This window comes from Halichoerus grypus, chromosome X (genome assembly GCF_964656455.1).
Source record: "Halichoerus grypus chromosome X, mHalGry1.hap1.1, whole genome shotgun sequence".
Lineage (NCBI taxonomy): Eukaryota > Metazoa > Chordata > Mammalia > Carnivora > Phocidae > Halichoerus > Halichoerus grypus.
In genome coordinates, this window is record NC_135727.1 from 30,645,294 (window position 1) to 30,757,855 (window position 112,562).

General features: G+C 47.8%; 2 protein-coding genes, 1 long non-coding RNA gene, 1 other non-coding gene and 1 pseudogene across 5 annotated transcripts; 2 read left to right on the plus strand and 3 right to left on the minus strand.

The window, feature by feature from the left end:
* Positions 1 to 28,853: 28,853 nt before the first annotated feature.
* Positions 28,854 to 31,740, minus strand: SLC25A5 (solute carrier family 25 member 5). Its single transcript, XM_078065127.1, has 4 exons — positions 31,543 to 31,740; positions 30,024 to 30,510; positions 29,647 to 29,787; positions 28,854 to 29,255 (listed from the first exon to the last, which is right to left on the minus strand). Exons 1-4 carry the CDS (start codon positions 31,651 to 31,653, stop codon positions 29,098 to 29,100), a joined length of 897 nt encoding a protein of 298 aa, XP_077921253.1. The 5' UTR covers positions 31,654 to 31,740; the 3' UTR covers positions 28,854 to 29,097.
* Positions 31,741 to 42,841: 11,101 nt separating this feature from the next.
* Positions 42,842 to 84,006, minus strand: SLC25A43 (solute carrier family 25 member 43). 2 transcript variants are annotated; one of them, XM_036116478.2, is made up of 5 exons: positions 83,631 to 84,006; positions 76,091 to 76,332; positions 72,761 to 72,933; positions 45,324 to 45,458; positions 42,842 to 44,708 (listed from the first exon to the last, which is right to left on the minus strand). In XM_036116478.2, exons 1-5 carry the CDS (start codon positions 83,903 to 83,905, stop codon positions 44,508 to 44,510), a joined length of 1,026 nt encoding a protein of 341 aa, XP_035972371.2. In that variant the 5' UTR covers positions 83,906 to 84,006; the 3' UTR covers positions 42,842 to 44,507. The 2 variants fall into 2 exon arrangements, 1 of the variants encoding a protein (XP_035972371.2); XR_013444710.1 differs by lacking the exons at positions 42,842 to 44,708; positions 45,324 to 45,458; positions 72,761 to 72,933 and adding an exon at positions 74,230 to 75,146 and having other exon boundaries at positions 83,783 to 83,910.
* LOC144380545 (uncharacterized) lies at positions 67,138 to 73,183 on the plus strand. The gene is made up of 2 exons (XR_013444711.1): positions 67,138 to 67,251; positions 72,682 to 73,183. It is a non-coding gene; the product is annotated as an uncharacterized LOC144380545 (long non-coding RNA).
* LOC118551003 (U2 spliceosomal RNA) lies at positions 71,605 to 71,695 on the minus strand (annotated as a pseudogene).
* Positions 84,007 to 90,612: 6,606 nt separating the features above from the next.
* On the plus strand, positions 90,613 to 90,685 carry TRNAN-AUU (transfer RNA asparagine (anticodon AUU)). The gene has a single exon. It is a non-coding gene; the product is annotated as a tRNA-Asn (tRNA).
* The last annotated feature ends 21,877 nt before the right edge of the window (positions 90,686 to 112,562 follow it).

Below are 112,562 nucleotides of genomic sequence, written 5' to 3' on the forward strand. Positions count from 1 at the left end.
TGTCGTGGCCGCGGAGTGCCGAATGCGAGGCGTCCCTCCTGTGGGAAGGCGGCGCCCCCGTCCCCGATCGCCGCCGACCTGGTTCCTGGCTGCGCGGCAGGAGCCTGGAAGGAAATCCTTCCACCACCAGAGCTTCTAGGGGGTGCCTCTCCCCGGCTGTACCAGGGGTTGGGACCGGCCAGTGGTCTGCTTATCCCGGGAAGGCTGTGGAAGCTCCCAGGGGCAGCGCCTTATTACCCGGCCAGGCCTCTGGATGCGACAAGCCACTTGTGGACGGCGCGGCCGGCATAGGCGCTCCCCCCCCCCAAGGGCTGTAGCCGCCTCCGCAGGAATAACTGGAACCCAGAATATCACAGGGCTGTGTCTGCTAGGCCAGAACCGCCCCCCGGGAGGGAGGGAGAGACCTGAAGAACCATAGATACAGAGCGTCTCCAGGATTCGGAGTCAGACAGACCTGGGTTTGAATCCCGACTCTTCCTCTTATTAACCATGACCTTGGGCAAGTTATTTAACTTCCCTGTGCCTCAGTCTCCTAATTGGTAGAACAGGGAATAAAAGCACCTGCCCTTCAGGGCTGTTCTGAGGACTTCTTCACTCATTCATTTGAGCCTAACCTAGACTAGCTACTGGGTTCAGGGGGTATGACCAGGCTTGGCTTCCATGCCTGGCACATAGCCAGTGTCCACTCATGGTAACTTCCCTTTGAAGGTCGGGCCATGAATTTGGGCTCAAAACAGCAAGCAGGTGGAGGCATTCTGAGCAGAAGAGAAGCAGGAGGAAAACACCATTGGGGAAGGCTCCACTCCTACCTGCAGTGTGGTGGCAGGATTGAAAAATGCCGGCCTTACCCTTTCCACGGCATCAGGACATAGGGCCAGAGCGAGGGGCCTAGGACTTACACTCCCCGGGGAGCTGAGCCCACACTGCAGTTGGGGACAGGAAGTGGCGAGAGCGGGGGCGGAGCCGAGAAGCAGCTTCCTGTCTGCTCGCCGGAAGCCCGGAGCCCGAAGCCCGGAAGCCGCTGGGCTTCATCTGGCAGATCACCTTGCCCGCTTTTGGGCGGTGGTTTCAGGATATGGGAGAAGGTGTGGGCATGCCTCTGTGGCTGCAGGGACTTGGGCCAGAGCATTTGAAGGACATGAGAACACAAGAGTATGAATATGCCACGCTGTGGGTGAGGCCCGATTCCTCGGACTTGGACAAGGACATCATGGGACGCAAAAACCCAAATGCCCTTGAGTCCTTTAGTAAACTGTCAGCTGTGAATTTATCCAAGCCTTTCGGATGTTGCAGTACTATTTTTTTCAGTCGGCCTCACCAACTGGAACGTTTTCCGCACACTTTTGCTTCCTCCTACAGAGAAATTCTTTTCTGAAAAACACACCCCTCCCCAGTGTCAGGCGATGTGGTCTTCTGGTGCATCGGAATCCCCCCCAGATGGCAGGCGTATGTACCAGCAGCAGCCCCCAGTGCCAGCAAAGCTGGTGAAGGAGATCTAGAGTAGCCCCTCGAGATCGTTCTCTACATTAGCCAACTGAGGATCAGAGAGGTAAAGTGACTTGACAAAGGTCTCACAGCCACTAAGTGGTAGGTAGAACTAGAAATTTCCATAGGTTCCTAGTCGGGAGCCTGGTCTATGTTTGTTTTTTTCCCCGGGCCAAATGGCTTCCCATCTGGGACATACTTTTCTGGACTTCCCTCATTGCTTCTACTCTCCTTCCCCGCCCTAATTTTCTTTCATTCTGTCCTTATTGGTACAGTCGGCAGCTAGACCAAAGTGGCTTGTCAGGTGGTGGAGGCCCCAAGCTAGCTTAGGCTAACTTCTGCAGAGCCAGGGGCCAGGAAGCAAAGCAGTGGACCTTCCTGTCAGGCGCCCACGTGACATGCGAGAGCCGGAGTCCTTTCAGGGCCCGACTGAGGGTGAAGCAAGGAACCTGTGGAGAGGGGAATTTCTAGGCTCAGGACTACAGGCCTAGGTTTCCAGTCAGGGCCATCTCTGGGTAATACTGTGAGGAAGTTAGATCTAAGTGAGTTGGTATAGAAGAACCATTCATTTTTTTTAAAGATTTTTTTTTAAGTAATCTCCACCCAACATGGGGCTTGAACTCACAACCCTGAGATCAAGAGTCACATGCTCTACTGACTGAGCCAGCCAGGCATTCATTTTTTTTCAGGAAGGCGTGACTGAGCACCTTCTCCAAGCCAGGCGCTGAGCGGGTGTCCAGGATATCACTGTGAATGAGAAGGGCAAAGTCCTTCCCTACCTTTGTAGACTTGGTATCCTCGTGAGATCCCAAAAAGGTTTTCATTTGTTGGCTTTAAAAACACACACACACATATGATTTTTAGTCATGTGTCCATCCTCTACCAAGTTTTGGTTAGGGTTGGAGTACCTCTCAGACCTTTGAAACTTGTGTTTCTGGTGCCAAAGTAGTTCTGAACCCTGGGCTTAACCAGTGGAGTGTTGGTAAATGTTTAACAATTAGCTCTCTGGGGGGAAGTGTATGCATGTACATATGTACATAAGTTAATTCTAAATTTTACTGATATAAAGTATGTGTGCCTCACAAATTACGTATAAAATGCACAAAATATCATTAATAAGGTAATTAATTTTGTAAATGTATTCAACTAGTTTATTATCAGCACATTATTAGTATTAATAACGTTGTTGGTATTAATTAATAATTTTAATGTTAATTGTTAATCAGTAGCTAACTGATTCTCACAGATGGCTTTTGTGGATTTTTGCCAGACTCTCGTATCTGTAACCAACTTGTGGTTGCCGTTGCTAAACAAATGTAGTTCTGACATGAAGGTGAGTTGATCTTTGCATTTATGTGTGAAACAACAAAGACATATGTCGGAACTTCATTCATTCCTCGATGATGTGAGTGACTTCTTCCTTGAATAGGATAATGGTTTTCAGACACTGGAAGATTATTTCTTCGTTATCTGGTATTATTTCACAATGTGACAGCTACCGACATGGCTCACAGTTGAGTTTAATCTGCATTATTAACATTTTCCCTCTCACTTTCTTAGGTCTAGAAAATCAACAACAGAAAAAGCAAAGCCTGATTAAGAGCATTTACTGATCTCTGAGTCGCAAGCACTCAGCCCGTGGCCCATGGCAAGTCACCAGCTTCGCTGCGAGGTTGTTGCCCACCATCCCACGGTATTTCAGCCACACGGACGTGGCAGATAATCACCTAAGTGCACAGATCACTGTGAAATAGAGTAAAATGATGAAGTGATGAGTTCGGGGGTATTTCTTACCTAATTAAAGAAAAAATTTTTTAAAGATTTTATTTATTTATTTGACAGAGAGAGACACAGCGAGAGGGAACACAAGCAGGGGGAGAGGGAGAGGGAGAAGCAGGCTTCCCGCGGAGCAGGGAGCCCGATGCGGGGCTCGATCCCAGGACCCTGGGATCATGACCTGAGCCCAAGGCAGACGCTTAACGACTGAGCCACCCAGGTGCCCCTCTTACCTAATTTTTAATAGAATTTATTTCAGTATAACTTTCACAGCCAGCTCACATTTGTGACAACATAGCATTAGAAAGAGCCGGCTCCAGCACAGCCCTGGGCCTGACTATATTTCCAGGCCCTGAATGACCCTCAGCCCCACTCCCACGCCCCTTTGTCATTGATTCGGGACCTCCCAGCCCACCGCCATGGATGGGGAGCTCCTAGATCCCAGAGCTAACCCTAGTGGCCACTTTGAATGAGGGCCCTGGGGACAGGGTGACACCAGTGGCTTCTCCATGACTGGGTGGCCTCTTTCTGCCTGAGGAGCAAAAGCAGAGGTGGAAGAGAGTCAGGGACACTCGCGGTGACTCTGGAAGGCAGGCACATCTGGCAAGCACTCACGGCTAAGAGAGAAAGGAAGGATGAAGGGGTGAGGGCAGGAGAGAGCTCGGGCTCAGCCCTCTGTCCACTTGGCTCTACTCCTGGGCTATAATTTCTTGTTGAAGGCTTTCCAGAAAGGCTGGTGACCTTGGAGACTATAGGTTAGTGGAGGGGGGAGCCGAGACAAACCCTTCCCTCCTGCCTCTGGGATGTTAGCCAGAGCCCTGGACGCTACTCCCGAGGGCCGTCCGATGTTTGCTCTTGGAGTCTACCTTTGGGGCCCGTTTCCTTTCCAGCAGGAGAGGGGTGGCAAGGACTTTGGGTCTTCGGTTGGGCCTCTTGCTGACTGGCTGCGTCTGTTTTGGAATCTGACTGGTGGGAAGTCTGCCCAGCATTCTGGGCCATCCTCTGCATGCAGGCCACAGACGAACCCTGTTTCCTTTCAGGCCACATGGCCTGGTCTCTGCTCTCCAGGTCACCGCCAGGCAACCTAGCAGGTCCAACTGCTTGGATACGGTTGGGCCATGCTGCGCTCTGGATGCCACCGCATGAATGAGCGTTCTCTGTTTGCACCTAGGCTGGTGGCTCTCCGAGGGCCCTGTCCCCAGCACCCCCCCCCCGCCCCCACTCAGTACAAAGAGCAGTCCTCAGTGACGGAATGCAGCAATGAGAAAGCCTGGCAGACAGTCAAGATTTCTTCCTGGTGAAACCGAATCACAGTGTGGAGCCCCGTGTGGAAGCGCTCATTTTGGAACCTTGTCCAAGGAGTGTCCTCTATTATTGCTAACACTTGGCGGGGGGGCAGGGCAAACTCCCCACTCCCCACCCCCACGCAGACACGGGTTTTTACCAGTTAGCTGTTCGGTAACCAGGAAGTCCGGATGCCAGTGGTTTTCCTTCCACCCTAAGAGAACAGTCACCTTTACCCCTCAGCCCTCCGTCTGCGCCGCTCCCCCCCCCCCACCCCCCGCGCGCCTCCGCTCCCGGGGCTGCTGGCCCAAGTGCTGACCGGGAGCGATTGCTCTTGGCATCAAGCCTGAGGACAGGCTGTGCGGCGTAGAGGCCGGGGCGGCCCTCCCTCTACGACACGGGGTGGGAAGTGACCAGGGTGAGGACGCAGACAATAAGGGCTCAGTACCCTCTGAAGCGGGAGGGATCCCTGGGGACAGATGTACCAGCGGTCGGCTCCCTGCCAAGCCCCAGCGCCCCACCCAACCCACACCCCAGCATCCACATGCATCCGCCGGCAACCGCCTTCGGACAACACCATTCACGGGGGTTCGAGCGAGAGGGCAGGCCTTACGAGGAGGTCAACAGAGAGGCCCGGCACTGCAGTGCCGGGAGTGAGATGTCTCTGAGCCCACTGTTACTGCCGGCCTTCTAATAAGGCCGGAGGCCAATCATGTCCTTCTAATAAGGCCGGATGCCTGTCTCCGGGGAGCACAGCGCCCCTTCTCCCAACATGTCCTGGGCTGAATGACCCTTGGAGTGTACCAGGTTGAAGTTCTGGTGTCTGTGTCCGTGTGTGTGTGTGTTAAAATATTAAAACTGTGTTTCCAGACCAGACTTTGCTCCCGTGTTCAAGAGCCCCAATCCAAGTGTCACTTGGATGTCCCACAGGCAACTGCAATTTCACATACCCTATGTTTCTCGTCCTCTCCTTCCCCCTCAAACCCACAGTTGGTCCTGTCCCACGATCCCTTTCCCAAGTAATCGCGCTGCCACTCACCTACGTGGCCAACCGGGAAACCTGGGCACTCCCTCACCCCACATCCCCCTATTTCCCTCGGCCACCAAGTCGAGCCTGTTCTCTCCTGCACGCTTGTGCCTCATCCAGCTGGCCCTGCACACCCTGCCAAGACTTTAGGTCAGGTCACCAACTTCTCAAAGCGCAGTGACAGCCTCTTGATGTGCTTTCTTGCCTCCAGTCCTCCCGTCATCCCTGCTCCAGCCCCCACACCATCCCCAGCCCTGTCCCTAAACCAGCCCCGAACGATGTGCCCCAGGCAGCGGGGAGAAGGCCCACCGGCCCAAACGCATCTTTCTCTCCAACTTGTAGGTGCCCGAAGTGCCTCTTATTTCGGTAAGTTCTGGGGACACATACTGACGTATTAGCTAGCTCACTCTGGAGCAGAACCCAGCCTCTCTGACTTTTCCTACTGGCATCGAATTTTCCTGGGCAGAAAGGAAGGAATGTGAGATGAAAAGTAAGTTTTGACACCAATGAGGAAGGCAGGGGAAGGCCCAGAGTAGGGTAATGCGCAGGTCCGCGGGGCCAGAGGGGATTCCCAGGATTCGAGAAAGGTGGCTTCCTGGAAAGGGCTGGGCTGGGTCCCGAAGAGACCATCTAGCAGAAAGTGTGCCAGGAGGAAGGCATTGCCCTGGGGAAGGAACCGGCCAGCTCCAGCAGTGACTGGGTGGAAACTTCCCTCCCCCGGTCTCTCAGGGGTGGAGCCATCTAAGACTTCCCAGAGGGAGAGGGCTCTGATCTCCCAGGAGGTGGGCTGGGCTTCCTTCCAGAAGGGAGGCCGAAACCCGGGGGCGGGGCTGTAGAAGTAGCCCCCACTCTCCCCTCTGAGACCTCTGACTCGAAGAGGTGACAGAGCCCCACGTTTCCCCCCCAAAACAGAACATGGGCTCAGAAGATTACCCAATGCCTCTCTCTGCTCAGCCTGCAATGGGCCCGTCTTTCCTCTGCGGTGGTTCTTCCTCTGAGACCAACCCCTTTCCCTGAACTCGTGGGGAATCCACCTTTTACCTGTCACAGCCCCGAAGCCCTGTAACGCACGGGAGGAGGTGACGAGGCTCCCAAATCTGTAATCTACCCAAAGCTACAAATTACAAAACAAAACATGAGTCAACATTATGATGCAAGGTCTTTTTTTTTTTTTTCTACAGATACGCGTTGTATAGACCTCATTGTCCTCAGGATTAGAGTCCAGATTCCAATCATAATTTGCAAGTCTCTTCAAGATCTGGCCGCTGCTAAATGAGATGTCGGTCAGAGGGTACAAACTTGCATTTATGACTAAGTTCCAGAGATCTAAGGTACAGCATGGTGATTATAGTTAATCAGACTGTATTATATACTTGAAAGTTGCTAGGAAGTTAGATCTTAAATGTTCTCAGCACAAAGAAGAAATGGTTTGTGACGTGATGGAAGTGTTCACTAACACTCTGATGGGCATCATTTTGCAATATATAAATGCAGCGAACCATCACGTTGTACACCTTAAACTCACGCAGTGTTCTCTGTGAAATATAGCTCAGTGAAGCTGCGAAAACAAAGCTCTGGCTTCAGTTTTTACCTCTCAGCGCTCCCCCCAACCCCCATTCCTTTGGACCTGACACCTGGTCATCATTTTTTAACTTGTTATTTGGAAAGAATTTCTAATTTAGAAAGCATTGGAAGAATAAAAATAGCACAAGGATCACTTGTATAGCCTTTACCCAGATAAGCCTATAGTTAACATTTTATCCCATTGCCTTTATCGTTTGGGTTCTCTCTCCACACTCACGCACACACACGTTATATATATACATTATATATACACACATACATATACCCACATTACATGTATACGTCCTGTATGCCATTTGATACACGCACGTGCACATTTTTTTCTGAGCCATGCGAGGGTATGTTGTATATATCATGATCCTTTACTCCTACACTTCAGTGAATTTCCTAAACAGAGAGACATCCTCTTCTGCTTCTTCCTCTCCCTCCCCCTCTGCCCCTCCCCTCTGAGCACTCTCTCTCCTTCTCTCTTTTTTTTTTTTTAAGATTTTATTTATTTTATTTGAGGGGGGGGCAGAGGGAGAAAGAGAAGCGCTCGATCTCATGACCCTAAGATCATGACCTGAGCCGAAACCAAGAGTCAGATGCTCAACTGACTGAGCCAGCCCGGCGCCCCTGGTGTCACAATATTTTAATCTACGGTCCATATCGCAGTTTTGTCAGGTGACACACTGATGCCCTTTAGAACATTTCTTCCCTTCCAGTACAGGAGCTGATCTAGCATCAGGTGTTGCATGGAGTTTTTCTTTCTATTTAGCCTGTGTTAATCTGGAACACCCCACAGCATCTTTGGGTCTCTTATGACCTTGTTGTTTTTGGACAGATCACTTCCCCCTCCTGCCAATATAAATATTCGCGTTTTTCTTTCCTGCTAACATTTCTCAGCAGGATGCTCCTCATGCTGTGCTTGCCTGGTGTTTCCTCATGATTCGATTGGGGATCTCCCTCTCTGCTGTGTAGGTCATATGGTGTCCGATCTGGGGGCGCTCAGCCTATATCTGTCTCTCATTGGTGATGCTAATTTTGATCACCAGTTCAAGGTGGCGCCCGAGGTATCTACCCCATAGCTACTTTTTTTTCTCCCTTGCATATAACAGTCTGTGGGGAGACACTTTAAAACCATCAAATATCCTGCTTTTCATTAAAATATCCACTGGGGGGCGCCTGGGGGGCTCAGTCCGATAAGTGTGGGACCCGTGATTTCGGCTCAGGTTCTGATCTCAGGGTGGTGAGATGGAGCCCGCCTGGGGCTCTGTGCTGGGCATAGAACCTGCTTAAGGTTTTCTCTCTCTGCCCCTCCCCCACAAATAAATGAATAAATAAATAAATAAAAATAAAATCTCCGCTCGGTTTAGCATCCATTGATAATTTTTGTCCGATCCAGTCCTTGCAATGATCGCTGCAAAATGACAAGTTTCCAGGGCACTTGGGTGGCTCGGTTAGTTGAATGTCCGACTCTTGATTTTGGCTCAGACCGTGATCTCAGTGTCCTGGGATTGAGTCCCGCGTCGGGCTCTGCGCTCAGCGTTGAGTCTGCTTGAGATTCTCTCTCGCCCTCTGCCCCTGCCCCTCCTCCTGCTCTCGTGTGCACGCGCGCTCTCTCAAAATAAATAAGTCTTTTAAAAAAATGACAAGTCTCCGACTCCCACGCTCCCTCCATCCACAGTCACCGGTTGGCCCTTGCGTTCTAGCCATTGTGAACCACTGTCCGTTTGCCACACCTGCCAAGAACTCTTGGCTAACTCTTATTCGTCCCCCAGCCTGGGCTGTCACAAGTGGTGCACAACTCCAGGGGGCGCCATTCACACTGTGGCCATGCCAAGTGGCAGCTGGGGGGGGTCTTGGTTTAGATGAAACTTCCTCCTGGAAGCTCTCCCAGATTCCCCAAGCTCTGTCTGCAGACCCTATCAACACCCTCGTCACACTACATTGTAATTGTCTTCTTCTTTGCCTCCCTCACTGGGCTATAAGCTCCTTAAGGGTACGACTTTTCCTCTCTTATTCTCTGCTGTGCCCCGCCTGGAATATGTATTCAGCAAATGTCAGACCAGTGAACGGGTTCGGTCTCATGTTATAGTTAGTTATATATGTATATATAATATACGTATATATAGCTGGCTTTTCCGGTAGAGGACAAAGTCCTTAAGGACAAGAACCACACCTGATTCATCTCTGCATCCTCTTCCCCTCCCCTCCGTACTTGGCACGGGGCCCAGTTCAGAGCAGGCGCTCAACAAAGGTCTGCTGAGTAAGTCCAGACGTGTACCGGTTGATCAGGGTACACTCCCCACCCCCACCTTTCCGCAGAACTGCACTAAACTCTGTTTGGGTGACACCTGGGAACCAGGGGGTGTGCCCTTCGAACCCGGGCTGTTCCGGCACAGTTGGGCCGAGCCCTGCCTGAGCACAGGAAATGTAAGTGTATGTGGTCAGCGTCACTAGGGCTCCCATTACCGAGGGATGCCAAAACCTGAGTGAGTCTCCAAAGGTGACTGAGGGCTGTCCGGGACCCATCTTTGGGGTTCTGAAGTCTTCCTAGATGACAGTCCCTGGCTTCGCCCATGGAACTTTCCAGGAGCCGCTGGCCCAGCGGACCCTGGAAGTCTTTCTGGGGCTAGGTCACTTGGAAGGCACACTGCTTGGGTCAGGATAAAACAGAAACAGGAGAGGCTTGGAGAGAAGGCCTAGGAGGAGCCGGGCTGATAACCCAGCCCTTTGAAGAGCACAGGGCACCTCTGCCGTCTGGAGCCCAGCCTGCCAATCTGGCAGAATGAACTCCGATGCCCGCCAAGACCTGGACCTGGATTCGGGCTGGTGTCTCGCTCCGCAGCCCCGCAGGGCAGAGGCCCATTGCCATGACAGCACAACCCCCTTGGGGGAGGCTGAGCTGAGCCCAGCTCAGCAGCCAGGGCAACCCCTCCCAGAAGCTCGGGAAGCTCCCGGGAGGGCTCTTCTCAGCCCCCTAGAGATGGAGTGGGGCCCCAAGGGCAGCCTCAGGCAAAGGTCGGTGTCATAGGACTTTAGCTAGGACAGTCCTGATTTGTACAGAGTTTTTGTCTAGATAGACGCTCTTCTCCAGCCTTCCCGCTGTGTCAGAGATGCGCCGTCCACCCCACGGCATTCAGCTTTTTCCCAATAGGAAAAGTACTCACCAACGGGCCCCAGATCCATCAGTGGCAGCCTTGAAACTCACAGCCGGGGACTAAGGGATATGGATCTAACACAGGAGCCACTAACATGAACATTTTCATTTTTATTTCTAAAGCACTTACATAGCATTGACCATGTGCCAGGCGTTGTTTTAAATGCTTTGCAATCTGTTAACTCATTAATTCTCACAACAACCCTTTAAAGTAGGTCCAGTCATCATCCCCATTTGATCGTTGAAGAAACTGAGGCACAGAGAGGTTAAATAACTTGCTTAAGGTCACACAGCTGATAAATGGCAGAGTGACTCCAGCCCAGGTAGTGTGACTCCAGACCCCGTTCTCTTTACTCCTCTGTCCTGCTGCCTCCCTGGGCTTATCATCCTTGTGAGAACAGAGCAGGACAAGGAGCAACCTTCCCACTTCCCCTTTTCCTTTTTTCCGTAGGTCCTTTTATATGGATCAAGTGCAGGAGTCCAGCCTGTCCCCTAGTCACATCAGAGACAAAGAGAGGGAGAAAGAGAATGAGGACGTTGTCTGGATGCTCGGATGTTTCTGGAAAAGTCAGCTCTGGCAGTGGCTGAGGCGTACCTCCAGGGTTCACAAACCCCTGCAGTTAATTTAGCCCAAATTCTGAGCTGAGTGTGCTTAGCGACTCCCCAAAGATGACCACGGCATCAGAATCTTTCTAACCCTAGCCTTGGGCAAACACCACCACCAAAGAGTGGCCAGAGCCAAGCTTTGGCTGGACATGGAACAGAACTGGGAAGAAAAGAGTACATCGGGGTAGATAACAAGTTGTTTACAGGGAGCAAGGCCCCAGTGGCCTCCTCATAAATCTCAGTCCTGAGAAAGTATGGTCAGAGCTGCAAGCCCCGACACGCACGCGCTGCTCTTCCCGTGGAAATATCAACCAGTCAGCGCACGCGCCCGGGGCTGGGACGAGGGCAACATACTTTGGAGCCAAAACCTTCAACCAACCACCAAACTTTCTTTAAAGGGAGATGTGTTTGGCTCTCTGCTGGGCACAGGGACTACAAATAGGAGTAAAAATGCTACCATCTGTGCTGATATAATCTACGCTCGCACATGCCATCGATCATCTGGGGAGGGCAACAGCAGTGGGAGAGAGACTAAGGGGTCACCGCAAACCCCTTCTGCCTTGTGAATTTGCTATCAGAAGCACACGTTACCTATGCAGACAATAAATGAGGGGCACCCGGCCGGCTTGGTGGAAGAGGTTGCGGGTTCAAGCCCCATGTTGGGTGTAGAGATTACTTAACTAAATAAAACTTAAAAAAAAATTTAGGGGTGCCTGGGTGGCTCAGTCATTAAGCGTCTGCCTTTGGCTCAGGTCATGATCCCGGGGTCCTGGGATCGAGCCCCACATCGGGCTCCCTGCTCAGCGGGAAGCCTGCTTCTCCCTCTCCCGCTCCCCCTGCTTGTGTTCCCTCTCTTGCTGTGTCTCTCTCTGTCAAATAAATAAATAAAATCTTAAAAAAAAAAGATTTAAAGTGCCAAGGTTGTTGACAACAACGAAGGATCCAGGATATACCGACGGAATTGACCCATCGGTCTTCCTGGCTTGGGACACACTTCGGGCTTTCGCCGTGGCAGTTACGCCCAAAAGGTCTTCTTACCACGTCCTGGCTACAAAAAGGCGGGTGTTTTCTAGTCATTTTTCCAAGCACATCACATGAGGAGACTGATAACCCGGCAAGAATGCGGAGGCAGGTGAGCCCTGCCCAAGGCAGAAGGGAGTTTGTCCTTCCACGGGCTTTGACCACGTCATCCGCCCTTCACGGACAAAGGTGACTCCGTGGGTGACAGCCTGTCACCTTGCAGATACGCCCCTGTCCCCAGCCTGGCCCTGGCCCTGGCCCAGAGAAGTGTTTCCCGATCAGCTCTGGCCAGCTGGGCAGGGGTCAATGCCTCCGGCTGGATCCAGCCGAAACCTGCTAAGGAGCTAGCCCCAGTCTGAGAACAAGGGTTGGCAAAGTAGGTTCTGGTGGTTTTGGCGAGGGCAAATGGACAAGTCAGTTTTCCGGTGTAGCGTGGTTTCTCTGGATCGTGGGCTCTGACTTTTCCCTCTGTGCCCTCCGCCCCCAGACTACCTTCAGGCTTCCTCTCTGCGAAGCGCGTCCCATCTGCTGGGAAATAGTAACCATGTGACAATAAGCATGATCACGACCCTCTCGGGAATGCTCCCGTGGGTCAGGCACGGAGCTCAGCGCTATACACGCATTCTCTCCCAAGCAGTCCTCATGGACATGCCACAAGGAAGGGCTTCTGGCTGTCTTCGTTTTAAAGCTGAAGAAACTCAGCCTCACAGAAAGAGCTAGTAAGTGGTGGGGACCCATTGGAAATCGGTCCATGTGGTTACGAGCCCATAACCGGGGCACTTAGAGGCTTTTAACCACTCTGCTCGACTGCCTCTCATAAAGTTAATTTTAATCTTTGCCTAATCCGACCTTATTTAGGGAAGGAAATGTGCTGCCAAAAAATCACTTAGGATATCCTAAAGCTAAATATAAAAAGCTCTTCTATTATCTCTTGTTTGGGGCTCTTTGGGCTGAGGCCTCGCCCCAAGGGCCTGTGGGACCAAGGGTTCTCTGGGTGCCTACCATTTGGGCCGACAGGAAATAAGCCCAGCTCTGCTGGCCCTGAGTCAAGGTCCTAAAAAGATCTGCTAACAGGGAAAGTTAAACTTATAAAATCAGTATGGAAATGAAAGCCTTAGACCAGGCCCTGGGATTCAAAATGTCAGGAACCTCCTTCCAACTTGCTGCCCTGGGGTGGGGGTTGGGGGAGGGCACTGCCTGGGAACGAGCATTTTGCAGCTGCTGGCTGAGGGGTTTGTGGGTAGAAGCTGACTTCTAGGTCCCATTGGGTCACCACGGTGGAATTCTAGATATGTGTCTGACTGCTTTATTCTGTATTCTCAGTTTATTCCCCCTGGGTCTGCACCTGCAGAGAGAACACTGGGATGCTTCTCTTCCTCGGCTTGCTGTACTGGTTAGTTCTACGTGTCAACCAGGTTAAGGGAGGCGCCGCTAGCTGGTAAAAGATGATTTTGGGGTGTGTCTGTGCGGGTGTCTCTGGAAGAGATCAGCGATTGAATCTGGAGACTGAGCAAAGATTGCCCTCACCAGTGCAGGTGGGCATTAGCCAATCTGTTGAGCGCCCAAATAGAACAAAAAGATGGAGGAAAGGCAAATTTGCTCTTTTTTTATTTTTTATTTTTTTTTGCTTGAGCAGGGACATCCATCTTATACTACCCTCAGACATTGATGCTTCTGGTTCTTGGGCTTTTGAACTTGGACCAGGACTCATGCCACTGGCCACATGGTTCTCAGGCCTTTGAACTGGCATGGGGTTGCACCAACAGTTTTCCGAGTCTCCAGCTTGCAGATGGCAGTTCTTGGGACTTCTTGGCCTTCATAATCACATGAGCCAATTCCTATAATATATATCTCTCTGGGTGGCTCAGTCGGTGAAGTGTCTGCCTTCGGCTCAGGTCATGATCTTGGGGTCCTGGAATCGAGTCCCGCATCGGGCTCTCTGCTCAGTGGGGAGCCTGCTTCTCCTTCTCCCTCTGCCCCTTCCCCTGCTCTCTCTCTCTCTCATGTACGCACACGTACACACGTACACACACGAACGTACACGTACACACACGTGCTTTCTCTCTCTAACAAATAAAATCTTAAAAAAAAAATCTATCTATCATCTATCTATATCTATCTATCTATCTATCTATCTATCTATCTATCTATCTATCATCTATCTATCTATCTATCTACCTTTCTATCATTGATCTATATCTACCTCCTATTGGTTCTGTTTCTCTAGAGAACTCTAATGCACTTGCTCTCTTGGATTTGCCTTCCTCTTCTAAAATGCTGAGGCTGGAAACCAAGAGACTTTTCTGCCAATCACCTGAGACACTCTTTTCTTCACATCACTTCCCCAGCTTCTTAATGCTGAGATGGGGAGCCAAGCAGCCTCCCTCGCCTGCAGCCACTCAGCCCCAGCGAGGCAGCCTCACCCTAGTCAATGCAGACCGAGCGGCCAGCCACGCGAAGCTCCCTGCCAACCTTGAAGACATTCCCCCTTTCCCTCTACTCGGACGCCCTCCCCATTCTGTGCTCACAACTCCTGCCTCTTCACCTTCAACAACTCAGGATAAAACCCACCTCCTACTACCTTGCCACTGTGTCTTCCAGGTTTTTTCGGTATTCAGCATGTACCAGATTGCTTTATTTTTACTATAAAGAGTAACAAGGATGCCAGCCACCATTTACTGAGTATTGTTTGCCCAGGCATTCTCTCATTGATACATTGTCTCATTGAAACCCCACAACCACCCTATGATGTGGGCGCTGTTATTACTCTCCCCATTTTCCAGATGAGAAAACTAAGGTTAAGTAACATGTCCTAGGACATACAGCTAAGAAGTGGTAGAGCTGGGATCTGACCCCAGGTCTCTCTGATCCCAGAGCCTCTCTCTGAATCAGTGTGGGTTTGCCTCCTTGCTTCCATTAGAATCTTCTGCTTTCTTCTGGATTTCCAGCTCCCGACACCCAATCCCGGGCCCTGTGTGGAGTGGGCACGAGCCAGATTGATCTGTTTGCAGGGGTTCTGCTCACCCCATCAGGCCCTTGGCTCCTCCCTGGTCCTGCAAGGGAGACGCAAACAGCAGGGCGGCCAAGAGCTAGACCAGAAGCAGGGAGCCATGCCAAGTCTGAGCAAGACCCGATGTCCCCTGGCATCAGTCAGGGCCCGGCGGCTTCCCAGCGCGCTCACCTCGTGGCCCCGTCATGACTCGCACACCTCTGCTAATGAGGCCGGGGAGGGGACTGCCCCCAAGGATCCTGGAGCATCTACGAGGGAAGGCAGCCTTTTAATATCACCGCGTTTCTACAGTCATTGGACTCTGCCACATAGCATCTGCCCCCTTGTGGATTGTGCTTTTCTGACATTTTGGGAGAAGAGAAGAAAATACACGCGTCTCTAAAGTCCTGCGAAAATACCATTGCCCGCAAACCTGGCAGGGTCTGGGAATCGGCCACGGTGGCTTTCCTTGACCGGGCACGGCAGGACCCCTTGTGAGTCGTCTGGGTTCTTCTGCTTGGCTCCTGGGGGCTCCAGCCAGCCCTGGCTCCATGCTCTTCGGCCCCTTTCTGAGCTCATCCCTATCTCTGCTTTGAGTTTGCATGCACGCGTGCACCGTGCGGTCTCCCTTCGGAAATAACAGGGCCCTGCGATCCTCCCTTCGCCCTCACCCCTTTCTCTCCGCCTGCCCAGCTGCCGGCGCCGGACACCCGCATCTGCTCCAGCTCAACGGGTGCGATCGTGAGGGCTCCCGACCGTCCCTGCAGGTGGCAGCAGGCGCGGTCACTGAGTCTTCAGGACAACCCTGTGAAGTGGGAATTGTGATCAGAAGGGAAAATGAACATCTCGGAGGTCCCCCACGCGATCACCAGCAGAGCCGGGCCCCGAACTGAGGGCTCTGTGACTCCAGTCTGTGCCTCCCCGCGAACCGCCGCATCCATCCACTCACTTCGGCGGATATTTACAGAGCTCTTTCCGTGCGCTGGTTCCCGTTCTCGGTGCTGAGGATACAGGGAGGAACAGGCCCGGCATGGCTCTGGGCCCGCTTCTTAGAGCTTCCGATCTGGCCGGGGAGAAAATGTTCTTGAAAGCCACTGTGTCCTTCTGGTTTCTGTCTGCTTGTCCTGACTCTCTCAACGTATGGGAGATTTTGGTTTCAACTCGGCCAAGTTCATTCACTCATTTATTGGTTCCTTCCCCAAACACTTTCTGAGGGCCTACTATGTGCCAAGGACCGTGCTAGTCACCGGGACATGACAGGGAGCCCAAGCAGAGGTCCCCGGCCTCTGGCACTTGCCGTGCCCAACCTTTCATACCTTCCTGCCTCTGCACCTTTACGCATGCCATTCCCTCTGTCTAGATGCCCTTCCCTATGCCTCTTTACTGAAATCCAGTCCAATCCTCAAGGCCCGTCTTGAGCCTGGCCTCCACCCACTCACAGTGACGGGTGATTACTCCCGGCTCTGAGGTCACTCAGCATTTGCCATCTGGACAACTCGGGTGTCCGCACAAGTCACTTGACACATGCCAGACGGTCTTGCATCCTTAACTTTCACATTGGTATATGGATTCTGTCACTTAACTTGCCCACTATTCACATCATCACCCAGAACACACTTTCTTTCTCATCAAGAAGCAGTTAGCAAGTGGCTACTGTGTATTTTAGCGATGGAAAAACTGAAGATTAGCGATGGAAAAACTGAAGAACCTTTGTGGAGCCTCTCTGAATGAACAAAGAGCTTTCATAAATATTTGATCACTTGATTGTTACAAAATGCTACCACTGCCATTTTACTTTTCAACTATTAAATGTCATTTAGGGGCGCCTGGCTGCTCAGTCCGTAGAGCGTGCGACTCTTGATCTTGGGGCTGTGAGTTGGAGCCCCACGTTGGGTGTAGAGATCACTTTAAAAAAATAAAATCTTACAAAAATAAATTAAAAACTAATAATAACATGTAATTTGAATTACTTAGTAGCTAAATATATTCTCCTCGTGAATATGCAAACATTATAGACCTGGCTCCAGTATTCTTTGAGCACCCCAGCCCACCCCACCCTAGACCCCCTCAGAGATGCGGGCGAGGAAACATGTGCTCAACGTCACACAGCTAGTGGGGGCGGATTTCCAACTCAAAATCTCTCATTTCAATTTTTCCATCTGCCTCCCACGAGGGCCAGCGGCTCGTTCATACCTGCGCCCTGGGTGCCCAGCTCGAGGCTCGGTACTGAAATGTTCCACGTTAGCGCGCTCCCTTGCGGACCGGTACCCTCCGCACCGAGTACTTGCCTCCCAGTCCCACCCAGTTAGTGAAGGCTCAAGGCGACAACTGAGGCCATGCAGGCATCCTGCCAGGCGCCTCTCCTGCCACAGCCCCCCCCCCCCCCCGGGCTCTCCTTCGGGAGCCACTACAGCGAGACCTCATAAAGGCAAGCCAAGGGTTTGCTGGGCACTCGCTCCCAGGGGGCCGGAGGCTGTGTCTGATGGGGGGAGAAACACCTGCTCTGCTATCCTTGCGCCGCCTCTTAGGGAACCAACCAGCACACGTCCAAGTTCCAAATTACGCAAGTGCGGACGACAGGTTGGGGGGTTCTCGGTCGGAAGTTCTCGGCTGCAGCGGACAGAGGGGGCTTCTTGGGAGAGGTGGGCTGGCACAATATGGGCGGGGAGCAGCCTGCGCGGAGGGCACCGCACCCGGAGCCGGCCTTCGGCAGCGCGGGGCGCAGGGCCACAGGGCCGCAGGGGTGCAGGCCCGCCGGGGAGCAGGCCCGCAGGGGAGCAGGGCCGCAGGGGAGCAGGGGCGCAGGGGAGCAGGGCCGCAGGGCCGCAGGGGCTCCGGGCCGCAGGGCGCAGGGGCACAGGGGCACAGGGCCGCAGGGGCGCCGGGCCGCAGGGCGCAGGGCCGCAGGGCCGAGGGGCGCAGGATGCAGGGCCGCAGGGCGCAGGGGCGCAGGGCCGCAGGGGAGCAGGGGCGCCGGGCCGCAGGGGCACAGGGGCGCCGGGGAGCAGGGCCGCAGGGGAGCAGGGGAGCAGGGCCGCAGGGCCTCGGGCCGCAGGGGCACAGGGGCGCCGGGGCGCAGGAGCGCGCCCTCTGCAGGCAGCCGCGAGGAGGCGCCCGGGGCGCGGCGGCCGTGAGCTCGCCGTTGGCGGCGGCGGCTGCGCGGGGACGTTCTCAGCCCGCGTCTGTCGTCCAGCCTGGCACAGCCAGCGGCTTTCAGTCGTCACGAGGCCCTCGGCAGCCGTGTCGTGCCCCCCAGGGCGTGCCCAGCCCTCCTCTCGGCCAGGGACGCGCCCTCGGTTCCCCCCGTGGCCGGCGGTGACCTTGCCCTGTGCCACTCCCCCGCTGACAGCGAAGAGTGCCGCACAGCCACCGCGCCGGGAGCGCCCCGACAAAGCTTCCCTGGAAGAAGCCAGCCTCCGAACGGAGGAGCCTGGCCTGTCGCCGCGAGAGCCGGCGGCCTTCCGCGCTAAGCACACATTCTGTGCCAAGCTGTCGCCCGCGCCCCTCGCAGATCCTGACTCACTTATTCCGTCCGCACTGCGGTGCTGTTCTTGACCCCATTTCACAGCCGAGTAAGCTGAGGCACCGAGAGCTTAGTTCCTTGCCCACGGTCTCGCGGCTGGAAAGAGGCCGAGTCATGCTCTTAATAAAGCGCTATATCAAGTGCCTCTCCTCACGGCTGACGTTGGGTCAGTCCCCAAACAGGCCGATGGTTCCCAGACTGAAGCGGTCCCCTTCCCCAGCTCTCCACGGTCATTTTCCAGGCACCGCACTATCCTGTGCTGCTCCCTGGCCCTCTCTGAGTGGCGGGGCCTCTGCTTTCAGCGGCAGGGGCTTTATGTGGCTTGTCAGCTGCCTCAGTTTTCTCATCTGAGAAATGGTCATCATAGCATTCACATCATAAAGCTGCTGAAAGCACTGAATGAGAAAATCCATACACAATTAGAAGAGTGCTGGCCCACAGTAAAACGCTCAAGAGATGACGATGGGTGAGCAGCAACAGACCAAGACCCTGGTACCCCTAAGGGCTTCCCATCCGCCTGAGAGAGAGAGGGAGGGAGGGAGAAGGAGACAGAGAGACAGAGACAGAGATGGAGGGAGAGAGGGACGGAAAGAAAAGACTCACTTGCTTTCAGAGCAGGTCAAAGAGGGTCACGTTCACTCTAGGGTTCTGCCCGCTTTCAGTGACCATGCTGTCTTGGGAGCTGGGAACATCAGGCCCAGGCGCAGAAGTATGTCGGGTCTAATCAGCCCTAATAGGTCACGTGGGTGTGCCGTTGGTACAGCTCTGATGGCAGTGTCCTCAGGTGCCCCGCTAACATGCCTGTCCCTCTCCCCTGGAGTGGCCTGAGTCATCTGGTGTGACAATCGGTGTTCAGCACCGTCACCATCACAATCATACCCACCTCGTATTTACCATACGGAGGGCTCTGTGTCAGGGGCTTATGATCAAACGGGCTCCGTGTGCTCCCGGGATGGTAGGGGACCTCCTGTGGACTCGGACCTGTTTTGACACAGATTTGGGGCGGGAGGTGTCCCAGCCCCTGGCTCTCCAGTTCTCTAGCATGGACAGCATAACAGTAGTACAGGATTTCCAAACCCCTGCTGTATCCAGGGGCAGGGCGAACAACAGATGCAAGACAGGCAAGGTCCCGTGCAATTTAGCCCTGCCGAGTTGTCCCCAGGTACGGAGAGGCTGGATCCAGCCCAAATCATTCATGCTGATGGATAACCAAAGGAACAGATTCCACATGTCATTCCTTCCTTCTTTTTTTTTTTTAAGATTTTATTTTATTTATTCATGAGAGACAGAGAGAGAGAGAGAGAGGCAGAGGGAGAAGCAGATTCCCAAGGAGCAGGGAGCCCGATGCGGGGCTCGATCCCAGAACCCCGGGATCATGACCTGAGCTGAAGGTAGATGCTCAACCATCTGAGCCACCCAGGCGCCCCTCATTCCTTCCTTCTTTCCTTCGTTCACTCATTTCTCTCTCCAGTGGACATTCACTATGCGTTAGGGCCTGTGCTTGGTGTTAGGAACGTAAAGAGGAGCAAGACAGAGCCCCTAATGGAACAGACAAGGAAGCCCGTGGCTACCATACCATGAAATAAACATTATAATGCAATCACTTGATGATTTCTTGAATACCTACTATGTGGCAGGCACTGCTCTAGGCACAGGGGCTACAACCATGAATAAAACAGACAAAATCACTGTGCTCCTGGAGCTGATATAGACTACTTGAGCAGTTCAAAGAAGACAAGGGCAGAGAACCTGGGCGGGGAGTCTGGGCAAGGCTCGAGGAGGAGGACTTGTGATCTCAGCTGGGTCTTGAAGGACTGTGTCCTGGCCAAGGGCGAGGGAGGGGGGAGTAATAATACAACACAGTCTGGAAACCTGAAAGTGGACGGGCGGTGTGACAAGGAATGGCAAGTGGCTTGGTTTGGGACCGCAGAGCATGCGCTGAAAAGAGTGGTAGAAATGTCTCTCCAGGTAAGGCACAGTCGGGTAAAATAGACCAAGGCCCAGCCGGGTCTCCGCATTTTTCTGAGACCCAACCCTGGTGAGAGGCGAAGGGGTGCCAAACACCATCTGGCCATGTGCTTGTGGTATTCGCTTTGGGCTAAGCCTACCCCCGGGGCCCCATATTCCCAGCCTCCAGGCATGCAGCCTTACGGGGGCTCAGCGTTCTTTGTTAAGAGCCTTCATTTAGAAGGAAGGTTAACGAAACTTGAATAAAATCAAATTTAACTCAAGAGCTTTAGGTTCCAGTGATGTTTTACAACAATAATTCTTAAATTGGCTAAAAAGAGAGAATAGGGGCGCCTGGGTGGCTCAGTCGGTTAAGCATCTGCCTTCGGCTCAGGTCATGATCTCGGGGGGAGGGGGGGATGTCCTGGGATCGAGCCCCGCATCAGGCTCCCTGCTCGGCGGGGAGTCTGCTTCTCCCTCTCCCTCTGCCCCTCCCCCCGCTCGTGCTCTCTCTGGCTCTCACTCTCTCTCTCAAATAAATAAATAAAACTTTAAAAAACAAAAAAAAATAATAAAAATAATAAAAAGAGAAAATAACCTATCCTCTAAAAATGGATTCTGTAAACCGTGCTTTGGTTATTACAATTTCTCTTCACTATTCGTCAAGTGGATTCTGTCTTTTGTTATTGAAACTAGCCGGCTTTCATATTTTAATATGTTTCATGACCCGCAATAAAAAGTTGGACAGGTTCACCTTGCCGTGCTCGTTGGAAACTCCCGTCAAGTCAGACAGCTCAGAGTGCATGCATTATCTTGCCTCGGCAAGCCTCAGTTTTGTCAGCTGTGAAATGGAATTAATTAGAATTCCTATCTCTCAGGCCTGTTGAGAGGATCAGGAGAGTTCATCTGCGTCCTGTGAGGCGCTTAGCATGACATCGGGCACAGAAGAGGTCAAAATAGCCATGATCCTACCCTGATTCTGTAGTTTTTGAGAAGTCCCTGGTATTTGGTTTTATCAATTGTTTTATCACAAGAAACAGGCTTCACTTCATCCAATCTGTCTGGCTCTAGAAATTCTGAAAAGGGCCACAGCCCCTAGTAGGAGAACTAAGAAACGGTATTGTAACTCCAACAAGAAAAAGTTGATTTCCAGTCTTCCTGGTGGACAGACCAAGGCACTAACCCATGATGACCCAAGACACGCAGAGAAGCATGGGGCTGAAGTGGAATGACGATGTCAGTTGGCCAAACTTTCAGCTTTCTATCCTAATTGGCAAACGGCATGCTTTTGCCTAGTGGCCCACGCACCTGCCTTTACCCCTTGACCTTCCCTTCTAAGATAAATCCACCTCAAGGCTCAATTTTTATAATAATGCACTCCTGAGCTGTGAGCTTCATTGCAAAAGTGAAAAGAGATCTCTTGCTTTCAAAGGTCTTGGTGTGTTGCCTCTTTCCAGCAGCTTCTTTCCCTGGGGCGTGAAGGCCTAGGGCTGGGGAATCAGGCTGCGACCCTGTGGATTCCCTGAAATACTCTAAGAGCAGAGGCAGCTCTGGTGATCACACAGTACCCAATGGGCCGGCAGTGAGTGGGGTCTGGGTGTGAGGCCGGAGGGATTTTTTTTTTTTTTTTGACCTTTGCTCTGTTTCATAATCATTGTTGTAAAATGAGTGCTCTGAGTTAGAGCTCAGAATTATCACTATAAGCAATGTCCCTATTCAGTCCAGTTCAAAAGTGTCCTTTTCTTTCTTTTCTTTCTCTTTCTTTCTTTCTTTCCTTTCTTTCTTCTTTCTTTCTTCTTTCTTTCTTTCTTTCTCTTTCTTTCTTCCTTCCTTCCTTCTCTTTCTTTCTTTCTTTCTTTCTTTCTTTCTTTCTTTCTTTCTTTCTTTCTTTCTTTCAAGATTTTATGTATTTATTTGACAGAGAGAGACACAGTGAGAGAGGGAACACAAGCAGGGGGAGTGGGAGAGGGAGAAGGAGGCTTTCCGCCGAGCAGGGAGCCCGATGTGGGGCTCGATCCCAGGACCCCGGGATCACGACCTGAGCCGAAGGCAGACGCTTAACGACTGAGCCACCCAGGCGCCCCGTGATTCACTGTCTATAGTACCTGTGGCATTTTCTTGAGACTATTTCAGAAAATCTGGAGGGCAGGGATAGAGCCCATGAATAAAATGAAAATAATGTAAAGCATTGTTCTAAGCACTTTACACATATTAACCCTTTTAATCTATTCCTATGAGGTAGGTGCTGGTGGTATCCACATGTGCTAGATGGGGAAACTGAGGTGCAAAGCAGTTGAGTTGGATAGCTGTCCCATGAGAAAGTTTGGTGTTTGAAAACGAGACCTCTAGCTCAAGAGTCCCACGAGTGAGTCCCGAGTGGGAAAGTGGGGAACAGCGGGGAGATCGGGTGATAAGGAAGTCCCAGACTTGGGTGAGGCCTCTGCCCCGACGTACGGGGCTGGCCCCCAATTCCTTCCTCCAGCAGGAGTCAGTACAGGTTTTGTGGAGGACATCAGCTTATATAATTTTGGAACCCTCTTTTAAAAAAACACAAGCATATCTTACTTTGGAACATTTTACAAGACCACATGACCAAATGGATACGTTGCTATGGTGCGTTCCAGGGCTGGGGGGGGCCGGGCAAGGGGCGGCTCTGAAACCCAAGCGTCCTTAGCTTCGCCGTGCACCTGCCTCTGGCCCGGAGACGTCTCTGCTCCTGGCTGAGCAGGGCACTGGAATCTCCTTTTGACGGAAGACTTTTCCTTTTCACTCCCCGACATGAGGCCCTGGGGAACCCATCCGTCAACCGCGAAGTACAGACTTCGCTCTCTGGTTATGCCTTTCCAGCCACAACCATCTCCAATTGGGGAGTGAAAACGTTAGAGTCGGTGAAATGGGTCATGTGATCACATTTGGCACGTTCTCTTAAATCTCAAGAGTGCTACATTTCCTGCCTGCCTTGCAAAAGTTGCCCAAGGAAATGAAAACTCAGGATGAATGTTCACCATCAAAAGCAGACCTCTCTTCCCGTGTCCCCTTCATTGACAGTCATGAAAAAGGCATGGATTCATAGACTCTTTTAATTTAACTCAGTTTTGTATCTGAAGAGGGTCCAGTAAAAACAACCATTCAATCTGTCACTTGAACATTGTTTATATTTGTTGCCAGGATACCAAAGGCTCTGTTAAGCCTTTGGCTAAGAAGAGCACCATGCATCTGAACTTGTTCACCTGCACATAAAGCAAATAATGGCTGAAATGATGGGAAAGCTCCTCCAAACATTTTAAGTGGAACACAAGGCATTTTTTTGTGTCCAGAAATTGCCACATCCAGTATTTGTTGTTCAAATAAATCTCCACCTGCATACCGAAGTGCACATTATACATAATAAGATCGGGCTTTGAAAAGACAGATGTTAATTATCTGGAGGTAAATCAGGTCACCTTTGACCCAAACTCCGAGCTGTAATTTTGTTGCTCAGCTTCTTGGTCCCGAAATTAATGTAAATCTTTACATTTGTAATTTCACTTGCCAACGCCAACCCACCCACACAGTCTGCAAATGACTGCTCTGAGTCAGAGACTATTCACTTACAACTGTGTTCGATATTTAAAAATGTTCTCTGGAAGGATTAAATCACCTAATCCTAGTCTTTTCACCGATTCGGCTTTATGTAAAAACGATGGAGCCTGAGGACATCTAAAACTGGAGGGGACTTCACAGGAGAAACCAAAGCTCTGATGTGAGATGTGGCTTGCCCCCCGGTCGCTCAGCAACCAAAGCTAAACCGCGAAAGGAAAGTACTGGTTTGGGCTTTTAATAAAGGGTCGCACTTGGAAATAAACCCTTGCTCCGAGTCCAGAAGCCACCCCTTCCACAACGCCCCTGTCTCCGACAGCATCTGTGAGTGCTGGTAGACCCCACAGGATGACACCGGTCTGAAAGAATCATTCCATTTTGAAGCCAAGCAGTCAGAATATGATTCCGATAAAAACAAATCAGCTGCTATTACCATATGCGTCAATTTTGGAGGGGAGAGATTTACCAGAAACTGTTCACAATGGTTACTTTTGAGGAGGGGCACAGGGGATGGGAGAGGGAAGACAAGAGATTTGCTTTTCGTCTTGTGTCTCTCCTTTACTATTTGATTTTGATTACCACGTACAGATATTAATGGTGTTAAAAATCTAAAACAACAACAACAACAACCCCAACAAATTAAAGATACTATATTTGCAAACTTCACAGGAGAAATGAAATTCATCCCAGTAACCCTGACACTTGAAAATCTGTTACCTGGTACCGCAGTACTTTTAAAACATTTCTACCAAAGTATCCATAGTGGCAGAGGAGGCTGAATAGGTTTTCCCCAGGGGTCTGGGGACAGTGCGAGCAATCAGTGGTCCTCGGTACGCAAGAACTCTCTTCGTTTGCAGCCTATGTTTTTTAAAATGCATTCAGATTGTGCAAGAGACTCTCTAACATATCTGCATCTCTTTTAATACCAAAATAATGGCTTAAATGACTTACCATCCACGAAAACTGCCCCTGTGGGGAGACCCCTGGTTTCTTTCTCCAGCGGTCCGGAGCACCCGCCGCACGCTGCCTCCAGTGACCGAGTGAAGAGGCCCCTGGAATGAGAAGCGCGGCTGTGCGCAAGCTGACCTGTATTCTGGCTCTCTCACCTGGAATCAGGCTTCACGGATTCTGTTATGCATTGAATAGTAACAAAACAACGGCATAAATTAGGGTGTTGCTAAGATTGTGTACCATCAATGTTCACATGAACATAATGGACATAATGAATTCTATAGCACTATCCTGCACAGCTTGGAGAGATTAAAACCACTTTGTCTTTAAATTAAATTTCAAAAATCATTGAACAACAAGAATAGAAAGAACAACAACAAAAACCCCTCATCCATGTCAGCCACCCAGTTGTAGGATACACCATTTCTTGCTTTCTGATCATTAATGCCTGGTCCCAGGTTTATTTTAATAGCTACCGGATCAGTGAGTCCACATCTATCGTAATAACCATAAAGAGGGTGGGGGTTCCCTTGTATTGCGGTTTGCGGCCCTAAGCGGAGAGCCCCTTACCCTCTTCCAGGATCAAATCTATAGCTGAAAAAGACCTAAGCTGAAATTTATTTTATATAAATTCTACACAATATAATGTGTCTAGTCTGTTGCAGAAAAAGAAAAGTAGGCTTGAATTCATTCTTTTTTTTTTTTTTAATTGAAGTGTAGTCGGCATACAATGTTATATTAGTTTCAGGGGAACAACAGTGATTCGACAATGCTGTACATTACACGATGCTCACCACGGTAAGTGTAGTCTCCGTCTGCCGCCATACAATGTTATTACGATATTATTGACGGTATTCCCTATGGATTTCATCACTGTGACTTATTTTAAAACTGGAAGTCAGTATCTCTTAATCCTTTTCGCCTAATTTTGCCCATCCCCCCGACCCTACTCCCCTCTGGCGACCACCGTTCTCTGTATTTGAGACTGTGTGTGTGTGTGTGTTCGTTGGCCTGTTGTTTTGTTTTTTACATTCTACATATAAATGAAATCATATGGTATTTAGCTTTCTCTGACTTCTCCAATTTAGCATAGTACCCTCCGGGTCCACCCATGTTGTCACAAATAGCGAGATCTCATTCTTTTTTATGGCTGAGTAATATTCCATCGTATGTATATACTACATCTTTATCCATTCATCTATCCATTGGCACTTAGGTTACTTCCATATCTTGACCATTGTAAATAATGCTGCAATGAACAGGCGTGCATATATGTTTTTGAATCGGTGTTTTCATGTTCTTTGGGTAAATAGCCAGCAGCGGAATTACTGGATCACATGGTATTTCTATTTTTAAGTTTTTGAGAAACTTCCGTAGTGGCTGCACCGATTTACGTTCCCACCAACCTACACGAGGCTTCTCTTTTCTCCACATCCTCGCCAACACTTGTTTTCTCTTGTCTTTTTGATAATAGCCATTCTAACAGGTGTGAGGTGATACCTCATTGTGGTTTTAATTTGCATTTCCCTGATGATGAGTGATGTTGAGTATCTTTGCATGTATCCGACAGCTGAATTCATTCTTAAGTAGTGCTCTGCTTAGGCAAATCTTCATTGAACAAAATGGAGCCTAATTATGAAAAATTCACATTGGAGTGCTTACTTATTAGATGCCAGATGCCGTGCTTGTTCTAATGCTTTATGTTACTTAATCCTCACTCACAACACCCCTAGGAAATATGGTTAGCTCTATTATATCCCCATTTTATGAATGAGGAAACTGAGACTTGGGAGATGAAGTGACTTGCCCAAGGTCATACAGCTAAGTACACAAGAGCCAGGATCCAAATTGAAGTACTTCTCTCTCTTTTTTTAATTTAATGTATGTATGTATGTGTGTATGTAAGCTCTGCACCCAAGGTGAGGCTTGAACTCACAGCTCTGAGATCAAGAGTCCCATGCTCTATGAACTGAGCCAGGCTGGTGCCCCCCAAATCCAAGTACTTCTGATTCTGGAGCCCCGAAAACTTCACTGCCTCCTAACAATGATCATAGTTAGCACTTAGAGTGGTTATTATGTATGTTCTATGGTAGATGCTTTGCATAAATTATTTAATCCCTGCAACAACCTTCTGAGGCATTATTATCCTCATTTTACAGATGAAGAAAACCAAGGCTTAGAGAAATCGAGTAACTTGCCTAACAGCACAACTGAACAGCACAATCCATGCTTCTCTGATACCACGAGTTTTCAGGTTTCTAAAAACTTTGAGATATCGGGGCGCCTGGGTGGCTCAGTTGGTTGGGCATCTGCCTTCGGCTCAGGTCATGATCCCGGTGTCCTGGGATCGAGCCCCGCATCGGGCTCCCTGCTCAGCGGGGAGTCTGCTTCTCCCTCTCCCTCTGCCTCTCCCCCTGTTCGTGTGCTCTAATAAACTCTTTAAAAAAACAAAACAAAAAACCCAAAAGAACTTCGAGATATCTTTAACATATAAAAGTGGTATATATTTCAGGTGTACGACTTGAGGTTTCGATATATGTATACGTTGGGAAGTGTTCCGAACTAAGCCATACTTCGATCTTGATGCTTGGCCAGGGGGCATGCACCAAGCGCCTCCCCTGCCCGCAGACCCCGGCCGGGAGCCGCACTTGACCGGGCCGGGTGCACACTCTTGCTCAGGAATGGGGTTCGCCTGTGCACGTGGCTCACCCATCACTTTCTACTTTCAATGTTGCCGTTTGACAGCCGTGGGGCTTTATTCTTCATACAAATCTTGGGTTACAGGCAAAATCCACTGATTTCCGAGGTCTAGCCAGGAGCTACAGAAACGAAACCTTTTTTTTTTAAAAAAAGATTTGAGAGAGAGAGAGCGTGCGTGTGAGAGAGCATGAGCATGAGCAGGGGTGCAGGGCGAGGGGCAGAGGGAGAAGCAGACCTCCCCTTGAGCAGGGAGCCCGATGCGGGGCTCGATCCCCAGACTGCAGGATCATGACCCTGCCGAAGGCAGACGCTTAACGACTGAGCCACCTGGGTGCCCCTAAACCATTTCTCATGTGGATCCCAAGTAAGGGCTTATCCAAAAGAAACATACATGTCCTCCATTGACTGGGCTTATTATTAGCATGTCTGACAGAATGCAGCAGATGCCACATTTACCGTTTTTGTGAAAGTTTTGAGGTGGGGGCAGTTGTCTCGTTCTCTGTAATCTTGACCAGCGCTGCGACCTCAGCCCTGTGTTAACTGAGCCAGCTTTAATCCTCCGCTTTGAATGGGATTAAAATAAAATGGCTTGGGCCAGGTCAAGGTGGATGAGGGAAGGCAACTGGATGAAAATTTGCCATTACCTTATATTTTAAGGTTTATCCTGTTTATTTTTTTTGAAGATTTTCTTTATTTATTCGACAGACAGAGAGAGAGCACAAGTAAGTGGAGCGGCAGACAGAGGGAGAAGCAGGCTCTCCGCTGAGCAGGGAGCCGGACGTGGGGCTCGATCCCAGGACCCTGGGATCATGACCTGAGCCAAAGGCAGCCGCTTAACCGACTGAGCCACCCAGCCGCCCCGAGGTTTTTCCTGTTTAGATGAAATTCACACAACGGCCATTTTAAAGTGGACAATTCAGTTTATATTTCTTGATTAATAACCACAGGACGAGGAAAGGTGGGTACGTGGTCCTTTTCTTCGGAGAAAGCTCATTCAGTTATGACCATCCACAGGCAATGGACCTGTAGTTTTGGATACACGGGGCCTGAATTCTGCTACTGTATTGGGAATATGGATGGGTCACACAACCAAGGTATTCTTTGAGAAGTGAAGGGCTAGAGACTGGTTTGAAAAGAAAGCTTTCCATCTCAGGAAATACTGTAGCATTTACTCAACATGGAGCATCTACTCAAATGCAGCACTCACTAAAGCATGCAAATTAAGTCACAGACAAAAACGTATTTCAGATATTTTTTATTTCTTCAAATTTATCAGGAGTGACTGAAATAAAAAATATAATTGAGTCCCGTCATCACGGAAATGGCTTTAAGAGAAAACTGGTCAGATGAATATTATTGCTTCCCGTTTTCAACCAGTGGAATAGTTGCCGTTGATAAATAGCCAACAGTCTGTCAAGAATGCTCAAGATATGTTATATAATACGACATGCCTGTTCACAGTGGGGGAAAGACTGGGAAATAACTTATGTGAACTTCTTGATTTCATCATACAAGACCAGCACAAAAGCACCACCCATGCCTCGGAGAACATTGGACCACGCCCCCTTGAAAAACGCCTTGCCTCCTTCATCCCGAGCGATCTTCCTCCAGCAGTCTATTGTACCCGTGTACATGATGTCAGCTGCAAAGAGTAAAGACACAGAGTTGGGGACCAAAGGCTGATGAACGCCCTCCCCAGACTTACTAGACAAACCGGAGCCTCGCCTCGCCTCTAAGAGCAGATGGCAGTTCTGGGAAACCCGACATTTACACATTCACGTGGGCAGCACTGAACTATTAACGCCCCGAGCAGAGAACAGGGCTACGGAGCCTACTCATTGGTCTGACCCTCTAATACCGTTTAAGCACCCTCATTCATAGGCATCCAGAGGGCCGCTCAAAGGCAGGCCACCATCAACCCCAGCCCGCCACCAGAACAGACTGCGGTTTTAAAGCCAGGCATCGCTTGCCTGGGGCCCCAGCTTGTCCCGGGCCCCACAGTCTTTTTATCCTTAGCTCAAGGGGAAACTTACTTCCTTTGCGCCCTGACTGCATCATCATTCGGCGGCGAACGGTGTCAAACGGGTAGGAAGTCAGCCCGGCAACCGCTGTGACGGACTGTGCGATCATCCAGCTGATGAAGATGTGAGTATTCTTGGGATCTGGAAGCATTCCTGAGAACAGCAGAGAGACACTTTTACTAGAAAGCAGAGTTTTAGCGGTCTGTTGTTTCCTCCACCCCCACCCCCGCCCCCGCCCCCGAAACATCTCATCCGTACATGAAGTTTGCACGGGATGACAGTAGCTTCCTATAGCAATTACAGAAAATCTCTGGCTCAGTAAGATTCGGACGGCATTAATGATCTTTCAGATGAAAGGTACACAGCTCCAAAGCACAGAGCGGACTTACCCTTTGCGGTGTCATAGATACCGAAGTAGGCAGCTCGGTAGATGATAATGCCCTGCACAGACACGTTAAAGCCTTGGTACAGGCCCTTAATCCCATCAGATTTGTAGATCTTAACCAGGCAGTCACCGAGGCCTCGGAATTCCCTTTCAGCTCCAGCTTTGCCCACATCGGCTGCTAGCCGGGTACGGGCAAAATCAAGAGGATACACAAAACACAAGGACGTGGCCCCAGCGGCACCACCTGACGCCAGATTCCCGGCAAAGTAGCGCCAAAACTGGGTTCTCTTGTCCACACCACCCAGGAAGATCTGCTTGTATTTATCTTTGAAGGCGAAGTTGAGAGCCTGGGTGGGGAAGTATCTGATGACATTGGCCAGGTTACCGCGCCAGAAGGACAGGACTCCCTGCTCCTTGGGGATGCGAACCACACAGTCTATAATGCCCTTGTATTGCTTATCTGCGGTGATTTGCTTGCTCGCATGCTGCACCTGACAGACAAGAAGGAGGCCAAGAGGGAGAGAGTTACAACCACGGAGAAGGGAGAAAGGAAGAGAATATGAGCCTCTGAATCTCTGGCGGGGCTTTGTTAGCTACTTCCCACATCTAGTCTTCTAGTTCATACAGGATGGACCCTCCCGACCCTCTGAGGCCGTCACCGTGGGAGAAGTGCTCTGCACCCTCAGAAGGCATTGAGCCTCCACCCCTTTGGGTGGGAAGGGGGCACCCTCGGTTGGACCCGTGACCTTTAGACCTGGGAGAAAGGTCATTACCTCAGACCCAGGTTCTGAGGCATCTGGGCCTGTCCCACGTAGGGCGCGGTCACCTTGGTGACCGTGGCCTACGCCTCGGGTCTGCGGAGCCGCCTCCCTCCCGCTCCGCCCCTGCTCGTCTCCTAGAGGTGACCCGCGGGGCCAGCAGCCCTCCGCCCGTCCGGGCGCGCCCCCTAGAGCCGGAGCGGGAGAGCGCGGCGGGGACGCGGCGGCGGGGACGCGCGGCGGCTGCGCGGGGGCGGACGCAGCAGGCACACGCGCTTCCCGGCGCCGGCTTCCGGCCCGGCGAGCGGGGGGAGCGTCCGCCCGCTGCGCGGCCCCTCGACCTGCCGCATGGCCTCCGCAAGCCCGTGAGGTTATCTCCTTGCCGCGACCTTGAGGCCTTCGGCACGGCCAGGTGTCCCTCCCTCCAGCGCCGGCTTCCAGGCTTCGCCCTTGACCTCCAGGCCCCGGGGAGACGGCCGCTGCCGGGCTGCCCCTCCGAGCTCGCTGCCTCCCCCCGCTCCCCCGGGGATGCCAAGGCCCTGGCCCGCCTCGCCTCCCTCCGCCCCGACCCCTTCCTAGCTCTAGAACTCCAGGTCACCAAAGCACCTCCCTCGAGCTGGCCTATTGGTCCGCCTCCGCGGCCACCCCTGCCCGCACGGGGCCGCTTCCCCCGACAGGGCTGGGGAGCCGTACCCCCTCCAGCCAGGCTTTCTGCGCGCCCCCTCCCCCACTTCCTGGTCCCGACTCCCCCATCCCCGCAGGTACCTGCAGCAGCAGCTTGACCCGCTCGATGGGCGCTACCGCCGTCTTGGAGATGGCCGCGGCCACTCCACCCGCCAGGAAGTCCTTGGCGAAGGACACAGCGGCATCTGTCATGTTGAAAGGAATGAGACGGGCGACTGCGGGACGAACGGGCCGGGACTCCGGGACTCTGGGGCGGAGCGAAACAAATGGCCGGTTTATATAGGGCGAGCCGGTGCCCGGGCGGCCGGCGTCGGGGGCGGGCCTGGGCGGGCCTGGGCGGGCGCCGAACCCCGGCGCGCGGGCCGGCGGGGCGGCTGAGTGGCTCGGCGCGCGGGGGGCGGAGCCGCGGAGTCGGGCCCGGGGCCGCCCTCCCCGCCGCGCCGCTCGCGCGCGGCACCTGACCCGGCGCCGAGGACCCGGCGGCCCCAGGGAATACCCGGGGCCCGGCCGCTGGACCCTGGGAGAGGCCTGCGGGTGGGGAGGGCGGGTGAGGTCACGGTGTGCCTGGATAGAAACCTCTGCAGTATTTAAGGGGACGCCCCCCCAAAATCTCGGAAGCTAAGATAAATAATATTAAAAAAAAATAATAATGTGGGCAAACGACGGCCGGTCGCTCGTTTCTGTAAATAAAGTTGAATTGGAGCCCCAGGGTTGGGATTAGGGTGAGGCAGATGAGGCAGGGTCCTGCGAGTGCGGGGTGCGATCTTGTCTTTATTTTAAAATGTTGATAATTTGTTCATCATGGATTTTGGCCTTACTTTTTTTTTTTTTTTTAAAGATTTTATTTATTTGGCAGAGAGAGAGACACAGCGAGAGAGGGAACACAAGCAGGGGGAGTGGGAGAGGGAGAAGCAGGCTTCCTGCTGAGCAGGGAGCCCGATGCGGGGCTCGATCCCAGGACCCTGGGATCATGACCTGAGCTGAAGGCAGACGCTTAAGGACTGAGCCACCCAGGGGCCCCTTGGCCTTATTTTTGACTTTTTAAAAATGGTGCACTAAAAATCATTTGATTTGATTTGATTGCTGAGTTGTTTGGTGCCCCTTAAATTTTGTGCTAGGGCAGGAGCCTCATTCTTTTCACCCTAGACCTGGCACTGCTCTGGAGCTTCCCCAGTGAAGCCAGAGGAAACTGGGGGAACAGCAGAGTTGGGACACTGTCAGCGTGCCCCAGACTCTGGTTTGCAAAAACGATTTAACAAAGATCTTGCCGGGAATTGGCAGAGGAGAGGCCAAAGGACTCGGCTGGGGGTGGAGGCATTATTTTAGCCAGAAGCCAAATAAAGAGGTCGTACCAGGAAGGTTAAGAGGCTGTGTGAACTAGGTTGGCATTTAGCTCCTTGGACGCCAAGTAAAGTGCTCTTGGATTGAGTAGATTCCTGAACTCCAGAAGCTTTTAGAGGAATCAATAGAATTTGATTGACAGCTATTGTGTCAATGGACAAGTGCTTACTGAGCCCCTTAATCCCTGCAGTGGGTAAGCATTTGCCAGACAAGTCCTTAAAAACCTACTTGCTAGCTTGAGTGCGCTCTTAGGTTCGGAACAGTAGCGGAGAGTGTAATCACATATCATATGTCTAAGTAATCACAACAATGTTTATAAAAATGATACTGTTGGAAACTGCAACCGCTGCCGATCCGGAGGTCGCCCAGCACACCGAAGACACACAGTGTGTATCCCTCACTTTCCTTTCCTGCCCTCTCCCACCTTCTCCAGATCTGCCCATTGAAGGGCCCAATTCTAGGGTTCCTCCAGCGTCGTGAGGTCCTTCATTTAATTATGCTTTGCAATTTGTAAGTCTTCCCGGGAACCCCGGCAATCTGAAGTGATGAGCACACACGGAGAGTGTTCAAAGAAGAGCAGTCTGGAACCCAGCTTTGTTGATCCTGGCTGAGACCCTTGACTTATGTTAATGAGAAGCTGCTCCCTTTCTCATGAGTCGATTATAACGGTGATGCAGCTGGATACAGAAATGACCTTGCTGTAGAGTTTCAGTGATGAAGTATGTTCTCTGGAAGTGATAGTCCCTCCTCTTACCTTTACTGGTGAGAGAATTAACAGCGAAACCAAAAATCTGCGGAGCATTTTATTGAGATGGAGGTGGTTTTTAGAATGCATTTCAAAGTAGAATTCAAAACCTTTCCAGTTTGAACTCTTGATGTTCTGGTTAATGCATTTTTATTGAAATGTTAATTACTCTATGATACCCCTTGCCTTCACTTAGGTACCCCTTTTCTGTCTTTCACTGGCCGCCTCTGCTACTCCCTTTGAGCATGATGTCCCTACTGCTTTCTATTCCAAAACTCTTTCGCTGTTTCAAGCACTTTCACATGTACTGTTCTGTCAGATTTCCGTCTCACCGCAAAAAGATGATCAAATAATGACGTAGAATTTGTCCCTTCTCAGTCTTTGGGTGCTTAAGTGTAGTTTTATTGAAGATGAAATACAAAAAGCAACTCCATGCCATGATTTGCTATTTTGCTAAATCCACTGTGGGCGGGAGCTTTCTTAGTTGCTTATGAACAGGTATGCTTCAAGGAGTCAGATAGATGTAAAGTGTCAAGGTCATAAAAGACAAAGAAAGACTGAAGAACTGTCACAAATTAAAGGAGAGTAAGGAGAATGACAGCTTAATGCAATGTGTGATCCTGGACTGGACCCTGGACCAGAAAAAGGAAATTGATGGTACTATTGGTGAAATTTGAGTATCTGTAGATTCGTTACTAGTAGTCCACCAATACTGTTCTTAGTTACAATGGTTATGTAAGATGGTAACATTTGGAGAAGTTGAGTGAAGGAAATATAGAAATTCTTTTTTAAAAAAAGATTTTGTTTATTTGACAGAGAGAGAGCGAGCAGCAGAGGCAGAGGGAGAGGGAGAAGCAGACTCCCCACTGAGCAGGGAGCCCAACGTGGGGCTTGATCCCAGAATCCTGGGATCATGACCTGAGCCAAAGGAATCCTCTTAACCGACTGAGCCACCCAGGTGCCCCTAGGAATTCTTTATACTTTGTGTGTGTGTGTGTGTGTGTGCAAAATTTTTGTGTCTGAAAGTTAAAAAAATTAAAAAAAAAAAGAGAGAAGAAGAAACAAGGAACAAGAGCCCAGGAAAAATAGAGACTAATATTAATGATGATAATGATGATGTTGGTGGTGATATATGGTGGTCAATTCATTAAAAACAAATTCCTTCAGTGAAGCATTAGTGGGGGCTCTGTGTTAGTAACTACTGTGTTTCTGGAAGCTTTTTAGAATACATGTATAATTAAGAAAGAGGAACTAAAGCTAAGGTAGTGCCTAGTAATTCTCAAGAAAAAACTAGGAGGAAGGTCAGAAATGATACTTGGGCCTCAGTTATCTATGTACCAACACACCCAGAATATAGGTAATAAAGTGAATGTAAAATGTTAATACAAGCAAGAAAATGCAATTTTATAGGTATGGTGCAAACTTGGTAGAGTAGGACTTCTGTCTGGAAAAGGAAGGGGAAACCTGTTTCAGAGAGATACCATGTAGAAGGATAGCAGTGTAGTAACAATATATCAAGAAGGTATAACCAGTAATTAATTGGCTGGAGGGGGGAAAGCATTCAGTGAAAATGAAAGGGAGAAATGAAAGTGATCGTGGTCGGGGAGGTATAGAAGGAACTGCCTGGTTAGATAACAGCTGTGAATAATACTTCATAAAACCATCACATAGGCGAGAGATGGTGATCAGAGGCATAAACCATCCGAATACCTGCTGTAGGTCTCATTATTCTGATAGCAACACATTGGACACATTCTTAACTCTCTTGTTGATAATTACAGTTCTCAGAAGACTAAAGACTCAGTGAGGTAAATTGCTAAACTGGGCTTAATCCTGACAATAAATAAGAAAGATCTGGTTAGCAAAGTGAAAGTGACAAGAATCTTGGGGACACTGACCATGCCATTTGGATCTGTTAAGCAGAAGAATTCTGGGCATGGTCAGAGAGGTTAAGAAATGTGTGTGTGTGGGGGGGGGGGTAGAATTCAAAAAGATCAGAGAAAAGATAAATAGATGCCCTGGCCAAATACCGAAAGAGAAAGATAGCTCAAGAGGGCAACAGGTTCCAAAGATAAAATTCAAACCTGTACAATTTAGAAAAATTCCAATGAGAAATTACAAAGGGAGAGATAAATGTAAGTGTCCTTACAGATTATTGTCTGAAGAGCTCAGATTTTAAAAGTACATATATAGATGACAGGAGGGCTGGACTTCCAAGGACAAAGACCAAAGAGTATCACAAACCTCTAGGAACTGAGTCAGAAGGGCTAAAGTCCAGAATAAACCCAGGCTTATAAAATGGGATGGACCACAATAAAGGGTTCCAATGTTATATTTATTGCAGGACAATTAAGGATGAGGTATTAGAGCTTAACGGTAGTGTGTGTGATAAAGAACTGAGGGGCTTCGTTGACTGGGAGTTGGCAATGCGAAAAACTGCTGATGAGTATTGCATTGGGCCAAGGGGATGGTGGTGAACAGGTCAGGGCCTCTGCTGGCCGGCCCGGAGAGATTCATGCTCACTTCTGGATGCCATGTTTTAGAGGACATCAACAAACTATAACGTATTCAAAGAAGGCATTAGGAAAGTGAAGTGCCTGTATATTGTGTCGTATGAGAAATGGCTGAATATTTGAATGAGAGATACCGGGAAAGAGCTTTGCGTCAAGGAGGGACATCATAACTGTGTTCGTGGGGTGCCTGGCTGGCTCAGTGGGAGGAGCATGCAACTCTTGATCTCGGGGTCATGAGTTCGAGCCCCGTGTTGGGTGTAGAGATTACTTAAATAAATAAATAAACTTAAAAAAATAACTGTGTTCATAATTGAAGGACTGTCAGGGAGAAGACGATTAGACATTCTGTATGGACAGTCAACACCAGCTGGTATCATGAAGGTAAACTTGAGCTGAACAAGAGATGACTTTCTAAAATATGAGCTGCTTAAAGATTTTTTTTTTTTTAAAGATTTTATTCATTTATTTGACAGAGACAGAGATAGCAAGAGCAGGAACAGAAGCAGCTGGAGTGGGAGAGGGAGAAGCAGGCTTCCCCCCGAGGAGGGAGCCCGATGTGGGACTCGATCCCAGGACCCCGGGATCATGACCTGAGCTGAAGGCAGACGCTTAACGACTGAGCCACCCAGGCGTCCCTAAAATATGAGCTGCTTAAAGGTGGAATGGTTTGCTTTATGATGTGGGGAACTTCTCACCGCTGGAGATGTTAAGAGTTGAGGCAGAATGACCCCTTGTTAGGGACACTGTAGAGGAGATTGTTGTGTCGATTGGGAAGAGTTCTGCACCCTTCTGATTCTAAGATTCTATGTATCTTATTCTTATTCATGTACCTGTCTATGTATCTTATGTATCCTTTGTCTCTCTATAAGTTTGAATGGCTTTGAGCATCTGAGTTTGGGAATCTGGGACAAAATAGGAAGAGAGAGGTAATTTAGCCCAGTGGTCAAGAGAGTGGGCTCTGGAGACACACTGCTAGAGTTCCAACACTGGTTCTACCACTTGCTGTCAGGCCTTGGGTAAGTTGCTTAAACCCTCCAAACTTATAATTTCTTCTGGTGTAAAATAGTAATGATAATAGTACCTATATCTCGAAGTGTTATAGGATTTCTTTTCCTTCGGTGCCCGCAATTCTTGGTCACACCGCTTCGAAGAATGAAGAGGTAGACCAGATGAAGAGCGGTGGGCAGCAAAGCAATGTTTATTGAGCGATAGTACAAAGCTCCCAAAGAGGGAGGGGACCCGAGAGGGTTACCACGGGAGTTTCTAAGTCTAGGGTTTTTTATGGCTTGCTGGCGGGTTGTTTTAATCTGATTAACCCTCATGCGCCTGTCACCCAATCAGGTTTTTGTCATCTTTATAGGGCCGGGCCCTTTGTCCCTGCCTGCCTTTCTTCCACCTCTCCTTCATTGGAAGGAAGTAGGGACAATTAAATGAGATAATGTATGCATAAACAGTCTGGTACATAGTGAGCATTCAGTACACGTTAGATTTTATTAAAACACTGGGGGCCTGGCTGGCTTAGTCGGTAGAGCCTGTGATTCTTGATCTCTGGTTTGGGAGTTCAAGCCCCACAATGGGCATAGAGCTCACATTAAAAAAAATAAATAAAAGGTTAAAAAAATACTAAGAAAAATACTAACTTAGGTTGACCAACTCTGAGTTTTAATGGACAAATCGCTCCAACTTTGCTTAAGTAGGGCTGTAAGCCAGTTCTCAGTCCCAGGCAAGGACCCTACCTATAATCTGGTAACCATATCAGAGACAATTTAAGCAGGATTTGAGTGTCTAAGAGGTACCCAGAAAAAGCACTCTCGGTTTTGTGACCTGGCTTGCATTTGCAATATGGAAGACTGCGATGAGACCCTGGTGTTTGCTGTGCAGTTACTGAGGAGAAAACAATGCTCATGGTTTGTCAACCAATCTTCCTGTCTCTAGCCTCTCATTACTACTTCAGCTTCTGGAACAGTCTTGCTCATATCCAGTTTTCTTTCTTTCTTTCTTTCTTTCTTTCTTTCTTTCTTTCTTTCTTTCTTTCTTTCTCTTTCTTTCTTTCCTTCTTTCTTTCTTTCTTTCCTTCTCTTTCTTTCTTTCTTTCTTTCTTTCTTTCTTTCTTTCTTTCTTTCTTTCTTCTTTTTTGTTTAAGATTATTTGAAAGAGAGAGCAGAGCAAGTGTTGGGGGGAGGGGGAGAGGGAGAAGCAGGCTCCCCGCTGAGCAGGGAGCCCGATGCAGATGTGGGGTTTGCTTCCAGGACCCTGGGATCATGACCTGAGCCGAAGGCAGACACTTAACCGACTGAGCCACCCAGGCGCCCCCATATCCAGTTTTCATCACAACCCTTGTGTTGCTCAAGAAACAAGTGATTCCTCCCTCTTTGCTTGGTGGGTCAAACCTAAACTCCTCAGCTTAGCATTTGAAGCCTTTTTCCCTCCCATCCCCCCCCAAGGATTTCATTTCTAGCCACTCTGGGCAGGCTTAGAAAGCGTTTGCTGGATTCTAGCCCTGGGGCAGCTGCTTAAGACAAAAAAGCAAAACAATCTTATTGAGGTGTAATTGTCATACAATAAAACTGTACTTATTTAGAGTATACAATTTGATCAGTTTTTTTTACATATGTGTACATCTATGAAACCATTACAATTAAGATAGTGAATGTTTCCATAACCACACTAAAAATTCTCCCTCTTTCCCCAAACAACCACTGATCTGCTTTCTGTCACTGTAGTTTCCATTTTCCTAGAATTGCATATAAAACGGAATCATACAGGGGCAGCCTGGCTGGTTCAGTTGGAAGAGCATGTGACTCTTGATCTCAGGATTGTGGGCTTGAGCCCCACATTGGTTGTAGAGATTACTAAACAAAATAAACTTTAAAAGAATAAATGGTTGGGGCGCCTTGGTGGCTCAGTCGGTTAAGTGTCCGACTCTTGATTTCGGCTCAGGTCATGATCTCAGGGTTGTGAGCTCAAGCCTAAGCCCCGTGTCAGGCTCTGCGCTGGGCGTGGAGCCTGCATGATTCTCTCTCTCTCCCCCTCTCCCTCTACGCCCCCCTACCCTGCTCGTGCACACACTCTCTCTAAAAAATGAAGAAATAGAATCATACAGTATGTACCCCTTTTTGGGGCGTTCTGCCTTCTCTCACTTGATGTATGTATATAAATCAACATATCAATATCTATGTATATATATACTTTTGGGATTCATCTGTGCTTTTTTGTGATTTAGTAGCTAGTGCCTTTCTATTGCGAAGTAGTATTTGACTGCATGGATACACCACATTTTGTTTATCCATTCATCAGTGGATAGACATTTGGGTCGTTTCCACCTTTTGCCTATCATGCATGATGCTGCTATAAACATTCGTGTACAAGTTTTTGCGTGGACCCGTTTTCATTTCTCTTGAGGTATATACCTAGAAGTGGAATTGTCAGACTGTTTTCCCAAATGATTGTAGCATTTCACATCCCCATCAGCAGAGTACAAGAGTTCTAGTTCCTTCACATCGTGAGGTCTTAGCCACCAGCTCTTCCTTGTCATTTCATGTTGCATCCCCTCCCCCAAGAGTTTCTTGCCATCCACTCCTTTGGTGGTGTCTTTCAGTCTCTTGGCTTTAAAAGCCATCTCTTTGCTGATAACACCCAGATTCCGATCTCCGGCCACCACTCTCCCCTGAACTCCATCCAGACTTGTCCAGGTTTGCCCAGGACGGTCCTGGGTTATACGTTACTATTCTGACATAATTATTAATAGTGTTCTGGTGTATTACTTTCCTATTGTAGCTGTAAAAAATCACCACAAACTCAGTGGCTTAAGCAACACAAATTTATTATCTTACAGTTCTGTAGGTCAGAAGTCTGACATGGTACTCACTGGGCTAAAACCAAGGGCTCTAGCAGGATTGTGGCCCTTTCTGGAGGCCCTGGGGGAATGCCCGTTTCCTGGCTCATTCAGGTTGTTGGCTGAATTCAACTCCTTGTGGTTGTAAGACTGGAATCCTCTTTCCTTGCTGGCAGTCAGCTGAGGGTTATTCTCAGCTTCTAGAGGCCACCCTACACCTTGGCTCATGGGCACCTTTGTCTTCAAGGTTAGCAGCAGTGAGTCAAGTCCTTCTCATGCCCCATTTCTTCTGCCTCTTGTTCCGTCCTTGAGTCTCTCCGACCCGCTCTTCACTACCTCCCTCTTCCATGGTTAAGGACTCATGTGATTAGATTGGGCACACCTAGATAAACCATGATCATCTCTCCATCTCAATGTCCTTAAACCTTAATCACATCTGCAAAGTCCCTTTTGCCATGTGAGGTAAATAGTCACAGGTTCCAGAGATAAGGATGTGGATACCCTTGAGGCAGGGATCATCATTCTCTCACCCCAGGTTTGGACAACTGTCTGCTTGACTTCTCTACTTGGATGTTTCATGGGCATTTCAAATCTAACATGTCCAAAAGAGAACTTTTAATTCCTTCCCCACCAAAAATCTACCCTACATTGTCACATGGCAACATTATCCACCTTGTCAATCAAATCAAAAGCCAAAAACCTAGGTGCCGTCTTTAATTGCTTCCTTTTATTTGCTACATTCAATTGCTCCTCAAATCCTGCTGAGTTCAACTCCAAAATATGTCTGAATACTCTCTCCTCTCCAGCTTTAGTGCTACCATTCAAATCTAAGGCATCATTTCATTTTTTAAAAGATTTTATTTATCTATTTGGGAGAGAGAACAAGTGGGGTGGGGAGGGGCAGAAAGAGAGGGAGAAACAGACTTCCCGCTGAGCAGGGAGCCCGATACGGGGCTCGATCCCAGGACCCTGGGATCATGTCCTGAGCCGAAGGCAGACGCTTAACCGGCTGAGGCACCCAGGCGCCCCTAAGGAATCATTTCTTACTTGGACTTTGTAAGTCTCTTCTTACCTCGTCTTCCCACTCACAGCCTTTCTTCCCTCTAATCTATTATCCACACAGCAACCAGAGGGATATTTTTAAAATGAAAATCAGATTATATTGCTTCTGTACATAAAAACCTTCAATGACTCCTGACTGCATTTAGAATAAAATCTAACTTCTTTTTTTTTTTTTTAAAGATTTTATTTATTTATTTGAGAGACAGAGTGCGAGAGAGCGTGAGCGGTGGGGAGAGGGGCAGAGGGAGAGGGAGAAGCAGGCTCCCCGCCGAGCAGGGAGCCCCATGCAGGGCTCGATCCCAGGACCCTGGGATCATGACCTGAGCCGAAGGCAGACACTTAACCCACTGAGTCACCCAGGTGCCCCAAAATCTAACTTCTTATTATGGCGCCAACAGTGACATATGATCTGGCCCTCTGTCCAGCCTCATCTCTCACACACGCTCACTTGAGCACCACACTACCAGTCTTTTCCCACTACCAGTAGCACTTTTGCACCTCTGTTCCCTCTGCCAGAATGCTCTTCTCCCTAGCTCTTTGCACAGTTGGCTCATTGTCATCTTTCAGGTCTCATCTCAAATATCACCTCTCAGAGCACTTAAAATATTTCCCTCAGGGGCGCCTGGGTGGCTCAGTCATTAAGCATCTGCCTTCGGCTCAGGTCATGATCCCAGGGTCCTGGGATCGAGCCCCGCATCGGGCTCTCTGCTCAGCGGGAAGCCTGCTTCTCCCTCTCCCACTCCCCCTGCTTGTGTTCCCTCTCTTGCTGTGTCTCTCTCTGTCAAATAAATAAAATCTTTAAAAAAAAAAAATTTCCCTCACTCCCACCTAATTCTCTGATAAAGTACCCTGTTTGTTCCCCTCATACCATTACAATTTATAATTACCTGACTTGCAGATTACTTTTTTATTGACTCTCAACCTTCTAGAATGTAAGCTCCATGAGGGCAAGGAACTTATCTGCTTTACTTTCCACTGTGTCCAGAGGTCCCAACAGTTGTCAAATTGATGTGTGAAAGCCAGTCTTCTTACTCTATCCCACTTTTTGCTTGCTTCCATCTTTGCGACACTGCATATGACCCACCTTCAACCTGCAACCTATCCTTAGACCTATTCGATCTCCAAACTATTCTTGACCAACTAATATCCTCTCCTTTCCTTCAAAACTTAGCTCAAGACTCGTTACTGGCTCCTCTCACCTATGAGGATCCCTTTCTTTTTTCTTTCTTTTTAAGTAGGCTCCACACCTGTTGTGGAGCCCAACGTGGGGCTTGAACTCACGACAGGTGTTTGAACTCACTGAGTTCAAGACCTGAGCTGAGATCAAGAGTTGGACACTCAACTGACTGAGCCACCCAGGCGCCCCTAAGATGATCCCTTTAATCATTGATTCAGTAGGTATACAGGGAGCCCCTTGGTAGTCTTATAGACAGTTGCTACCACATTATCATGTCTTTGCTTGTACTTGCTTTGTAATCAGGGCCATTTCTTGTATGTAGGGATGTTTTATTTTTAAGACTGTGCTTTTCCTGTGTTAATGTTGTATCACATTTCTTTATAATCCTCCTAAAATACTTAGTCCAGTTTGATGCACACCTCCAGCCGTAAAGCAGAAAAGCAGAACACTCCCTGAGAAAATGAAAATAAGCTGGAAGTTTATTTTAGGAACAAAGCTAGAGGTTTTTTAAAGTTAATTTTATTTATTTATTTATTTATTTATTTATTTATTTATTTATTTATTTTAGTAATCTCTACACCCAACGCGGGGCTCAAACTCACGACCCCAAGATCAAGAGTCGCACGCTCTTCCGACTGAGCCAGCCAGGCGCCCCCCAAAACCAGAGTTTTAAGAGTTGTCCTGAAATTAGAAAAACGAGGCATTCCTTTTCCCCACTTAACTTTATTGAAAAAGCCAAAACTACAGCTCAGGGGACATTCCTGTGTGTGACAGTAACAAGAGTGTGGCTATCCGTCTCATCGTATGGGTGGGAGAATACACAGAGGATATTAACACGGTGTAAGTAACCTGAGGCTCGGATTTTAGAGCTAGTGAAAAAAATAATTTTTTTGCAGATTTCAGAACTTTAAAAAAATCGGTCGCCTCAAGGAATATGAAGGGCTAATAAATAGGGACTATTCACTATGGGTAAAGAAGTTGCCACCCTCTGCACTGTAACAGATTGAGCTCCAGATGAGATCCTCCGCTATAACTCAGCTTAGGGATGAATGACCAAACAACATTTTTCTTTGGAAATTACATTTAACAGGGAAAAATACTTCCAACATACTGAAAGCCTGTGTGTGTGTGTGTGTGTGTGTGTGTGTGTGTATAAATTAACAATTTAATATTATTGTCTTTTAATGCATAGATAGGCACTATTTGAAAGTAAGGTTATATAATCTTGCCATGGAGTTCCCAAAGTGGAACAACGCAAAATTCGATTTTTAAAAAATCGAGTAGAGATGATTAGCCTGAAGTGTTTTCGTTCAGTTCTATTTTTCTTTTTGACACGTGTGTCAAATGTTCTATTTGATCCTTTTCTAGGCAACTGGGACATCTTGTGAGAATAACTTAAGTTGACTAAATAATTTATTTTCAGGGTAGGCTTGCAAAGCAAGTGGAAAAGGCAGGGAATTCAGGCCACTTCAACTGTACATGATTTCAATTGGAAGAAGGTCTTCTGGGGCATTAAGCAGTCACAGTAAAAACTGCCTTCCTGAAAAAAGATTCCTGAAATTCTTAAGCTTGAGATGCTTCAAATTTAAATAAAAAAGGATGGTTCTACTATGAGAGAGTGATGACTTTTAAATGTTAAAGGTTTTAATTTAGTTTCTTTTTTTAAAAGATTTATTTATTTATTTGAGAGAGAGAGAGAGTACCCACAGAGGGAGAGGGAGAAGCAGACTCCCCGCGGAGCAGGGAGCCCGACGCGGGGCTCGATCCCAGGACCCTGAGATCATGACCTGAGCCGGAGGCAGACGCTTCACCGACGGAGCCACCCAGGCGCCCCTTTCATTTAGCTTCTGATAGGGTGTAATTTATGCTATAGCATGCACACGCAGAAGTCAGCAAACATTAGGAGTTTCAGAAACAAGCGTGTTGGGAAGACTCGGGTCAAATGGACAACGCGAGGCCAGTGTGGGTTAGTGCAAGCTGCAGCCCTGTGGCTGAGCTCCTGATGTGCTACTTGCTCAGCTGCTTTGAGGACATGACACTCTGAGGTCACGGTGATGCCCTTTCTTTGGTGTTGTGTAAGTTGCACATTTACGGAGTGTAATCGCACGTTTCGTTAATGCTAGCTTTTGTTACAAAATCTGGTGGAAGGCCACCATGCAGCAGTCGTGTTGGGAAGCTCTTCCAGGGCACAGGTGATCACCAGGACATCAGTTTGGAGCTTGGAGCTGGTTCTGTGGCTGAATCTTCTCACTTCCAAGAGCAGCAGATGGGAGTATCCTCTTGCCACTCTGCGCACACACAGTTATGAGATGACATTTTTTTTTTATGATTATAACACGCCTTCGGGCAGTGCACTTCTTGTTTCATTCAGTTTTAAAGAGTTGGTTTTTTAGACTTCAGCTGTCCAGTTTTGAAGAACTTTTTAAGTTCCCGCAATTCCTGGGGCTTCAAACTCTGATCCACCCCTGGGGTCAATTTACAGCTCAGAGGAGACACAATGTAACCATTTTGGTAAAGACAGATTCTCTTGCAGAACTCAAAGGTGCCAAACATAACTCCAAAATATGGAACTATCTGTTTAAAAAGAAATGAAGATCATGTTAAAATCTTAAAAAGAAAATGTCAGTGCATCCGCAGTCAACCTGGACCAGGGTAAACTGAGGTAAAGGCTGTGGACAATACAACATCATTCTTTTTGGAGTCGGGGAAGATGGCAGAATGAAAGCTGACCCAGTGTGGGTTGGGGGAGCGTGGCCTGGATTAATGTGCCTGTGGACAACCTGACACTTGTTCGAGGTTAGTCCAGAGTTCTTAACCTTTTTTTGTGGGGAAGGCGGGGAGTCATGAAATTCTTTGGGAATATGATGAAAGCTATGGATCCTCTCCCCAGAGAGATGCACATACCTATACATTTTTGCATATGATGTTAGGCTGGGAGATTAGGTTCCCCTTAGGAGTCCATGAACCCCCATGTCAGGAGCCTCTACACTGAATACTCAGCTCCTCCAGGATGGGGTGTCAGATGCCCTGCCACTGCACAGGGTCCCCCTGTCTCCGGGCTGACCGCCAGCCCGTGCTCATGGGTCAGTGCTAGACGGGGGTGTCCCCAGGCAACCTGTAGGGGTGCGGCAAGGGAAAGGGCTAGAATCCGAAGAGGTGGGGAAGCAAGGGATGGACCGCCCTTCTCACCTTCAGCAAGTTGGCTGTCAGTCCATTCCAGAGCGCCAGGACCCCTTGGGCTTTGACTATCTGCCGGAAGCAGTCCACTGCTCCTGAGAAATGGACATCCACTCCTCCATGGTGGGGAAGGTGCGGGCTCTGAGCCTGGCAGGAAATACAGAAGATGGGACGCGGTGATTTGGTCACCAGGAAAGAAATGTTCTAGTCAGGGACGCCAGGGTCTCAAGTCTGGGCTCTGGTTGCTATGCTCTTGGCCAAGATGCCTGCCAAGAATGGGTGCCACAGGGCGCTTGTTCGACGGGCTCAGAATGAATATTAACGCGCAATGAAGTCAGGACACCCCGTTCACCTATTTGTGGCTTATTTTGCTTGGAAGGAAGCAACCATTCAGGACAGACTAAACTTCATACTTAACGTTGCTTTCCAACCTATGCCCCCTGGACATGATAGATGTTCTCCCGCGCCCTTAATCTTTTCTAAATACCCCTCCTCCCCTGGTCTCCTTGTCTTAACTGATGCCTCCTCTGTGAAGTTCTCAAGCGTGGGCTGCTCATTTCCCCACATCCCAGATGTTCCAGGGTGAAAAGCAGAGGGATAGCGGCATTCTTCTAGTTCCCTCTTACTGTCCCCAGACCCCGATTCCTTCCCTCTTGTGCCAGAAGTTCTTGCCTGGGGCTCATGTCCCTCAACCACACTCCTTGTTGCTGCTCGCATCTCTTGACCTCCTGAAGGTCTTCTCCATTCACTGAAGACCGTGCCACCTGGTGGCTTCCCCTCTTCCAGATTCACCATCATCTTAGGGAACTTCAGCATCTCTAAGACAACCAACCCATCCCACACCCAGTTTCTGGACCTCGACTTCAGTGATCCTTACTTTTACGCCTCTTTGGCCACCCACAACTTTGGCCACTTCATGGACTTCATCACGACTCCCAGAACAATCCTGACTGATCACCAACATGCTCCATCTCTGAAAGTAACATTTTTGTCCTTCAGTAGAAGACAGTTTTGGGGTCAGGTGAAAGGACTTTTTTTTAAGATTTTATTTATTTAGTTGACAGGGAGAGACATAGCGAGAGAGGGAACACAAACAGTGGGAGTGGGAGAGGGAGAAGCCCGCTTCCCACCGAGCAGGGAGCCCGATGTGGGGCTCGATCCCAGGACCCTGGGATCATGACCTGAGCCGAAGGCAGACGCTTAACGACTGAGCCACCCAGGCGCCCCAAAAGGACTTTTCAGTGGACCATCTCTATACAAAACTGACACCTCTTGCCCAGTGGGAAGGGGACAGCCCCTCAGAGCTGGCTTTCAATAACGGTGTCAAGTTCACATGAAGCTTCGCACATACTTTGGTTTGTTTCTGAAACGTCTAGTTGAGACTAGCACAGCATTCTAGTGAAGTGGAATCAAGATTTTCCACTTAGGAGGGGCGCATGGCTGGCTCAGTCAGAAGAGCACACGACTCTTGATCTTGGGGTCCTGAGTTCCGAGCCCCAGGTTGGATGTAGTGATTACTTAAAAATAAATAAAGAAACAGCAACCAAAAAAGATCTTGCATGTGGGAGAGGCAGGACAGTCTAACAGTCCGAAAAGCAGAACCTCTGGAGTCGGACAAGTCAGAGTCTAGCTCTGGCCGCTTCACGTACGGGCCACGTGACCCTGGGCACTTACCTAACCCTCCTGAGCCTTAGTTTCCTTATTCACAGTACCCACTTCATGGGGCTGCTGTGAGAATTAAATGAGATATGCATGTAAAGCGATCAGCCGTGTCAGGCGCATGGTAAGGATCAGTAGGTATGAGCTAGTGCTATTACTATTACATAGAAAGTATGCTAAATACGGGCACCTGGGTGGCTCAGTCGGTGAAGCGTCTGCCTTCGGCTCAGGTCATGATCTCGGGGTCCTGGGATCGGGCCCCGCGTCAGGCTCCCTGCTCAGCGGGGAGTCTGCTTCTCCCTTTCCCCCTGCCTCTCCCCCTGCTTGTGCTCTCTCTCTCTCTCTCTCTCAAATAAATAAAATAAAATCTTAGAAAAAATAAAGTGTGCTAAATAGCAATACAATCCCTTACCTAACGTTACTAGTCCTCCCCACCCACCTCTCAAATCTTAGACTTCAGAAGCCCCGGGACCACGGCGTCCTCATCCACCGGCCCCCTCCCTCGCTGGTTCCTATTATTCATCACAAGCCCCCAGGCACTTGCCCCCTCCCGTCTTCCGCAGGCCACCAGTTCCCTGCAGGCTTCAGTGGCTTCCCTTTCCAATCCTCGCCCAGCTTTCTCTGTTCCTACTCTCAAAATCCTTGCCCGTCGTCCTCCAGCCGCTCTCACCCACACACCCCTGCTCTGCCCCAAGCCACTGAAGACGAATCCACAAAGGGGCAGATCGGTACTACTAAAGCTTCGAGGTTGCCAACCTCTGCTGGGCTTTCGTACTGCGAACCGAGCCTTCAGAGCATCCTTGCCTGTTCCTCGAGGCGGCCCTGCCCAACCTTCCCACAGCCCTTGACGCCCGGCACCCCGCACCCGGTCCTCTACTCTAGGTGGGTGACCTGGTCTCCTGGTTCACAGAGAAAACAGACTGTACGGGGCCTCACCTTTTGCTTCTTCGCATAAACATCTTTTCTTCCCACCAGTGCCCTGGATCTCACACCTTTGAACTCCTCTTGGGCACCCTTCCCAAGAGACCTGACTTTCCTCCTTAGCAAATGAATAAACTCAAGTCCCTCTCATCTGCAAAACAATTCCTTCTGCCGATCTTGACTTTGCCCTTCAGATACAGTCCAACCTCTCATTCCCACATTAATAGACAGTAAAATTACCTGGTTTCAGGGTAGAGGGCTAGCAGTTTTAACATACGTACCCATTTGTGTGACCACCGTCACCATCAGGACACAGAACTGCTCCTTCCGCCCCCACCATTCTCATGTGCTGCCCCTTTGCTGTCAAGGCCTCCCCCATTCCCAGCCCTGGGCAGCCACCGGTCTTCTCTCTGTCCCTACAGTTTTGCCTTTTGAGAATGTCAGACAAATGGAAGCAAACAGCATGTAACCTTTTGAGACTAGCTTCCGAAAGTATTTTTTAAAAGTTTTATTTATGGGGCGCCTGGGTGGCTCAGTTGGTTAAGCAGCTGCCTTCGGCTCAGGTCATGATCCTGGAGTCCCAGGATCGAGTCCCACATCGGGCTCCCTGCTCAGCGAGGAGCCTGCTTCTCCCTCTGACCCTCCCCACTCTCATGTACTCTCTCTCATTCTCGCTCTCTCAAATAAATAAATAAATCTTTAAAAAAAAAAAGTTTTATTTATTTAAGTAATCTACACCCCATGGGGGGCTCGAACTCACAACCCTGAGATCAAGAGTTGCACGCTCTTCCGACTGAGCCAGCCGGGCGCCCCTTGAGACTGACTTCTTTCACTCGGCACGATGCTTCTGAGATTCATCCATGTTGCTGTGTTCATCAGTAGTTTCTTCCTGTTTATTGCTGAGTAGTATTCCATTGTGTGGCCGTACCACCGTGTGTCTGTCCGCTCATCTGTCAATGGACGTCCCTCTCCCTTCTCGTCTGCACTTACTGAAACAGCGGTAGGCTCTGGCGGACTCCACTTCCTCCCTCCCCACGCGCTGCTCTACTCACTGCAGTTGGATCCGTGTCCGTGACTCTGCTTGTTGATTGCCTTTTACGATTTGGTATAATTTACTTATTTCTTTTCTTATTTATCTACTCCTCCCAACCAGAGTTTTAGCTCCGTGGAAGAGGGGATTTTTGCCTGTTTGGTTCACTGCTGTATCTTCAGGATCCTCAACACGTAGCAAATGTTCAAGAAATATTTGAATAGATGAAATATATTCACTCAGGGCCTCCTACCTGCCAAATTCAGTAGATGGGTTTTTTTTTTTTTTTTAATTTTCTTACTGGATTTTTGGGCAGCGTTTGGCACTAATAACCAGCAACTTTTTGTCCTCCTCAATTTATACAACTTCTCTAGGGAATTCTACTGTAGCCATGGCTTTAAACACCATCTACAGGTAGACGACTTCCAGATCTTTCTCTTTGGCCCTGACCTCCCCACCCTGAGCTCCAAGATCAAGCATCCAGCTGCCTACCGGACATCTCCACCGGGATAGCACACAGGTTCTCAAACCTTGACACACTTAGAACCCAGTGTTGCCTTTCACCTTGACCACATCAAATTTATTTCTAGCTAGCTATCTAGCTAGCTCCACACCCAGCCTGGAGCCCGACGTCAGATACTTAACCGACAGAGCCACCCAGGTGCACCTCTTCTGTATTTATTTCAGTAAATGGCACGACTGCCCAGCCGGCTGCCCCAAGCCAGGAACCTGGGATTCCTGATCTGCTCACTCTTACTGCCCTAGCCCATCAGTCATCAAGTACGATCACTTTTATCTTCTAAATATGGTACTTCTCAGATCCATCTCCTTTTCGACATTCTCAACTGCCACTCTCTTAGTTCAGGCTACCACCATCTCATGCGTGAATCTTGACCCAGTCCTGTTCTTCCCAGTGCATTCGGAATGCATCTCTAACATTTCAGTGCGGACCACTGACTCCTTCACCGACTTTCTACCACCTATAGGATGAAATCCAAGCTCCTTAGAATGATATACAAGGCCCTTAAATGACAATTTTCCTAGCATTAAAAGCACCGTTCACCCCCTGCACTCCTTAGCAATATTTCTGTACTTCTATTAGCTCCCCTTATCCCCTCTGAAGACTTTTCATTTATTCGGATGTTTACTGAGTACCTACTATGTGCAAGACACTGAGGTTACAGCAGTGAACCAAACAGACAAAGAGTCCCTGTTCCCACAGAGCTGAAATTCTACTTGTGGGGAAGGAACAGGCAAAAAAAATAAATGATTATATCAAATACTAAAAGGCAGCGAAGGCTCTGAAGAAAATAAAGGCAGGGAAAAGATACAGGGAGTGCCTGGAGGGTGCTGAAGTTTTTATTAGGGTGGTCCCCGGAGACTCACCAAGAAGATGATGACCTTTGAGTGAAGGTCTGAAGGAAGTGAATTGTACAGTTATCTGCAAGGGCCCTGGGGCAGGAGCTTGCCTGGGGTGTTAGAGAGACAACAAGGAGGCCAACGTGGTGGGAACAGAATGAACAAGAGAGAGAGTAACAGGACAAGGCTCAGAAAAGTAACTGGCGACTAGACCACGACTGGAGCCCGTAAGGCTGGTAGGCCATAGTAAGTATTCTGACTTGAATTACTGGGTGAGAATGGGAGATGCTGCTGGGTTCTCAACAGAAGAGGGACAGAGCCTTGGGACCCCTGGGTGGCTCAGTCCATCAAGCTTCTGCCTTCGGCTCAGGTCGCGATCTCAGGGTCCTGGGATGGAGCCCCATGTCGGGCTCCCTCTCCCTCAGCCCTTCCCTCTCCCCACTCGTGCTCTCACTCTCTCTCTCTCTCAAATAAATAAATTAAAAAAAAAAAAGAAATTCCCATCCAGGGGCGCCTGGGTGGTTAAGTGTCTGCCTTCGGCTCAGGTCATGATCCCAGGGTCCTGGGATCAAGTCCCACATCGGGCTCCCTACTCAGCAGGGAGCCTGCTTCTCCCTCTCCCTCTGCTGCTCCCCCTGCTTGTGCTCTCTCTCTCTCTCTCTCTGGCAAATAAATAAATAAAATCTTTAAAAAAAATAAAAATAAATAAAAAAAGGTAGAGTGACGGAGCCTAGTTTATATTTTAACAGGATCACTTTGGCTGCTGTGTTGAGAATGTTCAGTACAGGAGTGGTCTGGAATTTTAAAAGCATTTTGACATAATGCTATGCACGAATTATAAAAATGGTGGGTCAACACCTATACAAAATGATATAGACTCTTTTTAGAAAACAAGGCTCACACTTCAGATGATTTCTTCTCTCTTCGCAACAACAGCGTATAGATAGTTCTATTTGACTAAGAAGTGACAGCGTCCAAGTACAAAATATCCGTAATGATGTTGCTACCGCAGCTACTAATACAGAGGTTTATGGACTGCTTACGTGCCTGTTCCAGGTGAGGAGACTGAGGCTTGGCGACAGGCTAAGTGCTTTGATTAAGGTCATACAGCTAGTAAATGACACATTTTATTCTATTTCATATGAGTTAGTTGTTTCACGTTCTTTCCTCCAGGAGACTGTGATGCCTGGTGGGGGGGGGACTACGTCTTACTCAGCTTCTCTTCTCTCCATCCTCCATAAAACTCTGTAGAACGTAGGAATAAATTACAACTAGAGAAGTAGCACTAAAACTCAATTTTAATCACTGAAACAAACTACCCAGAAGGTCAGGCCTTGTGGACTATAGATTTTTGTCGTCTCTGACCACGAAACCTGGCCCTTTCTTGCTCTCGGTTTGGTTCCTGGATCTCATGACTCCAGGCCCCCATAACCCTGAGTCCCCAAACCACAGACTCAGATCTGAAAGGGACCTTAAGATATTCCAGTCCAGGGGCGCCTGGGTGGCTCAGTCGGTTAAGGGTCTGCCTTCGGCTCAGGTCATGGTCCCAAGGTCCTGGGATCGAGCCCCGCATCGGGCTCCCCGCTCGGTGGGGAGCCTGCTTCTCCCTCTCCCACTCCCCCTGCTTGTGTTCCCTCTCTCGCTATGTCTCTCTCTGTCAAATAAATAAAAATAAAATCTTAAAAAAAAAAAGGTTCTAAAAAGATATTCCAGTCCAATGGGGACACCTGGCTGGCTCAGTCGGAGCATGTGATGCTTGATCTCTTGGTCGTGAGTTCGAGTCCCACATTGGGAGTAGAGATTACTTAAAAATAAGATCCTTAAAAAAAGATACTCTGATCCAATGACTTCATTTACAGATGGAAACCCAAGATCTTGAGAGGAAGAGTGACCAAGAGTGACAAAAGCCAGGTGCCCCGCCTCCTGGGCTGCTGCAGTCTGCCTTCCGGGACCCTGCTTCCCAGTGACTCCCTGACCTTGGTCTCTAGGTTCCAAGACGTAAAATGACATGTGCTGTACCTGACACCTACCCAGCTTGTGCCCCCGCAGGACACTCCACCCTGCCACCTGTTGCTGCATGGCCCTGGCAAGGACAGTCATCCTCTTTCTCGTCAGACTCTAGTCTCTCTCGTGAACCCCCACCATAAGGGCATTCGATAAACAATACAGAAAAATGTCAGTAATTCCAATGTGTATGTGTGTGTATGTGTGTGTGTGGGGGGGTAGTTTAAATTAGTGAAGCCTAAATTATGAAATTTGGGGATGATATTCCATTTTATTATATATGACTGAAACCGGATTAATGAAGGGCAGCGAAGTAGAGAGACTTTCTGGGCCTACGTGGACCACAAGGTCACGTGCATGGATTTTACCATCACACAGGCTTGGATTTGCACCCTCGTCTCTTCCACTCATTAGCTCTGTGATCGTAAGCAAGTTCCTTAACTTCTCTGAACTTCGATTTCCTCATTGCAAAAACGGGGAGAATAATACCTCATATGCTGTTTATATTATTCATTTCCTTACTGAACCCTGGGTTGCTATTATAATTTTAGTGCCGTGCAAATTAATAAGGTTCCACAGTTCTTCATTTTATATATGAAAGACTGTTGTATCTTTCCTCGTTAATCTAGCTCAAAGGGTCAACATTCTTTTTCTTAAAAGATTTTATTTGGGGCACCTGGGTGGCTCAGTCGTTGGGCGTCTGCCTTCGGCTCAGGTCATGGTCCTGGGGTCCTGGGATCGAGCCCCACATCGGGCTCCCTGCTCGGCGGGAAGCCTGCTTTTCCCTCCCCCACTCTCCCTGCTTGTGTTTCCTCTCTCACTGTGTCTCTCTCTGTCAAATAAATAAAATCTTTAAAAGATTTTATTTTTATTTTTTTTAAGATTTTATTTATTTGAGAGAGAGAGAGCGCACAAGCACAACGGGGGAGGGGCAGAGGGAGAAGCAGACTCCCCGCTGAGCAGGGAGCCCCACGTGGGGCTCGATCCCAGGACTCTGAGATCATGACCTGAGCTGAGGGCAGACACTTAAACTGACGGAGCCACCCAGGCACCCCTAAAGATTTTATTTTCAAGGAATCTCTACATACAATGTGGAGCTCGAACTCACAACCCCGAGATCAAGTTCGCACGCTCTACTGACTGAGCCAGCCAGTGACCCATGGAAGGATCAACGTTGTATGCTTTAACCATATAGAGTCCTATATCAAGGTGAAGGGTGAGCCTCTGGGTTAGCCCTTCCTTTTGGGGTACAGAAACAGTCAAGTACATACCAGAGTATGAGAAATAAAACATGAAATGGACAAGCTGAGTCTCCCAGCCTGGAGTTTCAGGAGCCAAAATGGTCAGGGGTCTTCAGTGAATGTCTTACTTTAAAATGTTTACCCGGACACTGTTGCGACCTGACCTCCTGTCCTTCTCACCCCACCGATAAAGCACCATTGCCAAACAGGTATTAAAAGCTTCCTTTCCGGGGCACCTGGGTGGCTCAGTCGTTAAGCATCTGCCTTTGGCTCAGGTCATGATCCCAGGGTCCTGGGATCAAGCCCCGCATCGGGCTCCCTGCTCAGCGGGAAGCCTGCTTCTCCCTCTCCCACTCCCCCTGCTCGTGTTCCCTCTTGCTGTCTCTCTCTCTGTCAAATAAATAAAAATCTTTTTTTTTTTAAAAAAGCTTCCTTTCCCCTTAGAAAGAATCTGCCTAGTCATAAGACTTGAAGTTCCTCCTGCTACTGTAAGACTGACATAATGAAAAGAGATTATGTTCATGCAGGAAATTAACCTTCTTATTCTGTTATGAAATCATATGATTGATTTATCTTCTGCTGGTTTCCAGTAAAACTACAAAAAAGCCCTGAGTCATGAGTCAAGGTCATCATTTTGTAACCTGGTGCGGTGCCCCCCACCACAACTAAAACAAAAAGACACTAAGCAAGTTACATGAGTTACAGAACAGGGCAATTATAATCAACTTGTCATGAATCAAGGGCCACCTATATTCAATCTTAGGACCTTAACCATCTTCCAAATGTCTACTTCACTCTACCTTCACCGCCAAGCCACCATCGTTGCTGACCATTATGGACCATTATGCAGCTCCCTTTTGGTCTCCTTGGGACAGCGAGTTTGAGACTCCTCGCCTGGCCCCTTTATAGTCCATTCTCTAAAAAGTTGCCAGAGAGATTTTTTAAAAAATCACATCTTTTTACTCATCTGCTTAAAATATTTTAATGGCTTTATAGAACACTTAGAATAAAATCTACATTTCTTAGTGTTACCTGTAAGCTGTGGTGGTAATGTAGTGGTAAATATTTAACAACTGATTCTCTGGGGAGAAAAAAAGCCTTGAGTTGTAGCATTTGCCAATTTCAACGGTGTCAATACTCCCACATGGCCGATTTCAAGCTACCAACTGTGAGGTCCACCAGCTCCGGGATTTCCTGCCATTTAACAATCAGCTTTCCCAGGGCAGCTGGGTGATTCAGTCGGTTAAGCGACCCACTCTTGATTTAGGCTCAGGTCATGATCTCAGGGTCGTGAGATCGAGCCCCGCATTGAGATTCTCTCTCCCCCTCCTTCTGCCCCTCCCCCCGTTCATGCTCACGCTCTGCCTCTCTCTCAAGTAAGTAAATAAATAAACTCTTAAAAAAAAATCAGCTCTCCTGAGCCAAGAGGAGCTGGCTCTAGCCACACTACTGGAAGGTTATAAGCCCTACACGATCTGCCCCTGCTCACCTTTTCAACGTGAGCAAGAGATTGACACGGTTTCGTAACCCATCCGCACACCTCCAGTCTCTGCCCTCTCCAGCCCATCCTCCACACCGCAGCCAGCTACCATTCCAAACTCACCAGATGCTGTCACTGCTTTGCTGAGAAACCTTTACCAACTCCCAGTTTTCTAAGAAAAGTTTTCCAAAGAGAAATGTAACAGAATTCAAAACCCTCTATAGTTTGGCGCCCACCTGTCTTCCCAGTATTATTTTCCATTACCAGCCTGTGATGGTTCATTTCATGTGTCAACTTGGCTAGGCCATGGTACCCGGATATTTGGTCAAGCACCAGTCTTGATGTTGCTGAAAAGGTATTTTTTTTAAATCTTATTTATTTGACAGAGAGAGAGAGACAGCGAGAGAGGGAACACAAGCAGGGGGAGTGGGAGAGGGAGAAGCAGGCTTCCCGCTGAGCAGGGAGCCCGATGCGGGGCTCGATCCCAGGACCCTGAGATCATGACCTGAGCCGGAAGACAGACACTTAACGACTGAGCCACCCAGGCGCCCCACTGTAAAGGTATTTTTAAGACGAAATTAACATTTTTAATATATTTTTTTACTTTAAGTTTTTATTTATGTATTTTATTTTTTTAAAGATTTTATTTATTTATTTATTTGACAGGGGGAGAGAGAGAGAGAGACAGCGTGAGAGGGAACACAAGCAGGGGGAGTGGGAGAGGAAGAAGCAGGCTTCCGGCTGAGCAGGGAGCCCGATCCCAGGACCCTGGGATCATGACCTGAGCTGAAGTCGCTTAACCAACTGAGCCACCCAGGCACCCCTTAAGTTTTTATTTAAATTCCAGTTAGTTAACACACGGTGTTATATTAGTTTCAGGTGTACGATAGAGTGATTCAACACTTCCATCCATCACCTGGTGCTCATCACAAGTGCCCTCCTTCATCCCCATCACCTATGCCCCCTCCCTCCACCCTCCTCCCCTCTGGTAACCATTAGATTGTTCTCTAGAGTTCAGTCTGTTTCTTGCTTTGACTCTCTTTTTCCCCTTTGCTTGTTTGTTTTCTTTCTTAAATTCCACATATGACTGAAATCATACGGCATTCGTCTTTCTCTGACTGATTTATTTTGCTTAGCATAATACTCTCTAGCTCCATCCATGTCTTTGCAAATGGCAAGATTTCATTCTTTTTTATGGCTGAATAGTATTCTATTGTATATGTATGGGTATTTATATATATATACCCATACACACATATATATATATGGGTATTTATATATATATAAAAATATGGGGGTATATATATATATATCTCACCTCTTCTTTATCCATTCATCAATTGATGGACACTTGGGGTGCTTCCGTATCTTGGCTACTGTAAATACTGCAATAAACGTAGGGGTGCATGTATTCCTTTGAATTAGTGTTTTGTATTTTTGGGGTAAATACCCAGTAGTGCAATTGCTGGATTGTAGACTAATTCTATTTTTAACTTTTTGAGGAACCTCCATACTTTTTCCAGAGTGGCTGTGCCAGTTTGCATTCCCAATGCCTGGCATGTGACTCTTGATTTCAGGGACAGGAGTTTAAGCCGCACGTTGGGCCTAGAGTTTACTTAAAAAACAAAACAAAACAAAACACTTTTTATTGTAGAAAATTTCAATCATATACAAAAGGGGTAAAATGAACACAAAGTTCCATCACCCAGCTTCAACAATTAGCAACTCATGGCCAATCTTTTTTCATCTCTACCCCTATGAGACATCATTTCAATTCATCTGTGAATATTTAATTATGTTTCTCTAAAATATAATGGCTTCTTCTCTAAAATATAAGTATATATAATACCATTATCACACCTAAAATTATAATGCCTTAATATCACGTATCCAGTGTTCACATTTCCTTCATTGCCTTGTAATTATTTTATAGCTTCTATGTTTGAGTCGAGGTTCTTTCTCTGTCTTGTGCTCTCTTAGCTATTTGTTTGGACCTCTGCTTTGGGACAATCTACCTAGTATGAGTTATCTGCGTGCAAATCTGGGCTGGCAGCCTATGGGCCTATGGGATCAGGCACTAGGCCTTCCTTCTGTCCTACTTCTTCAGGGTCTAACGCCCTTCATTTCACATATCAGGCACTCATCAAATGTCAAATCAAATTCCCCTCAGTATCTGTGTCACCAGTAGCTTTTCCCAAATACAACTGTTTTCTTGTGATCAGGCTCAAATAAGCCACATGGATGGTCATGAAGCAAAAAAATGAGTGATGTTTCCCGAGTGCTAGGTGGCAGGCATTATGCTGAGCCCGTGACACCTACATCTCATTTAATCCTCACAAAAGCCTCGTGAAATAAGTAGTATGACCTTATCAGCCCTATTTTGCAGATGACAAAATAGAGTCTGTGAAAGGATGAATCTCCAAAATCACAGAACATGAGACAAAGCATCAACTTGAATTTGGGTCTCTTTGACTCAGAATCAAGCTCTCTCCCAGTCAGCTCCACTGTCTTCTGATACCCAGGACTGAGAATACTCTCTTAGCCCTTGGCACACTTACTATACAATCATCACTGAATGTGGCTACCACAGCGTGTACCCGGAATGAATTCTCTAGGCTAAAACTGGAACTCATGGTAGTTTTTTAAAAGATTAAAAAAAAATTTTTTTAAGTAGTCTCTACACCCAACGTGGGGCTCGAACCCACGACCCTGAGATCAAGAGTAGCACTCTTCACCAACTGAGCCAGCCATGCGCCCCGGGACTCATGGTGTTATTGAATAAATGCCACTATCCGTGTCGGACTAAAGGACTATAAAGGCAAGCACAGATTCCTGGCTGTCCCCTGCTATGGACAATATTTCTGTGCCCCCAACATTCATTATGTTGAAGCCCCCGTGTGATGGTATGTGGCAGTGGGGCCTTTGGGAGGTGATTAGGTCATGAGGGTGGAGCCTTCATGATGGGATTGGTGCCTTCACGAGGGGAGACACCAGAGAGATCATCTCTCTCACTCCACCGTGTGCAAACCAGGATGAGGGTTTTTTTTTTTTTTTTTTTAAGATTTTATTTATTTATTTGAGAGAGAGATGAGAGAGCACACACAGAGGGAGAAGCAGGCTCCGCAATGAGCAGAGAGCCCGACATGGGGCTCGATCCCAGGACTCTGGGATCAGGACCTGAGCCGAAGGCAGACGCCCAACCGACTGAGCCACACAGGTGTCCCCTGGAAGACGGTTCTCACCAGACACCCAGTCTGCCGGCACCTTGATCTCCGACTGTTCAAGCCACCCGGTCTATGGTATTCTGTGATTGCAGCCCAGACAAAGATACCCCCAAAGGAAGAAGGAATGCAAATGACACATACCAGTGTTTCTCAACTCTCAGCTGCATATGAGACTAACCGGGGAAGTTTTTCAAAACCAGCCGGGATTGGGATCCACCCCCAGAGACTGTGATTTAACTGACCCGGGGTGAGGGCTGGACGTGAACAGTTTCGGGGCAAGCTCCCCAGATGATTCTGGCGTGCGGACAGGGTTGAGGGTCGCTGCTGCAGCACGCCACTGCACGAGGCAGCTCAGGGTGCTGACTCTGACAGCACGTGGGCCACTCACTAGCCTCAGTTTCCTCATCTGTAAAATGGGGTAATCAGAATATCCACCTTATGGGATTGCTGTCAAGATTAAATGAAATCCGGGCGCCTGGGTGGCTCAGTGGGTTAAGTGTCTGCCTTCCGCTCAGGTCATGATCCCAGGGTCCTGGGATCCAGCCCCGCATCGGGCTCCCTGCTCAGCGGGAGGCCTGCTTCTCTCTCTGCCCCTTCCCCCGCTTGTGTTGTCTCTCTGTCAAATAAATAAATAAAATATTAAAAAAAAAGATTAAATGAAATACATGTAAAGTGCCTCAAACAGCATTCAACGTATAGCAAGCGCTACAAAAGTAACTGTCATGATGAATGCCATTATTATTTATTATCTAAACTTGAAGAAGAGACAAGGACACTGAAGACCAAACTGACCCACTGGACTGGCACGTGAGACTGCCATTTGCCCAAACTGTATCTTACTAGTAAAGAGAAACAAAACGTGTCAGGCTGCTAGTCACGAGGACCTGAACTTACAACTTCCCTCCACATAAACCCGAGCAACTATCCCGTACTCTCTAGTTCAGGCCCACCGCTCCCAGGATGGGCGTGCCGCAGAACGCGCCATGGCACCATCTAGAAAGACCCAGAGAAGCCAGCTCTTCGGTCTGGCTCTGCCCCTATCTGGACGACCTTGCTCAGCTCCTGAAGTTCTTTGAACCTTGGTTTCCTCCCATGTCAAGTGGGCAGACTGGAACTAGATGCCCTGAGGGCCTTTCTGGCTCCTCTGATCCATACTGCTGGTCCTACTCCATGCTCCTTCCTGCCTCTCTGCTCAGCTAAGTCTCTCTGAGTGATCAGAATACACATTGCTGGGTGCCTGGGTGGCTCAGTTGGTTAAGTGACTGCCTTCAGCTCAGGTCATGATCTCAGGGTCCTGGGATCGAGCCCCACATCGGGCTCCCTGCTCAGCGAGCAGTCTGCTTCTCCCTCTCCCTCTGCCCCTCCTCGCCCCCGCTCGTGCTCTCTCTCTCTCAAATAAATAAATATTAAAAAAAAAAAGAATACATACCGCTTCCTCAGGGACATCTTCTCAGACCCCGCAGACTAAGTCAGGAGCCTAATAAACATTTTTGGTCCCTCTGTACGTCCCCTTCAGGGTACGTGACACAGTTTGTAATGATTTAGTGCATAATTATTTCTGCCACGTGTATTCTCCCCACCCCGCCTCCAGGACCAGAAATCCCACGAGGGCAGTGACCGTGTCTGTCGTGTTTGTGGTTTTATCCCCGAAACCTACCAACACGCCTGGCACACAGTTATGTGCTTAAGACATATTGAAGGAAAGAAGGAACAGACCTGCAGTACATGAAAATGAAAGATAAATATTTCAAAGCAAAGCACATGATTATTTCTCTGAAAAAGTCCACAGAGGCCTTCCAAAAGAGGTAACATTTTAGGTTGTTCATCCTTTCCATGAGCACTGAAATAAGTCAACAATATTTCTAAAGATGTAAAACTCATACACCCTTTGACCAAAGCAATCCTATTTCTAGGAATTCATTCTCCAGATATATTTGTCCATGTGGGAAATGATGTGTGTGTTACAAGGATTTTTGTTGCGGCATTGTTAGTAACAGCAGAAAATTGGAAATAATCTAAGTGTCCACCAATAGGGGGCTAGTTAAAGAAAGAGTTCATCGTACCGTGGAATACTATGTCACCATTGAAAAATATGTGGCGGCTCCATTTAACTGATATGGTGCCATCTTCAAGATACATTTTGAGGTGGAAAAAAAACGGTGCAGAAGAGTCTATGTAGCTGATGATCTAAAAACGGAAAGAACATGAATGTGCACGTTTATGTGTATCTCTGCATAGGCCATCTTTGGAAAGATTCAGACGAGATACTGGGAAGCTCTGTCTGCAGAGAACAAAGGTCGGGGAAGACTTACTTTCCAACGTATACTCTTTGCACCTTATGGATTTTCCACCATATGCCTATGTTACCTATGCAGACGGTAGAATAATTTAATTTTAAAAGAAAATGAGAAGACAAGCCACAGACTGGGAGAAAATATCTGCAAAAGACACATCTGATTAAGGACCATTATCCAAAATATACAAAGAACTCTTAAAACTCAACGATAAGAGGGGCATCTGGGTGGCTCAGTCTTTAAGCGTCTGCCTTCGGCTCAGGTCATGATCCCAGCGTCCTGGGATCGAGCCCCACATCAGGCTCCCTGCTCGGCAGGAAGCCTGCTTCTCCCTCTGCTACTCCCCCTGCTTGTGTTCCTTCTCTCGTTGTGTCTCTCTCTGTCAAATAAATAAATAAATAATCTTAAAAAAAAAAACCTTAAAAAAAAAACTCAATGATAAGAAAACCCAATTAAAAAATGGGCCAAAGGCCTTAACAGCTCACCAGAGAAGATATACGGGTGGCAAATAAGCATATGAAAAGATGCTCCTTATCCCATGTCATCAGGGAGATGCAAATTAAAACAACGATGAGATACCGCTACACGTGTATTAGAATGGCCAATATTAGAACGGCCAAAATCCAGAACACTGACACCACCAAGTGATGCTGAGGCTACGGAGCCATCTGAGGATGCGGAGTGGATTTCATTCACTGCTGGTGGGAATGCAAAATGGTACGGCCACTTTGGAAGACAGTTTGGGGGTCTCTCATAAAACTAAACCTACTCTTACCACAGGGTCTAGCGATTGCACTGATCGGATCAGACCTTGGGATTTACCTAAAGGAGTCGAGAACTTATGTCCACACAAAAGCCTGCACATGGATGTTTAAAGCAGCTTTGTTTACAATTGCCAGTGCTTGGAAGCAACAAGATGGCCTCTTTCAGTATGGGAATGGAGAAATAAAGTAGATCCAGACAATGAAATATTATTTAGCATGAAAAAGAAAGAAGGCATCGAGCTATGAAAAGACATGGAGAAACCTTAAATGTATCTTCCTACGTGAAAGAAGCATGTCTGAAAAGTCTATATAATGAGGGGCGCCTGGCTGGCTCAGTTGGTAGCGCATGTGACTTTTGAGCTCAGGATCGTGAGTTCGAGCCCCACATTGGGGGTAGAGTTTACTCTAAAAATGAGAAAAAAAGTATATACTGTGTGCCAGGCATGTTGGTAGGTTTCGGGGATAAAACCATATAGATTCCAACTATATGGACACTCTGGAAAAGGCAAAACTATGGAGACAGTAAAAAGATCAGTGTTTGCAGGGGTTTGGGGGGACGATGAGTAGGCAGAGCACAGAGGATTTAGTGAAAATCCTCTGTACACTAGAATGATGGGTATATATCATTATACATACCATGTCCAACACCGCGAGTGAACCCTCAGGTAAACTATGGACTTTGGGTGACAATGATGTGTCACTGTAGACTCGTCAGTTGTGATGAACTTTACCCCTCTGGTGGGGGAGACTGTGCGTGTGGGGGGGCTGGGGGTGCATGGGAAATCTCTGTACCGTTCTCTCAATTTTGCTCTGAACCTACAACTGCTCGAAAAAATCAAGTCTTAATTTAAAAAAGAGTATTTAAGAGGAGAGACAAAAGAAAGAAAAGGGAAACAAGAGGAGTCTTCTAGCTGGAGCAAACAGGAGCTCAGAACCTCTCGATTGTTATCGGAAACAACTTTTATCTTCTGTAGACGCATAAGACACAACCTGAAGACCAAGCTGCCCACTTCCCAAACCATCTGAGGCAGTTGCCGTAGGAAGCTTGTCTTTTGGCCCATCCCCAATAGTCAAACAGGCCAATCGTGTTGGAGTAAAAGGACCTTTCTTTTTTTTTTTTTTAAGATTTTATTTATTTGAGAGAGAGAGAGCAGGAGCAGGGGGCGTGGGAGAGGGAGAAGCAGACTCCCCACCGAGCAGGGACCCCGACTCGGGGCTCGATCCCAGGACCCCGGGATCATGATCTGAGCCGAAGGCAGACGCTTAACGACTGAGCCACCCAGGCGTCCGGTAAAAGGACCTTTCTGTCCTGGGAACCACGTGGCCCAAGTTTCTCTTGGCAGAGCCAGACCCCCAGGAGCTGTCCTTGCATAGCTGGGAAGCGCCCGGGCTCCGAGGTGTGGGTGTCTGCACACGTGGGTGTGGGCGACTGTCCCCAGCATGGGCCGCCTGCCAGCCACCCTCCAGCCCTGCGGCTGCACACGCCTCACCTCTCAGCAGACCAGGGGACCAACTCGCGGCCCAGGAAGCCCGCGGCAGCGGTAACGGTGGGGAAGCGAGCCAAGGGCCCGCAGGTTAGCGTTGTGCTTGGGGCGAGAGAGGAGACAGCTGGCTGGCGTGTGTGCACGCCGGGTGGGGAAACCAGACTGCAGGAAGCCGTTGAGAGGCGAGTGGAGCTGCCCAGGCCGAGGCCAGGGGAGCCGCAAACAGAGCAGCAGTAACCCCGAAGCCCCCACTTCTAGTGTCCCCCCGAGGGGGGCTCAGGGAAGAGACCGCACGGGCGTTTTCAGGAGGCTGGCAAGATACAGATTTGGGCAGTGCTTGCACGGGGTGGCCTCTAGCTAAGTGCCTGTTCAGCTTACGGAACGGATGAATAATGAGCTCCCCTCCCTTCCCGGCTCAGCATTATCTATAGAAATCGAGGGTCCTTTGAGGTTTTGTGAGGCTAGCTAGAGTTCCTTTGTGTTTCCAGCAATCATGGAAAACACAGAAACACACCTGGGCTGGCTTTTGTGGTTCTAATCAGGCCCCCGGTGCCATGCCTAGATTCTGAAGAGATGCTTCAGGAACAATAGAACTAGCACCTCGGCCGCCCCGAGTGTCGGTCACGTGCCCAGCTCTGTATCTGCGGGAAGCCGCGTCGGGGCTCCGTCCCGTGTGCCAGGGAGGCACGGCGCTCACGCCCCTGGTTTTCAGATGAGGAGGATGAGGCTCAGGGAGGCCGGGCAGCTCACCCGGGTTCACGCGGGGGGGGGAGGGGCAGGGCCGGCATGCGAAGCCCGCGCCCTTGACCGCGCCGTCCTTGACCGCCGAGCACCTGTGCCCGCTGGAGCTTTCTGATGAGCCCAGCTGTCAAAACCAAACAAGCACGGGCAAAGGAGGGGACAACCGGGGCTGCGTGCGTTTCCGAGCTGGCTTGAGGCCAGCTGGGGGGAGTGGGGGTCCCTCAGCAGGACCTACTGTCTCTCCTGACAGCAGGCCTCTTCTGGGACCTTCCTTTCCCTTTCCCCTACCCCCTTCTTCACCCCCATTGGGGAGGAGGTGGGTGGGTGAGGGGGGGGGTCAGCTCCCATCCCAGCTGCTATTATTGCTGGGCTGCAGCCCAGAGAAGCCTGCTTAGCACGGGGCGGCCATTTGGCTTCCCAGCCTTGATCGCTTGGAAGGAGTAAGCCAGCTCAGGTCAGGAGAAAAGGCCGGAGTGATTTTACAAGAGTGGAATCAGGCAGGCTCCTCCCTCCTCCCTCCTCGCCTGTCCTCTAGGGACAGTCTTGTTTCCATGATCAACAACTGCCATCCCTCAAGTATTTAGGGCACTCTACCTTTTGGGAACACAAGGGGGAGAGTTCTCCTTTCCCTACACCCAAACAACGAAGCTCCGACAGAGCCACCTGGCCTAAGGGAAGTCCAGACATCTACCTGGATCCGAAAAGTGCCTTTTTTTGCAGACTGCCAAGGCAATGCTATGGACAGAGGCAGAGGTTAGTCCCCAGAGGGGCCAGACCCCAAAGTAAGCCCGCAGACCGCAAGGAGTTGAAATTGCAACAAAGTAAAGGTAATGCTCCCATCCTCTCCCACCCTCCCCAGAGCTTAGAACTCAGCAGTGTTTGCACTTCGGGACAGGTGAGGCGGCTCTGCTGGGAAAATGGGGCTCTGTCCCTACTGAAAATAGATGCTATGTCAACCAAGAAATGTTGAGCTAGGCAGAAAACCTGAAACCTGTTAGCACTTCTTAGGAGGTGTGGTGATAATTTACTTGTCCCTCCTGGGATTTTGTGCCTTCTCCCCAGGGGCTCGGAGAGCCAGTGGGGTTTTCTTCCCAGTGCCCTCCAACAACCATGGTCAGTTTGTGGCCAGCCAGAGGGCCGTGGCTGTGGAATGATCTATGCTCCTCATTCCGATCTGCTGGCTTCCAGCCTTCCATTGTCAGGCAGCCAGGGACTAAAAGTGGGCCCTGGTTTTCTGAAGACTGCCCCCCCCTTTTAATTTGAGTTAACCATTTCCTGACCAAAGCCAGGCTCTTGCCTGTCCATTTCTGAGCTTGCCCATTATCGTTGGGTTTTTTTTTTTTCCCAACCCCTCTTGCACTGAGCCTGAGAGCTCCCAATTGCCAAGGTCTGGTCTCCTCCTTTCTCTTCCTCTACTCCTGTACCCAGGGCAAGGGAACGGAAAGAAATGAACTGATTACCTAGCATCTAGAAGCAAGGCACTGTACTTCCTTCCAGGGGCCGGAGGAAGGAGAGACGGGTGTTCAATCCCAGCTCCACCACTTACTGGCTTTATGGCTGTTGGGCAAGTAACTGACCCTCTCTGTGCCTCATTTCCTCATCTAGAAGATAGGAATAATACCGGCACTTATTCCATAGGGTCGATAGAGAGGATGAAATGGGATAATAAACTGCCTTGCCCATATTAAATGACAAATAAATGGTAGTTACTATCAGGTTTTTGTAATTTCTCAATCCCAGGGAAGGCTTTCCTTTCATTCCCTCCTCCTGACATATTTTGCCCCCACCCTTACCCATGACGAAAGCCTCCCCATCGCAAGAGAGCACAGATTTAGACCCCATTCATTTACCTTGGGTCACCTTTGCTGAAATCAACAAACAAAACAAATAGAAATTCTATGATGCTGTGATGTGTCAAGCACTTGCAGGCACCATACAAAGCAGTGGGACGTTGCCGTGAAGAGGGGCTGTACATCAAAACGGTGTCAAAATGGTTTTCCTTTGTCCTTTGCGCCTATTTGCCTATGTTGAAATATGCACAGCTGTTTGGGCTGCAGGACGCAGAACCTGACCGCTAAGGTAGGTGAAGGAAGATAGTGCGGAATCAGAGCGAAGATGAGAGGCACTTTGAGAGAGGGGACTAGCAGAGGTTTACCTAGGGCAGCAGGCCGGGGGAGGGGAAGGCTGTTCTTACCTTCACCATGGGTAGGGATAAGCACAGGACTTGGAGCTCGCCCCACAGCAGCTAAGGTTCAATTCTGGGCTCACAGACAGTGAGATCTCCTAAGCCGGCCCTGAACTTCATTCATTTTTTAACAAGTATCAAGTGCCTGCTACATGAGGCTACGTGCTGTGGGGATATACAAATGGGTAAGCCATGCCTCCCAAAGGCAGAGAGCTTGCAGAATCAAGGGAATCATGGCACCGAAGATTGTAACACCAGGAAGCATGTGACGTGAGCCAGACGTGAGCCAGAAGAGAGCCGTAGTGCGCGAGTGAGCTATGGGCATTCGGAAGGGGGTGGTGCTGAGACGGGGTGGAGACAATTGGTGTGGACACTGGAGAAGGTGGGGCACGTAGAGAAAGGCTAAGGAAATTAAACTGGCTGGCTCAGAGGGCCCTTCTAGACTAAAGGCATCATTTAAAAGGGATTACTCACCCACAAAGCTCTTGCAACAAAATAACTATACCCTGGGGTGTGTGTGTGTGTGTGTGTGTGTGTGGAAGGGAAAACAGAGCCTCTGCAATTATTGATAGAGCACATTGTGAGTTAACTCGGCTTCTCTTGCCCCACAGTCCCCTCCTCCTCTGTGGTCTGGAATGCCCCCATTGTGGTTCTGCAAGGGCGAAACACCTGCCTTTATCCATCAGGATAGGATAGTTGTTTTGGGGGTGGGGAAAAAGCCAACTCATTTATCAGACAAAACCAACAGATGTATGCTACCTTCAGTCAGAAGAGGCGGCCACCGAGGCAAATCTCAGTGGAGCCTTTAAGACGAAGACAAATACTCCAGGTGGAGGTGACAGGAATGTGAAATACACTCATTTATTCTTTAGGGGACTGGGGGGGAGGGGACGAAGATCGTTTTGGCGGAATTGGAGGCTTGAATAGAGCAAAGTTTATAAAAAGGCGTCTTTTAGTTAGCCCACGCAAGATTCGACAATTTGCATTTGCCAACACTGAAAAATTGGGAGATTTTACATAAAAATCGGGATTTTCATCTCCCTTGAATAACTGGGCCCACATTGCAAAATGGCATCCAACCCTTGGAGAAGAGGAGCTGGTCTTGCTTTGCCTCCACTGGCCTGCTTTATTCCTTCCTGCTATCGGTATTTAGATGCTAATCACACTTTGCAAGCACAGAGCAAGTTAGCTCTCCAGAATGCTTTGCAAGCCAAAAGCCTGTGATGGCTCAGAAACGCCGGTTTCCTGGCGTTTTTTTTCTTCCTGTTACTGCCAAGTTCTTGTTGGCGTTTGATTTTGCAACAACTAATATATTTGATTTTGCAACAACTAATATAAGACCTCTGTGCAACGAGGGTGGCAAAGTGGGTAAGGGCCACATGCCAGGCCAAGGGGCAGGGCCTCAGCCTTTACTCTCTTGGGGCAATACAGAAGGACAGAACACAGGCCGATCTTAAGAAAATTAGTCTGGCAGGAGCCATGGGCCGGGGCTGGAGGGACTGAAGTGAGTGCTGACCTTGGAGACAAGCTACCCGGTCTTAAATCTCAGCTCAGGTACTGGGCGGGTGGACTTGGGCAGGCTACAGACCCTTTCAGTGCCTCCGTTTTCTCATCTGTAAACTGGGCTTGATATGAATGGTACCCACCTCATAGGGTTGTTTTAAGGATTCAATGAGATAATGAGCATAAAGCACTTAGCACAGTGCCTGGTACATTAGTGCTCCATGCTTATGGTCATTTTTATTTATTTTTATTTTATCTTACCTTTATTTTATTTGTCAGAGAGAGCACGCACAAGTAGGGGAATCGGCAGGCAGAGGAAGAAGCAGACTCCCTGCTGAGCAGGGAGCCCGATGCAGGACTCGATCCCAGCCCCCGGGATCATGACCTGAGCCGAAGGCAGACACTCAACCGACTAAGCCACCCAGGCATTCCTTATGTTCATTTTTAGAATTAATCCTGGAGACCAATGAGAGGATGGCTGCCATAGCCTGGTTAGGAGTTAACAGGTCCTAGATTGGGGCAGGGACAGCGACTCAAAGAAAGACCAGTGTGGGAGGAGTAGGCACCAAGAACCAACTGGGCTCAAGGTTGCCTGGGGGAGGGGCAAGAGGAAGAGTCAAAGACAAATTCTGGCCTTCCAGCCTGGGTGACTGGGTGGTGGGGCGATGGTACTGAAACGAAAACTCTGGGCAGCAAATTTCAGGGGAAGGAGAGGTCAGTTTGATACCCATTAAGTCAGAGGTGACAGCGTAGAGGTGCTCGCCAAGATGGCGCCGCGCAGCAGGCAGTGAGAAGTGTTGGGTCGGGGCTGAGGATGTGGAGTTGAGCATGAGAAACCAGGAGGATGCCCAGTCTGGCGAGGGCAGCCTGAGGTGTTAAGCATCTCTGTTTGAACAGGGCTGGGGCCTCTCTTCGCTCAGGGACTGTGTGTATTCTGCTCGGTCAGCTGTGCCCCTTGGATACTACCTTTGTCCTTCAGTTTATGTACTTTCAGTTCAAATGCTGACCTGGCCCAATCCTGCTTGCCTTGTGAGTCTTGATGGGGTCAAAGTCCCCTGGGGTAGCGAGCAACAGGCGGACACTTGGTTTTATATTTGATGAGATGGAGACACCTAACATGGGCCACAGGGGAGGGTGCCAGAGTTGCGGGGTGTGGGTGGGGGCAGGGACACCAAGCTTCTGCCTGGTGCTTCCCACCTGATCCTCTCCGAGGGCCCACTGGGGGCTCCACGGCTCCCACATTCTCGGCTGCTCCCTGGAGTTTCAAAGCAGCTTTTCTCCCTCTCTCTTCCACATGCACCTGTCCAGAGAACCTTTTGCTCAGGACTCCCTGGTCCTTAGTTGGGGCCCGCAGATTAATCAGACAAATTAACCTCCATCAATATTTCACCCTTCCCGCTGGTGCTCTCAATACACTAAGCGCTGCCGCCATCTCAGGCCCATACTCTGGGCCAGGCGTGGGATATAATGAAGATGAACAGGCCAGGCCATACCTGAAAGAGCTTGAGCCACAAGGCACTGAAGCGCGGTGAAAGCGGGGTCCGAGAAAGCACACCAGGTGTGTGTGGGGGGGCACCTCATTCCATTTGTGCACAGGGCTGACCCACCCGCACCCCTTTCCCACCAGAAACCGTTGCATCAAAACACGCACATACATAATTTATTTCCCTCTCCATTCTCTAGCATGCCAGCCAGGAACGAAGGCAAGAAAAAGAGAAAGGAATAAAATGAGTGGAAGCATGGTGAAGGAAGGGCTCAGCTGGTTAAACAAGACTTCTGATTATTGTCATTAATGTTTAAGAGAGTCCCAACCTGATGTGGCATTAAATGGGCAGACTGTGTGTGTGTGTGTCTGGACAAAAGCGTATTAGGAGAATGAGACATTCAGACAAAGTGGCCAGTCGGTGCGAGAGCTGGGAAGATTCCCCGTCTAGCTGGTTATCTAACAGACACCTGACATTGATTTGCTTCCTGACGGGCAGCGCAAGGAGGAAAGCCAGGGGAATGCAAATATTACCATTAAGTGTGCTCAGTTCTGAGCAGCCTGGCAGCCCTGCAAAGTTCCCTCGTTATAAATTCTGCTGGCAAACCTTGCCGGCTCCCGTTGAGGGGAGACGGCTACTAAAGCTCTCTCGGAGAAGCTGGATTGTGTGCTTTGCAGGAAAAAAAACCCACAGCAGAATTTAGGGTTAGCCTGCTGTTTCCGGGCTCCTTGTCCTCTAAACTGAAGGTGTATTTCAAGCAGGGATTAAGGAGGATGTCGACTGGACAGAGATCACTGGCCGCCAGGCTAAGCCCCTCAGAGGGCTCAGAAACGCTCCATTTACTGCAGCGACATCTAATGGCCAGAGGAAGTACTGCACGTTCTCATTGAAAAGCAGCCCGCGGTTCTAGCGAGTTTTTTTTTTTAAATAGGGTGGACGAGGTATTATGATGTTTATTTTTTTTTTTTTTTTTTAAGATTTTTTATTTATTTGCGAGAGAGAGAATGAGAGACAGAGAGCATGAGAGGGAGGAGGGTCGGAGGGAGAAGCAGACTCCCTGCTGAGCAGGGAGCCTGATGTGGGACTCGATCCCGGGACTCCAGGATCATGACCTGAGCCGAAGGCAGTCGCTTAACCAACTGAGCCACCCAGGCGCCCTATTATGATGTTTATTAACGCCTGTAAAATAACACTTTGGCCGCAACCCTAAGAATTCACTTCCTACATCTTTGGATGGTATTTGTGATGTTATTCATAATTGGATGCTGATCATATTTTATGAAAACCATGCAATTACCTCTTTGAGATTTTTTTTTTTTATAACCACCATGACTTTGCATTTATTTTAAAGCATCTTGTTGAAGCTCTGTGTATCTATTACGAGAAGGTTTCCATACCAGGGAAAAGATGATCAAGTTTACTTCCAAATACCCACTTCTAGTATATCTTACCCCAGTTTATAGTAGAGTGTTGTGGTTAAAAAAAAAAATTGAAAAGTGATAGTAATCACTGCTGATGATTGTTAAGGAGATGAACCACTCACTCACAGCTGGTGCAAGTGTAAACTTACAACCTTTCTGGAGTGCAAAGTTCATTAAGAGCCTCAGAATTATTTTTATCTTTTTTAAATTTTATTTTAAAATTTATTTTAAGTAGGTTCCACACTGGGCGAACTCATGACCCTGAGATCAGGACCTGAGCTAAGATCAAGAGTCAGATGCTTGGGGTGCCTGGGTGGCTCAGTCGGTTAAGCATCTGCCTTTGGCTCAGGTCATGATCCTGGAGTCCCAGGATCAAGCCCCACATCAGGCTTCCCGCTCAGCAGAGAGTCGGCTTCTCCCTCTGACCCTCCCCCCTCTTGTGCTCTCTCTCTCTCAAATAAATAAATAAATAAAATCTTAAAAAGAAAAAGTCAGATGCTTAACTGACTGAGTCACCCAGGTGTCCCAGAATTATTTTTATCTTGTGACCCGTAAGTCGATTTGTAGGAATATAGCTGAAGGGGGCCATCACAGATGTGAAAAAAATACAAGGGTTTTCACTGCAATATTCTCATACTGAAGAATTAGAAATAGCCTAAGTATTTAAAAACTGAGAAACTGTTATTGAATGCACAGTGGAGGCAGAGATTGAAGTTCTGCAGCCACAAACCAAGGGATGCTTAGGGCAACTAGAAGCTAGAAGAGACAAGGAAGGATCCTCCCCTACAAACGTCAAATGGGTCCCGGCCCTGCCAACACCTTGATATTAAAATTCAAGCCAGCAGAACTTTGCGAGAATAAATCTTTGTTTTAAAAAAATATCTATGGGACATCCAATATGGTGGAATATATTTTTTTAAGATTTTATTTATTTGTCAGAGAGAGAGAGAGAGGGAGACAGCACAAGCAGGGAGAGTGGCAGGCAGAGGGAGAAGCAGGCTCCCCGCTGAGCAGGGAGCCTGATGCGGGGCTTGATCCCAGGACCCCGAGATCATGACCTGAGCCGAAGGCAGACGCTTAACCGACTGAGCCAACCAGGCGTCCCTATATGGTGGAATAGTACGTGAAAATTTAAAGAGGTATTCTCGGGGTGCCTGGGTGGCTCAGTTGTTAGTTGTCTGCCTTTGGCTCAGGTCATGGTCCCAGGGTCCTGGGATGGAGCCCCGCATCGGGCTCCCTACTCCGCGGGAAGCCTGCTTCTCCCTCTCCCACTCTCCCTGCTTGTGTTCCCTCTCTCTCACTGTCTCTCTCTGTCAAATAAATAAAAATAAAATCTTTAAAAAAAACCCTTCCATATACATGTATCATATATATTTATGCACACACACATATATATTCATGCACACACATTCAAACATGCAGAAAAACCATTAATCATAGTGTATAGGTGTTGGGTTTATAAGTAATTATTTTCTTTTTTATACTTTTCTGTGTGTCCCAAATATTCTATAATCTATGTACATTACTTTTTTTTATTGTGGAAAAACATTCATACTACACTTGATCTTAGCCAAAAGGCCGAGAAGTGATTGTGGTAAAAACATTCATAACATAAAATTGACCATTTTAAGGGTATGACATGTACATTACTTTTAAAATTAGGAATAATGGGGGCACCTGGGTGGCTCAGTTGGTTAAGCGGCTGCCTACGTATGGCTCAGGTCATGAACCCGAAGTCCTGGGATGGAGCCCCGCATGGGGCTCTCTGCTCAGCGGGAAGCCTGCTTCTCCCTCTCCCTCTGCTCCTCCCCCCAACTCGTGCACTCTCTTGCTATCTCTCTCTTTCAAATAAATAAAACCTTTAAAAAAAATTAGGAATAATAGTTTTTGTGAATAGACGCGCACTAAGCAGGTGCTAAACTTACACCTACATTATAATTACAATAATGTGACCATCATTTATTTGTTTGGACAAAAGACAGGAAACGAATACAACCCAGAGAGATGAAGTCTGATGGATGGGGGCAGCAGAACTGGGGGGTCATTGTGATGTGTATTATTCTGAAGGCAGTTTTTCTTTATAGGTTGAGATGGGTCCTTTCAGACTTTTTAGTGCTGAGGAAGGTGAGGCCCAAGCCTAGCCAAGAAAGCCACAAGGAGAAGCCAGGGGTAACCGAGGCAGCAGAGGGACGAGTTAGAGACAGCTAACAGACTCAGCTGGGACTGATCATTTAAAATGGGATTCAGCTGAATTATGATCGGTAGTTCCTGGCCGACTTTGGTTCTTTCCAGTCTCTCTCACTGAGACAGCTTTAAGGAAGAGAGGAAAGAAAAGTGGGCTTCATCTGGAGACTTCATCAAAGACCTAAAAGAGCAGAGTATGGGAACAGGGAGGCTGCTTGGGCTCAAGCCAGCAGCCCCGAGTTTAGCAGCAGAAATGCCAATGGAGTGTGTGTCCGTGTGTCTGTGTGTCTGTGTGTCTGTGTGTGTGTGTGGGGGGGGTGGCATCGTTTTTGTGTGAGCCTTCGTGAGCTCCCTGGAAACCTGGCATCACTCAGAGTCACTGTTCTTTGCAGTCGCTACCGCCCGCAAGCACAGCAAGGCACCCCTCCTACCTGATGCCCCCCCACCCCGTTCCCCCAAAGAGCTCCTCACCTGCATCTTTCTCTTCACCGTGTCGAAAGGAAAGGAGAGCGTCTGGGTTACGGCAGCGGCCAGGCAGACATTGGCGAAGTTCTGGAGGGGAGAGAACCGATCTCGGGGTCCATTCCAGAGTTTCTCCAGGTTCATGTAAACTAGAAGGGAGCCAGCAGAGAAGGGGAGAGCACCTGCAACAAGAAGGCCAGACAGAGGCTGCTGATGTCTCGGGCGCTACTGGCTCGAGAAGCTAAATGCCTGTGGGGAATCCGAGTGAAGGCACGCCAGCCAGAGCCGCCCGAAGCAACTTTTCTTCGGTGACGATAATGTGCTCCATTTTGATAGGGGGTGTGTTATTTGTCAAAATGCATCAAACGGTTCACTCAAGGTTGGCGCACTTTGCTGTATGCAAATTTTACTTTACAAAGAACTGCAAACAAATATTGAACTCTAGTTCATGAGACACATGTTGAATGGCCGAGGGGTGAAGAGCATTGATGTTTGCAAATTACATGGAAGTCATCCAGAAATGTGTAAGATGGACTGTTGAATGGCCGGAGGGATGGACACATACATGATAAAGCCACGTGTTAATTGGAGCATCCGGATGGTGTGCATACGAGTGTTTCCGATTCTTGTAACTTTTCTGCGTGTTAGAAATTTTTAAAAAAATAAAATCTTGGGGGGCGCGCCTGGGTGGCTCAGTCATTAAGTGTCTGCCTTCGGCTCAGGTCATGATCCCGGGGTCCTGGGATCAAGCCCCACATCGGGCTCCCTGCTCGGCAGAAAGCCTGCTTCTCCCTCTCCCAATCCCCCCACTTGTGTTCTCTCTCTCGCTGTGTCTCTCTCTGTCAAATAAAAAAAAAAAGATTTAAAAAAAAATCTTGGGGAAAAAAAAATCACTCCCACAGAGGAAAGTCAGCGAGTGGCACTTTGTCAGGTTTCGGAGGCTGGGAGGGACTGGTCTCTGGCTGAGAAGGAGACATTCTGTGCAAACTAGAAAGCAAGACTGTACTGGTGAAGGAGGGCACTTGACCTTGCTTTGGGGAATGATGTGGCAGTATCAGGGCCCAGGAAAAGATGGCAAGCAGGTGTGCGGTAGGTGGCCCTTTCAAGAAACTTCCAGAAACTTTGGGAGCTATCTTAAGTTTACAGAGGGGCTAAATTTCTCCCTCAAAATAAGATTTAAAAGAGGGGCTAGCATCAGTGGGGTGGCTTGTCTTGAGGAAAATGTAATATCTATTTAATAAACACATTACAGGGCGCCTGGGTGGCTCTGTCGGTTAAGCGTCTGCCCTCAGCTCAGGTCATGACCCCAGGGTGCTGGGATGGAGCCCCACGTTGGGCTCTCTGCTCAGCGGAGAGTCTGCTTCTCCCTCTGCCTCTACCCCTCCCGCTTTCCATGTGCTGTCTTTCCCTTTCTCTCTCAAATAAAGAAATAAAATCTTTAAAAAAAAAGAAGAAAAAAAAACACATTACAAATGAAGTACCAGCCCCCACCATTTACCTTCATTTGGAAAATATTTGTGGAGTTTACGTGACGTGCTGGGCCCTATGCTGGGTGCTGGGAATACAAAGAGGTGCAGGCTAATTCCTGGAGGAGACAGGCAGCTGATATGTGCCAGAACTGGGCGGGGGGGGGGGGGGAATACAAAGTGCTTTAAGCACACGAGGACCAGAGGGATTAATTTTGCCTAGGGGAATCAGGAAGGACTTCACAGAAGAGAGAACATTCTCACTGGGCCTTGAGGATTGAGTAGGAGTTCGTCAGACACTGGGAGAGCGGACAGGCAGTCCAGGCAGAGGGAACAGCAGGTACAAAGGGACTGGTGTTTCCAGGAAATTGCAAGTGTTTCTGGATGGCTGGAGCATGAGTGCCGGCAGAGGGACGGCAGGAGGTGAGGTGGGACGGGTCGGCCGCGGCCAGGTCTGAAGGATCTGATGGCGTGCCATAAAGAATTTGGGCCTTTCCCTGTAGCTCAGGAGTCAGGGAGGGCTGGAATGTAGGACACTGGAATGAGGGGTGGTGAAATGACCGACTTCAGTTTCGAAGGGTCCCCAGGCCCAGGCAGCAGTGCCTGGGACTGGGACCCGGTGGGAACCTCTCGTAAGTGTCTGCGGGAAGGATGAGGATGAGGGCAGAAGTGGAGATGGAGGGCGACAGACTGACAGTGGAGAGGTCAAACTGACAGTACTTGGTGACGGAAGCCACAGCGGAGAGGAGAGGAGCTGAAGCGGTTCTAGGTTTCTTCCGGCTTGGGCCACTGGGTGAAAGGCAGGCGGTCGCATCCTTTAGGGAACCCAGGAGGAGCAGGTGTGAGCCTAACGAGGACGTCAGGTTTAATCTTGAGCTGGATGCGCCCAGGGAGCAGCAGGTGAAGGTGTCCAATAGCAGGTATTCATCCTGCCATTGGGAATTGGTAGCAGTCAGTGGTTAAGACAGAGGGCTCTGGGGTCACATCGCTAGGTTCTTCCGCTTTCTCCCTATGTGATCTCGGGCAAGCCTCTCCGTTTCCCTAAGCACCTATTTCCTTGTCTGTAAGCTGAGGCTTAAGTGAGAAACTGTATGCGAGGCGTTCAGCACAGTGCCGGGCACAGAGCGAGCCACCAATAAATGTTAGTCACTGTTGTTACAGAGTTGACGTCGGGAGTCCTTAGAGTATCATGATGCTTGGTTAAGCCACGAGCTTAGCTGAGGCCACCTGGGGAGGGGATAGAGGTGAAAAGAAAGCCAAGGAAGGAGCCCTGGGGGAACAGTGACACGTGGGGGGGGGGTAGCTAGCAGCATCAGATGAGCCAGATAGGACAGAGCTGCCAGAGAGCTGGGAAAGACATCCAGGAGTTGGTGGGGTCCTAGAAGCCAGGTTTCCAGAAGAAGGGGTGGTCAGTCTTAGTAAATGCTGCAACAAAGGTCCGATATTGGGTGAGAGTCTGCCGGGTTTGGCAGCTGGGGGGACTCTGGTGACTCGTGCATGTGTAGCCCTGGCAAAGGTTCCAGAGATCACGGAAGCTACAGTTGTGACCCTGGTTATGCTCACACATGTGTGTATGCATGCTGAGTCTCCTTCCCACAGTCAGATGGGGTGTGTGGGATTATCTTCCTATCAGTTTCGGCTGAGCCACCTTCCCTCTCTCTTCCTCCCCTCCCTGGGATGTGACGGGCCAAAGTTAGGAGTGGGGTATATGGCTATGGAATAGAATGAAGCTAATTGGCTCTACATGGATTGAATCCATAGGACCTTGACCTCAAAAAACCTCATTTAACTGGTTACAAACAAAGGTATACAATCTTCATCTATATCAAAGAACACAACCTTTCCTTGGACAAGGTGAAAAGTTCCATCTTACCTAGAACAGTAAGGGAAACCCCTCGATACAGCGCTAAGAACCCTTCCTGTTGATAAATGGTAGAAAAAGCATGGAGGATCCCTCTGTAAGATGGTTCCAGCAGGTTCTGCACAATCAACCGGGTTTTGATGAGGTCTGTAGGGTATGTCACAATGGTGGAAACCATGCCTGCAAGACTCCCAGCCATGATGGAGCTCCACTGGGAAATATGGCCCAGGTCATCTGTGAATAGTATGACAAACCTAGGAGAAAAAAAGGAGGAAAAACCCAAGAGAATCAGCTATGGATTGTGCTAGAGTGTTCTATACTACTTCTTGCAATATCTCCCAGCATTTGGAAATGTTTTACAAGGTAAAAATTACTACACTAATGTATTAGGATTCACGAATAGCACATTCAATTCTACTATATTTATAGAATTTTGTTAGCTATAAGGAGATGTCCGACCCTCTTCTTTATGTCTACCCTAAGTTCTTCCCACTTCATTTTAAGCATTTTCCCCTTTATCTGTATAACTGTCAATCCTGGCTTGCCAGTGGGGTATAAATTAATAGGAGTACTTGGTAAATACTGAACTGGAAAGTGCTCCTTTGGTTCTGTTGAAACTTAAATGAAATCGCTTGAAATGACGACTTTGATCATCCTCAGTAATTGAGGGTTTTTTTTTTTTTTTAAGTAAGCTCTATGTCCAACGTGGGGCTTGAACAACTCAGGATCCCGAGATCAAGAGTCTCATGCTCTACTGACTGAGCCAGCCCGGTGCCACACCCCCTTCAGCCCCCAGTAACTGAGTTTAAACAATGTACTGGTTTGGGCGCCTGAGTGGCTCAGTCAGTTAAGCATCTGATTTCCGTTCAGGTCATGATGCCAGGGTCCCACTGAGCCTGCGTAGGACTCCCCGCTCAGCAGGGAGTCTCCCTTTCCCTCTCGCTCTGCCCCTCCCCCCGCTTGTGCTCTTTCTGTCTCTCTCTCAATACATTAAATCTTAAAGTATTGGTTTAACAGTTATAAGGGAAGATGTGCCACCCTACTAGTTGTCTGGGAAATGACAGATAAAAACAAGATACCATTTCTCACCCAGCAGATTGGCAAAGATGAAAAAGTCTGATAGTATCAGGTAATGGGGAGGACACGTGGAGACAGGAATGCCCCCCCACTGCTGGTAGAAATGTAACTGGTCCAGCCCCTTTGTAGTACCCAGCACGACTGAAGGAACGCCTCCTTTCACCCCAGCGATTCCATTTCTAGGTGCATATCCTACAGAAGCTCTTGCACACGGACATGTGAAGACACACAACATTGCGTGTTAGTGTGAAAAGTCGGACAACCTAAAAGTCCATTTGTAGGGGAATGGATAAATTGTAGTAGTCGTACAATGGATACTACAGTTACAATGAGCTTGTGACTATGTATTCATAGGGATAATCATAAAAGCATAAAGTTGAGTGAAAAAAGCAAGTTGCAGGGTGACCTACAGTATAGGACAACCATCTATTTAAATTAAGAAACACACTCATAAAAGCCTACCTTATATTATTCATGGATAGATATAGCTACATATTTAAAAAAGTGTAAAATAGGGGCGCCTGGGTGGCTCAGTTGGTTAAGCATCTACCTTCGGCTCAGGGCATGATCTCAGGGTCCTGGGATTGAGTCCCGTGTCGGGCTCCCTGCTCAGCGGGGAGTCTGCTTCTCCCTCTGCCTCTCACCCCGCTTTTGTGCTCTCTCTCTCAAATAAATAAATAAAATCTTTAAAAAAAAAAAACCTTAAAAAATATAAAAAAGTGTAATATAGCCCTCCAGGAAGGTGGCGGGGGCCGGGGGGGGAGGGGCTGGGAATGAGAAAGAACGGGACTTCAGCTTTCTCTGGAATCTTTTATTTCTTGTATTAAAAAAAGATACTGGAAGTATCTCTTATGCCGTCTTTCATGCTGTTACTTCTGGATGGTGGGTACATGGGCACTCTTCTTTGTGTTTCTCTACAGTTTTATAATGTGGTCAAAAATGGCTTTGGGTGGACTTTTCCAAATGCAAGCCAGAAAGCCACTGTTACAGTCCCTCTTTTTGGAAGCAGCACATCCCCAGTCATGAGGACCTACCTTGGCAGAAATTGTTCTAAGGGCACTTTTTCACGGTACACATTCCCTGCCCAGGAAGCAAAGGAATTTTACTCCTTGCTGATGAGGACAAAATCAAGAAGGGCTTAGAAACCAGGAAAAATAGTATTTTCTACCAGAGAATAAGGTAGGGGAGAGGGAAAGGAATAGCAGGGGTTTGAAAAAAAAGGAAAGTGAACAGGGCTAGGCTAAAAAAAAGTATTGTATCTTTTTTACATATTTTATTTATTTATTTGAGAGAGAGAGAGAGAGACTGCACGTGTGCCCAAGTGGAGGGAAAGGCAGAGGGAGAAACAGACTCCCCGCTGAGCAGGGAGCCCGACCTGGGGCTTGATCCCACGACCCTGGGATCATGACCCGAGCCGAAGGCAGACGCTTAACTGACTGAGCCACCCAGGTGCCCTGTATCTTTTTAAAAATGAGACCATCCCCAGTTCTTTGGCTTTCAAATCTCCCATAAAGAGGCGTGTGTCCTGTTCCTTCATCCTGGCAGCAAGCCAGGGCCCTCTGTGTGATAAATAAGACAAGTGGGTATTCAGGTGAAATCATTTGAGGAGTCCTAGGATGGTTCCTTTGCTCCCAAGTAAACACTCATTGATTAAAAGCATCTCTCTCAAGGGGCACCTACTGTTGACTACTGTTAACTGCACTAATTGGAACAGTCATAAAAAAAAAAAAAAAACAAAACCCAGGGGCGCCTGGGTGGCTCAGTCATTAAGCGTCTGCCTTCGGCTCAGGTCATGATCCCAGGGTCCTGGGATCGAGCCCCGCATCGGGCTCCCTGCTCAGCGGAGAGCCTGCTTCTCCCTCTCCCACTCCCCCTGTTTGTGTTCCCTCTCTCGCTGTGTCTCTCCTGTCAAATAAATAAAAAAAAAAAACCCAGTCATGATTTAACCAGCTACTTTTGAAAGACGCAAGTCACTGAAGCTGGCATTCGTCAATGGGCCATTGGCCTGTCTCACTGCCTCCACACTTCCTTGCTCCTCCCTTTCCTCTCCGCTGGCCCGTCGAGTTGGAGGGGGAACCTGAGGAGGGGCAGGGGAGACAGAGGAAGTGGACATGCTTGACTGGAGGGGTGGTCTGCCGCCAGCTGGAACAATCTAGACGACGGTGAGAGTTTGAAATGCCAGAAGAAACCCCGTTCCTTCTCATCGCCTTGCCCTATTCCCTATCCCACTTGGCCACTTCCCGGGCATGAAGTAATTCATGACCCATTCATCGAACATCTACCATGCGCCCCTGTGCTAGCGCTCAGCAGAGGTCCTAACAGAGCTCAATAGTCCTGCCAAAGCTGTGGCGGAGAAGGGCAACGGGGGAGGAAATAGGCCTAGTTTGCTGAACGACTTGATGGACTAGGAGACTAGGAATAGGAACCCTGTCTTACGTCAGGTTGATTTATAAAGTAGGGTCTTACTATCAAATAGACAAAATTCAAAAGAACCAAAGCAAGTCCTTTCTTCTCAGACTCTTACCATCCGATAGAGACAAGGACCACCAACCCTTCCTCTGGGAATTGCAGTCAAGGCAGGCAGCCCTGATAGGCCATCAATGACATCATCCTGCCCCTCCCCGCCCCCGCGGCTTCAGGTCTTGTCTGATTGGCTGGGGCAACAGCGTCCCCCTTTCTGCTCTCCTCCCCGCCCCACCCCCCACGTGCACAGACGCTTTCCCCAGAGAGACTGGCTAAGCTGTTGAGCAGCAGTAACCCCTTCCTTTCAGCCATGGGCTATCACACACACACGAGCTCACGAAGTGGTTATACAGTAAGAAAGTGGTGCTGGTCACGAACTGTTCCAGAGCAGCAGGGACCCAAACCAATGTTTATACAGCTCGACAAGCAGTCGTAAAGCTGGAGGAGGATCTACTGGTTGATGTATTTGACAGCCAGCTACTGTGTTACGTGCTATTTATTGCCAAGGCCTAGCTCCTAACAGACTCTACTGAGTGGACTTTTGATCATAAATCCAAGGGAGCAGATATATCAGCAGCACAATGCTGGGCAGAGCTGTGAACTAAGGAGCCAGAAGACCCGGTTTCAAGCTCCAGCTCGCCATTAATTCTCTTTGGGGACAAGTCAATTAATCACTCCGTTTCCTGAACGTTCTAGATGTTTACGCTTTGTTCAAACCCCTGCTCCTAGGCTATATACCGTTACCCTCAGCCGACTGTTTTTGCAAACTCACGGCCAGGAAAGAGATGAGTCAGCATAACGACGGACCAAAGGTACCATCTCTATGTAGGAAGGATGGCACCATGATTAATCAACCACTTTGCTTTCTATGTTTAGCCCTTCACTGAAATACTCTCTTTTAGTCTCCAGAAGGAAAACAATCTTGCAGGAAACATTATTAGCAAACTTGGGCTGGGGAACGCTTTCTTTCTTCCTCTCGCGGTCACCAGCCACCAGCCTATGTCAGGTGCCCTCAGCTGCCACATGGATGAGTGCAACAGGTTCCTAACTGGCCCAGCCACCCCCGGTCTCCCTCCTCTCTAGTCAACGTACCCTGCCACCAGGTGATGGTAATTCCTGTTGAGCTGCTTTAATCATCACCCCCCCCCCCCCCCCCGCAATCACCACCTCCTCAAAAATTTCCCACAGCTAACCTTGGCCATACTGAACAAAGTCCAAAGTCCTTAACCCGGCCCTCTGAGATCAAATTTCAACCTGCTTTTCTGGCTGTACTTCCCATTACTGCTGTAGACACACTCCGTGTTCCAGTCCTGCTGCATGCCTGCCCACCTCTGTGCCTTGGCTCATGATGTTACTTGCAATCTTTCTATCTTTCTCTCCATCTGTGCCCAGCAAACTCCGACTCATTCTCCCCAGACCAAACTCAGGTGGTTTTTCTCCTCTGTGAGGTCCTCACATCTCTTCCTCCTCATCAGAAGTGTGAATTTCTTTGTTTTCTTTTAAAGATTTCATTTTTAAGTCATCTCTACACCCAATGTGGGGCTCGAACTCACAACCCCGAGATCATGAGTTGCATGTTCTACCGACTGAGCCAGCCAGGTGCCCCAGAAGTGTGAGTTTCTGTAGCACTCAGCCAGATGCTAGAGACACAATAATCTTTTTCTGTTCTTCTATTCCTCTGTAAGCCCCGGGGCACCGGGACCACACCCCTTTCACCCCTGCATTGTCCCCAGCATCATGCACACAGTGGGTACTTAAAGAGGCCTGGTTATATTAACATCAAATGAATGCAGAGAGAAAGGCAGCATGATGTAGTAGAGTAATGGATTTGGAGGCAGAAGGTCAGGTGATGGGGCTCTCAGCTCTATCACTGAGGAGTGGTGCGGCCAGTCCGAGCCCAATTCTGTACCTGTAAAATGGGCATGATACTTCCCACCCGATGGACCTTACAGGGCAGGAGGCAGGAGTTGTAGAAATCCAATGATGTACACACACACACTCTCAAAGGTAACTAGGTGGAGGTGATGGCTATATTGATTAGCTTGACTGTGGTGATCATTTCATCATGTATATGCACATCAAAACATCAAGTTGTACACCTTAAATATATATTTTTTATATGTTGAAGATATCTCAAAAGGGCTGTTAACAAAATGCAATGATGTACATATACTGGGGGGTGTCGGGGCCAAGGGCAGGCCTCCGCATGATGGGCAACAATAGCATGGAGATTATCTTGAGCTGAAAACAATCAAGGCCCAAGACTCAGGCAGAAACTTTGACCTCCCCCCTCAACTGCCTGAAAAGCATTTAGAGGACCTGCTCCAGGAAGAAAGCGATCACCCTAAATAACACAATAACTAGGGGTGATAGACAGGGAGGAAGTTAGCAAAGTCGGTTAAAATTCCTCTCTACCTCCCCTAGTTTCTGAGTGGCCCAGCAAACACTTGTTTACCAAACATTTGCTCTCTTTCATTCTGGTGTGACTTGCATTCCTTCCTTTGAAGTCTCAGACCCCTACCTCCTCCTCCTCAGTTCAGAAGGACATCTATACCTCATTTTGCCTGTCTTGGAAACCTCACGTGTGTGTGGATTCCCCGCAAGGAGGAAATTAAGTTTGATTTTCTCCCGTGAATCTGTCTCACGTCCATTTAATTCTTAGTCCGGCTGGAAGAACCTTGGACAGAGGAAAAGGTCTTCCATTCAGACGGTGATGACCAGGACAGCCACAATATTTAAACCCGCTCGTAAAGGTCTGCTTCCTAATCCTTGGCATACATTCCAAAGGAAGATTTCCATACCACTTTGGGGAGAAGAGAGGGACGTGGGGAGAACTGTTTACAGACATCAGGCCAGGTGTTGCTGAGGGGGAAAGAGAGTGTTGAGACAAATGCCCCAGGATCTCAGGACCTTTCCTCCCCAAGCCTAGGCGAAATTCGCGCTGGCCCAGAGGGCTCAGTGAGAAGGATGATTCCATCCCGCTGGCCAGCAGCAAAGCTGAGAATCCTGCCTGGTAGCCTCCAAGGCTTCAGCTGGGTGGTGAAGACTGTGAGCGGTCTAATTCAGAGCCAAGGCCAGTCCTCGGAGGTGGCACTGTGCCCACAGAACGAGGCGCACAGGGACCCTCCCCCCAAGTCCAGAAACATCCCCTCTCCCTGAAGCTCCATCAGTACCATTTCATTCTTCTCGGCTTGTTTTCAGTTAAAATGCAAAGATCTCTGAGCTCTGAGGAACCTTTGAAGACTCATCTGGCATTTGCATAGTTTCCCGAGAGGCAGCTGTTGTTGGGAGAAGGTGAAAAAAGCACAAAGGAGGAGGCCAGTGTGCAGAGGGTGGGCTGAGGCAGTAAGCTGAGGGACCTGTTTGCAGCTTCTGTTGGGCCCTAAAGGCAAAGCGCCATTGGTTGGGGGGTGGGCAGAAATCTGTGGCCTTTTGTGGCCTTGGGTTGGGCCCTCTCCCCCTACCAAGCACTTTCTTCCGTGGGCTTCGCTCACAAAGGCACAACTGCATACACACACCTTCCGAAGGGTCTCTCTCCCCTACGCCAGCCAAGGCAAAACATTTCCAAGTTAGTGGACGGTGGGAATGGTCAGGAAGCCATCTCTCTGGAGAGGTCCTGACTCCTTCCCCCACCCCCGGCCCCGCCCCGAATCTCCTTTTGCCCCATTCCACCTCCTCGCCCGTCCAACTCTGGGGAGCCTCTCGGAGCCGCGGGCTGCGCCCCACAAAACGGCATCTGGCGGGGCGGGGAGCCCCGAAGTGCACCCCGGAACCTGCGCAGGTGCCGCCTCCCAGCCAGACCGCCCCCCGCCCCCCGCCGAGGGGCTCGCGCGCGCGATCCGGAAGGAGGCCGCGGCCCCCCGCGGGGGTTCCCCCCCTCCCCGAGGCCGAGCCCGGGAAGCAGGACGGCGTCGGGCTCCCTTCCCCCCCCCCTCCCCGCCCCGGCGGCGGCACCCCGCGGCGGCCTCCCGGCTCCGGCTCCCGGGCCCGCCGCGCCGCGCCCGGCTCTTACTTGCGGTAGGCGGCGAGCTGCACGGCGCTGCAGGGGAAGAGGCGCAGGCACGCCACCCCGTTCCCCTTCCACAGGGCCCGCGGCCCCTCGGCGCGCCACACCCGGAGCCCCGCGGCCCACGGCCCCCGGGCCCCGCCCCGCGCGGCGCCGACCTGGGCCAGCACGGTGGCGAGCTCGAGCGGCGCGGTGAGGCTGAGGCTGAGCGCCCCCGCCGCGCCCGCGCACAGCAGCCGCTGGCCGCCCGTCAGCCGGCCGTCCCGCCGCCACGTCGCCATCGCGCCCCGGCCCGGCCCGGCCCGGCGTGGGGGGAGGGACGGCGGGGCTCGGGGCTGCGGCGCCCGGCGGGCTCCCGGCCGACTCCCCGGCGCGGCGCGCGGATCGGGGGCCCCGCCCGGCGTGGGGGCGGGCCGCGGCCGGATCGGGAAGCCGGGTGCTGGCGGGCGCGCGCCGGAGCCGGGGCCGGGGCCGGGGAGGTCGCCCCGCGGCGGAGGCCTCGCCCACCGGCTGCTGCTCTTCAGCCGGCCGGGTTCTGTTTGCCCTGGAGAGTCGCCGCGCGCTCCGGGCCCCGCCGCCTCCTCTTCTGGCTTCCCAAGGCTTCCGCGCTCCCCCCCCACCCCCGCCGCCTCCTCTCTCTTGTTTACCCCCCTCCCCCGCCATTCTCCCTTTCCACCTTCCACCCCTGGCCCGGGCTCTCCTCCCTCCGACCTCTTATTTTCTGCCCCAGGAAGCAGCCGCGCCAACGGCGCCGTGCAGAAGGGGAAAAGAACCCTCTCGCACACAGCGGCTCCCTGTCACACTTGTCAAGCCTTGGGCTTCCCGTGCACGATCTCATTTAAACCCCAAGAGCGCCCTTAATAGGCACGTCCGCATTTACTGCCCTCATTTGGAGAGGCTGTAGCCGCGGTCTGGACTCTGGAACCTGCCTTGGCATCTTGGCATCTTGGCATCTTGGCTCGGCAGCTTACCAGCTGTGTGACCTGGGGGGGGGAGGGGGGAAGTCACTCCAAACTCTCTCTGTGCCTCAGTTGCTTCATCTCCAGTTTCTTCCTCTAGGGGTTGTTGTGAGGATTAAAGGAACAATGACGCCGGTCAGCCCCAGCAAGAATTTCCGGTCCCCTTCCAGGGCCTTCTAGATTGATTCAGAGTCAAATTGACAGCAGACAGATTAACAGGGGAAAATCAAATTTAATTGTATACACATGGGGAATCCACACAGACTCGGACATTCCAAAGACAGTCAGGCAAAACAAAGTATCATCCCGAACTAAGGAGAGGTGGGTCCGGATCTGGGACTTCACAGAGGAATGCACTTCATGGGACAATAAAAAGAAGAGCAGATGTCTGGCAGTGAGATGTTTGCCCTGCCAGACAGATGTGTCACTCAGATAAAATTTATCTCTTGTAATAACCCTTATTCTGGACAAGAGCCCCCAATTTAGATTCTTTTGTGTAGTTAAGGGAGGGGCAAAAGTTTCTCCTGAGCTCATGTGGTCTGGATTGCCTCAGCTCAAAATGGTCCACATGCTGTCGTGGCCTATCTTGGGGCAGCCGGCCCTTGGTCCCTCCAGCACTATGTGTGTGTTAGCTATGATTAGATATTATTTGGCAGAAAAGGAAACCAAGACAGAGAGCTTGACTTACCCTAGGTCACAGCTGCAAGAGGCAGCCAGGATTCAAATCTAGGCCGATTTTTTGCCAACCAACGGCTACACGACGCGTCCCCTGTGACTGCAGAGTGTAACTCAAGCAGGGACATTTTCAGTGGCTCTGTTGGCTGAAGAGGACAATGGAGGCAAAGAAGGGCTAAGAGCGATTTGGCCAGAATCCAAGAAGAATTTTGTTAAGTTAAAAAGAATTCCAAGTTTCTCCCTGTCTCTCTTTTTGAAAAGCCACATTGATAATAACAGTGCAGAGGAAAGGGGCAGTCGGCAGTCTGTGAGGGTAAGACACCCCGAGCGCGCAGCGGCATTGAGGCTTATCTCGTTATTTCCTACAATTTACTAACACACAGGACGATAAAGGAACCTTTTCTAAAAGGCATCACAGGGCCTAGATTCAGAGGACTCATTCTGCTTGTGGAAAACTTGCTCTGCTCTCAAGGATTGGAGACCGCTTACTTTTCATACTTTGTGACTGCACAGCTGAGGGAGGTTGGAGAAAGGAGGCTTATGGCTGTGGACTTGAAGAGGCTGTGGACTTGAAGAGACTGTGGACTTGAACTGGAACTTGGGGACAACAGTAAGGAGACCTTCAGGTAGCACTTTGTCCTAAAGCTCCTTCCGCCCTGAGAATGGAACAGTTGGTGCAGTAACCCCATTGTAGGGAGAGTGGCTCGAGCCAGTTGTTTTCGTTTTGTTGGGAGGCATCTTGTGTGAGGGGGTCAGCTGCACCCATCCTGGGGACGGGGTATGGACATGCTTTTTCTTAGCGCTGCCATTCTTTTTGTCCTGCACGAGTAAGATTGTTCGGGTGAGCTGGAGGCAAGAAGAACCGTTTTTACTTTTCATAGCTGTGGGCCAGGAGAAATCAGGAGCTGATGGTTTATTTTAACCTCGAAAGTAAAAATGTATATATTTGTTTCACTACAGGTTCAACAGTAAAATGAGTAACAGCAAAGTGTATGTTTGTTGCCTCCTGTCTTTTCATGACAGGGTGCTGACAGAATGGGGTGTGTTCCTATTCTCAGCCAGAGCTTCATTCGTTTGCTAACCATGAGGAACATTATGTATATTGATCTTAAACATAAATCAATTCCTGAGTATGTCCCGTATTTGGATGGTGCCTTGGAGACTCAGGCTAACCTTACTGCTTCTTTTGCACACCTGGTGGAAAGTCGGTGAAGAAGCACAGCAGGTTAAGGACCCGCAACTTTGGAAAAGGCACATGATGTGAAACTGGGGTACTCTGTTAAAAAATAAATGTATGAGGGTGCCTGGGTGGCTCAGTCAGTTAAGCATCTGCATTCGGCTCAGGTCATGATCCCGGGGTCCTGGGATGGAGCCCCGCATCAGGCTCCCTGCTCAGCGGGGAGCCTGTTTCTCCCTCTCCCTCCGGCCGCCACTCATGCTCTCTCTCTCTCAAATAAATAAATAAAATCTTTAAAAAAATAAATGTATGATTACTTTAAAAAAAGGATGCAGAGGGCACCCGCTTAGTCGGTTAGAGCACGCAACTCCTGATCTCGGGGGTTGTAAGTTTGAGCCCCATGTTGGGTGTAGAGATTACTTTAAAATCAAAATTTTTAAAGGAGGCAGTTAGTAAAACAAACAAACAACAAACAAACAAACTGAGAAGTAGTAATTGAGCAGAACGAGAAGGGATCGAAGGCAGTCTCCTGTCACCCTGGTCAGGCCTTGGGACATGCGGACAGTTTTAAATTCAACTACTGTCCTTTTCACTTTCTCTTCTAAGTGATATCCTTTCTCCACTGTACTGTTAAAAAAAATTCGACCAAGTAATCTTGAAGATCTAATTGGCTTACTTTCTTTACTTTTTTTTTTTTTTTTAAGAGAGAGAACGTGCACGAGAGCGTGCACTGCAGAGGGAGAGAGAGAATCTTAAGCAGGCTCCACGATTCTGAGACCCTGAGATCATGACCTGAGCCGAAGGCAAGAGCCGGGCACTTAACCCACTGAGCCACCCAGGTGCCCCTGAAGTGATTCTTCTTTCTTAAGTGATTCTTAAGTGATTTTTAAAAAACATTTTATTTATTTATTTGAGAGAGAGAGAGCATGCACCAGCAGGGGGAGGGGCAGAGGAAGAAGCAGACTCCCTACTGAGCAGGGAGCCCAATTCGGGCTCCATCCCAGGACCCCGGGATCATGACCTGAACCGACTGAGCCACCCAGGTGCCTCTCTTAAGTGATTGAGTAGATTCCCTGTGGCAAGTACAGATGCTCAGAGGAACTGTGCGAAGTAGAAGGTCGTTCTGGGCAGGAGGGTGGTGGGGCAAGAAGTCATTAGCAAAAGAAAAGAAAGGATCAGTTTAGGCTAGGTCATCTTCTTTTAGGGGGGAAGGGAATGGTAGGTTGTTTATCACACAGATTATCACGCAGATGACATTACTAGTGCTGATCAGGATGTTTCAGATTGTTAAAAAAGTCACATTCCTGGGAGAGGTGGAAACTAATTAAATTTTGGCTTGCTGTCATGGGGGGGGGGTGACTCCAATTCGCACTTGTTTTTCTTTTCTTCTTTTTTTAACAATACATTAGCTTAGTTCGACTTGCTGATGTTCCTCAGATTATAGTTTATCTTGTTATAATTATACCAACGTTGGTTGATTCCTGCTTTCTTAATTTGTCTTTTATTCTTTAGCCTTATGAAATTTTGCAAATTACAAAAGTAGTAAATACCTGTCAGGCACCAACACAAATGGTACAGAAGTGTATTAGAGAGTTAAGTCCTCCTGCACGTGCTGTAGGGAAATCAGGGGTAAGAGCTTGCTGTGCATGTGGGCATCCTTCCTTGCATTTTCTTCCTGCTCAAATATTCGTTTATATGGGGTTTTCCCCTCCCTCTCTCCCTTCGTTCCTTCCTTCTCTTAAAAATGGAGTCACTTATGCTAAACCCCACCAAAACTTGGTACCTAATCTAACTGCAGCTTCCCAGCTTCTCCCAGAAATGTGATCTTTAACCAGACAGCCTGGAATTTTTCTGGTCAGCATTAGGAGCTGATGGACCCTTCCATTCCCCTTAGGAGGGCTGCCTTGCTTAAAACAATGGATTCTTTGCCAATAATACTACCCTACCCACCCCCATCTTGAGAAACCTTTTGTTTTTGGCAGCTCCTTACCATTTGCTAGACGGGATGCTGCCCAATTTGTGAATCACTAGATAAAGCCAATTTGATCTTTACATTTACTCTGCTGAATTTTTATTATTGAATCTTCCCTCCTTCCCTCCTTCCTTCCTTCTTTTCTTCCTTCCTGCCTTTCTTTTAAACAAAAATGAGATAATTCCTTGGGAGAGCTATCTGAAAAGCTGTTAATCAGGTTATCTCTAGGAAAGGAAACTGGGAGACTTGGGAACAGAGGTCCAAGGGAGATTGACTTTTGACACTGCCCTTTTGTGTTATAGGGGCCAAGGCCGACTAGCTGAGCTAAAAACAATCAAGGCCCAGAGGATTCTGGAAGAAATTTTGACCTTCCCCCCCAAAACTGCCTAAAAGAATTTAGATTAGGGGCCTCCTCCTGGACGGGAGCTATTATACATTATAATATGAACTTGGTGTGGTAGACAGGGAGGAATTTAGCATAGCCTGTTTGATCAAAATCCTCTCTATGTCCCATTGTTTCTAGGTGGTAAACATTTGTTTACCAAACTTTTGCTCTTTTTCATTCTTCCTGAATTGCATCCCTCCCCTTTGAAGTCTCAGGCCCCTTCCCCCTTCTCCTTAGTTCAGGATGATTTCATGTTGCCTGACTGTCTTTGGAATCTCATGCATGTGTGGATTCCCTATGCGTACGAAATTTGATTTTCTCCTGTCAATTTGTCTCATGTCAGTCTGATTCTTAGTCCAGCTAGAAGAATCCTGGAGGGCAGAGGTAATTTTTCCTTCCCCACAGTACTGTTGGCTTCCCCACTCTTTTCTTTCTCCCAATTAAAAAAATTTCTTTATCAATTAAAAAAAAAACCCCTCTCATCCATCATCAATTTCCTCTGAAGCATTCCCATTAGGCACAGTGTTTTCTGTGACATTTGCTTTGTCATCGGGGATGGGTTGGTTTTGAAATGTTGAACAGCTCTTGGTGAAGTTCGGAATGAAACAAAATCGGACCTACCTTCTCTTTACATGGTACTTGCATTCCTTGGAAAACTCCGTGTACAGAAACACTGTGCAAAAAGTGTTTTCTCTCTCTCTCTCTCTCTTTTTTTTTAAAGATTTTATTTATTTTTTGACAGAGAGAGAGAGAGAGAGAGCGCGAGAGAGGGAACGCAAGCAGGGGGAGTGGGAGAGGGAGAAGCGGGCTTCCCGCTGAGCAGGGAGCCCGATGCAGGGCTTGATCCCAGGACCCTGGGATCATGACCTGAGCCAAAGGCAGACGCTTAATGACTGAGCCACCCAGGTGCCCCTGTTTTTTCTCTTTAAGAGTTAAGCAGAGTTAAGTTCTCAGCTCTGATAATTATTAACAGCTTTGCACCTACACGGATGTCTGGTAGGATCTATGGACGTCATGAAGGATGCAGGACATTCTTGAGCATTGCAGATGTGCCGCGTCCCTGGCCTTTGCCCATTAAATGCCAGCAGAGTACCCCAATCACGGCGGCATCCCCTTACCCGATTTTCAAAATGCCCCCTGGAAGGCAGGGCCGTTCCTTTTGAGAACCACGGCCCTAGCTGCTGCTCCCTCTGCTTGGAAAGTTCTTTCCCCAGATGTTTGCAGAGCCGATTCCTTCTTGTCATTTAGGGCTCAGGTGAAATGTTACCGCTCTCAGGGGGCTGGCCTTTTCACCCGATCTCCAGAGGCCCTGTTCACTCGGCCATGTTGCCCTATTTGAATTCTCTGTATAGCCTTTATCCCTATCTGCTGCTTTTCTGTTCTCCCCCGTGCCTGGGATGCTGGTTGACGCATAGTGCTCTGCCCTCATTAGTCACAGGAAGGGAGAAAGGAAGGGAAGGACGGGGTCTCTTTTTCAGTGGTACGATTTGGCACAGACTAGCAAAACACAAAGTCTTCATGAGATATTTTAGGTCAGGTATGATAGATAGCAAAAGATTAGCTCAATTCACAAGATCAGGGGATTCCTCAGTTTGCAGTGAGTAATATTCAGAATAGCCTGGTTAGAATTGGCGATTTACCATTTTACGTGTAGAGCTGCATCCGTAATTGTCAAGTGAACTGGTATCTGACAGAGCTGCCTGCTTTCTCCCCAGTCATCATTTCCACCGTGTCTTCAGCAGCTGTTTGGGCAAGGGTGTCAACAATGGATGACGTCAGCGTCTCTAAACTTTGCAATGAAATATAAATACCATAGGGGCGCCTGGCTGGCTCAGTTGGTGGAGCATGTGACTATTGATCTCGGGGTTGTGGGTTCAAGCCCCCCGTTGGGTGTAGAGATTACTTAAATAAATAAACTTAAAACAAATAAATATAGGGGCACCTGGGTGGCGCAGTTGGTTGGGCGTCTGACCCTTGGTTTTGGCTCAGGTCGTGATCTCTGGGTCGTGGGATCGAGCCCCATGTCAGGCTCCGGCCTCAGCATGGAGTCGGCTTGGGATTCTCTGTCCCTCCTGCTCGTGCTCTCTCTCAAATAAATAAATAAATACACCATGATATGTGGCTTCCATGGCTTTCGCATTTTTATCCCTTGGCACATGGCATTTAATTTTAGGTGATGCTCGAATATTCTTCCATTCTGCTTCAAAAGTCTTGATGATATTTGAAGAGGGAAGGTTTCATATAAAAATACATGAGCCTTTTTCGGGGTGCCTGGGTGGCTCAGGTTCGGGGCGCCTGAGGCTCAGACCTCAGCCTTCGGCTCAGGTCATGATCCCAGGGATCCCATGATCCCATGATTCCCTGCTCAGCGGGAAGCCTGCTTCTCCCTCTCCCACTCCCCCTGCTTGTGTTCCCTCTCTCGCTGAGTCTCTGTCAAATAAATAAATAAAATCTTTAAAAAAAAATACGTGAGCCTTTGTATTCATTCCATCAATCACTCATTTATTTCTTCTACAAATATTTGTCCAATACTTACTCTATATCAGGAACTATGCTGTCACATAATGGAATTTAATTAGCTCCCATTACCAGGCCATAGTAATCCAAATTTCAATGGCTTTTTTTATGGTAGTCCCATGATACTTTTAGTTTCCTGGCTGCTGGTATTTTTACAACTCTTAAGAGATGGTCTAGGTGATAGAGTGATGCATCTCTAGTGCCTATTTGAAGACCTAGTGTCAGCGCAAAAAGCCTGTGTCTCGGCTCTTAGCACAGACGTAATAAAGGATTAGAGATCAGTGCCCAAAGTGAAAGCTGAAAGCAGCTTTATTAAGGACAGTACGCTCTTAAGGTGGGAGAGCAAGAGCGCCAGGCTCAGAGGTGGTAACTGCCCTGAGGCTATAGGCTCCTTTCCTTTTCTGTGAGTGGGGTCTTGCGTCACAGACGTGGTGGTCTCTAATGGAGGCTGCTTCCAATCATTTGGGGGACTCCTCCCACAGGTTGGGAGGGGGAGTTTTTGACCCTACAAGGTTTGTATGGAACTGTCATGACAGCCTCTCCCCATGGAGGGGGGTTATAACCACAGTGCAAATGCATTATAATAAGTCTAGAGGTTACCCTGGGGCAGAGGTGGAAGAGGAGAGTGCATGCTCTGCGTCTGTGGCTCTTGGTCTGTCAGCCTCGAGTCTTGGAAGTCACAAGGTCAGGACGTGGTGCCCCTGGGCTTCTAAGTGTAACTTATTGATCACTGTCCTTGCCTCTAGCTCATGTCTAACTAACTGCCTACTCTAAACTCATCACATTTTTAAAAATATTTTATTTATTTATTTGAGAGAGAGACAGAGAGAGCACAAGCAGGGGGAGGGGCAGAGGGAGAGGGACAAGCAGATTGCCCACTGAACAGGGAGCCCCATGCGATACGGGGCTCAATCCCAGGACCCCAAGATCATGACCTGAACTGAAGTTAGACAACCGACTGAGTCACCCGGGTACCCCTAAAAGCATCACATTTTAATCATAAACTCCAGCTTCACACTTATGACAATTCATGTATAGTAAAATTACTTTGTTTGGGGGTAGAGTTCTAACAGTTTTAACATACATATCGATTTGTGTGACCACCACCACAATCAGGACACAGAACTGCTCCTTCTGCCCCCACCATTCTCATGCGCTGACCTTTTGTAGTCAAGGCCTCCCCTATTCCCAACCCTGGGCAGCCACTGGTCTTCTCTCTGTCCCCATAGTTTTGCTTTTTCAGAATGTTGTATAAATGGAAGCATACAGTATGTAACCTTTTGAGACTGGCTTCTTTCACTCAGCACAAAGCTTCTGTGATTCATCCATGTTGTTGTGTTCATCAATAGTTTCTTCCTGTTTATTCCTTCTGTTGTGTGGACGTACCACAGTGTGTTTATTCATTTGTCCACTGGTGGACATTTGGGCTGATTGCAGTTTGGGGCTATTATGAATAAAGTTTCCAGGAATATTTGTGTATAGGTATTTGTATGAAAATATCTCCTTTTATTACATAAAAGGTAACATTCTATAGATATAATCTTTGGCACGTGGCTTTTTACACTGGATACTATATCCAAGGAGTCACTCCAACTCAGTTCACAGAGATTTTTCTCACTCTTTTTGTACAGCTACATAGTATTCTATTGTATAGATGTATCATAGTTTTTATTCAACCACACTCCTAAATATGGACATTTCAGTTGTTTCCAATATTTTGCAATTATAAGCAAAGGTATAATGAATAACTTGGTGCATATGTATTTTAGTATTGTTGGATCTTCATCCACTGCTAAACTTTAAAATCCCGTTTGTAATCACTGACTCACGTTGAGTTCAACAGAAAACAAGACAGAGAAGAATGAAGCACAAGTCTAATTCCTAATAAAAATGATACGTGTCTTTACATTCTTCCTGTACTAAAGGTTTACCGGCTTCTGGAAATCATGTGATGATGTACTAATGAAATGAATGCATTGGGGTATATGGACCTTCAAGATACAAGGCCCCATGCTGGTGCTCCATACTGGGGTTACGAAGTGCTTCCCAAAATGGTAGTGGTCATTGGCAATGAGCAGATTTTTTTTTCAAGATTTTATTTATTTATTTGACAGAGAGAAACACAGCGAGAGAGGGAACACAAGCAGGGGGAGTGGGAGAGGGAGAAGCAGGCTTCCCGCTGAGCAGGGAGCCCCATGTGGGGCTCGATCTCAGGACCCTGGGATCATGACCTGAGCCGAAGGCAGACACTTAACGACTGAGCCACCCGGGCGCCCCGGCAATGAGCAGATTTCGGAAACAAGAAGCCAGGGTGCTGGGTGGTTGACCAGATGAATGTTGAAATCACTGAAAAGACGGGAGAAGTTGAGTCAAAGAGGACAGACAGTGAGCCAAGAGCTAAAGCCTTCAGGAATGAAGGCAGTGACCAGGACGGTGACAAGACTACCACCAGGATGGGGAAAAGGTTAAAGCATGGGATGGTGTGAGCCAAGGAGGAGCCAGAGGTTTCTCAAGAGTGGGGAGGAGCAAAGACCTAAGGTGGCCTTGGGGAGCAAGGAGAGCCCCAACTCCACGTCTTGCACTCTCTAAGGCATTGAGCTGTGGGGAGATGAGAGAATAGACAGCCTGCACTTTAGAGGCCAAGGTTTTAGTTATAGCAGGATGTGGAGGGAACATCCTGAGGAGAGGTTCAAGGCTCTAGGGACTTAACCCATCACAGACGGGGAGTTCTAACCTTAACCTAGCCCTAACCCTAACTTAACCCTCATCCTCACCCTCACCTTCTGGTAATGTCCAGCTGTAGTAGTGTAAAATGTCCCTTCACTTCCAGCCAGCTGGTGTTGGTGGTAGCAGTGAAAGTAGCGGCTAGCTACCATGAGCCACGTGGCTCTTTGCTGTTGGGGCACTGAGAATGGCTTTCAGTGTCTCTTCTGGGTGTTCTCCAAGATTAGGCCCAAGGACCTAGTTGGGGGTCACAGGGCTGAGCTCCTCCTGCAAGTGTGACATGCGTGGTTCTGGGGTTTAACATCCCAACTAGAGACTAGCCCGATCTCCCATAGTATTGCCAAGCTACTGCTATTTTGCATATAGTTTGCATGGGGTTTGCTGCACTTACAAGATGTCAAAGACAAAGACTGACCGACAGACTGAAAGTGACGTATCAAGATAAAGTATGAAGCATGTTGAAGCTCTGGTACATCCAACTGGAGGGCTCGTTTCATATATTCAAGCTGCTACACCAAAAGTAGAGTCTGTTATGGCAGAGACTAAACACCAACACCTGTGTGCTCCTGTGTATTTCCCAGCTTTCCTTTTAGCCAAGTGGGGCCACGTGGTTTCGTTTTGGCCAATGGAATGGGGGGCGGGATTGAAAACTGCCACTTTCAGGCTGCACCCATACAATAGCCCTCATAATTTTTCATGCTGAGACCCTATTGGTACAGCTGGAAGCAAAAGACTCTAAAATGGCCGAGTGAAATGCAAGGAACCTGGAGCCTCGAGCTTGCCACTTTGAGGAAGCCTGCCTGGGAGAGTTGTTCAGACAGGAACCATCTCCTTTGTGAGAATGAGAACTCAACCTTTGTGTTACGCCAATGACGTTTCAGGGTTTATTTGTTTTTTTTTTTTTAAGATATTTTATTTATTTATTTGAGAGAGAGGGAGCATGAGTTGGGGGGGAAGGGGCAGAAGCAGAGGGAGTCAATCCCAGGACCCCGGGATCATGACCTGAGCCGAAGGCAGATGCTTAACCGACTAAGCCACCCAGGCGCCCCTCAGGGTGTATTTGTTACCACGGCAGAGTCTAATCTACCCTGACTAACATATCGACACACAGTTGTCCCCAGAGAAGCCCTCTCCACCTGAGCTACCCATGAAGATATACAGGAAGCACTTAATGCTTGTCAGTCACGTTAAGAATTTTTTTCCCCCTCAGCTTTATGAAGAGACGGGCAATGACTCTAAATAACTGCTTTTGCACTGATTTTCATAAGGCAAATTGTCACTTGGCTATTTGAGCTTTAAGAAAAATCTGTGATTCTGGGGGAAAAAGAACAACTTCTTCAATCTGAATGATCGTAAGCATGACGAGGACTGACTTTGAACAACCCCAATTTACGACAAGCTTCACCAGTGTTGTGCCATGCAAGAGAAACTGAATGCCAGGATAGCAAAAGCTGTAGCCTTAAGCCACATGCCTTGACGGAGATGAGGAGTTTGGGGGTGTGAAATGCTTTTCATGGTCTGAATTACCTAGTTTTGAATTCAACTGAGGAACTTGCGGCAAACATTTTGATCTTAATGAAGAGACTCTTGAAATGCTTAATTAAGTGTGTTCTGCAGAATTTCTCCAAAGTGGATGGCAGTGGTGAGTGGCTAATTGTGCCAATTTGGGTCCTCCAGGAAGCAGATGCTAATATGGAGTTAGGAATGCAAGAGGTTGATTGGGGACAATGCTTGTGAAAGATACAAGGGAGCAAGAATGGGCAGGGAAAGCCCTTAGACCATAATGCAGATCTGCCCCACCTGCAAGGGACTGGGGAGGAAGAGAAATGGGCAGAGCTACCTCAGACTGCAAGGCAGATGAGACAAAGCCTTGGTCAACCCAATGGGGAGTTCTGGAAGAAAGACCGCCTGCTAGAAGAGTCCCGTGTTGGGCAGAGGCGGCTCAGGCCTGGTACTGCCACTGTGCTGGGTCATTGGCTAGAATCTTCCAAAGGTCTTGTCAGGAATGCTGCAGCTGATCTTGCCAGGTGCTGCAGTTGGAGGCCGTCCGCTAACGGCGCCCCTCAGAGATACATGGCAAACTCTTTCCTGAAGGGAGATCCAGCGTGCAGCTCCGTTCCTGCCACCGTCCACCCTTAGCGCTGCTCCGATGCCCTTCTCCACACCCGCTCAATGTTCCTCTGGACTTCTCTCGCTGAGGACAAACCCGGAAGAGGTGAGTGCGAAGGGCTACACCTTTGCTGTAGTTACCCTCAGCGCTGCTACCGGTTCTCATCTTCTCCTTTCTCCAAGATGCCTTCTGATACCCACACCGATTTTCTGTCTACTTGACCTATAATTCCCGACAAAAGGGTGTTGAGGTCTCCAGTTATAATGGTCGATGTATTTATTTTTCCTCGTAGTTCTGTCAGTGTTTGGCCTCATTTATTTTGATGCACTGTGATTAGGTATAGATATACTCAGGATTGTTCTGTTAAGAATTCTCAATTGTTGGGGCGCCTGGGTGGCTCAGTTGGTTGGGTATCTGACTCTTGATTTTGGCTCAGGTCATGATCTCGGGGTCCTGGGATGGAGCCCCGCGACTGCGCTCAGCAGGGACTCTGCTTCAGTTTCTCCCGTTCCCTCTGCCCCTCCCCCTGCTTGCTTGCTGCTCTCTCTCTAAAATAAATAAATCTTTAAAAAAGAGAATTCTCAATTGTTGAGAATTGACCCTTTATCATTAGGTAATGCTCCTCCTCTTCCTCCCCCCCTTTTTTTTAAAGAAGACATTCTTCCTTTTTTTTTTTTTAAGATCTTATTTTTGAGTAATCTCCACACCCAACATGGGGCTTGAACCTACAACCCCGAGATCAAGAGTCACGTGCTCCACCAGCTGAGCCAGCCAGGCGCCCCCCCCTTTTTTTTTCTGGGTGTGTTTGTAAGGGTGTTTCTGCATGAAGTTAACATTTTTTTTTGTTTTTTTAAAAAGTTTTGATCTTAATTCCAGTATAGTTAACATACAGTGTTATATTAGTTTCAGGTGTACAGTCTAGTGATTCAATAATTCCATACAACACCTGATGCTCATCACAAGTGCATTCCTTAATCCCCATCACCTATTTCCCCCATCCCCTGACCCTCCTCCCCTCTGGTAACCATCAGTGTGTTCTCTAGAGTTAAGAGTCTGTTTTTTGGTTTGTCTCTTTTTCTCTTTGTTTGTTTTGTTTCTTAAATTCCACATATGAGTGAAATCATATGGTATTTGTCTTTTTCTGACTTATTTCAGTTATCATTACACTCTCTAGATCCATCCATGTTGTTGCCCCTGTTGTTTCTTGTGTTTTTGGTTTTAGCCATTCTGACAGGTATGAAGTGATATCTCATTGTGGTTTTGATTTCCATTGTTCTGATGATAAATGATATTGAGCATCTTTTCATGTGTCTGTTGGCCAACTGTATGTCTTCTTTGGAGAAATGTCTGTCCATGTCTTTGGTCCATTTTTTAAAAAAGATTTATTTATATAAGAGAGAGCAAGCGGAGAGAGGGAGAGGGAGAGAATCTCAGGCAGACTCCCCACTGAGCACAGAGCTTGATGCGGGGCTCGATCTGACTGCCCTGAGATCATGACCTGAGCCAACATCAAGAGTTGGACGCCCAACAAATTGAGCCACCTGGGTGCCCCTTTGGTCCATTTCTTAATTGGATTATTTGTTTTTTTAGTGTTGAGTTGTATAAGTTCTTTATATAGTTTGGATTCTAACCCTTTATTAGATATGTCATTTGCAAATATCTTCTCCTATTCTGTAGGTTGTCTTTTAGTTTTGTTGATTGTTTCCTTTGCCATGTAGAAGCTTTTTATTTTGATGTAGTCCCAATAGTTTATTTTTGCTTTTGTTTCCCTTACCTCAGGAGACCTATCTAGAAAGATGATGTTATGGCTACTATCAGAGAAATTACTGCCTGTGCTTTCTTCTAGGATTTTTATAATTTCGGGTCTCACATTTGGGTCCTTAACCCATTTCAAGTTTATTTTTGTGTGTGGTGTAAGAAGGTGGTCTAGTTTCATTCTTTTGCATGTAGCTGTCCAAGACTGGTATTATTATTATTTTTTAAGATTTTATTCATTTATTTGACAGAGAGAGACACAGCGAGAGAGGGAACACAAGCAGGGGGAGTGGGAGAGGGAGAAGCAGGCTTCCTGCTGAGCAGGGAGCCCAATGTGGGGCTCGATCCCAGGACCCCGAGATCATGACCTGAGCCACCCAGGCGCCCTAAGACTGGTACTATTATTATGGTATGTAATTGCCATGGTGATGCAGTGTTCTTCCTCCTGGGGACCCAGCCACCTCTTTAGTCAATGGGTTTTGGGTCTGGAAACTGACTCAGGTCAGGAACTGGACAGGGGATCATGGCTTTTAATTGGGGTGTTGCCCTCACCCTCTTTCTATTGCTGCTTTTTAAAAAATATGTAATTAGGGACACCTGGGTGGCTGAGTTGGTTAAGCATCTGCTTTTGGTTCAGGTCATGATCCAAGGGTCCTGGGATCGAGCCCTGAATGGGGGCTCCCTGCTCAGTAGGGAGCCTGCTTCTCCCTCCCCCCCTACTTCTGCATGTGCTCTCTCTCTCTGTCTCTCAAATAAATAAAAAATCTTTAAAAAAATAAAAAATTATGTAATTAAATAGTATCCTAATTGGCTGTCCATCTATTTGCCCCTGGGACACCATACTCTATTAATCCTCTTATTGTCTTCTATCATTGAATAAAAGCATTTTAAAAGTTGTGTATTAGAGGGGCTCAGTTGGTAAGTTGCGATTCTTGATATCATGGTTGTCAGTTTGAGCCCTATGTTGGGCATAGAGGTTACTTAAAATAAAATCCTAAGAAAAAATTGTGCATCTAAGAAGTGAAAAATTGCCCTTACGGACATCTAGTTCCAGTAATGTGGTGGACAAGGTGCTTGTTTCACACCTGCATCCATAACACTAATATTAATATTAATTTATATCACTAACACGGCAGCAGTAACAAAGTACCACAGACTGGGTACACATATTTATTGTCTCACAGTCCTGGGGACAAGGAGTCTGAGATCAAGGTGTTAGCAGGGTTTCTTTTCCTTTCTTTTTTAAGTTTTTATTTATTTATTTAAGCAATCTCTACACCCAATGTGGCACTTGAACTCAGGACGCCAAGATCAAGAGTCACATGCTGTTCTGACTGAGCCAGCCAGGCGCTCCCAGGTTTTGTTTCTTTCTTTTTTTTTTTTTTAAGATTTATTTATTTATTTTAGAGAGGAGGGGAGGGGCAGAGGGAGAAGAGAATCCCAAGCAGACTCCACGCTGAGCATGGAGCCCGACGCGGGGCTCGATCCCACGACCCTGAGATCACGACCTGAGCCAAAACCAAGAGTCAGATGCTCAACCGAGGGGCAGAGGGAGAAGAGAATCCCAAGCAGACTCCACGCTGAGCATGGAGCCCGATGCGGGGCTCGATCCCACGACCCTGAGATCACGACCTGAGCCAAAACCAAGAGTCGGATGCTCAACCGACTGTGCCACCCAGGTGCCCCGGGTTTCTTTCTTTTGAGGGTTGGGAGAGAGAATCTTTTCCATGCTTCTCTCCTAGCTTCTGGTGCCTTGCTGGCAATCTTCAGTGATCCTTGGCTTGTAGACACATCTTTGCCTTCATCCGCTCGCCTGGAGTTCTCCCTAGGTTTCTGTCTGTGTGTCCAAATTTCCCCTCTTTAAAGGATGCCAGTTATGTTGGACTAGGGCCCACCCTAATGACCTCATTTTATCCTGATTACCTCTGTAAAGACCCTCTCTCCAAATAAAGTCCTATTCTGAGCTACTGGGGGCTAGGACTTCAACATCTCTTTTTTTGGGGAGATATCACTCAACCCATTACACTAACCCTTTTGAGGAGGGAGATAAAAGTATTAGAGTATATATTCATTTTTTAAACCACAAAGGAAGGTATTAATATTTAATATATATATATATATATATATTGACATCGTGGGCATGCTCGCTTGGTCTTATGTGTGACAGTTGGCAGAAGCAGGATGCAGGGTCTCCTGAGGGAAACGCGGGGGTCACCACACGGCAGGGTTGGTTGTGCTGTTGCACGAAGTCTTCAGTTTCCAGTGTATTACAAGGTTTTGCCACTGACTATGCCAAGTTAAGTGAATTCATGGACAATACGATCTTGTTTCAATTAAATGAACCCTTACAAAAGGTACGTACGGATTAAAAAGTTTCCTGCAAAAACAAACAAACAAATACCCCTCTGCTCAATGCCCCCCCCAAACCCAGCCACAGAATGAAAATAATACTAATCCTGCAAGCACAAATAAATAGCGAACAAAGGAAAAAAAAAAAAAAACGGGTAAATAGCACAAATTAAGGTGGTAGGAAGAAATCCCATAAACTAGCAATGAGAATGTAAACAGATGAAACTTACAAGTTGAACAACGTATATTGACAAATTGTGTTTTAAAAAAATCCAGGCAGGGGCGCCTGAGTGGCTCAGTCGGTTAAGCGGCTGCCTTCAGCTCTGGTCATGATCCCAGGGTCCTGGGATCAAGCCCCGCATCGGGCTCCCTGCTCGGCAGAGAGCCTGCTTCTCCTTCTCCCTCTGTCTGCCGCTCTGCCTACTTGTGCTCTCTCTCTATCTCTGTTAAATAAATAAATAAAAATCTTTAAAAAAAAAAAAATCCAGGTATACACTGTTCATAAGAGAGACACCTGAACTATAAGGACACAGAAAGTTTGAAAGTAAAAAGACAGAAAAAAAGATGGCCAGGAAATATAACCAAAAGAAAACTGGTGCCACAGTATTAATATCAGACAAACTAGACTTTAAGGTAGAAAACATGATTAGGCCTAATGAAGGTATAGAAATTATGGGGCACCTGGGTGGCTCAGTCATTTAAGCGTCTGACTCCTGATCTCTGCTCTGGTCTTGATCTCAGGGTCAGGGCGCTCAAGCCTCACATTGGGATCCACACTGGGTGTGGAGCCTACTTAAATAAATTTTTAAAAAAATTAAAGAAGGTATAGAAATTCTAAACCTGTATATATCTAATGATAGTATCATAAAAAAGGCAAAATTACAAGGAGAAAAGAGTAAATATACACAAATAGGACAGACCTTAACATATTTTCTTCATATTTGAGTAGTTATACAGACAAGAAATTAGTGAAGTATAAAAGATTTGAAAGCACAATTAATAGGCTTTCTCTACTGGACACACATAGAATCTTACATCCATCAATTAGATGATACATATTTTTTTCAAGCACATATATAACAGTTTAAAAAATGGATCATTAATTTGCCAAGTACATAACAAATATCAGAGAATATTTGTCACAGAGATCATATCATGGAGATCTCTGACCATCATGAAATTAAGTTGGAAATGATAAACAAGAGGGAGAGGGATGCCTGGGTGGCTCAGACAGTGTTGAGCATCTGCCTTTGGCTAGGTCATGATCCCAGGGTCCTGGGATCGAGTCCCGCATCAGGCTCCCTGCTCCGCTGAAGCCTGCTTCTCCCTCTGCCACTCCCCCTGCTTGTGCTCTTTCTTTCTCTCTGTCAAATAGATAAATAAAATCTTAAAAAAAATAAATGATAAATAAGAGGATAATTTTAAAGCCGCAAATGGGGCGCCTGGCTGGCTTAGTCAGTAGAGCATGCGACTCTTGATCTTGGGACCGCGAGTTCGAGCCCCATATTGGGTGTAGAGATTACTTAGGTAAATAAAAAAATTAAAAAAAATAAGGCCACATATACTTGGATATTTATAATCACATAGCATATGGGTCAAAGAAGAAATTGCACTGGAAACTAGAAAATATTTAAAACTAAATGACAGTGCTTGTGACAATACAGCTAAGGCGGTACTTAGGGAGAAATATCTAGCTTTAAATTCTTCTATTAGAAAAGGCGAAATGCTAAAAAGTAACTAAAGAAATTAGAAATAAAATGACATAAAAGTAGAAGGAAAGAAATTAATGAAATAGAACACCAAGCCAAATCAAGAAGAACAACAAAATAAAACACTAGTTTTTTTAATATGAATATAAAGATGACATATATACATGCTAGATATGCCAGGATAGGCTTGATCTCACAGATAATTGTTGTTAATGTTTGTACTTCTTCTCATGTAATTTTATTCTTTCTGATAAATGTTGATTAAATAGAGAATAAAATGTGGCTTCGCCTTTTTAAGTCACAAATGCATTCACAAATCAGACCAAAAAATATGAATGTTTTAACATTACAAAAATCTATTGAGGGGCGCCTGGGTGGCTCAGTCGGTTAAGCGTCTACCTTCAGCTCAGGTCATGATCCCAGGGTCCTGGGATCAAGTCCTATGTCGGGCTCTCTGCTCAGTGGAGAGTCTGCTTCTTCCTCTCCCTCTGTGTGCACTCTCTCTCTCTCAAATAAATAAATAAAATTCTTTAAAAAGAAAAAAGAAAAAGAAAAACCTATTGAACCACCGCAATAATAAAGGAACAAAACTATCAGTTCTATTCAATGTTGCACTGTAGGTCCCAATCAGTATAGTAAGAAAAGGAAAGTAAATAAAAAGTGAGGATTGGAAAAGGAGAAACAAAGGTCATTATGAGCAGATGGCATGCTTGTCTACATAAAAATACAAGAGGATATACGAATTATTGAAAAATTAGGGACAATTAGCCAGGTTTGAGGATATAAGAGCAATATGAAAAAGTAAGTACGGTAATAATTAGAGCTTAGAGTAGCAGCAAACACGGCAAGTCACCCAAGAATAAATCTAACAAAAGATGTGTAAGACCTGTATGCAGAAAAGCATAAATATTTATTGAACGACATTAAAGAAAACCTAAGTTAATGGAGGGATAAAATATGTTTATGTATCGGAAAGCTTAATGAGTAATCCTATCAAGTCTCTCTGAATTCACTTAGAGATTTCATGCAATTCCAATTAAAATTCTAAATAGGACCGAGAATAGCCAAGACAATATCAAAGCAGCACAATATACCCTAGCAGATGTCAACACTTTTTGTAAGTGGTAGTAATTAAGACAGTGCAGAGAAAAATAAATAGGCCAGTGGAACAACATAACCCAGAAACAGACCCACACATCAATGGAAACTTGATACATGAGAGGAGGAGTTATTTATTTTTTTGAATTTATTTTTTTCTTTTTAAAATTTAAATTCCATTAATTAACATATAGTGTATTACTAGTTGCAGAGGTAGAGGTCAGTGATTGATCAGTTGCATATAACACCCAGTGCTCATTACATCATGTGCCCTCCTTCATGCCCATCACCCAGTTACCCCAGCCCCCCCCCCCCACCTCCCCTCCGGCAGCCCTCAGTGTGTTTCCTAGAGTTAAGAGTCTCTCATGGTTTGTCTCCCTCTCTGATTTCCTCTTGTTTTATTTTTCCCTCCCTTCCTCTATGATCAGGAGGAATTATTTAATAGATGTGGCTGGAACCATTGGTTATCCATATGGAAAAAAGAAATTATATCCTGACTGCACACCATATACAAAAACAAATTCAAAGTGGCTTTATGACCTAAATGTAACAAGTACTTGAGAACTTTTGGAAGATCATATAAGCAAATGCCTTTATGTTCTTGTGATAGGGAAGGATTTCTTAAAATATAAGTAGATAAACCATGAGTGAAAGCTTGATAAATTTTACTACTTTGAAAATTTAAACTTTATGTACAAGCAAATAAATCATGAACAAAATGAAAAAATAAGCCATGGACAAGGAAAATGTATTTGTGACATCCTTGCTCCTACCTCAGACCCTTGGCACCTGGTCTTCCTCTGCCTGGAACAGTCTTCATCCAAATATACATTTGGCTCTCCCCTTCAAGTCAGTAATGTCTCTGTCCAAATGTCACCTCTTCAGAGAGGCCTTCCTGACCTCCTTATTGAAAGGAACACCTCCGTCACTTCCTCTTCTGTTTTCCCTTCCTACCACTTAGCACTACCTGACATTCTATATCTATTTGCTCATTTATTTATTGCCCACTTCTCTACTAGAATTCAAGCTCCTTGAGGACAGGGACTTTGTTTTGCTGGCTGCCATATTTCTTGGCCCTCAACCCATGTCTAGCACATGATATGTACTAATAAATACTTAATGAATAAATGAATATAAATGATAAAGGATTGGTATTCAGAATATGTAAAGAACTACAGATCAATTAGAAGCCTTTGAAAAAATGGCTCAAGAGGAAAATTGTTAAGTACAGTTCACAAAAGAGGGAACCCTAAGGGACAATAAAAATATGGAAAGATAGGGGCGCCTGGGTGGCTCAGTCGGTTAAGCGTCTGCCTTCGCCTCAGGTCATGATCCCGGGGTCCTGGGATCCGGCCTCGCATTGGGCTCCCTGCTCGGTGGGGAGCCTGCTTCTCCCTCTCCCTCTGCCTCTGCCTCTCCCCCTGCTTGTGCTCTCTCTCTGTCTGACAAATAAATAAAATCTTTTAAAAAATATGGGAAGATATTTACTATCATTTCCGATCAAGAAATTGCAAAATTAAACAATAATGAAGCACAATGTCATACTGCAGAGATTGGCAAAACGCCTGATAATGCCAATTGTTGGGAAGGATTGAGGAAAAGGGAACTATGTTCACTGTTGGTTGGAGTATAAATTGGCACAACCATTTTGGAGAAGAGTTTGGTAATATCTAATAAAGATAAACATGCACATACCCTAAGACCCAGAAATTCTACTCCCGGGTAAATACACTAGAGGTAATTTTCATATCTAAGTCAAGAGACTACACAAGAATATTCATAGCAGCATTGTTATATTTTTTATTTTTAGAATTTTTTTTTTAAAGATCCTATTTATTTATTTGACACAGAGAGAGAGAGAGAAAGAGAGAGAGAGAGAGAGAGCAAGCAGGGGGAGTGGCAGAGGGAGAGGGAGAAGCAGGCTTCCCACTGAGCAGGGAGCCCGATGCTGGGCTCGATCCCAGGACCCTGGGATCATGACCTGAGCTAAAGGCAGACACTTAACTGACTGAGCCACTCAGGCGCCCCTATTTTTTTTTTTTTAATTTTTAAAAAGATTTTATTTTTAAGTAATTTTTATGCCCAACGTGGGGCTTGAACTTACAACGCTGAGATCAAGAGTCGCGTGCTCTAACGACTGAGCCAGCCAGGAGCCCAGCAGCATTATTTGAATAGGAATTTTACATATTTTACATTTACATTTTACAATTTTACAGTTGGGTATAACCCAAATGTATATCACAGGTAGAATAGATGAACAGTGGTATATTCATACAACAGAATACTATACAGCATTACAAATGAACAAACTGTAACAACACACAACAGTGTGGATGAATCTCATAAATACACAGAACAAAAGAGGCAAATTGCAGAATACATGCTTTATAATTCCATTTATGTAAAGTTGAAGGCATGATAGACTGGGCCATGTGTTGTCTATGGAACGTGTGGTCACAGGGTAGCGGTTAACCTCTGGAGTGGGAGGGAGTGGTGTGGGATTAGAGAAAGCTTCAACGGGGGGCTTCAACTGTATCTGTTTGGCTACTTTAAATTTTTTATTTTATCTTATTTTAATTTAATTTTTTTTTTTTTTTAAGATTTTATTTATTCATTTGAGACACAGAGATACAGAGAGAGAGAGAGCATGAGCCGGGAGAGAGGCAGAGAGAGAGGGAGAAGCAAGCTCCTCCCTGAGCCAGGAGCCCGATGTGGGGCTCGATCCCAGGACCCTGGGATCATGACCTGAGCCAAAGGCAGACGCTTAACCATCTGAGCCACCCAGGCGCCCCTTTTAATTTAATTTTTAAGTAAACTCTATGTCCAACGTGGGGCCCGAACTCACCACCCGGAGATCAGGAGTCCCACGCTCCACCAACTGAGCCAGCCAGGCGCCCCTGTTTTGCTCCTTAGAAAGAAGCAAATATATGAAGATTTGACAAAGTTGGGTGGTGATGATGTCATGACATGATGTAATTATTTTATTATTCTCCGAGCGTGTGTTTGAAGTGATTTCTTCGAAGTGCTATTAGTTCAGGATCATCTATTTCAGTGTATGCTTGAGTTAAGAGTTTAAACAGTTTGGTAATGCTACCATTTTCCCACCCTCGTGGCCTCTTCTTGCTGTTAGACTGCCCCAGCTTTAGAGTTATTTGCTGAACAGGGATCACACAGTTCTTGAACTTGAAACTCAGCTTCATCTGGAGCAGGAATCAGCCAACTTTTTCTGTCAAGGGCCAGATAGTAAATATTTTCAGCTTTGTGGGCCACCTGAGCTCTCCTGCAACTACTCACCTCTGCCATGGTAGCTTGGAAGCAATGTGGCAGGCAGAATTCTAGGATGGTCCTCAAGATTCCTGGCCCCTGATGGACACACACTTTATTCCAGTTGTTCAATTAGACACCAATCTAGGTGCTGCTGTGACTATCCTTGGTAGACTTAACCTAATCAGGCGAACCTGTATTTTTTTTTTTTAAGATTTTTTATTTATTCATTTGAGAGAGAGACAGAGACAGAGAGAGCACAAGCAGGGAGAGAGGCAGAGGCAGAGGGAGAAGCAGGCTTCCCGCTGAGCTGGGAGCCTGACATGGGGCTCGATCGCAGGATCCCGGGATCATGACCTGAGCCAAAGACCCAGGCGAAATTTTAAAAGGAATGGGACTCTTCCCAGTAAGAGAGATTCAAGGTGCTGGGGCGCCTGGGTGGCTCAGTCCGTTAAGCATCCGTCTTCGGCTCAGGTCATGATCTCAGGGTCGTGGGATGGAGTCCCACATCGGGCTCTTTGCTCAGCGGGGAGTCTGCTCTCCCTCTCCCTCTGTGCTCCCTCTCCCTCTGTGTTCTCTCATGCTCTCTCTCTCTCAAGTAAATAAAATCTTTAAAGAAAAAAACCCAAAGTGTTAAAGAAGTTCAACGTGAGAGAAATTCTCTGTAGCTGGCTTTGAAGATGGAGGGGCCATGTGGCGAGGAATTGGGGGGGCAGGCTTTAGTTGCTGAAAGCAGCCCGGAGCCAACAGCCGAGTAGGAGACAGGAGGCCTCAGTCTTATAACTAAGGAACCAAATTCTGCCAACACCAATGTGAGCTTGATAAAAGACTCTGAGCCTCAAATCAAAGTGCTGCCCCAGTTGACACCTTCCTTTCAGCCTGGTGAGATCCTGAACAGAGAACCAGCTAAGTCCTGCCCAGACTTCTGACCTACAGAGACTATGAGGTAATGAATTTGTGTTGTTTTAAGCCACTAAGTCTGCGGTAATTTGTTATACAACAGTAGGACACTAATATAAGTAGCCATTGACAATATGTAAATGAATGAACAAGGGAGGCTATGTTCCAATAAAACTTTATTTATGCACACTGAAATCTGACTTTCATATAATTTTTGTGTGTCACAAAATATTATGCTTTTTTTGTTTTTTCCCCCAGTCATTTAAATATATAAAAACTATTCTAAGGGATAAAAGGTACAGCATAGGGAATATAGTCACTGGTCCTGTAATAGCGTTGTACCGTGACAGATGGGAGCTACACTCGTGGTGAGCATGGCATGGCATAGAGACTTGTTGAGGGGCGCCTGGCTGGCTCAGTTGGTTAAGCATCCGACTCTTGTTTTTGGCTTGGGTCATGATCTCAGGGTTGTGGGATCGAGCCCTGCATCTGGCTCAACGCTCTCACTGTGGAGTCTGCTTGAGATTCTCTCTCCCTCTCCCTCTGCCCCTCCTGCCATGCTCTCTCTCTCTCTCAAATAAATAAATAAATCTTTTAAAAAAGCACAACCAAAAACATACAGACTTGTTGAATCACCATGCTGTCCACCTGAAACTAATATAACATTGTGTGTCAACTATACTTCAATAAAAAATAAAATATTGAAAAAATTAGAGGGGTACCTGTTTGGCTTAATCGGTAGACCTGTGACTCTTGATCTCGGGGTTGTGAGTTCAAGCCCCACGTTGGGCATAGAGTTTACTTAATAAAAAATATATGTATATTTAAAACAAATTAGAGTATTGAAAAAAACCCATTCTTAACTCATGGGCTGAAACCAGTGGTGACATGAATTTGGCCTGTGGGTTATAGTTGGCGACCGCTGATCTAGGAATTGGTGCCTTTTTAAATCAAACCCTCTGAAATTTTAAGAATTTTTCAGGTCTTATAAGAATATGGAAATGGGTCTCTAAAACATTCTTCAAGATTCGAAATGAGTTACAGTTCATTTTCTTCACATAGCATCAATAAGCATCATAGCATTTTTCAAACGCTTGGTACGTTTTAAAACAATCTTCTCTAATGGCCTAAGTCTTCTAAATATCAAATCTAAACTATAAAAACATTTAATTTATACATCAATTTCTAACACTCAAATAGGTTTAAAGGAACATTGCCAACTATCTAATGAAAATATTGTAGTTATTTATTTATTTTATGTCTCCAAGGAAGTACTCTTTATTCTTTTGATTGTATGATTCTAATTAGTTGCTAAACATGCATGGCCTTTCTTAAGACATGATAATTAGTATGGATGTTGCTATAATAGTCTAGCAATTTACATTTTCTGAATATCTGGTATATCATGCATTAATTTTTATCATTTAATGAAATTACTAAATCAGGAACTTAGAATGCTGTGCTTGAGCTGCCTTTAACTAGAAATGGAGATATGGAAGCAATCAGGACCCTGGGAAATCACAGTTTGATAGCAGAAGCTAGACATGATTTGGGGAAAACTTTCTGAATTAGTTTCATAGGGCTGCTACAAAGTACCACAAACTGGGGAGCTTAAAGCAACAGGAATTTATTCTCTTACAGTTTTGGAGGCTAGAAGTCTGAAATTAAGGTGTCAGCAGGGCATTGCTCCTTCTGAAACCTTTTGGGAAGAAAGCTTCCTTCTCTCTCTCTCAAAGCTTCTGTTGTTTGCTGACAGCGGCTGGTGTTCCTTGGCTTGTAGGTGCATTGCTCCAGTCTCTGCTTCTTCTTCTTCTTTTTTAGATTTATTTATATATTTGAGAGAGAGAGAATGCACTAGCGAGCGTGGGGGGGGGGAGGGGCCGAGTGAGGGGGAGAGAGAGTCTCAAGCGGGCTCCCTGTTGAGTGTGGAGCCCGACATGGGGCTCTATCTCATGACCCTGAAATCATGACCTGAACCAAAACCAAGAGTTGGTTGCTTGACTGACCGAGCCACCCAGACACCCCACCAGTCTCTGCTTCTATCATCACATGGCTGTCTTCTCCCTGTTTGTTGTTTGTTTTTCTTTTCTTTTCCTCTTTCTTTCTTTCTTTCCTTTTTTATTAAGCAAAAGCATATATGTATATTTTTAAAGCTTTTATTTTTTATTTTTTATTATTATTCTTTAAAGATTTTATTTATTTATTTGACAGAGAGAAACACAGCAAGAGAGGGAACATAAGCAGGGGGGAGTGGGAGAGGGAGAAGCAGGCTTCCTGCGGAGCAGGGAGCCTGATGCGGGGCTTGATCCCAGGACCCTGAGATCATGACCTGAGCCGAAGGCAGACACTCAATGACTGAGCCACCCAGGCGCCCCTAAAGATTTTATTTTTAAGTAAACTCTACACCCAATGTGGGGCTCGAACTCACAACCCAGAGATCAAGAGTTGTATGCTCTACTGACCGAGCCAGGCAGGCGCCCCAACAAAAGCATGTATTAAACCATTTTATTGGAAACCTTGAAAGTCAAGGCACTCTAAACTTTATGGTTTCCTTGAGGTTACAATTTTTGGCTGCTATTAATACTATTTCAGAAAAAAAGCATATGGACTAAGCCTGCCTTCCAGACGCCCTGGTGTAGGTTCTATATATTTAAAAATATATAGAATATATCCTCATGAAAGGATTAAGTACACTATATTTAACAATTGGTAGCTTTCCTTTCAGCTCATTAATCGAAATTCAAGAAACAGCATGGTTTTATATACATACTACTGCATTAATACAAAATTCATTAATGTCTTTTAGAAAGTTTCTTTTATGAGTAAAGAGTAGAAGGTAAATTTTGCAGGCTGCTGTAAAGTACTTAGGAATGTCTCATAATGCTTTAAATTGCTATCAAATGCCCCAGAAGTCAGAAAAATAAGACCAGAGAATTTGTTAAAGGCTATTTTCTTAGTTTGGGAAAATTTCAGGGTAGAAATGCTACTTCATAGTACAGACATCCATAGTCTGAAAGGTATATTAAGTTCTTTGATGATTTTTAAAAGTATTTTGGGTCACATTATCTGCACGTGAATGTTATTTGATGCTTAAGACAGTTGTTTCTAAAAGCATGATTCTGAGTGTAAAAATGGAATACACTTATTTTATGTGCCTGTTGACCTATTTTTCACAGCTGACTGTTTCCCTTTGTGTTTCCAAATGCTTGGTATTGTTCTTATAAGGACACCACTCAGATCGGAGTAGGGCCGACCCTAATGACCTTCTCTTAATGAGATTACATGTGTAATTATTTCCTTTTTTAATTTTTAAAAAAGATTTTATTTATTTATTTGTCAGAGAGAGCGTGAGCGAGCACAAGCAGGGGGAGCGGCAGGCAGAGGGAGAAGCAGGCTCCCTGTTGAGCAAGGAGCCTGATGCAGGGCTCGATCACAGGACCCTGAGATCATGACCTGAGCCAAAGGCAGACGTTTAACCCACTGAGCCACCCAGGTGCCCTGTAATTATTTCCAAATAAGGTCACATTCACAGGTGCCAGGGACTAGGACTCCAACATATCTTTTGGGCGGGGGGGGCACAATTCAACCCATAACACTTTCCTAGAGAAAAAGACAAGAATGTAAGATAGAACCGGAATGTTAGAATAGGAGTGACCTTAACATTTTTCTACAACAGCCATTTGGTTTTACATTTGGAGAAACTGAGGCATAGAACAATCAGGAGACTGGCCCAAGGTCATGTAACTAGACGAGGACAGAGTTGGGACTGGAAATCAGTAATGATGGGGAAATGTACAAAGCATGCAAATGCATTCTGGGTAAATGCCTGAAATACTCAAGGTCAGCCCTAGGGAAAAAGTGAGAATCAGGTAAAGTTTATCTGAGCCCTTGTCACCTCTCTCTTTCATTTCTCTTTTCCTCCCTGTTGGAACCTCCTTAGCTGTACTCTCTCCTCTAGAAACAGGTGATATTTCCTGAGAGCTTCCTCTGGGCTAGACATTGTGCTAAGTCTTCTGTGATACTATCTCATTCATTTCTTATAATGTAGCCATTAAGTGCTAATATGATCCCATTTTATGAATGAGGAAACTGAGTCTCAGAGACGTTAATTAACTTGCTCAGAGTCTCGCAGTTTGAAAGTGGCCGGGCTGCGAGGCAAACACAAGCAGAACTCACATTCTTTTTTTTTATTAAAGATTTTTATTTATTCATTTATTTGAGAGAGAGAGAGAAAGAGAGAGAGAATGGGAGTCAGAATCTGAAGCAGACTCCATACTGAGCACAGAACCTGATGTGGGGTTCGATCCCACAATTGTGAGATCATGACCGGAGCCGAAACCAAGAATCAGATGCCCAACCAACTGAGCCAACCAGGTGCCCCAGAACCCACATTTTTAACCACTTTGCCACTCTGCATCTTCGTTCTTGCCATTGGCCCCTCCTTGCCACCATATGCTTGTGCACCCTTTACGCTTTGCTCAGGGGCCCTCCTTAAGCCTGCCTTCCCAGAGAGGGTCCTACATTTCAGGATCATTCCTTGGACTCTGCCTGTTGCCATGATGAGGTGGTCAAGAAAGAAACCAGCTGGCTGTATGAGCAGGGCCTCCCAGGGGCCTAGGGTTTGTTTCTGAAAGGGTCTAGTGTCTGTTCCTCAAATCTGAAGATTCAGAAACTTTATCTTGTTGGCTTCCCCAGGAGCGTTCCGGTCTAGGGTCAGAATTGCCTTACCTACATTTACGAGTGATTGATTGCTAATCAAGAACAGCAATTTGAGAATTTACACTGAAAAATCTGCCTGCCAAGTGTTGCAAGTATTGCCAAGAGAGCAATATTGGGAAGGGAAAGCCACTCGGACAGGGCCTTGCCAGGGGTCCCTTAGTAAGATCCTCATGCCCGTATTCTGGGTCCTGGTCTCCCCGCAGCAAAGGGACTAGGGCAAATGGGTGGTTGGGGGCGGGTAGTGCTGGGCACAGGCTTGACTTCTGCGTAGCAGGGTCCCAGGGGCTGGCTTGTCTCAGGCCTTTCCAGCAGCCTGGGGCAGACAGCACTACATGGAGAAGAGCCAAGGTTTTAACAGGAAAGCGAACATCGTGCATTGAGTCCAAAGGATGTGGGAGGACAGAAAGGGGAATGTGAGGAGGGAATTCATTAGCTCAGAGAGATGGGGACAGGCAAGTTGAGAGGAGACACAGCACCAGATTCTTGGCTCCGTCTGGATCTTGCCTCTGGCTCTTTGGATTTGGTCCTGCACCCGGTCCTCCTGGTGATCAGACCTATGCTTTTTCCTAAGGGCTTTGACTTGACCTGCTACTTGGGTTCTTGGTAGCTTATGCCGCTTCTGGTA

Coding starts and splice junctions, on each gene's coding strand:
- SLC25A43 (XM_036116478.2), bottom strand. CDS start 83,905: ATGGCGACGTGGCGGCGGGACGGCCGGCTGACGGGCGGCCAGCGGCTG. Junction 72,934..76,090: donor GGTTTCCCTTACTGTTCTAG/GTAAGATGGAAC, acceptor TTCTTGTTGCAG/GTGCTCTCCCCTTCTCTGCT. Junction 45,459..72,760: donor CGGTGAAGAGAAAGATGCAG/GTGAGGAGCTCT, acceptor ATTTCCTGCCAG/GCTCAGAGCCCGCACCTTCC.
- SLC25A5 (XM_078065127.1), bottom strand. CDS start 31,653: ATGACAGATGCCGCTGTGTCCTTCGCCAAGGACTTCCTGGCGGGTGGA. Junction 30,511..31,542: donor GGGTCAAGCTGCTGCTGCAG/GTACCTGCGGGG, acceptor CTTGTCTGTCAG/GTGCAGCATGCGAGCAAGCA. Junction 29,788..30,023: donor TATCTATGACACCGCAAAGG/GTAAGTCCGCTC, acceptor TGCTGTTCTCAG/GAATGCTTCCAGATCCCAAG.